The sequence below is a fragment of the Leptosomus discolor genome, chromosome 14 (genome assembly GCF_034619465.1).
Source record: "Leptosomus discolor isolate bLepDis1 chromosome 14, bLepDis1.hap2, whole genome shotgun sequence".
Lineage (NCBI taxonomy): Eukaryota > Metazoa > Chordata > Aves > Leptosomiformes > Leptosomidae > Leptosomus > Leptosomus discolor.
Window position 1 is genome coordinate 7,947,367 of NC_141404.1, and position 144,179 is coordinate 8,091,545.

General features: G+C 38.3%; 2 protein-coding genes and 1 non-coding gene across 7 annotated transcripts; 1 reads left to right on the forward strand and 2 right to left on the reverse strand.

Annotated features, from left to right (window-relative positions):
* Positions 1–1,286: 1,286 nt before the first annotated feature.
* Positions 1,287–97,749, reverse strand: TRRAP (transformation/transcription domain associated protein). Of its 5 annotated transcripts, XM_086473315.1 has the most exons (72): positions 97,650–97,749; positions 97,234–97,283; positions 92,210–92,320; positions 91,531–91,635; positions 90,750–90,833; positions 89,970–90,026; positions 89,106–89,231; positions 88,723–88,800; positions 88,396–88,484; positions 87,400–87,496; positions 86,893–87,031; positions 83,812–83,890; positions 82,558–82,792; positions 80,320–80,647; positions 80,101–80,198; positions 79,253–79,447; positions 78,532–78,723; positions 76,608–76,773; positions 75,121–75,377; positions 74,072–74,272; positions 71,467–71,618; positions 70,199–70,398; positions 69,245–69,462; positions 68,905–69,102; positions 67,966–68,226; positions 66,991–67,152; positions 65,670–65,766; positions 65,101–65,222; positions 64,289–64,459; positions 63,485–63,553; positions 60,887–60,938; positions 60,749–60,771; positions 59,493–59,612; positions 59,055–59,174; positions 58,525–58,689; positions 57,938–58,119; positions 57,460–57,658; positions 56,892–57,020; positions 55,990–56,256; positions 55,222–55,428; positions 54,147–54,305; positions 53,928–54,062; positions 53,621–53,731; positions 52,576–52,722; positions 50,263–50,476; positions 49,489–49,614; positions 47,395–47,541; positions 46,114–46,313; positions 45,298–45,419; positions 44,205–44,418; positions 43,119–43,298; positions 42,613–42,759; positions 41,822–41,941; positions 41,246–41,533; positions 39,825–39,962; positions 39,327–39,439; positions 38,701–38,836; positions 32,648–32,839; positions 29,094–29,289; positions 28,574–28,839; positions 27,715–27,815; positions 25,085–25,286; positions 23,779–23,943; positions 21,467–21,557; positions 19,684–19,883; positions 18,651–18,912; positions 10,554–10,779; positions 9,756–9,973; positions 6,886–7,070; positions 4,978–5,181; positions 3,846–4,040; positions 1,287–2,386 (listed from the first exon to the last, which is right to left on the reverse strand). In XM_086473315.1, exons 1-72 carry the CDS (start codon positions 97,747–97,749, stop codon positions 2,102–2,104), a joined length of 11,586 nt encoding a protein of 3,861 aa, XP_086329441.1. In that variant the 3' UTR covers positions 1,287–2,101. The 5 variants fall into 5 exon arrangements, with proteins under 5 accessions (XP_086329441.1, XP_086329442.1, XP_086329443.1 ...); XM_086473316.1 differs by lacking the exon at positions 60,749–60,771 and having other exon boundaries at positions 19,684–19,829; positions 29,061–29,289; positions 59,493–59,614; XM_086473317.1 differs by lacking the exons at positions 60,749–60,771; positions 60,887–60,938 and having other exon boundaries at positions 19,684–19,829.
* LOC147414484 (small nucleolar RNA ZL1) lies at positions 97,360–97,519 on the reverse strand. The gene has a single exon (XR_015183885.1). It is a non-coding gene; the product is annotated as a small nucleolar RNA ZL1 (small nucleolar RNA).
* A 2,204-nt stretch (positions 97,750–99,953) lies between the features above and the next one.
* On the forward strand, positions 99,954–111,030 carry TMEM130 (transmembrane protein 130). Its single transcript, XM_086473227.1, has 8 exons — positions 99,954–100,008; positions 102,519–102,809; positions 104,722–104,890; positions 105,983–106,152; positions 106,786–106,870; positions 108,750–108,952; positions 109,991–110,103; positions 110,854–111,030. Exons 1-8 carry the CDS (start codon positions 99,954–99,956, stop codon positions 111,028–111,030), a joined length of 1,263 nt encoding a protein of 420 aa, XP_086329353.1.
* Positions 111,031–144,179: the final 33,149 nt, after the last annotated feature.

Below are 144,179 nucleotides of genomic sequence, written 5' to 3' on the forward strand. Positions count from 1 at the left end.
ACCCGAGGTCTGTCTGACTTGACAAAGTGATGCTTCCCAGCCAAACTTACAGTAAAAACCTATGTAACACTTAGCCTTCAAATGGGTTTAAATTCACCAACTTAATTAAACAATACTGAGCTCATATTAGTCATGGCTGCAAACTCTGTGTGTATTTATATATACACTTGTATATACGTACATCCATCACGCTTTCTGTCCATCAGCCTCACTTCTTTCTGCCTCACGTTATGGTGTCAGCAGAACGGCCGTGTAAGATGCACAGCAGAGAGGGACAAGTACCCCTGCATAATGCTGACACTCAAATTCGTATCAATGCAGTGGCTCTGCTAATGGCTGCAAAGATGAAAGGAACAGGTCTTTTTGCAACTCTGTAAGAGACCGATGGAAAGCACACCTTGCTTTGTTTTTAAATAATGACTTGACTACAGTCATATCTACTGCAAGCCTTGATCTCTGGGTAACCAAGGAGTTAGATGTTGTTCATCTGTTAACTTGCAGGTAAGCTCACCTACCCAGGGAAAGTCATCAGATCAGATTTTAGAAATTCCCCTTGTCTCACAGACGGTATATTACTGAATGGTGGTGATTAACTTCAATTACGCCTTTCATGTTATTCTGAAATCTCTAAAGAACTTGTTGACAGCTATTTAAAAACAAAACAAAACAAAAAAACCCACACACACCACAGACAGACCCATCCTTTGCTATAGCAATCAAGATCATCTTTGTTTCTGTGGGAACAGCGGAAATCCCCTCATAGAGTTCATCTGCACATATAAATTTGACCTCTGAACAATTACTTAAAAGATGAATTTCTTATAGATACAAAATAGACTATTCTGTTTAAAGAAAAACTTTTAGAAAACAGATAGTTAATACATTAATTGACTGGCTAGGAAGAAAAAGACTACACTGAATGAATAAATTCTTGTCATATACATAGTACCTATTTGCAGTTCTTCTGTAAACAAATTCAACATCATATGCAAGAACATCACACCCACATCTCATTAATCCAGTCATCACCTTTTAACATATAGGCTGTTTTCATTTAGTAAAGATTACACCTGCTTTCGTTCCCTTCTATTTAGTCCATAGTCCAGTACTAAAAATACTCTAAATAAAATGAATACCATAGAGAGTTTTACAAAATATTTATTTTGGAAAAATCACTCTGTACAAATTTAACATTCTCAACATCAATTTTTTATAAAAATGCTAACACAACAGAAAGACAAGTGAAACATTAAACTGATTTTTTTCTTAAATTACAAAGATACAGAATCATTCTAAAGAAGCTATTGTAATTCTAAACATTTAAAAAAAAACCTTTATAAGATTTCACTCTTTTTATCTATTACAGCCAAATACATGTATCAAAGGACGACTTTTTCCATCCTTTTTATAAAATTCCCCCCCAAACACTGTCCACAACTAAACCAAATACTCTAAATGGTTCACACTTTTACTGTACATAGCTTGTGCTCCAAGAAAAGCTAGCACAATTTGATCATCATTTTCTCAGTGCCTAACAAAAAGTCACCTCTATACTTTTGGTACAAAATTCTCTGTACAAACCAACTTTGCTCATGTGAATTTGAAGCAAACTTAAAAGAAAGTATTTATTTGTGCCTTCAATTTGGTATAATGAAGGGACAGTGATTAAGTAAAATTTCACAAAGTAAAACTCAGTAACTGGGAATATTGTCTTTTTTTTAATAATTACTATTGTATAAAAAAATTATATACTGCAGGTTATTAGGAATGGCAGACCCTAAATCTAACAGTGATAGTTTTAGTCCTCATCATAAAATAAGATTTTTCTGTACATTATTTAAGTTTCTTCTCTTAATTTTAAGCTATTTGTGAAAGCTGTTGCTGCATATTAAACAACCTTTCTTAAACAGGAGGAAACATCCCCTCATGAAACTAGAAACAGTTAAATTGTCCTATTACTGTAAACACAATTAAAATGAAGACTGACAAAATGCAGTGTGATAGGTAAGCCATGGTCTAGAAAGCTTTTTTCACATTTTCTTAACACAATATATGGCTCACACCACAAACAGCAGCAAAAAAAGCTATTGAAAATTTCAAGTTACAGCCAGGGGTGCCAGGCAGGATCCATGCGACACAGATTATCCAAGCTATTTGCAGCTGCTACCAGAGTGTTGACTTTGCTTTCTCCTCCTTCAAACTGAGCAAGATTATGAAGTCGAGTCATGATAGCAGTAACAGCTTTTTGAACTAGCGAAACCAGCTGCTGGCTGTCCATGTTTTCAGGTTGCCCAGCTGCTGAGAGGGGAGAGGAAGTATCCTCTTGTGTTTTTTTGTGCCATGCAATTATTTCATCCCGTAGCACAGTTTTTAGGATGCCATCAACCTACAGGAAGGAGAAAAATCAGACTATTATATTTTATCCAAAGAACCATCAGGGATTATAGAATTGTAACTAGATTTTAGTCCACAGCACTTTGACACTTTTGGTCCTACATTGCAATCTGTCTTTTCAAGATGAGTGTGGCTCCCAACCAACATTCCTATCTCCTCTCAAGGTGTTTCTTTTCATAAAAAGCTCTCGTTGTGAAAAATACAACACAGTAACTCCTACAGAAATAACAAATCACACAAACTATACATACTTATATTAAGATCTTCATACACATACAGAGTCATGTACATTCTATTTTTAAATGACTCCACTAAATTTACGACTTTTCCCACACGCATGCACACATACACAGAAGTCTTGTGCAAAGACTGAGTGCTGGGGGTTTTTTGCACAACTATGCTCTCGTGAAATACTGTTTTCTGCCAAACAGAAAAAACTCCGACTGCAACATACATACATATGTAAATAATATATACATGTATATACGTATGTATATACACGGCAGTTCTATCCTTGGATGAAAAAGAAATTCCTGCAACAAACAGCTTCCTGTTTTTTCTCATCACTGAGTTGAGTCAACTCCAACAGTCTTGAGCTTCCAAAATAAACTCTAACAGTGTGATGTCCTACTTATATTGAAGCGCCCAAAACTGCACACGGTACTCGAGATGGGGCCACACCGAATTGATGTGGCATGTCTAACTGGGCACGCATCACTCAGGTGTTGAAATTACAGGCTGTGTCTGCAAATCTGTTCGCATGTATAGACATGGCTTTGTAAGGCAAGATGATGAATTATCAAAAAATATTCTAACACAGCTTTCTGTATTATAGATAAAGAAAAAAAATCACTTCAGGATATTTTCCATCTTTTAAAAAGTAACTAGCTCACACCATAGCTGCAGTACATTATGTGCAATGTCTTTCTGGTGAAAATTGCTTGCCTAAGTGCAAGATGCCTCATTTTAGGAAAGCATTAGAATTTAAAAGGGAAGTTAGACAATTTCTTTAGAAAACTGCACCCTGCTAAGAGCTAGAACCCATCAAAGTAACAGTGTATCTTTAGCATTCTATTCCGCTAACAAAGGGCCAAGGCACGATTCTATTCACAGATTATTATGAAGATTCTAAATGATGTTGCATTTGTCATTTTACTATTTACCACTGCCAGAATTTGTAAGGATTTATGAGGTTAGAGCACTGAAACAATCAGCCTGAATTAACATATTCAGACAAAAAAATTAAATTAAGGCTAGAACTACACCTATATTCCTCTTACTGTTTCCTAAAAGGCAAACATTTCATCTGGCCTTTGGGATGACCTTAGGGTAAGATTTAAAAACAAATACAGACTGTTCAGTTTACTTTAACCAAGAAAGTGCTGTATAGTTTATAAATTGCTAAATATAACATGTCTGCAAGCAATCTTTCAAAGAGTATATATACAAACCTTAAAGTTTGGCTGTGCAAAGCAGCGCGCTACTGCAATCATAGATGCGGTCAGTGGACCAGACACCCCAATGGTGGTAAGAAATTCAGAAATGTTTGGTGTAAGCCGGAATGGAACTGGACGATTCGCATCCAAATCTCCAGTAGCATCGTTAATGTCAAAGCGAAAGTAAGCTACATTTAGCTTGCCAGTATCCTGGATTTAAAAGCAAGATACACAAAAATAATTAATGGAACATATATTCATTAGTGAAATGAGAAGTTGTATTTTTGTTTACTGTTAATACTCAGAGTACAAACAGTACTCCAACAGCCTTTCACTCTTTCAGCCAAACAGTTTTTGAGCAAAAAAGTTAAAAGTTACACACAAAGTCAGGGATTTATTTCTCTGAGAACATGTGCCCAAAACCCCTTACTAAACACACATTCTTGTAATATCAAACTTAAGGAACAGATTTTTCTGTGGCATAGTCTATGAGGAGTCATGCAGATAGACAGATCTCCATTCTCTACGCATTGCTTACTCTGGGTAAGCATCTGAATGTTTATCGAGAGGGATTAAAGAATCTTAATTGCTATACAGAGTATAGCCCTCCATGCATTAAAACAGCGTTATGACTTTAATATATACCACCTTTGCCCTACTAAGTTAGCAAGCCTCATTTTAAATGTTGGGTCAAAACAGAAAAATCACTATTAGGAGTTGTAGCTTGACGTGATGGCAATGCTGAAAAGAACAGTATTTGAAAAAGGATATATCCCTTTAAGAAAATGAAGCTCTAAATTTTATTTTTTTAAAAATCTGTTTGACAGAGACAATATTCAAAGCAATATATTTGAAGGACTAAAAAGACAGACTTATCAGTCATTCACATGAACAGTTCCAGTATCCAAGAATGATTTTACAGACAAAGTTCTAAATTCTCACCACAGAAGGTAGAGTTGATGTCCACAGGGACTGCAGTCTAAATTACTACCTACATGATGAGCAATCACATATAAATGAAAGGCCTACTGAAATGCACTGTAAATTACGTATGTCAAATTACCGTTCTGACTCATTTCAAAAGTATCGTCCAAACTTCCATTTGGTCAAAGACAACACCATGCATCCAGAACAAACTAAAGCATACCTGGGCAATCTGCAGCATTTCAGGGTTGAGCCTGTTTAAATGAAAGATGAATTCTGCAAAGCCAATTAGGGCTAACTGAATAGTGAACATCTTTCGAAAAGTCCAGTAATCCGTAGCATTGGGGAACGTATGCAAGGCCCACTCCTTCAGCATACTGCGCGGCACCATGTTACTCTGTACTTCTTTCAGTATATCTCTGAGAACCTACATATGAAAAATATTAGTTGAAAGATTTCGCTTTTAATACACTTCTTCTCAACAGGCAAATATGCCAAAAGCAACTACCAAACAACTTCTCTCAACTGCTGTATCCTACTTCAGGAAAAACAACTTGAAGTTGGATGCTTTCATTCCAACACTGTTTCCTGACTTCTGTGTCAAAACACACCTCATATTTTCTTATCCCATCCTCTGCATGGCTAGTAAATATTCTTTATTGAAAAACAGACTAAATTTTTAATAAAAAACATATAAGCACAAGAACTGCAAACACACAAGTCAGAAAACCTGAGACTTAAAAGTTGCACAACCTGATTTGAAATATCTTCTATTCAAGGCTTTCAAGAAAATCAGAAACGAGCTAGAGACACATTCAACTCACGATGCTGCACTTCCTTATGGGAAACCAACGGAACGCGCTTCACTATTTCCTAGCTTCAGCGCAAGCTGGATATGCATTTTGCAGCAATAAAATAAAATCCTTTATTTTAAGCATAACAGACATGAAATTATACATGGGACATACAAAGCATGCAACCTAACGATGTCTCTCCGTATGGTTTCTTCATAAAGGGTAAAAGGTAAAGGATTTTTACTACACAAGACAGGGAAAGACACTGGGTAAAGTAATTTGTATCATGTCTTATTACAGTAAAATTGCCTCAAAAATACAAAGATAAAAGCAGAGAGCTGTATTCAACTGGTTCTATAAGTAAACATTGCATAATAGTTTTTCCCTACATGTAAACATTTGCAATCTACCAAATTATTTAATTACTGTAGCATATACTAGCTTAATTAATTTGAAAAAAAAATAAACATAGGATCTGTTCTATTACACCACAAAGCATGATAGTCATACTGACTTCAATTAAATGGCCGTTAAAGAGTTTCATAACCTGAAGGAAAATTTCTCAAAATAGAAACAGATGTTACATAACACTTCATTTTATTTTGTAACAAAGTCTGAAAAGATAGTTTCTCTAAATGGTGTCTGTGATACATGTATACCGTGTATTTTCTAATAGCTATATTTGAAAGGGGACTGGCATTTTATGTAAGAATTTGCATTAACCTTAAGATTAAAAAAAAACCCACAAAACAAAAAAACCCACACACATACAATAACCTTATTTATTACAATTGGATGGTTAATGGAGGTTACAGAGAGAGGAAGCTTTGTTCTTTCTGAGTACTATCCTTTATTAGGGTGAGATTACTCAACTGTTTCTATTCGACTTAGATTAAATGAATCCACTGGCAATTTTAGGAGATACATTAGAAGAACACAGGAAAGCCTGCATCACATGCTGTAACTGCTTATGTATATTAGGAATGCCACTTCCCACGTTATCAATTATTTCCAAAGCACTATAAGAATGGACCAAAAAACAATTAGCCCCTTGTCTGTTTTCAGTTGCAGTTACCCAAAACAACCTAGAGTAGAATACACACAGCTTTTTTTTGAAGATTTCCAAGATAATCTAAAGAACCAGAGATATAAGAGTTCCCCAAGAACACATTAAGCAAAAACAAAAGAAAACTCCAGAAAAATCAAAACACCACCTCTGCAAAAACATATGTCTTAAATCTTAAATGAGAGGTGAAGGGTCAGAGCTGGGGCAGGATCGGACACAGCAGAGTTCTCAAGAAAAACCCTTGACTAAAATTCATGACATATTCTAATACCTGGTGGCTAGCTTGAGTCCCCCGTGCTTGGACCGTTGCCAGTCTGTCATAGTAACGAGAAATAGGGTTGTCATGCTCAATGCCTTTCTTGGCACAGCGTTGCTTATAGATCTCCACCAGGGAAAGAGAAGAGGGATTGTCTTCAACCAAACGCATCTGCGGAGAAACTGCTACAACGCGGGGGACTAGGAGTAATTGGGGGGGGGGGGCGTGTCAGGCAGAGAGAGCAAAACAGAACAGTTAATCCATAACCTACATGGTAAGAGAAGAAGAATTAGCATGCAAGTTATCATAAGCCCTGAAAACACGACTGTGATAATCAACTGAAGTGTATCAAGAGAAAATTTTTATTACTACACTCAGAACTAATTCACAAGCTCAGTTTAAAAGGAAGCAAGTATGATAGCAGATTTTTATCTTAACAGAAACATTTCAACTATATTAGCAAAAAAAATTGAGCACTCATTCTTCCTACTTTCCTTGATCTGCAGAAGGCAATATTTTGTTCAGCTGCAACTGGGTTTGTAGTATCTGATTACATGACACTGGCATTATGTCAATAAAAATTACTTTGAAGACCAAAACTAAACTCAATAGCATACTTAAAGGGATCCAGAAAAAACGGAGGAAAAAATCTGAACATAGTTGAGGAATAGATGTTTAAATGACACTATTTGAAAATAACACAGGGAAAACACAAGGAAATATTCAATAATAGGAAAACTTAAGCTTTTCCTCAATGAGCAGTAAGCTAGCAAAATGCCTATTTGCACTTTTCTCAACCAATGTATCATCCTACTGAGTCTTATGTGCATCCCCACCTATATCAAGACAGACAAGGCCTCTCCCATAGCTAGCTTTTCCAGTGACACTGTACTGTTTGACAGCAACCTCCCATTACCACCAACACTGTTCTCTCATTGTTTTTTCAGAAGCTGTAATAAATAACCTCAGGAAATAGGGAAAAGTTGTTTAAACGTTTTTAAAAACATATGTTTTAAAAAACATAAAATGTTTTATGTAATTTCTCCAAAGAAGAAAATGCATTCTGCAGAAGAAAGGGGTGTTAATGAGCTATATTCTTCTGGTCTGCTTCCAGTAACCTCTGGCAGCAGAGAAACGAATGTTCTTTAGGTTCTTTCAAATAATATCAAACCACAAGGTAAAGAATTCTTTCAAAAAACACTATAGTTTAAAAACAGCTCTTTGGAGAAAAACATGTTACTTCACTAGTCATGTTATATAGACTGCATATTTCTGTATCAATGGCCTTATTTATTGTATCTTTCAAAGCTTTATCTAATGCATTTCTGTTATTTTAGCCTCAGAGTGATGCAAGATTTTCTTCACATATGTACAGATACTATATTTACCTTTCATTGTAACAAATCCTTCGGCTTGTACATTTTGGTCTTTCCAAAGTTAGAACTCAAATATGCATTTCTAGCACTGTTAAGTGCAACTTGCATCATCTGGCCACCTAAGCTCATGAGAGCAACTACATGTCAATAGATACTATTAGCTCAAGAAGGACTGAAAAACTATACTATTTCAAAATTGGATCTCAGCACTTTTTAAAAGGACAACAGCAAAGTAGCAGCTTTGCCTTAGCATCTTTGATTAAAGTTTCCCTTATCCATAATATATTTCCTGCTCACCAACCAAGGATTATTAGAACTGACTAATGCAATGTACAGAACTCATTTATATGAGGTTAGTAAGTGATTCATCGACCTTCTGAAATGAAAAGTATTTATATATTAATACAGAGTAACTACACAGCTGTAAGCTGGAACTTGCCAACAGTGTTAGAAACTAGAAAACACAGGAGTTTAACTATTTTAAAGCAATTACATTAGTATTTGAGTCACAAGCTGATCAAGTATGTTGCCAGCCAAGACTCTGATATTCCCAGTTTCTCATTTCATGAACAAATTATTTATAATTGACACATGAAAAAGTCAAGATAGACAAGGAAAGAGAAAGAATTAAGACTGTATGTTCAGCCTTCATTCACTGCTTCTGTTTTGAAATACCAAACTATGAGACCTTTTCAATACGTGAGTATTTTGACAATTTATACACATAAATCATATTGGAATACTCCTTAACTCTCCTCATTAAGGCCTCCCTACCATTATGTTTGCTAACTCTGTAATGTTTAAGCATTGCCAGGTGGTGCTGCTGGCAAAGTGCACTGTCAAACCAAGTAACCTTTTACAGGACCACAGATGTACAGTTAACAGAAGTCCAGCATCTAATATCTAGATTATGAATGGATATATACTAACCAGTCAGTATATATTCCTAAAAGTAAACGTCACCACAGATATATAAACCTACTTCAAAAATTACAGAGATATTTTCTCATACCAAAGAACAGAGAAGCTATATATATATAAATTCAAAGCTCTTAAAAAAAAAAAAAAAAATTTTCTTCTTCTGTGTAATGTGGAAAACAGAAAAAAATTCAATATTCATATATTGCAGCTTGGGGAGAAAAAGTTTTGTTCTGTCCCTCCCCAACTGTCTCTAAATGCTTGTTCTGAAGCACATGTATCCATTTCCATCCAACAGATTCAACAGGCATGCTTCTGCTTTATTTATGTTGTTCACCACTGAACTCTACACCATAAATGATGCATGCAAACTCTTCTAAAAACACCCTACATCACATGCAATCAACTTTACTTCTTCAGGGAGGTGCTACAATGCCAGAAAAAACAAATCACCTAGACAGATGTGAATTTACCTTCTGAATATTCAAAACCTTCACTATCAGTGATTAGTAGCTGTCAAAAACTTTAGCAATTATAATCTTTGAGTATAACACAGATTTAAAAGTAATGCAAAATCTTTCTTTTCAGTACCTGTAAAAAACAAATGTCTTTTTGTGGTTTCCTTCCTTTTCTCTAAGCAGGGGTTCAAAAGGCGAAGAAGTTGTAATACCCGCTCTTCTCTGCGAGACTCTGTCAGGCAAGCATCATTCATTACCAGATAGGGATAAATCTTTCCATTATGGCCTCGGATATAGAGTCTTCTAGCTGCAGTATTGTGTTTCTGAACTATCTCCACTCTGGGCATAAACCTATCAGGAAGAAAGGGATATTAAAACATCCGAGCTGATCTCCTCTGATATTAAATCACGATGTAAAAAAAAATAAATTTTAAAAATCCAACCAAAAAAACCCCAACAAACCACCAAATAAGTCAGTGCAACTGTATTACAAGGTACAACTATTATCCAGCTAGCCCATGGTTTCTATTTTGTAGTCAAAAAGCTTGTGTTTGATTTTGTTTACTTGTTCTTAAGCAAACATGGTTCTTGAGCAAAATTAATCATTAGATCAGACCTTTATCGCTAATTTGAAGAACAGTACCTCTGTTGACTACAACAGTAGAACTAATCTCAACCTATATCAACATAAAAGAAAACCAAATATACTCTTCATATAATAGTAACATTACTTAGTAAGGCAATGTAAAATTACTGAAGGAGAAGAAAATAAAAAATGAAGGTGTTACACCAAAGTATAAATTTACATAAATAGAATCAAATACATGAAATATACACAACATGTACTTTTGCAGAGTGGACAGATAGAGGAGGTTTAGGTTTTCTTCTCTTTTTTCAGTATTACAACTACCAAAGGGTATTTTTAGGTTACCTTGCTATCTTGATGTAGTAATGTGTTGGCTTTGGCATAAGGAATTCTCCAGGTATCTCTACTTCTGCAGTTTGAGCTGAAAAATTACTTAGAAAGCGGCACTTTTCCTCTATGAGGAAGAACTTCGGAAGCTGTTTAGTTTTTGCCTCCAGAATTTTAATCCATTTCTTCAGTTTAGAGATAAGATTGTGAAGTTTCATTGACCCTGGCACACTGAAGTCAAAGTCTAAAGTAAAAAAAAAAATAATATATATATATACACACACACACATCTCAGTATTTCAAATTCTATACAGGGTATTTAACTAGCAAGTGTTTGAAGTTTGCATTTTCAAAGAGGTTCTTTCAGCCATATGCCCTCAAGCAAAATACTTTAACAGCGCACACACACCTGTTATGTACAAAAGCATCAGACTAGTCTCAAATACTACAGTAAAATGGAAAGCTACTACAACCAGCAACTCACACAAAACCAGGAAAGCATACTACCAGCAAGTCCAGCAGAGGAACATGGCTACCTATGAACCCTAAACACAAAGAAAACTAGCAGGTTCAGGCACACACAGAAGAGGCATAAGAAGCATTAAGGAAGAGTCAGACCATAATCGGCACAGGATCGTACAACAGCTATAACACTACAACAGACACTGGAAGAGAACAAATCATACAGTTCAATAGTGCAAACCAAACACACACACGGAGCTGTAGTACTGCCTTTAAAAGGCAGGCTCTGTTGAGTATTTCATCTCTATAGAAAATCTTTTAGTGAAGTCCCAAAATTGTATATAACTTAAACCTGTCAGAATCTGCTATCTCTTTTCTTTACACAGCTCTAAAATATTCTATTATTTAGTAAAGCATGAACTTCCCAAATTTCCTTGTTTTATAGTCATGCAAACATTAGAAAAAACACACTGTGAAAGTATTAAATACTATTACTGTATTTAACTGTCTATATACTGCAAACAGACAGACTGCATCAAAAGAAAGCAATAATAAACCGATCGTTCAGTTTAGATCATTTAGTGAAAGAGGAAAAGTAAGTTTATTTTACAATCTAGCACTGTAATTTTCTGCCTGTTTCATCAAAAGTGAGTTATTTAAAATCAGTGGAGGCTTTTTACTTTTAAAAGGAATGAAAGACCCTCAATGTAGAACCTGTGAGCAACTGCAGGATAAGTAGTAAAATTGTTATTACTATTATTCTTCTATTCTGAGCTGCAAGAAAATTCTTTTAATTCTTTCCTGGCTTAGATAACAATTGCATGCCACCACAGGAAGAACAGATACGACAACCTAAGCAAAAGTGACAACATTGTGCAAACAGTCTGCTCTTTCCTTTGCAACACAACAGTATTGCAGCATGGACCTCTCTCCTCTAGCCCACATTCAAGTGAAGTAAGAACCTTCTCAAGGTCAATATGCAGTCTGCAATACACTATGCAAATAATTCTGTAACAGAAATCACTGCAATATCGACCATTTTCTGGGCCAATACCAATGCCATGTTCTCAACACTGCTTTCACTACAGTTCCAGAACACAGCAAATAAATAAATAAATAAATAAGATCTGTTTGGAATTTCCCAAAAGAGGTTAAATGAAGAAACCACATACACAAATGCAATTATGGTTGAGCACTTCAGTACCACAACAAGGGGAGATTAAACACAACCAGGTAAGAAAATAAACTGCTCTTTCTGTACAACTCCTTCGCTTGGCATCCCAAATTGCACAAGTTAACTAACAGACTTGAATTTTTAAAACCCATTTCTTTACCAGAGTCTAAAAGATGCCATTTTAAGTCCAACATGTTACAAGTGAAAAAGCAACAGCAAGAAACAGAGAATGTCAATTCACTATTTCTGAGACCTAGAGCTAAAGCAGAAAAAACAGAATCTTCATTAGGGTTCAATACAACAGAAATTTAACGCAGTCTCAAAAAATGAGCTTGAATCTTATTGCAGTACCTATGCTTCAGTATTTTACTTACAGACATTATCTTCCTAAGTTGACACCGAAACAAAACCGCAGCCAACCAAACCAAAACAATCATGAGTGCTGCCCAGAGGGGAAATTAATTTGATCACATAAATATGCTACAAGCACCTATCTGCAAGTATACTAATAGTGAATTAAGTACATGCGCACAGCAATTACTGCATATAAGAGGTTTTTCCAACCACAATTAAAACCACTGAAAACTCTGATTATCCACAAGACTTATCCCTACAAACAAGCTTAGAACATTTGTTCTTTTAGCCAGAAGAGTTCATACAATTCTATATATACACACTCTTTTCCTTCAAATTCTCTTCTTTACATGTACAGAATACTATTATCAAATAAAATAATGCAATCTAGGATTCCTTTCATTTTGCTATTCTGTTACTTAAACAAAATACCAGAGAACACATAACCCAACGTATTTCATTGTGTAACCACGACATACTGATATGAAGTCTTAACTCTACTAGCCCAAAACAGAGCAAAAAACCAGCACATACAAAATCCTTTCCACATCTATAAGAAAAAAGTCTGTAACAAAAAAGAGTTTCATATTTACTGATGTTAGAAATTAGTATAACTCCCTAATAGTCCCTTTTCTTTTTCTACCTGGTATGGGTAGTGCATCCATTGCAGAATCACTGTAAAACACTCTTATTACAATCCCAAGCCTACCCTCTAGTGAGCAGTGGGAGTAAGTCATTTCACGAAAGTGCCAGAATTACTGAATCATTTACCTCCTGAATCCCTGAAGTGCAAGAAAGTATCCCTAAACTGCAACTAGTTTTTGTGGTAATGTGAATTACCAAAGTAGTAAAAATAAGCAACAATATATATTCCTTCAAAAAAGAAAAAAAAAAAAAAAAAAAAAAAGTCATTCAGTTCACCACAAGAATAGCTGTGGTTTGTTGAAACGCCTATTTTAGGATTTTTTTTGTTGTTTTGTTTCCCAGTAGCAGATGGAAAAACCAGACAGTTCAATTAGTCTTTTTCCTGGTGTCACAGAGAGCTCATCTGAGAATAAAAATCACTTCAGCTGGAAGAAAGGGAAATATGAGACCAGATATGATTTGTCTACAAAGCCTCTCTGCTTTGCAGACATCTTAATCTATATAAATAGTACTTCTGTTTCAAACAAATCCACTTTTCCCAGTGCTTACTACTGGAGAACATCTTCTCAAGGTAACACATGCTGGTCTAAAATTCCTTAGTGCTTATGCCACCTTTTCCTGAACAGAATAGGAAGTTTACCTCCTCATCTTTAATGGAGATATCCACAGATGACCATAAGACTTTATAGACTGCATTTCAACTGAGGAAGCTTGCTCTCTGTTCTCAATGCTGCTAATGATTTTACACGTGATGTATGTATTTCAAATAAATACATTAAAAGTCTTGAATATCTCAAAAATTGCTACCTGAATCCATCCAACCCAGCATAATCAACAAGTTCTTCCCATTCTCTATGAAAGGATAAACAGAGGGCACAATCTTCCCGTCAGCTAAACAGACCTAAAAAATCCTGACGGTTCTTTACAAAACTAGACAAAGCTTAATACTTTCTAAATGAGGGCTGCACCATCACTTCTCATGAAGCAACACGAAAAACGAAAAACGAATGCACTTCAGCTAGCAAAATTAGAGTGCCAAACCCTGTGTGCCCTTAAAACCCTTGACCTACAGAACATTAACATACCATTAAAACACAAACAAAGAAAACACCTCCAAACAAAGACTAAAACAAACCCCTTCTGCTATGCTGCCAGAAAACAGTTCTAATCAGTTAATGGTTTTAGCACAAGCAATAGCTCCTTTGCAAGATTGTAAAGATTATTCTGACCATAAACAAAGCCGGGGTAAGAAAGTTCACGACCCAAGGATCTTCTACTAAAGAGCCAAGACACCCCATCATGCATGATGCCACTTAGGACTGAAATGTAAGCTTAGCTTTGCAGAGCAGTTCAAATCCTTTATACACATGATACTGAAGAAGATCCGAGCATTCTCCAAGACAGAAGAGCTGCCTTGCTTTTGAAGTTATCATTCAGACACCTACACACTCTGTACCTTCTCAAAGGTTCTTTTTAATCTCACAAGAACTTTTGGAGACCACCAGCAAACATGAAAAATCTCAGTGACAGTTAAGCAGAAATATGAAGCAGTTTATCAGTCAGCTCCAGAAAGCCACGACTGCAAAGACCAGACCAAGGTCAAATATGATGCTAACTCCAATCTCTCAACCTGAATTTTCTGGATAACATCCTGTTATCTAAAAATTAAAACGGAAGTAAAGAAAGAGTTACCAAAGTGATGCTATGCTCATTCTTAAGAAAAAAAAAAAAATCCTTAAAAAAGCTGAAAATTATTAACAGAGCTCTTTCCTCTGCCCACTCCCCACACTTCAGAGACACACTAGGACTTCAAGATGCTTCCTTCTGATTACAGAGTTTCCATTTGCAGTAAATAATTCATTGTGCTGGGTGCCAAAACTCTCAAGAAAATTATCTTGCCCTTTAAGAGTATATTTTGGAATTTTCCATTCGTATTCAGCTTAAGTAGAGAGATGGTTGCAGAAAGAAGCTGACCCAAACTCTAAACTATCATCTGCCCACAAAGGAACAATTGAGGCAGTTTTTCTCCTCCTTTCACTGCTGAGAGAGCTCTCAAAGGGAGCATTTCTCAGCATTTGCCTGTTCTTTGATGTCAAAGGTTTAGCAGAAAAGGAGAGAAGGAACAAAGAACAGATGGTCAAAGAACTATGCATTTGAAGTTCCAGAAAAAAAATTCAAAGTAAAATTTGGTTTTAAAATATGTAACATTAGGATGGAAAAAGATGACCTATCAAAGCTCCAACAGTCCAGACTACTGCAGACAAAGGACTAAGAATATAAGAAATGGTGTCCCAGTGGCTGACAGTCCCCAGTGGCTCCAAACAGGAATTAAGCTGCAACTCTGATGTTGATGGAAATGATTATGCAACCAAACGTAGTTGAAAGTGTCTATAAAACATAGCTGCCAACATTAATCTGGAAATAACTGAAGAAAAGAGTTTACTCCAAGACAGCTCCTCAGCTTGGATACTTTTGAAATGGAAGGCAACCACTGTAATTATCTGTCCATCATCTAAATGCAACTGGTACTGAGAATCAGAAAAACAAACAAATATCAACGTTCTAGTGTGACAAAGGGACACAGTAGGCATAATTTACAAATGGCTCCTCATAATGTTAAAACAGCCTTTGCCATCTTCAGTACAGTAATTACAATCCTACTCACTTGTTTATGTACATTTTACTGTTATTACAAAATTAATAAAAAACTTGTTTTCATTTTCTGCATAATGAATTAAATTACAAAAATGCCTAGTATATTGATCAGATTAATTCCTTCTGTTTTCCCACACTTCATTTGTGAACTAAAATACTGAATTTATTAGATTAAAATAAAATCAACTCTAGCACTAAGCAAAATAATTATTTTAATCCTGTAGACATTCATGTTTAATCATACTTAAAAAATAAAACATGAACTTTTCAACAAAAAAAATACAGAAAGTAGTTATTATTAAACTGAACTTTACTAAGAAATACATTGTATTTGATGACTTTACATTATTTTTATGTCCAGGCCTACGTTGCTGTTCTTTGTTTTATATGTTGCTCCATATAATTCTTTATAAATGCTGTGATTAGATAGCAAACCTGAAAACCTTAACTGCCATTTATGTATCATAGACACGCAAAAAATACTCAACAGCGTATAAAAACTGAAAATCCTCTCCATTTTTTGCTTTAACTAGAAATTGTAACTGAACTGTAATTAAACTTTTTAATTGTTTTTCTAGAAACATTCTGAAACATTACTTTAGATTTTGCAGACTTGAGCCTGGTGTTATATTTAGTTTTCCTTTACATCTTCTGAAACCCCAGATCTCTCTAAAACTCAAAGGAAAGAAACTGAGATACTATGATAGACCAAAAATAACTCAAATCCAACAAAAACTGAGCATATCAACAACACTCAGAACAATTTAGAAGTGACTATACTACTACTGCATTGTAAAGGCATATAAACCATTATTAAAAATTAAAAACAAGTCCAAACTTGTATTAAATGTAAAGTATTTCAGTTGGAAGGTACCTACAATGATCATCTGCCTAACCAATTCAGGACTGATCAAGTTTTAAAGCATGTTATTAAGGGCATTGCCCAAATGCCCCTTATCACTGGATCCCAGGGAAAAGAGATCAACACCTCCCTCTCCACTTTCCCTCCTCAGGAAGCTGCAGAGAGCAATGGGGTCACCCCTCAGCCTCCTTTTCTCCAAACTATACAAGCCCAAAGCCCTTAGCTGCTCCTCACAGGACATTCCTTCCTGCCCTTTCACCAGCTTCATTGCCCTCTGGATGCATTCAGTCCCTTCACATCCTTCTGAAACTGTGGGGCCCAGAACCGCACACAGTACTCCAGGTGAGGCTGCCCCAATGCTGAACACAGCAGGATCATCACCTCTTTTGACGGGCTGGTTATGACTGACGCAACCCCAGGAAGCAGCTTGTCCTCTTGGCTGCCAGGGCACACTGCTGGCTCCTATTGAGCCTGATGTCAACCAGCCCCCCAGGTCGCTTTCTGCAGGGTTGATTTCAGCCACTCCCAATTTATACTCGTGCCTGGCATTACTCCATCCTAGGTTAAGAATCTGGCATTTGGACTTGTTAAATTTCACCCCATTAATCATTATTCCCCTTCTTCCCCCGCCCACCCATGCTTCCATTCAAGACACAGAAAAGGTTTCTAGTTCCATTTCCCTCCCTAGCACACTTCACCCATTAAAAATTTAATCATATGGTTCAGGACTTTCATTATCTGCTGTCATGCAACTGTTGTGCCTCAAAAACGACATCGTGCAATACATAGCATGCACAAGATATGTAGGTCATATCTACAACTGAGTTACTTTCACAAGATTCCCATCAGTTCACTTATTTTCACAACATTATCAGTAAAATGCTTGGAAACACACCACAAGTCTACTTGTCAAACTCTGTAAATGCTCAGTAGCTGTGCTGACCTCAAATAATTTTATGTAACAACTTTATGTAACATAGAATTCTAAAAAGAATACCTTTTCAACGCAAGTCTCACTTTTGCAGAGGAACCAGTTTGATGTGGAAAGGGACTGGTTTTTTAAAATCCCTACAAAAGCTAAGATGATAGCAACTCATGCCAGAATCATCTAAGTCAGAGCCCCAGTAGGGGAAAAAGAAAAGTAGATTCAGAAGAAGATGAAAACCCAGGTTTTCATAAAAATTCTATCTTTCCTGTTTTGAACAACTAGTAAGTTTGAATTCTTCTGTTAAAGAAAAAAAAAAAACCCACCCACACTTATATTTAACTATCCATTTTCATCTAATTCTACCATTATCTTTACAGAAAAGCTGATGTACTTTAGATAGATAGATAGATGCAAAACTCAAAATCCTGGCAATCCAAAACAGTGGTACCAATCAATGTCACCTTCTGTCATATATAGCCTCACGGCCTAACACTTTTCACCACATAGATAAAAACCACACTCTCTTTACATAAACTTCTCTTAGAATTTTAAATCAACATCTGATACTCAAACACCTAACTCCACTGATAAAGAGAAAACAAATGAAGCAAAAGAGATACTTCCCTTAAGTATCTTTTTTATTAGATCTGATCAAAGTTATCGATTCAATTTACCTAACAGAGATGTAAATTTGTGTATTAGGATTTTTATAATCTACATATCCAAAACACTAAAGTAATCTTACTCATCAGAAGTAGGCTGTTTTAAAAGACTTCACACTATAGTGTCAGCTTGGAGTTCTGGAGTTTGCACTTGAATTATCTTTATTACTCCATAGAAGACTGGAATAAACCATTTCAGGTTTGGTGAATGACAAAGGTGCTGGTTTTTATATTTTCTCTAAGGAAAAAATATTAGAAGAATAATAAAAAAGCAGAGCACCTTCACAGTTGAACTCTGGAGGGGAAATTTCTCTGGAGATTAAAAGTAACATTTAAAAAACAAACAAATAAACCAAACATTTTAAACACTTACCTGTTGTAAATTGTCCTTTTAACTTCTGGAACACAGGATCTTGAGCTGTTGCTTGTGCTCTCCTAGCTAGTGACTCTGAGGCTGCGCTAGAAAACATGGTGGACACATTAGAGACATTCTCAAGACCCACTCCAAAAGTGCTGACTAACTTCTTCACAAAATTTAGCGTATGAGGGGTGATTTTGGCATCTGAAACAGCTCCGCTTTTCTCAAAGGCAACTGAATAGCACTTCGCCAAGCCCTGCTGAAGTTGTCTAAGAACCTGAGTGGGGAAAAAAAAAAAAAAAAAAAAAAGACAAACTAGTTAGGAAAATTAGGCCGCCTGATTTGACACCAAGTATTTATTCCCGCACTACATTTTATGTAGTAAAGATATCCTCTCAGAAACATTTATTTAAAACTCTATTTTTAAACTGCATCAGAGGGTCAATCAGAATGACAGCACTGATTCCTTATTAGCACTGCAACTGAATAATCTGAGCAGTGAAATGCTGTGTCACAAAGTACACCTTGCTCTTTCAACAGCAGCTAAGATTTAGATTTCATATTTTGTGATATACAAATGGCGTGATATGAGGAATCCTTCTTCAAACAAACACTGTGCTAGGTAGACAGAAGAGCCTGACGCTTTGAGAGGCAAATATTAGAAGTGGAGTGGCATGTCCATCTGCTCTCCGCTATAATTCAAACTTCAGACTATAATCACCACCTGTCACAGACAACCAGATCACGAAGAAAACTGGTATCTGCGAAACTTAGTGTAAGAACATAATTTTTCAGTTAGTACAAGCAACAGCTTAAATCCTAGAGGCATTCATCAAATTAATAGTTTTGGGAAACCTCTGTATTGCTTCCAGAAATAAACAAGCTCCTTAAAACTCCAATCAGAACTATCAGTTCTACAAATACATCCATTTACTCATCAAAACAAATAGTCATGTTTTAATGTTTAAAAATAATTTCAGATAAATATTTTCCAGTGAACTTTTCCTCAAATGATACATACATATGAAGGTGTACTAAAGCCAAATACCTCTTCATGCCAATTCTCTCTGAACCAGACCATCTGATCTACAATGCCTTCCAGTGAAGACAAGAGTGTTGGATGTAATTCTCGCTGCATATGCATAATTCTGCTGCACCGCCACATTGGTGCAGTGGCTCTGATGGGCCCAGGATCTGAAGCAGAGTGAGATTGATTTCCAACTGAACTTGGCTGTTGTTGCCCAGAATCTGGAAAGTGGAAAATGAAAAAAAAAATTAAAATTACCTTTCATAAACTTAATGGATGCCTGCATGAAATAAACTGTTCCAAGAATTTGCTTTAGATTTGCCTTAAGTATTAATCATGTGTCACCTACTGAATTTCAGAAAATTTGAGAAAAGTTTTTTAGAACGAAAGCTCTGATCCAAACGCTGTTGAATGCTACAGACTTCACAGAGGTAGAGCAATATAAACACTCTTCAAAAACACAGAGGAGGTGTAGCCATAGCTTTCAATCTACCTAACTATGCTCTTGAACTGACATTGTTTCATATAGGATCAAATTATTTAAATTATGGAGGTTTTGCTCCTTTCCCTGTTGGGGACATCTCTCACACATAACTAAGAATAAACATGCTGGTGCCAACAATACACAAATTGTCATAAAGAGTATCTTTTAGTACAACTGATCTCCTGCATTACAACTACATCAGACAGTGACTAAGCACAGAGCTTTCCTTTATCAGATAACCCCCACACACTACTTCACATAACCCACCAACAGAGCAGTGGTTTGTGGCTGAACCACTGGAAAAGTTTTTTAATGGTTATCACTAACTGTGCATGTGACAATACCAAGAATTTGGCATGGGAATCTCTGTCACTGGATACGAATGCAGTGAAGTGTTATGGTATGTGGGCATCGACTCCTCCTCCAAAGGAGCACCCAAAGAAAAGACATTATTTAATTAGTGCCCTTCAAAATTTTCTGCAGAAATTTAGTGAACCAATTCCCAAGTGAAAAGGATAATAAATAAACAATTCGTAACAAAGAATACAGAACAGGAGGGAGAGGTCTCCTGGGATTCCCAGGAGACTATATGGGACAAAAGAACAACTAAATTCTGTGGAATCATTTAACACAACAATTCTAAATAGGATGTATTCTACAGAAAAAAAAGGTGCTGTGCAATTTGCTTAACGTTCTCCCTACCTCCCAAACATTTCTTCAAAGGCAAAACAGATTTTATTTTGTGTAAACTTAAATGCTCATTTTACTTGAAAATTCACCATAAGAAGTTATTACGGAGACATTAAAGTACAGATTATTCAAAGAAAGCAGTTTACCTCACTTTAGTTACATGAACTCATCTTTTGTTAAATTATTTTTTAAAGTTTGACTCATTTGAAAAGAAACTGAATATTGCATGGTTCATGCTTCCAATCAAAATTACAGTAAACGTGTTAGAAAACTATGGTGTTCTGTATTTTTAATCCAAGAATTTTTGACCTCTCTACCAATTTTTAAAGATTAAATACAGTAAAGAACATGTGATTCTCAATAATTAAGGTGACATGAGAATGAAGGAGATGAAACACCCCTTGGTGAATATTTTATTCAAGAAAATTCAAGACAGCTCAAGCCATCTATAGATTTAACTTCACAGAAACAAACGAATGCAAGCAAAAGTTTATCAAGATTTTTTTTTCCTTAGCCTTGATAAGCTGGTATGTTTTCTAGAGAATCTATTTTCCCAGAAAAAGCAGGTGAAACTCAAAATAATAACTAAGTTACAAAGAGTCCAAACAACTTGATCATTATCAAGCTCACCGCTTTTGTAGCGCTCTCGTTGCTCTATCTTCAAGGTCAAATAGAGGGTCCTGATAGGGAAGTAGACAGCTTGGGGATAGACTCTTCCCACCTATTTGGAGATACACATACACATACTTCTCAGTTAAGGAAAACTGACTATAGATCAGAAAAACACGTACAGATTCTCTTTGTAAATGAGTGCAATTCAGTAACAAATCAGCTCCTTGTTTTAAATCACAGCTTATGGAAAACTAGGAAATTAAATATTCTTTCAGTAACAGAAACCCAAAGAGGATGAAATGGTAACTCCCTACACACACCGTTAAGGCATTATCTAATTAGGGCTTCCAGATCATATTGGCTAATAAACTTGAAAACAGCATAATGCCAGAGTACCAGCTGGGCCAGCTCAAAGATCTTACTCATGTACATAATGGAAGAAAACCAGACATAATGACAGCAGTTAGTCTTCAAATTAGGCCACAATTCCCAGCAAGCCCTGTGATACTTGGTAAGAAGGCCCATTAGAGAGTAACTCTACTCCACCTAATTGTGGCACTTAACGTAAGGGGTTACCAATTTCACCCAAAAATAAAAAAGATTTTATGGCTTCCCTAAAAAAAGTTAGAGAGATATTAAGATTCAGCATCCCCTTTAAAATCTGTAAATGTCAGTATCTATTAAAGGAAAGAAATGATGTTGTCTAAGTACTACCCACAATAGAGCACATCTTAAGACATGATTAGAGGCTTCTCCAGCCACAATTTTACTAAATCACAGATTCTTTCTCCATCCAAATGGGTGTGGTAAGTGGCAGAAATTTTGCAATGGCATTTAACTGTTCAGTAATATGATATTTATGGCAGATTACTAACCTAACACACATATGCTTCATGCTATAATTCAAGAGTAAATTGTTTGAATAGAATTGTAAGGTTTAGGTTCTAGTACTTCTGTAAATTTAAGAGTTTTAAATTTGCAACATGGAAAACCTGCTACTTTTTCATTCTGTATTCCTTCATGGACCTGAAGTTTAAAGGCAAGATAAACAAAAATATTTGCGATATTCATGAGTTTAAGTTCCAACTACAGTAGAACTTTTTATTTATTGAGATGTGATTCTAAAAGTTTTATACAGATCTCAATAAATAAAAAGTGTCTACAACTCATTGAAATAAGTTTTTTTCTGTCAGCTATCAGAAGACAGCTGAGCAAGACAACACCAGGTCATACGCATCAGAAATTTTGCCTAAACAAAATTTCTTAAGCTGTGCATATTCTCTTCAAAGTTTCATTTTACTTTTACGGAAAGAAAGGGAAGGGAACACTTACACATATGCAGACACTTATGCAAACACACATGGACTTACTCTCTCTCTACAAAAATACATATTCTTAGACCTTTGAAAGAACAAAGATAATGGACAGTATAAAAGGAGCTGGATATCATAGAACAGTCCAAGTTAGAAGGGACCCACATGGATTATCGAGTCCTTATGTCAAAAATCCAAAGTGGAGGGAAGGAAAGAAGAATACAGTGAGGAATTCAGCACAACAGCTGTCCTTTGCCATTTACCAGGAAACAGTGGACCACTGCAGACAGAAGTGGCCTGGGGTACAGGCTATTGTGAGAGCTTCACATGTTCACCTGTACATTAATAGGACTTCACAATTGTTTTACATTAACCTGAATGAACAAACACCAAAACACTTCCAGGTTGTGCACATGCTAAAACAGAGCTGAAGTTAGAATGTGACTAGTTAACATCTCTGGAGCAGTAACAAAACAGTATCTAAAAAGCACATTAACAGAAAGATGTCACCTATTCTCCCTTAGTCTACAGACATGCTTAAAACAGCTTTATTCTGAGATACAGGTATCTGTTCTATTCTTAGATCCTGCTTCAGTGCAGAGAGCAAAAGGCAGTAAAATCTTAAAATCCCTAAGCAAGATTATTCAAAACTCATATCTGTCAGTTAAGAGCTATAAATCCAGGAAGTCAGTTTCTTCATCTAACTCCCTAAATCTTATATGTGTTCTCTAATATTCACAAAAGTGTAATAAATAGAATTCCAGAGGTAAAGCTATAATGCCTCGTGCACATACGGCATAAAATTTCACTGGATTTAACCTCATTAAGCAACACTCACTTTGAAATTTAAAATACTCTACTTATAAAGAGAAGTTACCATTTTTTAACTCAGCAACAGTTGCAAATAATAGCATTTTTAAAGCTTGCCATTTTCTTAATTTGCTTTGAAAAATATTTCTATCTCATCTTGAGAACAACGTCTGCAGACAACAAAGAATTAGCGATTATCTTCTGTACCTGACTAATGAGGTTCAGCAGGAGTTTGCCCTCTGAGCCAACCAGGCATGTCAACAGCTGTGGAATCCAGGCCAACCACTGAATGGGTGGGACACCAATACAGTACTTGTCTACCGCATCAGCTAAGGTGTTCTTATCATCATCAAAACTCAGTAGCCAAAGAACCTAAAAAAGAATTTCAAGAGAACATCTCAGTGCTTAAATTCAAGACACATCAATCACTATGACGCACAGAAAACCAGAGATATTTTATTAATATGATAGTGGAGTCCTTGTACACGTTAAAGTTGCCTCAGACACAAGAAGTTACATTCATTGTGCCTGGCCAATGTCATTTTCTCCCTTAACAATAATATTTAAAGGATGTAAAAAATAAACACAAGTGTACTACTTGCTATGAAACAAGACAGAAGAAAGCATTCCATAAATTCTTTAGGGGTTTGGGGTTTTTTTTTGGGGGAGGGGGGGATGTGAAAAATTAGGCATGTTTATAGAACCCTAAATAGGTTATTCAGATAAATTAACTTTGCTACAAGATCTTGAGTATTTCTTTGGGTGTTTTCAATTATTTTAACTGTCCACCCCAATGATACTTGTTCTACAGTTTAATTTGAATGCAAATATATTAAGCACTGACTAAAAATTACTAACAGTTATGCAACCAGACAGGGAGAATAATACACTTCAGAGTGCTATCGAGGCTACCTTTAATCTAAAAAATTATTTTCTGTGTTTGTTTCATGTTCAAAATAGATTCTCTTCCACAGTCTGCTATCATTTTTTAAATTTTCTTCATGAGAGAGATGAAAGTAAATATGCCCAAACTGAGAAATACATACTACAAAGAGAAATAATACTGAAATTTTGTTGAATTCAAGTAAAAATTTACAGAAAAGGCTTATTTGGAATGAAATGCAATACTGAGGTAAAAGTTAATATGAATTATCCATAGCAATGATAAACAGATATCAAATTCCATTACTTTTTAAACAACTAAAGGATGCCTTTCTGCAGGTATTTCACCACATTATATAGCAGAAATGCTGGATGTGATTTGTCCCCTTTCTCCCACAATAAGGTTCCATACCTAAAGAAAACCCCAGATGTCCCAATGAAGTAGAAAAATCCAAGATGAGTTACATGCAGTGACCCAACAATAACTATATACAGACTTTCCGCCCAAATTAAAGCTTTCCATCAGTAACTGATATTTCTCTAATTGCACAAATTTGGGCACTGAACATTATCTGAATGAATTTCTGAAGGGGTGTAGCTCCAGTTCTTTTTTTAAATATCTAGATCTTACCTTTGCTAAGTATTTTCTTGATTTGCTCTCATTCTGATGACGACATGCATGCAGGTAGCAAGTAATAGCAGATACACCCAGGTGAAGCTGACGTTCTTTCACAAAGATATTCTCTAGGTAATCACCCCACATTGCCCATGCTTTCACTAGCACATCATGCATTTGCACAGCTGCAGAAAAAGCTTTATTTGCTTCTTCAGACCTGTGTCATGACAAGTAAGAATATTAGTTTCATACTAACAAGAAGTTACTAAATTATATGAGAGTCAGATTTCCAACAGAGTACTCAATTACTTTCTTAATACTCACTGATATTTTTATATTAAGTTCTCTAGTCCCTTATGGGGTCCCTTAGTCCCATTACGGTCCCTTATGATTGTTTTGTCTTAGCTTTTCTTAAAGTTCAGCACTTATGAAAGTAAATGCCTCATAATGGAAACAATTCTGTAAGTGTCTGAGATCTTAATATGCTCCCCAAAAAAGCCTAAAATTGCTTCCTGCAATTGCAACTCAAGCAACGATACTGGGAGAAAGAAGAATGAATAGTAACACAAGAAGAGCAGAAGCTAATGCATCAAAAAGTGCTTTTCTGCTGAGCAAAATAAGGGAGTAAGAAAAAGCAACATTGGGACAATGTTATATTAACTGTCTTTTGGAGAACTACATCTCACTTCACTGTTCTCCCATCAAAGTAATGAAAAAATTCACAATCAACATTATCTGGAAAAAGTCAATACCTCATCCCCACAGCTTTAGAAGTTTATTTTTCAACAGAAAAAGTGAACAAATATGAAGGTTAGTCACACAGTTCTTGGTAACCAAAAGACTATTTGTCTGATACTTGTGAAGTCTTCTCTAGACTTCCTCAATTGTTCCCAGTCCAAGATTTGGCATGATTCATCCCAATATACATACAGCCCTTGAAACTATGTAACTTTTCAGGCATAAAAATAAAGGACGAGAAAACTCACATACATGTTACTGAAATGAAGAAGCTTTGAAAGTATTCCAAGTTTCCTTATTAATAGAAAGGGCTTCCCTTCTCCCTTACAGAATAAATATTGAAATAAACCATACAAAAGTAACGTAATGATAGTCTGACTAATTTTTCAAAAGTATTTTTTGTATAAAAATATTAGCTTGGAGGATTATAGCGATAAATTAAAATGACTACCTATCAAGGCAAAAGTATACATTAATTGTTATGTTACATTAATATGTTACTTGCTTTGAGAGGCTTTCTGCACCCTAGTCAAGGTTTTGAAGTGAACTACCACAGCAGCAGCCTGACAGATGACTTTGTATCTCTACTTCCCCTTTATAAAAAGGGGACTTTACAGTCGGTTTTCTTCTCTCCTCTACAATCCATCATTCTTGACACCCGAGATGACTTTTTTTAAATGGTTTCTATCACCTTGCTCAGCAAATGGGCAGCGCAGGGAGATGCAAGAGCAGAGGTGACCTTTAACTTCCAGTTTAGTTGACACACACATATCAGTAGCCACACATTCTCAGGTTCAACAGTGCCATTGTTCCTAACTGTACCCTTCCTAAATTCCTGACCCCAGCTGTGGTGCTAAAAAACACCTCTATGTTTTTTGGTAAGATTAAGAAACTGTAAGTACATCAGAATCACGTTTTAAATGGAAACCTTTATCCATTCTATCCTGAAAGAACAAATAGAGACAGTTTAGCTGCCTTTTACTGTATCTGCATGTATTGTAAAAATAAAAATATAAAAAAGATGGGGGAGGTACGGTTTCTTCTCTTTACACCTCAACTGAAACTAAGCTCACTTAAGGCCTTAAAAAGAGCCCACTGCACTTTTCATTCCGTCTATTTAAAATTCTCTCTTGTATCCACAGAAGAAGATATTCATCATTCCCTGACTTAAATTGCTATGTGAGGTTGCAGTGTACAACGTAAAACCTGACGGATTTCATTCCGCAAGTGTCCACAATGTACCAGTAAAGGAACTACTCCACCCATATGTAACATGTAGCAATACTGCCATTAAATATCAAGCATACTAAAAGCTGTTGAAATCTGAAGGGGTTTTTTGGCAGCACCAAACAAAATTTGACTGCTGAGATATTTGTTTACTGAATTAGAGAGAGATCTTCCTCAAAATAGTAAGATGCCTGTCAGCTTAAAGCAAAAATATTACAAAAGTAGTTGTGTGAAAACAAGGCTTGCACCTAGGTGTTTAACTGCTGCAATGCAAGATGTTTCCAACGCACACTGCATTAGTCTTTTCAATTCAATTATCTGAAGTGAGTGTTGCATTTCCATACTGCGTCACACACCAGATTTGTCTAAGCACTCTGAACTATGCCACCATACATTTCCCTATTCCTTGACCAGCTGCAGCTATTAACAGGACATATGCAATGACAACGAAACAAAAATGAAACAGAGATCAACCGTTACATCTTCAAACTGCAAAGGAACTCTCACACATACTTTTACTTTCTTACATATTTGTGACAAATTTTAGGCTGGTATAAACATATATATATATATATATATATATATATACACATAAACTTTCTTGCTCAAATACTGTGTTGAAATACTTCAGCTGCATTTTCCTGATGTGTGCTAGTGCCTCTTCCAACCAACATACATACTTGTTAATCTGTGCCAAGAACATTCCCTTCAACGCATAAAACTCAGCAGTCATCTCCTTGGTGAAGTACTTCAGATTGGTTGATTCAATAACTTCAAGACCCTGTTAAATAAGCCTTAGTGAGAAAAGCCTTCTAAAACGGAAGGTTTTATTAAGATGAAAGTGCCATAAAACAACAGCCAAAATACTCTCTTGAAATTTAAATAGCATGAGTTTCTAGTATCGAATTTTCATTCTTAAAATATCTGGACTGACAACAATTTTAAGTTTCCACTGACCTATGCAAATCTATTAGATACTATAGGCAACATTCATCAGGCGATGGGTTACCTTTTCCACCTTGGTTTTTATGTTATTATTATTATTATTTATATTATATTAAATTATTATTATAAGGTCCTAGTTTGCTGACCTTATAATCATGTCAGTGGGTTTTGCCTACAATCACATTTTTTCCTTTCCTTTTATGATTTCACTTCAGTTCGCCAGCACCCATCACTCATGAGTCAGACACTCAAAACTGACTTAGATCTTCAGTTAGTCTTGCAATAGTGTTGATTCTTCCTATCGCAGATGTGATTTTCAAAATCCCTTCCATTTACCTATCCTGTGAGATTTCAAAAAACGTATTTCCTCTTTTTATTCAGCTAATTTTTAACATACGCACAGTACTCAGTTCAAAGAGGACAACGCGACTGACTAAGAGCACTACTTAAAACCACACTCTATGCATGGTACAACATGGCCAATGAAATCCAGACCCTGTTCTGTATACAGGAAGTTTATTTAAATTAATATATCTGATGGCCCTTGTAATCCTCCAAGTTCCAACAACAACTTCAGAGATAAAGTTACCGTACCTGCATACATTCATTTTTGCCCATGACTCCAGCCAGCTGAAGATAACATTTAACTTGCTGGCGAATCTTCTGAAAGCAGTCCACAATGGGCACAGTTGGAATTGTATGAATGCGACTCAGTATATCCAGAGCTACGTTGACCAGCCCTTGTTTTCGAGCTATCTTTCCATACTGGATGATTGCCGATGCAGAAGCATGAACTCCCAACATAGCGTTATTGGAACTAGGATCATGCTGAGAACTATTTTCATATGCAGTTACAATAGCTAGAAATAAAACATGAAACAGTGTTATAAATTAAGTCATATATACAGCAGTATCTTACACAGCAACATACATGAAATGATGACTTAAGATAATGAAACACGTCAATGGAAACTGAATAAAAATAAACACTTGTCAAAATCAACAACATTCCTGTACGTTTAAATAAAAAAAAAAAACCACAAAGAACTTATTTCAAACAATGTGTTGTCTGGAAAATTACATGATGAATGCATGCTGGACCAGGCAGTTTTACCCTGGTAATGATGTTGTCTCCACATGAAAATGCTGCTCCAGTGGGATAAATCATCTGATACAATAGGTAACCTGTTCCTCCAAGTCTTTACAACAGTCTTCATATCATGTAAGCTGTTGTTCCTCCCCAGATTAGTTGGTTGCAATCCTGCATTTATTTGGGCTGCTTCTTGAAGTTCAATTATTTGCTGTGCTGCCTAGAAAACATTAAACAATAGAAATATCATAAAGGATAGTATAATAAGCTGGCCAATTTAACTGTTAGAAAAAGGTCTCTACAAATGAAGCCACCTTTAACGAACAAGTAAAGACAAAACTATTTATGCTGTTTTAGAGACCTGTCTGTTGGTTGCATAAATTACCTGTAACAAATCTAATCATTAACAAAAGAGCAAAAAAATCCATGAGATTCAGTCAATGACTGAAGTGTTGAATCAAACGTTGAATTCATCCACTGAATCACCAGCACTGAATTTATACCAATGGGTAGCTACTCTTAATAAACAAACCAATTACTTAATATAAATAAAGGTGCCATAAAGTACTTCCTTACATGTTTGCAAAAGGTCCTGGCATAACTTCAGGCTCCCCTCTCCTCCAGGGACGGAGTACAAGTATCAATCAGTTTATTGCATGCACACCTCATTCTGACAAGACCTAAATGCTCTAACATTATTTGGTTGCAAAAAGACGTTACTGATCTATATTTAATGTGTTCTTCCTGTAACACTGTGGGTTTGCTTGCTAGGTTTATCTTTGGGCCACTATGACGTCTTTCCTTGATAGTATAAAGACAAAAATTCCCTCATCCTCACTTATTTTGAACTGCAAATGCTTTCACAAATTATTCCTCAAATGGTTGTGTCTTGCTTTTAAGAAGCATTTTTTCTGTTAAAAAAAAACAACCCACCACCAAAATTCAAAAAAACACACCAAAGGAAAGAGTTTACTGGAATCTACACTTCCTCTTCACTCCCCATCCTTTCCCCTACACACATCTAAATAAAACCAATGTTCAGAATTCTAGCATTTTGAACTTACTTAGGTTTGAACTTACTACACCAACCCTAATGATAGAAAAGCACAAGTAAACATATATACAATGTGCTAAATACAAGGATCAAGTAAAAATACTGACCTTAAACAAAGCTTTTAACAGTACTTTCAAGAATTAAAAAACACAACTTAGTAGTATAAATTCCCTGGTCACAATCTGACTTCTTGATAGAAAATTGAATGTACAGAAATACTACCCATGTGCTCCTGAAGGTGTTACTTTAAGATATTCTACAAAGACCTTAGCTTTGAGAAGTTACTTAAGTTTACAATGTTTTTTCACTGACATCTACTACCCTCAAATTAATGAGAGGAACAAACAGAAAATGGCAGTAGTTTCAAACCTACTAAGGGGAAATTTCGTTAAAACTTCAACAACCTGAAGGAAAAGTCCACAAACTTTAATGGAATCTAATTACCTGTAGTACAAAAAAAGCCAATGTAGTATTCTCTAAGCTACCACTTGGCAGATAACACTTGTTTTCACTGTTAATCAACTAAGTAAGATAACTATTGGGGGGGGGGGGGCAGGCAGAGGTCCAAATTTACAGAGTGAAATCTCTTTAAACAAAATAAATTAAACAAAGTAATATTTTCCCATAATCATCTCAGTATCAGCTCTCACAATAGCTTAACCTTCATCCTACACTCATTCATCACATAAATTTAATTTTCTCACAGGTATTTAATCACATACTATCTGATATTAAAAAAAAAAAAGTAATTACTGCAGTGCAAATTCATGGCTGCATTTGTACCTCTGTCAGTCATCGACTAATTTATCATTTCTTCATGAGGGATATATACATATTAGATTACTTTAAAAGCTTATTTTAATTGATATCTGAAAGCATTTAAATACTTCATTTAGCAATACTAATCCTTTCATGCTGCAGATACTGCCATTCTTAGGGGAGGAAAAACTTGAAATATCAGTGAAAACTTAGCAGGAAGAAATTAATTTCATCAAGAAGCCTTCTAGTGGTATTGTATCAGCTCAAACAAATAACACGTTGTACCAATTTACATGACAACTTCCTCTCAAAATGGAAAAAAATTCCATATTCATCCACTTTATCGGATGCATCAACTTGTAATATAAAATTTGAAGGTATCGGCTACTGTGTAAGCTCTACCCACAACTACAGTCATTTTAGTAGAGGTACCTTAGATCGTGCAGATTTAGCTACTTAGAAATCACACCGGGCATGATACACACAGTGAAACTACTGATCTTAAACAGAATTATAGAAGCCACTATACAAAACAGAACTCAGAAAGCAAGGTTCTCTGCATTTTTACAGGTAAGGTTCATTCACAGTTCTCTGAGCAATGGTCCATCAAGAAATGCAGCCTTGTTATGAAATTTCAGACTGTGTTGCATTGAGGTATTCCAGAATTTCTCCCCTCGAGATGAAAGGTTCCCTTAACAGTGACAAGAGCTAATCTTCATCAGGTACATGTTTATCAGGACACCTAAACAGGAGCACAGTCAGCCTAAATGATAAATGAATGCCACGTTTTGTCCAGCTCACATACTGCATGACAAACTGAACACAATCCTGCCCCAGCCCCACTTCCACGCTCTGGCTGCAGAAAAACACTTAGCCAAATGAATACGCCGTTGTCAGAATCTACTGCAGAGTAGTCCTCAGCAAAAGCCAAAGGAGGAGCAGGAGGAATCCCGTAGGAGCTCCCTCTCCTCAGTAAATCTCCTCCCTTCACACCAAGCAGGACATTATGGCACAGGCTACACATGTAGCTAACTCCGGTCAGCTGCCCTGGCTGATTTGAGCCTACCTGGCATGGCTGGACTATGATTCTACCCCAGGGAAACCAGGAGACCCTGATGCAAATTAGAACAGTTAGCAATAGAACATAGCAATAACAAAGAAAAGCTAAGGCTCACAATTGGCCGTTTTCCTAAACGTAGAAGTGCTCACCTGAAAAGTCCTTCACTAACAACAGACTTACACAGTTTTTGGTTCTTTGACCTTAATGCTTAAGCCACAGGGTTGTTCAGAACTTGCTCAGCCTATTGGGAACACTACTCCTCAAAAAAACACCAGCATTTCTAAATACAGTTTTCCCTTACTGAGCTAACTGTAATGCTCTGGTTTAAAAACAAAAAAATATAGGAGTACATTACAGTTGACAAAATTCCATACTGCATTTATCATGTTTAACTGGAAAGAACACTTAGGAGGTTATTTCAACATTTCTGCAAATAATATACTGCAATAATACGCCCACCCAAAATGGACCTCACTTCTGCCACAAACAGAATGGATTCAGGTAAACTATAAAAACTTTAAAAGGAATCCAAATCAAAATGCACATTCTGCGAATTTTAACAAAAAATACCATTATGGAAAAAAAAAAAAAAAAAAAAAAAAAGATCAGTACTATACAGTAAAATATTTTATGTTCACAGTTACTAAAGGTTCTGAAACCTGCTACTGGAAAATAACTTGCAATATAAAAATTTTTCGTGCTTACCTGGAGAAGGGGAGTATGAACATGTGAGACTACATGAGGAAGCCTTCGCCATTCTCGAATAGCTAAGCTACTTGCCATCTCTACCAGGCGCTCAATGAAGTTAAGCTGTTGCTCTTCCGGATGGCAGATTGCCAAGTATCCTCTGTACATGTTCACTTTCCATGCCATCTCTTTTGGACAACTCAACTCCACCTGGTAACAAAATGGAAAAAAGATCACTCGTATTCCAATGATGACTTTCAGACTTTTTTTTTTTTTTAAAAGCCTTCTTAAACAAAACAGTTTTATTTTTTATAAAAATTAGCTAACTTTCTAAAAATATCAGACTAAAAATACAAAATTTTTGTTATTAGAGGAGTTTCAGCTCTCAAAGTTATCAGCAAGGGCAGGCTAGCAGATAAATTGCAAATTCAGCACCGAGTGTAAGTGCCTGCATACAACCTGCTCTTACACTGACAACTGTAGTGTAGCTCAGAGAGAGCTGAGCAAGCTGAAAGCAGTCTTGCAACAGGAGCATGAAGCTCACTGCAAACCAATTCACCCTGTATAAAGAAAAAAAGATGCTTCTCAGCAGATAATGCATACTACCTCTGAAATGCTTCAGAGACTCCAGAACAAGTCATGTCAACTTCTCACTTGAAAGGATCCCGTCCCTGCATGTCAGCACATTACACCAGCATTATACTTCCTAACTGCCTGCTCAGGGATGTTACTAAGTTTACGAGAATAAACAGTTAATGATTTTTTAAGTAATCTACAACTAACCTTCCATTTACGTCAAAGTAATCTCTGAGTACAGGTGTAAAGTCAGGTAAATCTGCTAAAATAATTTTAAAAATAATTTTATACCATTTTCTTAAAATCCTGGAACACTAGAAATATGGCAACTAAAACTAGCAAAGTACTTGAATTTTCTACCAACCAAATTCTGTGAGTATTTTACAGTAAACTTGCAGTTAACCAATCCTCACTAGCTGACACTGCAGTCCTTAAATCTAGAACTTTTTCACTTCTCTTTCCTCTGCTTTACATGAAACCCTTTATGGCTTGCTATGCAACACAGAAATCCCTCTGCATTATCTTCTGGTTGATATACTGTATCTTAACCATTACAATTGTTATTTCTGTTATCCTCAACTGACTTTCACGCCCGAGCCAGCAAAGAGAAACTGCCAGGTAGCAACCTTACACTTACACAGTGAAAATAATCTCTTTCTTTATTACATTATCTACTGGACCATTAAACACAATGGCGATGTGAGCAAATGGAAATGAGTCTTGGGTCCTATCAAAGGCCACTTGCTGTTTTAATAGCTCAACTTTAATAGGTAGATTATTAAAAATGTTTCACAAAGATTTAAGAAAACTGACACATATTTGCCATACTTTCTGACCTCTCTTGTGAATCAACCATGGAGCTTGATAAAAAACAGCCACATTAAAGAATATCAATAAAATTGGAGTAGTGAGTACAGTAGCACAGAATCAATTATTCTTTCACATCCCAATATTTATGCAAATGTGTCCTGACACTTTTACAAGAATCTGAGCAGAGCCACAGAAGCTCCATTTATGGCTTCAGCAGCATCCTCTCCTTAGTCGTTTAGTAAATGTCTCATTACTGAAAGTATCTCATTTAATATAAATGCAGCTAAAGCCTATCAGCAGTTATTCGTGGTTGTCACTTCTACTCCACTTGCAAATCTCCAAAACCTGAACCTGTCAGACACAATCTATTTCATTCTGTTCGAACTCAAGGTTTATAATATCCTGTACAACACAGTTTTTATTCTAAGCTTTAAAGATTTCTCAAATATTATTATTTCTATAATTAGCACTGAAGTTGCATGCTGGAATAGGACCCAAAATAGCAATTGTCATAATAACAAGAGAAGTTAATTTAAATGTAAATATAACATATAAGCTAATTTTTGTAGCATTTGCAGCTCATTACTTAGAGATTTGGCTTTAGATGGGCTGATAAATGATAAAATCCATCTTTAGAGATACCTATTTAATTTGAACCATCAGTGCTACAAACATTGAAAAATCCCCTTTCAAATGTTGCAATAGTTGGACACCCATAATTTGGGTTCCATCAAATGGCACAGTACCTTTAATTAATTAAACAACTTTTTTCATAGTTTAGCCTCTAAAGCAAAACATACTGATTGCATTCACCTATTTTGCCTTCTGACAAAAGGAAGTGTTACAGAAGAATAAACATACTACATTTTAAAAATGTAATATTAGTCTGATTTTGAAGAAAGTAAGACAGACACACAATTCTGCATATTTATCATGCGAGATTAAGTTGTCACAATGAAGCACGCTGTTAGATGTTTTGTATCCAGGAAACTCAATCCTGCAAGATGCTGGAATTAGAGGAAGCTCAGCATTTTTCATAATCATGTTTTTATCTTTTGCAAGTATTATGAAACTAGACAGTCAACTGTCAATTTGACATGTTATGCTATTAACTGGTAGGTATTGTTTCAAAACTTAAACAGTACTGATGAAACAATAAACCCCAATTAAGTGAGGGACTAATTCTTCTGGGTGTCTCTGCAATATGAAATAACACTGCCTAAGGCTCTGCTCAAAGCTCTGTCAGTAAAATCATATTTTAAATATGCAAGTCACCCACTTATTCCAAACTCTGGCATCTTTAGCAGAGTTAATTCCAGTAATGTCACACTATATAGCAATGCTGCAACCAAGATCAGCAAGCTCCTTTCCACTTGTGATTTAATGCAGTAAACCTTTCAGTACTACATCTGGTTTATGTTTCTACATTAACTGATCACAGATTAATAACTTTACCTACCATGAATAGAGGGTGTATTTCCTTAAAATTAAAAAAAAAAACCCAAAACCCAAAAACCCACACCAACTTCTCAATCTTCAATAGAACAGTTGATACCTCATAAAAAGTTTAAAAAATGCCAGAAAAATCTACCAGTGACTCCAATACAGAAGTCTGTCATTTGTGCCAAGAAGCATGAGGCAGCTGTATAGCCCGACATTTTATAGCAACCTCAAGAACAATAACCACCAGCTTATCCACATGGGATGGTTCTTAAAACAGCTGGGAAGAAGATGCTTAAGAGAGGATAAGGAAGAAGTTACCGAAATACGTCCAGCTTTTTGCACGTGGTAGAATTCAAAGTTTGCTCTCAGATAAATATATCTACCTATGTATTTTCTGTTGTACCTTTTCAGAAAATGGGAGGTCATTTACAGCATGTTTCCCTAGCCAGTTAAACTTCATTCACAGACACACAAAAATGTTTAATCAACACTCGGAAAGAAAAAAGATCTTCCAGATTTAAACCTTTCAAAGTTCTATTTTCTGTATGTAGTATGCCCCACACCTTCAAACTGTTCTGTAACACCCAACATTTTAAGGAGCATTCACTTGTTTATCAAACACATGGGTAGCACAGAATACAGTCTCATGAGTAAAACCCAGGAAAGGACAAAGGGAAGGTTAAATGTTTTACAAGTGCATGCTGTTCAGCAAAATGAATTACAAGCAGAACACAATAATGAACTCCATAATGAATCAGAAAGGTCAACAGCAGGAGAGTACAGACAATACACATTATCTGTTACCAGCCGAAGATGGTAACTACCTCACTTGCTGTACACAAGCTCCTTAGTTTCTAACAAAAAAAGCCAAGTACTGCGCCAGTTTCTAAAATGACATATAACACGCATGGCACATCTGTGCTGCTTCAGATGATAAATATGTCCAGACAGGCTGTGGCACCTCAATTCTTAAAGATACTAAAACCCTACTAAACAAGGCAACCTGATCTACTTGGGCCCTGCTCTCAGTGGAACACTGGACCACACATCCTCCAGACAACTCAAACTATCTGATGGTTCTGTGAACTTTACATTAAACTATAAACATACAACCATCAATGCTTCTGAGGAAACCGTGGAACATCAGAAAACTCCAAACTTGAGTTTTCCGATTCCACAGAACATCCTGCGAGTAAGGAACTTGCAGGAAACAACTCCTACTAGCCGTGCCATCTCAAAGCCTCAGCACTCTCCAAATATATATACAAATCTGTACAATCATTATGATATTTACTCCTAGCACAAAACTTACCAAACTTTTACAATTTGAGAGGAGGTAAAAATACTTTTTAGTCTTATTTCCTTTTTTCCAGTAAAGATTATGGATTTAAACAGTGTCACTTCACAAAAGCCCACTCCTTCTTGTAAGCGGTCTCAGTATTTTTACTGGTATGCCTTCTAGTATAAAGATTATACACACAAAAAATTGTTTGGGGAACACATTTGGAAGTCAATCATCTAAAAGCTAAGCATGTCCTTATGCTTATGTTTTCTGATTCTATTTACTTTAAACCTATTTTTGCAGAATCAAAAGTATTTCCCCCCCCCCGGAAGTAACCTATCCCTTTCTGTAATCCCAGTGATCCTTGTTGAAGTCCAATCCCTATCTCTCTCCCTATCAATCAACTCAAACCCGGTCTCCTGCACAGGCAGTCTCATTGATGCCCCACCGTGCAACATTTAACTCAATGCCTCTCTCCTCTCCACTACTTTTACCAAGTCTCTTACGCTTTCCCAAAGGAAATCACTTTCTTCAGCTTCTTGCTTCAGTCTATTTTCCCACTTATCCCTGGCACTCAGTCAAATTTGTACTCCTCCAGCCTCCTTCATCCTCACCTCATATTCTTCTCATTACTTCCCAATCTCAGATTCATTGTCTGAGGTTTATTACCTGGTCTTCTTGTCCCTCATCTCTCGTTAGATCTCCACTTTCCAGTCTCGACCACACTGGCTCCAACCTCTGGTGCTCCCAAGATATGTCAAAATTATACGTAATGGATACATTGCAAAATCAAATGAGACTTATTTTAAATTAAACTAAAAGTAGACTCAAAGTGAGAATAAAATTAGAAATCTAGCAGTTATTTTGCAGTAATAAAGTATTTGAGTACTTAAAAGAAAGCAAGACAGATACAGGAAGCAATCCTCAGATAGACTGTACAGAAAAACATTGCCACTGAAAGTACAACAAACCTTCTATTATGCCTCTGCTAAGCAAGGCTATTAAATCTATGAAAGCAGAAAACCAGCATGTGCCAAGTAAGTAATCCCAATACATTTCCCACCACATATAAACAACTCCAAATTTGTCACTGTCTTCACTAAAACAGTAACTATTGGTATAATCTGCAGTGTACACCAGCCTCAGCAACCAACCAACACTGAAACTGAGATCTCATGTATTGCTTTTTCAGGGTTTTTTTACAAAGGTTCCTGAAACACAGTCTTACAAATATTCCTCAGACACACTAAAGTATTTAATGACAGCTAACAAATTTAGCTGTCACTGACCCTCACATTTTCGTACAGGTCTTAATCCCCCTTCATGTGCAGTGGAGATGAACAGAATAAATTGTGTCCAGCAGTTTTAATTCTGAGCAGTAGAAGTTGAGAATGCTTTGGCTTTGCCTTTCAGGTGCTAAAAAAAAACAAACCCAGAGGCAATGGCCTTTTGCCCTTTTACACCTGGAAGCATAGTTATGTCGCCAGCAGACATGAAGATGATAATAGATGTATTTTCATACTTCATTCTCTTTCACAAAAGGAACATTTGTTCGTGTAAAATACAAGAAATGTCTCTCCCTATTATTGTGTTATTTTAAGTAATATATACTTGCAGGGGTCCCATTTTAAGCAGCTCCACATATCCCTGCTGCACACACTTCTGTGCCAAGCATTTGTTGCTTTTTAATGACTCATTACCATGCATCTTGTCTTTCACCTGCCCTGGCTAAATTTCTTACATAGTACAGCTTTATAAACAGGAAAGAGAACCAAAATTTGTCTGTTGAAATGATATGCTTCAATTGCCAAAATACCCAGCTGTGTGCTGGGACACCAAAGAAAACTCCCAGAGAGCAGCTCCCTGTGTCTGTGAAATGAACTGTAATGCTGACTTGTCAAAATGTAATCAGTAAAGTGAAGAAAGAAACTATACAGTAGCATAAAAAGCCCTCACTCACCTGCACCAGAGCCTCCTTCATAGCAGTCCAGTTTGAGACCCTCCACGCACATTCGAGCACTAGGTAAGGATTTATATGACCTTTTGACTGGCCATATTCCGTCAAAGGTTCCCACTGGTTCAATTCTTTTGAGCAACTACAAAAATCAAAAGCATTGTCAATTTGGCTACCAAAAAACCCATAACTTCAATAAAACTGACTATAAATGCTGCATATCAGAATATTACCTGCTTATTTTGTTTGTCTATGAACAGCTTTGCAAGCACTGCAAAAGTTTTATCCAGATAGAAAGATCTTATTTTTTATTTATTTATTACCAGTTATAATACAGAAATCTGTCAACAGGGAAGAGCTGCATTTTGTGTCTCCCAGAACAACTATTTTAAATAGGAAAAACAAATTTTAGCTCCAGTCTGATTCCATCAATAGCACATTAAAGTTTTACAACACTTCAGGCATATCAGTTCTGAGGGTCTGTTAAGGGAGTAAAAAAATAGCTTTTTTTATTCCCTTAAGTTTCTCCTGTGTCTGAGCTAAGTTTATTCTCATAACTAACACTTTAGCCAGCAGTGTATTCTACTTCTATTGCAGGGTAAAAACCACTTCTTGTTCTACATCAGCTTTACCGAATCCAGTGGTCTTCCCAGAGCTGATACTCAGGAAAGATCGAAGGCGAAGCATTGTTCCGTTCGTGCTCTTTTTTAGCCTTTTCCATCGCTTTTTCGTAAGTTTCTTGTGCCTAAATAAAATTCAAACCATTTTATTTTTCCATCTGCTATACATGCATTAACTCAACATTATTTTGTTTTTTAAAAAAAAGTGTTAAGAAAACTTTTATAAATTCTAAGTTTAAAAAAATAAAATAAAATTGTCTTAACTCATTCCTGAATATAATCATTATTTGTCAGCTTTACAAATGTCATGAAAAACTGATGGATGTGCTCAAAAATCTCACCTTATCTAGGTATTACCTGGCCTTAAACCAATACTTAAGCCAGTAAAGAAGCTGTGGCACTTTCTATTTTAGAAGACTGATGTTATTAATATTCAATATTTTCTTGCTGACCAGACTACTCATCTTGACAGCAGAACTACCGAAATTGCTTCTAATATCAAGAGCGTACCTGTTCAAAAAAGCCATGTTGTTCATAGGCAATAGCTGTTGCTGTCTCCGGGAATTTACAGCGTTTCTGCCATAGTCCAGCCCACATATCCTCTTCTTGTAACAAAGAGTAGAGCTCAGCAAGGGAATCCAGTATTTCCTAGAATGTTAAGCACACGTATATCTCCATAGTCAAGCTGTCCTTATAAAGCATAATAGATAACAAAACCACATGTTCAGAGAAGTGTTTATATAAACACTTTTTAAAACTGTAGAAGGCAAGCAATTAATAACAACCAAGTACTGAGAACACTGCATTACACGACACAAAAAAAACCCTATGGCTTGTACATTGATTCTTGCTTGTCTTCCCTAGTATATCAGATCAAATCATAGAAAACAGTTGTTTAACAAGCCATCAACTCGGTCTTTAATGTAAAAAGAATCTGTAGTATTTACCTTCCTCAGCTGATCACAAACATGCCTATTTGACAGACTACTAAACACCACAGCACCTGTCTACAGGAGCTCCATTTTGTTTAACTAATAATTCTTTAATTTTTATATACCAACAGACTTGATTAGGGCAGGCATATTCCCTTTGAGGAAGACAGAGACAATACAGACTTCTACTCAAGACAGATGAAAGAAAAGCATGAGAAGTAGGTAAGACACAAAGTAGTCAATGTTGCAAGTGTCTCTGTTCTCACATATGGACAGGAATTTATTCACTAAATTAAAAAAAAAAAAAAAAAAACAAGAAAAATCGACACTACTTTAATAAGCTTCTAACTACAACAATTTAGAAGTGATTGTCCTTTTGGTGAGGACACAATGGTGAGGCCACACCTTGAACACTGTGCGCAGTTTTGGGCCCCTCAGTACAAGAAAGACTTTGAGGTGCTGGAGTGTGTCCAGAGAAGGGCAATGAAGCTGGTGAAGGGTCTGGAGAACAGGTCTGTGAGGAACGGCTGAGGGAACTGGGGCTGTTTAGTCTGGAGAAGAGGAGGCTCAGTGGAGACCTTATTGTTCTCTACAACTACCTGAAAGGAGGCTGGGGATGGGGGCGGGGTGGTGTCTATCTCTCCTCCCAAGTAACTCCCAAGAGTGATAGAACAAGAGAAAATGGCCTCAGGTTGCACCATGGGAGGTTTAGATTGGATATTAGATAAAAATTTCTTCATGGAAAGAGTTGTCAAGCATTGGAACAGGTTGACCAGGGAAGTGATTGAGTCACCATCCCTGGAGGTGTTTAAAAGACATGTAGATGTGGTGCTTAGGGACACGGTTTAGTGGTGGGCTTGGCAGTGCTACGTTAAAGGTTGGAGTTGATGACATTAAAGGTCTTTTACAACCTAAACGATTCTATGGCACCATTTACTACACTGTCACTGTGTTTTTCTCTTCACATTTCATAAGGTATTTCAATTAATATAACACTACCTGTTGAGGAGGAGTTATGCTTTCCTGCTCATAAAATTCTGTTGTCTGTTTAGGCTTAATTTGTAGACTCAGTCCTTTTTCAAAGGCTTGATGCTCCAGCATCAGTGTAGAACGAAACCAGAGATTGTGAGTTTTACCCAAGTATTTCAGGACACAAGGTCTGATGGGAATGGGAGGAACACACTGTGACATTGCTTCCACAAAGCAATTCAGTGCACTTGGCTGACAATCCCGCTGTACTTGATGGCTACCGCTGCACAAGAAAGGGCTTATTTCACCTGCTAGAGCCTAGAAGAAAAAAACAACATAAGAATAATCATCTGTTCAGATTCTTCAATCAGAGAATTTATATTAAAAACCTTGTTAATACAGGGAACAATCACTTGATAACTGTACTTCTCTTTGTAAATTGAAGGGACCTATTTCTTTCAAAAGATGTATTGGTAGAGGTATACAGCATTCACTAGTCACAAAGAATAGCAAAGCAAGTGAACAAGTCATTTATCATGCAAATACATTTTCCTGAAACACCAGTCATTTACAAAGAGGAATTTGTAAGTGAGGAGAGATTCTCACATGTTGTTGTCTGTCAGACAAGATTTTCCAAAGTCGAGAAAAAAGCTGTATCCAAGTCTTCTCTGCTAACGGTGTAGAAATATGACATAACTGAACAAAGGCACTCAGCAATGCTCCAGTCTAGACACAAAAAGAGAGAGCTGTATACAAATTTGAAAAATACAACTAATAGCATGGAAAAACAGTTCACAGTTTAACATCTTTTCCAATTAATATATCAAGAATATGTTTCATTTAGCAACACAGACTACTGTAACAAGAACTTAATCCTGTTTTCATGTTGATTGAGATGCTGATTCACTACTGTAACCATTTAAAAAAAAAGAAGGAAATGAAAGAAGTTGATGACTTTCGTAACAGGAATGATCAAGTTAATTGGACAGAGCTGTTACTACTATGAGAATTATTTCAACATAGCTTTCAGCTAAAATTATTTTCTTAGAAATTATTTATGTATATACATAAGATACTCAGACACTTCTTGAGTCCTATGCTGTCACGATTTTCTTAACTGATCAGTTAAAATACATGTGAAGGAGGATAAAATTTAACTTCATAAGAATAGGATACAGTAACAACTACTGATTAGGTGAAGGCTTAAGAACTTTTTACTCTATGCAAATGAGAAATTACATCAGATTATAATAGATGTCTGCATTAAAAAAAAATCAGCTAAAAATCAGAAGTGTGAGATTAAGGAAAAAAAAAAAAAAGCAGGTCGGGTCAGTTTGAAGATTTTAATAGGAAAATTAAATTTGTGATTTGTGAGGAAACCAACCACCCGTACCAACCTTCACTTCTCGAAGAGAGTCAAGAAATTTGTCATGTCGGTTGGTCAACATGTGCAGCTGATTGCCAATGTCCTTCTCAGAAAGTTCCTTAGTTTTAGGTGTACTGGTCTGATCTCCCGGAGCCAATTCAATGTCTATTTCAACATCCTACAAAGTAGTAAACAACTCAAAGCACACACATTGTTTTCTAAGTATTTTTACTTTTTTTCCATAGAAATACAAAATGCCCTTCTGATCAACTTAGTTCAGGTCTCACTCTTTCTGCTAGTTCTTCAGGTTCAGATGTATAATTGCTAAAGTGCTATGATAAAGAAAAGGCTAAAGGAATGTATGCAAGTTCCAAGAAACCCATGTATGGTTAAAATACATTGTATTAAACACGAGATATACTGAACAATCTCTGCACACTCTTATCAAGACATATTCTCCAAACTCATTTGATAAGAAACTACGAAGAGCTATATTCCACCAAAGATTTCTTTTTTACAGCATTTTCTATAAGTTACCTCTTCCTTGGATTCACTGTTTTCCCTTTCACGAGGCTCTTGTTTGACATGGGTTACCATAGCGAATGCTGCTCTATCGTGACTGTCAGCAAGGTTGATAACATTGGTGATGGAGGGCAGCATAGCACCCTGACAGCTTGTCCCAATTGTAGTATTTCTCTCGCACACTGCCAACAGGAGCTAAGACATTAAAAAGCAAGGAGTTTTTAAATACACATTTTACTGTAGTATTTCAAGGAGAACTTCACCATGGTTTAATATTTATGAACAATATAAAAAGTTGCAATAATGTTTTCTTTATCACTTTTACTCAGAAAACAGACTAATACATTTTCATTTTAATCAGATCACATTTTGTCACATTTTGAAGTTCATGACTACATTTTCAAGATTGTTTTTCAAGCCTCCTCCTATGCCTAAATTCTGTATTTTCTACTTTTTAAACACATGTATTTAGTGCCCTCAATCAGCTAATGAATACAGACTCTCACTGTTACTATGAAAGTGCTCCCAAAAAGGATGGGGGGCGGGGGAAGGCAGTTTTTTATCTCCCTGGAAGGAGTTCTAAAGTTATCCTTACAGTCACTTTAAATTCATGTTTTAATATGCAAATTGTTTAAAAAGAAAAAAAAAAAGTTTGGTCCCATCTTCTTTTAAATAAACGAACCAAAAATGCGACTTCAATGCAATCCGACCTAACAGTTTTCAGGCCACCAGAGCAGACATTCTACCCTTAACAGTTTTCTTGAAATCATCTACTACAACAATCTTGTAATTTTTTATAATCACCATCATTTATAAGTGATGGGTTTTCTTAAGAAGTATTAATCTGGTCATCAAGCTTTTCACAGAGAAAATAGATTTTGAAGGCTGATAATTAAAGCCGCTCTCCAAGCATCAGCATTTCATGGTTTAGACACTGTATTTATCTTTAAGCACCACAGGAATTATCTAAGGCAGCACTTTTAGCTTTGATACAGATAATACAGACTACAAGACTCACATCACATAATGCTTTTACATCCAGCCAAGAAAAATGAGGAATAAAACATATTTCTTGAATTATAATACAAATAATTGCCTTACCTCGATGCACTGTTTTATCCAAAAGTGATTTCCCATTGCTTCCCAGTTTTGAGAACAGGTCACATAAAGTAGGCGTTCATAAACACGACGTTTCATAGAACTGTCAAAGACCTCAAAAAATTTGGCTCGTATGAGTGGCTGGGCACAACGCAAACCCGAAAGAAATGCTGGCTCGAGCTTAGCAGTAAGTTCGCTACCAGACAGATTCTCATCCCTGAAATGAATAAAGATGAAATGACAGAGACATTAGAAAGAGAGGTCTTCTAGGTTTTGTATATAAAATACTAAAAGTCAAAAGAGGTGATATTCTGTGGAAGCCCACATGGTGTGGTATATATCCAGGTGTGGCATTTTGAAAGAAGCAGCTAAGAAAATACTGCTGCTTGTTCAAAAACTGCCCCAGAACTATAGTAAAAACTCTATCAGGATAAAATCTTCTCATAATCGTAAAACAATTTCAGCCACATTTCTACTCTGTTTGAAATGCAAAGTGATATTCATTGATGAAAACTTCCGACCACCATGTCCATATCAGGGCTTTGACAGTTAACCAGCAAACAGTAACTCAAAATAATGTGAATAATCAGCACAAAATTAAATACCTGGCATTTGTTGATAAGGTAACTATTTTAATTATTTCATCAAGTTACAAAACCTGTCAGTTTAGCTAGCAAAGTAACTCTCCTGGAAGTATAATTTACAATAAACTTCCAAGAAAAAAAATCTTTATACCCTACAGATATAAAAAGACAGACAGATTTCAGCTGTCACCACAGTGTTCAGAATACAATCAGCTATGAGGATGCCCTGGTATCTTGGGAAAGGAAGAGGTTGGGGCAGTGGAGATATTTCAGCAAAGCCGAAAAGAAAATCCTTTCCAAGGAACTTCGATTTTCAAATTGTCTTCCCTAAATACATATTGTGGTCTCAGTAAAATGAATCGAGTTCACATTTTTGCATTTGGGGGGGGGTGGGGGCGGGAAGGGAATCATTTAATTCAGACCTAAAAAGATTGATGGTATGTTATAAAGGTCATATATGGTACAAATTATGAACCAATAAGCTGCAATAAATGATTAATTGCTATAATTACCTATAGACATAGTTAACAAGGTCTAAGAACTGGGCATTTAATTCAAGGTCTTCTGGAAAACGCTTTTCAATGTAAGTCATCATTTTCACTAGCAAAATGGACTTCTCCCGGAGAGTAGGTGTCTGTGTTAAAAGAAGACTTGATTAATTTTGTCAATTCATCTTAAAACACGCGGAGAACTGTCACTTTCAAAGTATACCTCAGCCATCCCTTATATCACTCTTTCACTTCTAAAGTACTGAAAAATAGTTTGGTAGAAGGTCATATTTCTTAAAAAGAAAAATAACTCAAGCATTTATCCCTCTAATATGTGCTAGAGAATTTTAAAATCATGACTAAAAACTGGTTTAAATTGTTCAGTAGTTTCAAAAATCTAATATATATTTCAAGAAGTGTGGGCCTTTATATAAAGCACTAGATTATCAAGTACTCAACTCCAACAGAAAATATGGTAAATTGAGGAGGCCACAAAATGTTACAGGAATAACACAATTTAAACCAGCATTAGTCATCCTCCTCCTGAGGAATCTCTCTATCCAAGTTAATGTGAAAGACATTTTAAAACTTTTACTTTAAAACAAATTCTCAGCAAAACAATATTTGAGATCAAACACCTAATGTAAGTCTATAAAATGCTAAGCGTCTTTAACTCCAGTTACTTTCACGGAGAATGCAAAATATTTCAAACCTCATCAAGGGCATCTAAACACATACAACAAATCCTTACAAACCTCACTGTCAAAAGCTGATGAATTGTACCAGTGGCCTACAGTTATTCAGTAGGTGAGAGCAACAACGACTATCTTCTCAATTTACCTGGTTAGCTGCCATCGGGGAATTGTTTTTCACCCACTCCTCCACTATTTTTACCACTGCACGAAGAATTTTGGAATCAGTAGATTTTTCAATGAGAGATGTTAGAATGGCTTGTATAAAATTTTTCCTCATTTCCATGCTCATCACAGCCAGGCGAGTTTTCACAAGATCCAGGCTTAGCATTACGAGTTCACTTGTACCTGCTATGGATGGAAAAAAAAGGATTAGAATTGTGTATACACCTATAAAATGCCTAGTAAAAAAAGTTTTCAAGATAAGGTATCGCAATTTTAAAAATAGCAACAACAGTATCTGTTACCTGGAAATATATCCCTGGAAATAATGTTTTTGGAATTACTACTCTCCATTCCTAAACAACTGAGACAGACTCCTTCCAAAAAATACCAAATCCTTTCAAAATCCTAAAGGCAAGTCTGTGTGGTTACATTTCAGTAAATCTTAAGTAAAAGATTACAGAAGCCCAGTACTGAAAGCCTGCAACTAAACTTGTGAAAAAAATAGTTATATGATGCACCACACCTATTCTGTCCTCTTAATTTCCTGACTTGCTTATCTGTCAAGTTTAACAATTTTCCAATTGTTTCTCAGCATTACTAAAATTTGTAAGGTTCTCATTTACTAATTAAAATATGGGCTGGGAATCTAACAGCAGCAATTCTTTTGAAATATTTAATTCAGCAGCTTATTCATTAATAAATTACAGTGCTCTCTATTAACATTGAATTTTCTTCTACTAGAACATCTTATGTTTTTACAATGACTCATGACCAATAATTCATTCGGTGATAGACAGAATCGTACAGACTGAGAAAGATGCTATTTTAGAGATAAAAACAAAAGCATCAGCTCCAACAAGTTAATTTCACAAACAGTTGTTCCAATATTATCAAATAGGAAGAAGTAAAAAAAAAAAAGTGAAAGCACACATCAATCACAAGAATTCAGTCCCTCCCCCCTCAACACTATAAAGTCATGAAGAATTTCAGTATTTCTATATATGCTGTTGCTCAACAAATATTCACTAACCATTCACTGAAATGTTCGGGTTAATACTGAAATTCACATATTAAGCTGCTAACAGGAAATCAAAGTGCACTTTTATCCTTCAATACTTCAGTAATATTTCTCACTAACACTGAAGTATTTTTCCACATGTAATAATGCACACAAAATTCTACAAAATCATTTTAATTTCTTTAGTATGAGGAGTATTTACAACACTTCTAATCATTAACATTCTTAGGCTATATAAAGTAATACCTGTATTTGCTTCTGCTGCTCCTGCTGTAGCCTGTGGATTTAAGTGTTCCCTGACCATCTTCTGCAGAGATCGCATAAAAACTGAAATCAATCTGTCAATATAGCTGGGATTGTTACTGCACGCAGACTTCAGAATCATTAAAGTACCTACAGAAAAAAAACCCCAATACTTAAGGAAGCAAAACATTTATTGAGCATGAACTAAGTAAGATACGGGTTTTCAATGTGGATGTTCTCGCTCTATGAAACAACACAGGAAAATGTTCTAGTTGTATTTTGTCCTGCCATGAAGGAAGCATGGGACTACTCAAATTCCAAATACTAGAAATCTGGATAGGTCTGAAGAGAAATTTCAGTCTCAACTTCAGTCTTTAGTCTAAGACTAAGAAAGTTATTTATGCATTAATTAAAATATTTGAAAGTTCTGAGAAGTGTGTGATTGAGGGCAAGGGGAAGAAAGGGAAGACAGAAAGAGAGGGATTGAGAGCAGATAATTCTCCAAGACCTTAAAACAAATAAATAAATAAATAAAGCTAACCAAGCAAAATGAAACTACTCCTAATGTTGCACATTTGTTTCAATAACAAAAAAGTTGCAAAACTTTTACATGAATAGGCTTGGGTTTAGGAATTAAAAATAAAATAAATTTTAAAATTACACAATTTTGGTTTTCTAATCTAGAAATTTTACAGAGTTTCATAATTCAGTTACTGCTGATTGAAAGATTTAACTATTGAAACAGCCAGTTTCAGCACAGTTTATGAATGCACCATGCCTACAAGATCACAGTCCCTTCAAATTCCACATAGCTGTAACAACGCCTATCCTAATATAAGCTTGTCCATATTCATTCAAGCCAATCAGTTCTAGCAACATCTATGCTTTAAAATACTTAACTCTTTAAAAAAAAAAAAATCCTGTCAAACCATACCTTCTAAAAAACTACAGCTGTCCCTTTCCTTACTGGAACTTCATAATTCAACAAAAGCCTAAAACACTATTTATAGAAGTGTGCTTTGCTCATTGAATAGTTGCTCCGAAAGTTTGGACTTCTTTTTATGCTCAGATGTGCACAAAATTTGGCACACAAAGTTGAGCCTCTTAAACACAGAATTAATACGATATGCACCACCTGACAGTTAGACTGTAGTGCTGCTATTAAGTGAGCTCTGGACAAAGTGTAAGAAATGTCTTTCTTGATCAGTTTGTCGTAAAGCACATCCTGACATCTGGTAAATCGGCAATTCCCAAAGCAAAATTACAACTATTTACACAGATCACAGAGTAGACTAGTGAAGGACTTTTGCCATTTAGATCAGCAAGTTTTCCAAAATTGTGCAATTTCAGGTTTGTATTACCAACACAACCAGTTCTGGGCCAAACTGTATTATTCCAATACATCTTTGTCACTGCATTACGTAGAAGAGTTCCCTACCAGTTAAGTACGAAGAACAAGAAAAGAACATTTCAGCTCTTCAGAATGATACACATTAAAAATTCGTATTTGCTCACTCAAGAAAAAAGTCTTTTTGTAATCTCTTATTTACTGAGAATTCAAGATCCATAAATTCATAAATCGTCCTATTTAAATGAGCTCATAAATAAGGCTTTAAAAAGAACTGAAAGTGTAAGGCAATAACAGGTATGAATGTTTACATAGATTCCTTGAAATACCACTCTATGAAATACGCTATTCTATCTCAGAGTACTACTTGCAGGATTTAGGGTTTTCCACGTAACAAGTTTCCAGTAACTTTTACTTTTTATTTTGGTTAATCTGGATGCTGCATCTTTTCTCTATGCACTTTGAATACAGAAGGCTTCCATCTAGCAGAGCAGCAGCTCTCCACTTCAGATAATTGCTCCCAAGTCAGCTACTGGGAGAAGAGAGAATGCAATGAACCTCCCGGTCCCTTTCCTCACAGATGACAGACATCCCAAGCTTGTCTCTCAAGTTAGCTTGAAATGCTTCCCATAGCTTCCTCTGCATGATACCAGATTTCGATTTCCTTGTGGAAAATAAAAGCTTGTGACAAAGATCAGACTCATTAATGGGCACTCTACATATGCCTACTAGAGATATGGGAAACTTACCAAAGAGCTGAGAAGGGTTAGCATTAGTGGCTTTTTCATAATTAGTAAGTCCTTCATAAATAACCTTTCCAACTGCAGCATAAAGGCACTCCAGCTCTTCATACTTTGAAGCCACACTTGAAGTACCTGCGGAGTTTAGAGTTTACTTTTTGTACCAGTAGCCAGAATAGGCAAGGAACCGTTACAATGTGAACATAGTAATCTATACCATCAATGGAACTTTATCTTGCTGATAAACAAAGGTAACACAAGCAGATCCCTCATTTATATAAATCTCTTCATTATGCAACCAATATGTCTTCTATAATAGCGTATCACTACTTCTAAATAGCTCATTTTGATGAGAAGTCTTAGATTAGTGATTTTTTTTGAGATTATCTAAATTAGTTTATATTAAGACACAGCATATTACCTATTGTCTTTTTCACACTCCCTTGTTTTAGTAAAACAGCAAAGCTTAACAACTAAGAAATTGCACTTCTGAAGCTGAAAATTTATAATTGAAAAAATACATTAAATCTACAGCATACACTTCTTGAACCAAAGTTATGACAGCCACAGGTTATTAAATTTTTATGTCAAGGGATAATGATGTATTCAACATGATTACTTATTTCAGCTTTCCTTTTTTTAAAGAGAGGTTGAAAGTGCAAGCTAAAATGGACCATTAAATGCAGGAACCATAAAACATTCCAAAGAGTGTCTTCACCCCACCCTTAATCGCTTAAGTTATGCGGCAATAAATGATAAAAGGAGGAAGAAAATACCACATACTTGGTTCTGTAGGGAAAATACCCATCAAGCGAGAAAGTAAACTGTGGACTGCTCTCAAAACCTTCGTGTTTCCACAAGTCATACAAGCTGCTACGCCTCGTTGCAGGGGTTTGAAGCTGCTAAGGATAGCAGGGGGCTGCAGGACAGTTAATAGGAAACTCAAAACCTCTAAGCCAGTGCAAATGTTGGCAAAGTTGGCCTGATTGGGTTGTTCCTGAAAAAGAACACATACAAAAAGGCAGTGAGGAGGGGAAAAAAATCACACAAGCATTACACAGATTAGTAAGCTGAGCTCAAATTTGTTGGAAACTTGTAATAAGGTTGAGGTCTCTACAGTAGCGATTTTTCACAGCAGTCTTTTGCATGTGGCACAATATAAAAACGTAAAATACAAGGTGCTATCAAATCTTTAACCATAAAAATGTTACTTAAGCATTTACAGGTGGGGTTTTTTTATGAGCCTTAGTTTTGAAATGTGCCTGCAACCTTGCTGGTTAGAAACACTTTCAACAGAGGACTATGTTTTATCTTCTTGTCAACATCTCTCAGAGACAGGCCTTCAGCAAAGAGCAAAACCAGCATATTCTACGCTACGTTAAAGCTTAATGGGTAGAAAAGGGGATATTTGGAACTAAATAAAAAAAAAATAAATGAAAATAAAATATTCCTGGACATATCTTTGTAAACCTATGAAGTTATCATTAAGTTAGAAATTAGTCTGTTTACTGCAGAAGCCTCTTTTTTTCTGAACTTCTTGTATAACTGATGTCACATAGCACAAAATTAAGATACCAAATTCCTGTTCCAGAGGGCTCATATCCTTGATTAAGTAAACATCAACAACATCCACATTCCTACTGTCTGAGGGGTGGTATAGTGTGTTTGTTTTGAGGTGGGAGAAGGAGAAATGGAGCAGGCTAGGTTTTGATTTTGGCTCACTCTTAGATGCAGTGCACTTTGTCCACCTTCCCCAAAATTCATTAAAGATTATTAACTGCAAGATTTGTCTGAAAAAAGTGTAGGAAAAAGATAGCAGTCCATGTTCTGTAAACATATGCACTCTCTGAATTGCACTCTCTAATGTTATTTTTACACCTCCGCCATCTTCCCCTCTGTTCCAGAAAAAGGGGGCAATGCTGGTCTGTACATAACATGCAGCTCTTCTTCAGCAGCCAGTACGTACATACTCACAACTTTCTGTCTTCAGTGCAGAGGAATCACTTAAAGTCATGACTTTCCTGAAATCATACTGCTGTTACTGCACAGCCTCCATCACCTCGCACTTTTATACCTTTGCAACTGTGTAAGTGGGGAAAATGAGTAGGAGGTAATCCTCGTGCAACAATGGTCAGAATTGACTGCAGTTTTTCTTGTTGTAGGCTATCAAATACCATCAACGTGAAAAAAAATTATTAAATTTAATGACAATTTTCATCCAGGTTGCACACTACCTGGGAAAAGATGAGTAAAACAAGAAATATGAGCTCCCTGTAGCACTATCAACACTTGTAAACCCAAAACAAATGGAGCCACATCAAAAACTCTTCCCACAGAAGGAGAAAAGGATGAAAGTATTGCTCTTTCAAGGACTATCTCCATAAACACAACAGCATTATGAAAATATAGCACATGTAGATCAACATTTGGAAAAAAAGAGCCACAGTGAATTTTCATGTAATCTTAGGCATTTTGAAGTTTCCGGAAGTAGGATATATTACTCCTTTATTCAAGTAAAACAGAAAAGTGACATCAAAGGAGCTCCTAAAAATTTAACACAATAAGAGCTGCTAGTCTATTAAATAATATGATATGAATGAAATAGGTGTAGGAAAACTTACTATATGGCAAAAAGCACACTAACAGCATACAGACAACAAACAAAATGTTGTATGATCAAACTCAGGAAGCTAGCCTTTCAGTGACCTTCATATTACCATAATGTAGTCAGAAAACCAGGAACCAATAAAATCAATCTCAATTTGTAAAACTTCCTACTAACAAAACCAAAACAAACAAACAAAAACCCCAACCCAACCAGGAGGCCATCCAAACAAGCAAACTACAACCTATTTCAAAATCAAAGTAATACAGGAAGTTACTCCATCTGCTCCTAAGTCTATTTTAATATTTGTAAGTACCACAGCTAGACAAATTATAACCACTGATGCAATTCACATACTTAAAAATTTATGTATTGCACTACAAAGAAGAAAAGATTAAGATTGTGAAAATCAGTCTCTAGACATCACTAGTGTTGAGTCAACACCCATGCTACTGAAACCTGAAGACCTACAGGACTAGAATGTTACCTACCACAGTCATTAGCAGCTTATCAAACCACTGCAACTTCAGTTCTGATTTGGGCCACATGTCTGGTCGTAAAGCTGTTTTCAGAAGGTTGACACAGCGGCGAGACAGCAATTCCCCAGGAGATCCAGCAGTGTTTGAGTTGTCATTTACCTAGCAATTAATCAGAGTTAACAAAATGACACCCTTTTGTAACCAACTCATTAATTTATTCTGCATTCCAAGCAAGCATATAATTCCTCATTTCTGAAATGGATGAGCTTAAGTAGCTTTACCAATATAGTCACAGAGTATTTAACAGCATAAAAAGCTGACAACTAATAGTAAACATCAGAACTGGTGTCTAAACTGCTAGATAATTACCCACAATCAACCATCAAAGGTATATTTTAAAAAGTTTAATCCCATACTTTATTACTATAACTCTGAACGCGCTCAAGATGTTTAAACTTCTCTGTTTACAAGATATCCATAAACATATGTAAGCCTTTATTCAATTCATCTTTATACTTCAAGAGCACATCTATTCCATGCAATGGAGTGTGGCGTATAAAATTCCATCTTACCTACTAGTCAAGTCTGCTACAGAAGCCATAGAATTTGTCAGCCTTGAGCTACACCCAGCTAATTTTCCCCAGTCTAGAAGTTAATTCTTTACAAAATTTGGTGAAAAGCTTTAGTTGCATGAAAAGAATTCCATGTATTTGATATTGAAAATACAGTTACATTATCCTTAGATATGTAATTGACACAGTCTTTCCCTATTAAACTTTCTAAATTCTTCAGTTTTTCAACAAAATATTACTGTCATTAAATCTAGGAACTAGACCAACCATATGAAAAAATACGCAACAACTGGTTATCAAATTCAATTTCTTTCCTACTTAAAATAAGAACATTTTACTTTTCACATTACAGTTTCTAACTTTTCAGCAAAAGAAAGTATACAAACACTAGAATAACTGAAGCATAAAAGGACTCTTAAGAAGGGGTTTATGGTTTTGGCTACTAATGCCACACTGGTATTTGCATATCAGAATAAACACACTACCTGGCAAGCAATTCTAATCAAGAAATTCACAACTGTATCTGTATGCTGCTTGTCAATTGGCTTGGAAAGAAGCGCATCAACTCCTGGCAAGGACTGGCTACGTCCAAATACCTGCGTGTACACAAAAAACAAAACCAACAAGCAACATTGAAGAAGGATAACAAGCTGTACAGATTTACAATATTTTCTAAAACTATAACCTTCCAATTCAGGGAGTTTTGAGTTAAGTGGAAAAAACAATTACTCTAAATTACTTAGTGCAGGTTATAATTTCAGATCCTCTGTAGAAAATCTAATTTTTTCTTACAGCGCTTATTGCTCCTGTAGCGGTCCTGAATCGTTTTACTTCTTGGCCCGAATCCACTGACAATCCTCTTTTAACAGCCGATGAGGCAGAACTTGCTCCTTCTCCACTTGCGCTTGAATCCATATCTGAATCTGGCTGAAATATCAGTAATCAGCAATGTTAAAGAAGTATTTAACTGTATAACAGTTCAAGCTTTACCAGTTTATTTAGACTTCCTACCTGCTGGTCTTTAATTCTTTGCAATTCCCACTTAATAACTACTTCAGCAAGATCCACAGCTAATTTTCTTTGCTCTATCGTAACACTGGGAGTGAAGCCGAGTCTCTGCATGGCACTAACCATATGCTGAACCAAGTGATGTCTCACTGGATAATAAACCTGAAAAGAGGGTTTCATAGTCATGTTAGCCATTAACCGATACAATTCTACACAAAAACTATACAGTCAAAATAAAGCAAAAAGGCAAAACAGTCTTTAATCCCAAAGTCTGCTAAATCTGTACCATGTTCAAATTTTGCCATCTGGAAAAGTAAGCAGCACTTTGAAAATAAAATGTTGGCTACAAAATTGTAGCCATCATTCAGTAGTAACTACTGACTTCATGAACCCAGATGAAGATATTCTTTTGAAGATACATGATTTTTCTCAAGGACTAATCATTCCAATTTCTTGCCTATCTTTTGAGAGAGCTACAGCTCACATTTAAACACACTCAGATTTTTTTTTTTTTTTTTTTTCAAAAATTATTAAGGCATCGATTCCTGATAAGTGACAAATGCATATTAGCTAGCTGTCACTTTGGATCACATTTTAATATGTGTTTTCAAAAATGCTTCTATATTGACATCCTGCAGCATTTTCCCATTTCTTTAATGTTTCCCAACATACATCAGTTGGAGCTAACAGTTACCTAGTTAACCCCACAGAATATGTCAAATCAAACAAACAAGGATTATTGGAGGATGGAAAAGAATATGGTTCTGCACTTTTTTTAAACAACTCTCAAAAGAATCTTCACAGCTCTGTCAGAGTGCTGCTAATGCACATGCAATGAATTAATCCTGCAGACTCTCACACATTTTGAGTTCTAATATCAATCATGATCAAGCTTAATAAGTGGTTTGCTATTTAATTTTAACAGTTGTTATCAATTTTAAATAAGTACCTTTACAGACAGTTGATGCCTTTTGAAGTTAAACGATATAAATCAGATTATGTTATTTTCTAATCAAACTGCAGTTTACCTCCTTGATATTTGAGATACAGTGACTGCCAGAATAACTGGTACAAGTACCTTGAAATGTTGTACTATCAAGTGCAAAATATGTACTAGTTGGGGAACCGTATGACCCTCTTCCACAATGATTTTTCGTGTCCAATGAGTCAGCATCTGATGTCCATCCTCCATTCGAGCAGGCACAGCTGGAGTCAGAATAGCCATCGCTTGCCTGACAATAGCTCGGGCCTCCATCGCATGAGCTTTTAGAAGACTGTGAAAAACCTAAACAGAAAAGTTTCTGATCAACATTAATATTATAAATACTTACAAAAATAAAGCACTGATAACAAAAAAGAAAAATATGACATATGTTTTCTAAACAACACTTTTTTCTTAAAGGCCCATAACTTGGTAAATATACGATGATACTTCCACCATCAGAAATATAAAATGTATACTCCTGTCTCCCTTATGTTCCCTTTTTCTTCCTCCCTCTCAACTGTCCAAGTCTTCCTACAGTCCCCCCATTCTGTCTCAACCGAAGTGTCTGTCTCAAATGAAGAAACATTACCGATTTTGTTAATTCAACCAAAAGGACTTTTCATGGTCCCATTTACCCACTCTGTTTTCACTTATCTTCAAACTTCTTTCTATCCCAAATAAATTTGTATCAATATTTGGCTTGCTGCTTCTGTAGTTTTGGTTGCATATGAACTTAACTGTTACTTGTATACTAAGTATCCAAAGCTACTGTGTACCCTCTACTCTGCATTTTAAAATAAAGCACACTACAGAACTTATCAGCATCCCTTAGATGTATGGATACAAGCCGACAGCCCTTACCTGCAGAACTATCTTCTTATGTATGGCAAATTTTGCAATGATGTGTGCCAAAAGCAAATGTCCACTGTATTTGCATGCTGGGTCCACACATGCCTTGGACAGAAGGCAAGGCCAAGCAAAGGTCATTAGGCGTCGCAGTTTGCTGTTCCGGTTTTTGTTATTGTCATGAATGTGATGCGGAGCATGCTCAACCAGAAGTGTGGCAAACTGCAAGAGATAGATCCTGAGAGAATCCAGCATATCAGCCTGTTTTTCTGGATCAAGTACCTAGTCCCAGGGATGATCAAAGAGAAGAGGAAGGTGAGAGGGGGGAAAAAAACAAACAAAACAAAAACAGAAACTGAAACACCTCAACTTTATCATCATCTATAAAATCAAAGGCCTAGTTCTTTGCTTTTTGAAGTGGTTTTCAAGAAGACTAATAACTATAAACACTTCTTTGATTCAGTTTAATACCGACAATACAATGCTAACCTAGACCCAAAGAAAACCCAACAAAACGAAATACAAAATAAAACCACCCACATCTCAACCCTAATCTTCAACAATACCTATTTTATAACTGCTGACTGCTTCAATGAAATCGCAGTGAATTACAAAAATGCTGATGTTCAGTCATAGAAAGATTTGCTTATGAAAAAGACTTGGATTACTGCCCTAAGGCCCATTTCTACAGACAGACATTCAAGTCCTAAAGCTACCATAAACAGAAAAATTGTAGTCCAATCCTACTAATGACTGATGGATCTCACAACAGTTCAAAGTTATGATGTGATTTGATATAACTGATCATAGTATTTAGCAACAGCACAACTAATTCAAATTAGGATTGAAAAGCCAACTAAGAGAAACAACTTTTTGTTTTAATTTTCAAATACTTTGTTTACACTAAAGTTTGTTACCTTTGTTATAAAAACACTAGTGATGCTTTCTGGATTATCTCCTTCTGGGTTTGGGGGTCCCAAAAGCTGTTCACCTTCTCCCTTTTCAAAACTGCACAAGAAAGCAGGATTCAGAATATGCTGCAGCACCTACAGAATACAAACAAAAAAAAAAAGAATTATACTCAACTATCCAATTCGTCCAACGGCAGCCAACATTCAAGTAATTTCACATGCAAACCTGCACGTTAGACACACTCACTGCATTATGAAAGGAAGCTATACGTAAAACCTTAAGGAACAGACACACACAGATTTTTTTTTTCCCCCTCTTTCCCTTTTTTCCTCTTTTCGAAGGGCAAAGATTCTTAGAAAGCATAAACTAAAGTAAAGTAGTCAGCATTGAAAGCAAGATGAATTGCCGTCTCTGTTTATTATCGCTCTTCTTCAGGTAGAATATTTTCACCTAAATGGCTCTGCCAATTATCAAACTCGTTGACATTTAAGTAAGCGAGTTTTGTTGCCCTAGTTCCCAAGATGAAAATTAAACCTAAATATCAGGCTGCTTTGATTTAATTGCTTTAGTTACCTTGGCTTTGAGCTCATCTCCAAAGTTTGGGTCATTGAAGTCTACAAAACGGAAGAACAAAGCCCGTTTTTGGGGAATATTGTAGTTTTTGGGGATCTCTTCTTCCATGTATTCCTTTAAGAAAGTCATATTGCAGAGAAAACGACCTGTAAAAGCTCGAAGCAACTGGAAGAGCAACTCTATATCACCGTAATTCCTTCTGTAAAAACACACAAAATAAAAAGTTTCTGTGAAAAAATACCCATCCAAACTACTATGCTCACGACTTGGTGAAACTAATCTTGGTTTTAAATGAGCAGAAAGGCAAGAGCAGTATGTATCAGAGGCATGGTTTTAGAGCTAATGGCAATACTATGAAATACATTAAACTTTCTCTTCAATAACTGCAAACCATTTTTAGTACCCTGTATACCTTTACAGCATTTTCAAAATTAAAAAAAAAGCATGCAAGCTATAGGAGATAAATGTTTTTACGTACTTGCAATAATTCAATAAGCAATATGCTAATAGCTTCGGTTCTTTCCAATTTGTCGCAGCCATATTCTCCTTACGATGTCTCTCCTGAAAAGCTTCACTCACCCATACACGTTTCAGCTGATTCACCAAGGAATGTTGGTTTGCTAACCAACATTCATCATTCTTAACAATAATACTTATGATCTGTCAAAAGCAAAACAAGACAAATGCACAGTCAAGATGCAACAGATCTGTCAGTAGAAACGATATAAAAGCACCTCTTTATGGTCAATTAAGGGTTCTAAAATATTCCAGAAAAAGAGTCAAATAAAAACTAGTTAATTTTAAAAAAAAATTCCTTTAAAAATTGATCTAAAGTTTCTGTTGCCATTTTTTCCTCTTGTATCTTAATTAAAAAAAAAAAAAAGTACAGTTCATTTGAGTCTCCCTTACTAGAGTGACTCTGACTACAAACACCTTATATTTTTACAAGGGTTTTGCTATGAGCTATAATACATATGCACACACTTGAAAGCCTGTAAGTGACATCCTTGCAGCTAAAGAGGTTTTAACTATCTAGTGGAGAGACAAACAAGAAAAAATTAATACCTTGATAGCCTGAAACTGTAGATCAAGACGCATTGTGGTAGTGCTTGGAGAACCAGGTCTAACAGCTGCTTGGGTACCAACAGGTAACAGTAGAGTGATAAATCGGTTAGGATTAGCTGCCAGGACATCTCGTAGAGGTTTGGCATCTTTATGTTTTAAGAAACTCTGAAAAAGGGGAAGAAATAATTTTAATAACAACCTTTAAAAGCAAAAATACCAAAAGGCTATATCATCCTGTCACTTTTATATTCCTCACTAAAGTTGCAGAGGTTATATTTCACATCTATAAAAATAACCTCTACAACTTCAGAAATAATCCTACACGAGCTGGAGAGGTATAAAATCAACATCTTGGGACAAACAAATACAAAATGGAGAATAGACACCCTACAGTCAGAGTAAGACCATGACTGTAGACTACAAGGCCATACAGGTGAAGAAAAGAAAAGATAGAAAAGATGAAAAACTTTTTGTTCAACAGATTTGTGAAGATGAGGGCTTTTTCCTGATACCCTCCCCACACAGCTTACCATAAACATTCTGCTCCACTGTGGATCATTTAAAGTGGCTTCCATCATGAACAGCTCCACAGTCTGGGATGGATGGCGTGTCAAAAATTTTATCAGTGGTTCTCTGAATGGACTGCCAGCCTGAAATATTCATAAAGCTTAAATTAAAAATACAGAGTATTTTCTATTAATTTACTAGCACTCAGAAAAATATATTTGACTTGGCATTTATGCAGATACAAAATGTTTAGAACGTCTATGAGAAAATTTATTGACAATTTCAAAACTTCACTTTTAAGATTAAGAGAAATGTTAACACCTTCTAAAAGGCTTGAAAAGCATGTTTATTTATGGCATCAAATGCTCCCCCACTATGTTTAAAATATTATAATTATTATACACTATTTTTTACAAATACTATAAAGCAAAAATATCAGCAATGTTAACGTCCACTTTTACCTCAATTAACATTGCTCGTTCTGTTTTCATAACAACTTCCAGCAGAGGTTTAACCAAAGTCTGAGGGGCAGCTGGGATCAGATGGAATAAATTTATAATTGCTGAACAAATCTTCATTTCCTACAGGTAAAAAGAAACACGATTAAATTAACATTACCAACTAAATGTATAAAAACAGTATCATATATCCTGCCTTTTTTGGTTTTCCCCTCTCTATATTAGTATAGCCAGCAACCAAATGCAAATGGTTAACATTTATACAGCATCTACTTACCATGATGTATGGAGAAAATTGCTCTTGTGGATGTCTGCCCTTCCCCCCTTTGTAATATCATGGTTTAATTTTATTTTCTTTGTCAGTATAATTGTGTTTTACAGGTAAGAGCTAAACACAGTGTAATGGTAATGGTGATGGGGGAGTTATGCAGTGCTCACTGCACTACACCAAGTGGCTCATGCATCAAAAAGCCAGACCTTCCTTTCTAAACAGTTTCTCCTATACACCCCACAACCCCAGCCTACGCATGAAGAAAAGACAGGCAGCTTTCTCACAGCACTGTTCAGTATATCTTGCAAACAGCTGGTTACTTCCAAGAAGAGTCAGCTCTGTTCTCCCACTAGATATTAAATTCTTCTGAAGCCCAAAATAATTTTCTTTCACATGTAATTTAAATAGGGACTACATTTCAGTTAACTAGAGCGTGGATTTTCTTCACTAAGAAAAGGGAAAGGAAAAAAAAAAAAACAAAACCACAAACCACCAACCTTCACCATCCCTCTAAAACCAATTTCTAGTATGCAGTATAGAAAAGAACATTACCAAGTGCATTGCATTTTCTCAAAGTGAATTTAAACACAAAGTATTAGGTCCCACTCCTTTAACATGATCTACCTAGACAGATCCCCACAAGACTACTCTCGTGGATTGAAGTGCAAGGCCAAGAATATGTACAAAATCTTCTGAAGGCGCTTACGTGTTCACAGAAACTAAAAAGCCTGCTCTTCCTCGTACAAACATGCTGAACATCCTTAACAGCAATGTTATCAAAACAACTCTGCCACAGACAAACAGAAGACAATTCACAGCACTGCACTCAAAGGCACAATGCACTCTGCCCAAAACACAACGAGAAAACTAACAAACCACAATTTAAAAGAAAGAAAAAAATAAAAAAAAAAAAAAAAAAAAAAAAAAAAAACAAAACAAAAAACCACAACAACAGAGAACTTCCTGGTGCCTCCACTGAGTTTCTCACCTCTACCCCTTCCGCAGCAGGCTGAACCAAAACAGAAGTCAGAGCATGAAAAAAAAGCCCACAAAAATATCAAATCAGTATATGCTATTCTTCAGGTTGCAGTCAGGAACTGACTTCAGTAGGATTATTTTCTCATCTCAAACGGAAAGAACAGAGACAATGAGCATCTCCCATGCTCGGAATTGCTCTCCTAAGAGATAGGCTGAAAAGCATCCTTTTTTCTACTTGTACATTGTTTAGACATTGTTTAGACACTCAAATATTTCTACTGAATAAAAATATATTAGAGATGATTAAGTCAGGGGAAACAATGCTTTAGCATCTTCAAAAGACAAATTTGTCCAGCATCAATTATGAAACCACTTTCAATACTTGAACTACCAAGCTCTAAGGTCCTTCAAATAGGCTGTAATGCAGAATTTCCACCATGGTGCCACTGCTCACGAGAGGGACAGTCAGAGGCAACCATCTAGTCAAAACTTGTTTTTTCAATTACCAGGCATGACCTGAAAACCCACACCTTTCCTTGGGGAGGCAGGGAAGAGCAGAAGAAGGGATTTCAATCACAGATTTTGCTCATTGGGCCAATGAATTAGATCTTAATCACAACTTAATATGTTACGTTTTAACTTGTTCATTTATCTAAACAGCAAAGTCACAGTTCAGGGACACAGTAGGACTGTCATAAAATTATTCAGGTGAACAAAGAGCTTAGTTATTCGGTCACCAATGTGGATCCTTACAATAGTTGTTAACTATTACATAACATTTTTAACAGATGTCTGAAGTTTGTCAGCTTGTCTAGAATTGCCACTTCCATATAAAAACTCATTCCATAGACTTTTGGACCGTTTCATTACAAAGCCTTGCTGCCTAGCCACTACCTGCACTATGCTGGAAAACTGCCACGACAACACCAGCATCACCATCAAATGGCACCTTTGTAAAGTGCTGCTGGAAAAAGATGAAAACTCTTTTAGGTCAAAAAAGTTATCATAATAGTACTCTGTACCATTTCAGGTAACAAACATAAGGCTTTCCTGACTGATCTCATTCTCCATTGCGTGTTTACCATCTCCTAGATCTGACCACTCACTCTGAATGATGCAACCTACTCCAATAACACTCCCCAACATTGCTTTCAAGTGAGTATCTCAGATTTTGGAATCTCACTATGGTCAAGAAGAAATCAGAGTAAGTGAAAGGCCAGCTACAGCAACTCTGACCACCAGTCTAGTTTTTCCACATTTATAAGATACAATTACAGCAACATCGCACTGTACACATGGACAGATAAACACCGACTGCCACAGCAACTGTACAACGACCACACTGTCTGCGCCCTTCTTCAGTTTCCTAGAGTTTTTATTTTTAAGGAAACTTTAGAGCAACAACTGTGGGGGAAAAAAGTAACATTACAACCAGCTTTGCAGTCACACAATTCCATTTGAAAATGTTTCCATAGACTTCTCCCCCCATAAGATGTGACAGTAGATTCTTTCTCAAGCATCCTCGCCCTCAACATACATAGATTTTAAACTAACAGTAAAAAAAAAAAAAAAAAAAAAAAAAATTTTACAGGTTTTGGAGACTGAATACACAACTAAATAAAAAACAGAAAACACTAAAAGCAGAAGAATTCACAATTAACTGTGATTTAGGGACAATTAAAAACTGTTCTAGAGGTGCCACATTGTGGTTTAAAAGACCATTGCTATAAAAAGATCTGCAAGATATCCATAATCATCACATTTGAGGAAAAGTGAATCCCTAAAGAGGAATATGAAGGCCTTAGAACTACTCTGACTTGAATAAAAGATGTTTAAACAAAAAACGCACAGTTGTTAAGTTTAAACGTAAGAAACAAATTCTACTTCATTAGAGAACATCTAGGTCAAATACAAAGCAATGACTGAATTCAGATTTAAAAGCTCTCTTTGCAATGACAGGAAAGAGTAATGAAAAGCCATTAAGCCATTTCCACATTTTGAAAGAAATAAAAAGCCAATCTAATTTAATTCTAATTTGAAAAACGCTAAAATTAATAAAATTTCCCCCAATTTTTTCCAAGTTGCAATCATAAATCTCAATAATCTTAATGAAATCTTAATAGAATTACGGGACTTCTGGTAATCTACACGAAACAACACTGTGGCAGGAACTCCCTTCAGTGCCATATTGCTAAGAGCACACAATGTTGTCATTTTCCATTTATAAGAAAACTGATCAGTTTTCCATAGTTCAACATTGAGGCCATCAGTTTGGATGGGAAAGAGATTTTAATGCAATCTCAATTGGTAAATTTTGAACTTGGTTTTCATAAGTTATATTTAAAGTTAACTGGGATTATGTTATTAAGTCTGTGTAATTTTCAAAAGACTCAACATCAAACATATTAGTGAAAAAAGAGGGGTTATGGTGCTGAGCTCATCAGCCATTCCAATGAAGAACAGATCTCTAAGAAGAAAATCCTGGGGAAAAAAAATAAAAATCAATGAGCTGTTCCCACACCAACCTTTACAGAATAGGCTTTAAAGTAACTGTTGTCAGCAGATAAGAAACTCCTCTTTACTAAATTTGTAACAAATATTCAATATACATAGAAGTTCATTAGCTTGTAACAAAACAGCAGTGCGTAATCAGTTATGGCAACATTTACAACTGAATGAGTTCTGCAATTCTGAAACATTAATACTGTTTATTTCTCGTCTTCCCACATTCAAGCATTCAACTTACATTTCCATCACTCCGTTGTCCACCTTTGTGTGTAATAACTACAACTTCCATCCATTTACGCAGGTGTTGCTATAAAGAGAGGATAGACAGTATTATTCTTCTAATTATACTGTTCCATTTTAGCAAGTGACAGCATATGCTACAAGAAAAGAAGTAGAGGCAGAAATGATTGTTTGAAGGAAACAAAGGGAAAAAAATGAGTAGTTATTTTCACACCCTCAGACTGAAAAGTGTACCGCTGCTAAAACTCCACTCAATATTCAAGAAAGCAAGGGTTATACAAGTACATACATTAAAAGGCACAAAAATCTGAAGTGTGATAGGCTGATACTTGATTAATTATTTGATTGACATGTGCACATTTAAATATTCACGGCAAAAGGATAAACAATTCACACACACAGTTTAAAAACTGCAAATATGAAGGACAATACTTTCCATCATTTTACAAATTAAGAAAACAGTGAAACAGACTTAGCCCACCAGGAAGTAAAATATTTTCAAGGTTTTTCTTAGAATATTATATTGCTGGCACCTCACTTAAAGATAAATGTGTCCAAGCAGACTTTAGCATAACTAGGCATGTCTTCACCAGAAAAGAACATCTCTTAATTTCTAAAGAGCTAAAAGTTAACTCAAAATGTTTAAAGATTTTTTTTTCTAATTAATTGTGAAACAAAAATCTTCGATTTCCAATACAGACATTGAGTCACTATCAAATTGTTCCTTGACTTTCCACAATAAGAATATTAACTAAAAAAAAATTTCTTCCAGAAGAGCTAAAGAAAACTTGAACGGGCTTACCATCATCTGATCACAGAATTTATCATTAAAAGAGTTTGGAAAAAGTCTAGTGACAGATGTCAGACGATTCACAACATTCAGTGTCAGACTTCGATAGTCTCCCAGCATCATAAGCAATGGTCTCATGTGTGTATGAATTTGATCAACTTCTATGGTAGCTCCTTCCAAGAACTGCAAGAGAGTAGAGGATTAACACACAGATGGAGAGGGGAGCAACTTCTGTGCAAGCATCTTCCTTAAAATAACTTCTGCTGACTTGACTTTTCTTCTTTTATTTTGTACTTTCAAAATGCAATAGCTTAAACAGTATTTACTGCTGAAAAAATACATAGTGACAAGATGGATTTGGGAAGCACTTATGTATTTCTGACGCAGGGTAGGATATTCCATAAATAATCAAGTTGAATATCCTTTGGGGGCTGAACTAGATGATGCCCAGAGTTCCCTTCAAACCCCTTCCACTCTGTGATTCTGCGATGTACATTTGCAAAACTGATGGGCAGGATTGACACTGTTTATTTAGAAAAGATGATACATTTTACAAAGACCAGACCAACAGAAAGACCAGAAGACTTACCATGGTCCTTGTCCAAGAGCTTATAATGATTAATTCCAACCAGAAGAAACTTTTATGGCTATGTTCAAAGTCCCAAAAAAACCACATCTGACAAACTTAATTATATTGGTGTCACTAACAAAAACTTAACAAAGCAGCCATGATTGCCTGCAGAGAAGTTTTCCAAGAAGCTTTGTAACAAGAAGTAAAGCAGAGAACAATGGCCTCAAAAGCAACATTGTTTTAATACACTAACCTTCCTCATGCATGCTTCTCCTGCCTCCTGCAGTTCATTATTTGTTGAATTAAGTGCCTTGAAAAGTGCAGCAATGATTTTCTCTCTCGACTGAGGCAAGTAATTGCAGGCAGCAAGAGCATCTGTAAATATCAAAGTAAATTTGTTCTCTTTATTAACTCAATTTCAAAAGACAGGGGGAAAAACACACCCACAATTCTACATTTCTTCTCTTCAAGTTTCTTTTATTTCATCTTAAGTTACAGACAGCTAAAGCATAGCATGCTCTGCCAAAAGGCATCATAAAATAGTAAAAGAATGGAAATTCTATTAACAGTGTTCTAATGTTTTCCTAATACTATATAACATCATTAGTCTAAAAATATTTTGGGTTCATTTCAGACACTACATCCTAGTCATTAAGAAAGCAGCAATACTTTCCCATTATCCCCTCCATTAAACTGTGACCTCTAGAGAGCAGTCATCAGTCTTCAAGCACTCAAGTTTCCTGCTGATCTTGGGAAGAAGACTGCCCATTCCTCACAAGGACATTTATCTGTATCAAATTCTGTTTAGGAAGTTTTACTTACTTAAGGCTGCGATCCGAAGAGGTACAAGTGACGGAAGACTTTTGTAACAAGGTAGTTTCATTAAGGCAGCATCTTCAGCCTCACACAAATTAAGTAACTAGGGAAAAAAATAAACAATCATTTTAGCATTGTGAATCACATTTGAAACTGTATTATCAGTTACGTTTGAGTCTGTTTGTCAAAGAGCCAAGTCTATGCAAATGCACTAACTCACCTCCAATTTCATTAACAGACAAAAATTCTACTCAAAATTAGCGTACAAGTTCCCATGAAAACCGGTGGTTAGCCAGAGGCAAAAGAGTGCATTAGCACTGCCACCAAAGTCAGGCAAAAAATAGCCATTTGGCATTTTGTTGGCCAATACCTAGCTGGTGTATTTCCAAACAGACTGCCCATACGATGAAAGAATAGGTGTACAGAAAAGATTGCCTCCTGAATGGCAGTAATAGTACTGAAAATATTGGCAAAAGGGGTAAGAACAGAAGGAGATTAACAGGGGAAAAAGTGTGCTGAAAATGTCTTCAGCAAGTCCAACGGTTGCAGGCCACTGCCCAGAGGGACAACTCTTTCCTACAGAGCTTCCCTCTTTGCAGGAGAGTATTTTCAATATACGTATAGGCTTTTTCTTAGAAAACACTAAACACGTTAAAAAAAAATTTATGCAAGTTAACAATGCCCAAGTTGCACCTATTTCCAAGAACATTATTAAGATTCAGACTTTTACAATACCAACATATCACTCACACCTTTACAGGTATTTTTTGACCTACAGCACTTCATTTTTTTCTTAAGAAAAAATAAGAGGATCCTCTGCATTGACAACTACAACCCACACCTGCCTTGCTAACTGCAATTATTGGTGGTATCTAAAACCTTCCGAACTTATGCTTGGACAAGACAGCTAGGAAACGGGAAACCAAGGGACTGGACAGTTTCTCTAAGTTAAAAATCTACAAACTAGTTTTATATCTGATCTTACTCAAACTGTTAGGGACAACAATTCAGTGGTACAACAATTTATTTCATAGATACACTATACATAAAATAAGACCTACATATGAAAGTTAGGGCTATTAGACTAGGAGTATAACACCAAAGTTCATTTAATATATTTCACACACATTAGATTATTTTGCCTAACTCAGAGCTATTATGCTGTAAGTAAAGGCAGACCTCCATTCACATTTCAAAAGGTAAATTCTTACACTTTGGTGAAAGCTTAAAATGTACAGAGAAAATACGTCTTTTTAACAATGAAAGTTCTAACACCATCACTACTTAAGTATCTACATTCAAATACAAGAACATAAAAAGAAAGTACCTCTGTGTAGAAAACCTTGTGTTCCACAACGTTTAGATCCATTGTAAACAATCGGGGTTGCAGAGTTGTGCAAAATGTGTTTCCCTCCATCAGGCCAATCTGGGCATTTGCAGGTTGATGCCTAAGTAAATGCTTTTTAGGAGGAACCATGTCTTGGAGAACCTGCACAATGTAATTTAGATCACTAAATTAGCAGCCTATTCAAATGACCCCACAGACATGGCCACTACAAAGCTATCATTAGTCATGGCTCATGTTTCTATTTGCTATTGTGGCTCCAGATGTACCTCTTTAGAAATCACTAAGCAAGAAGGAAAGTATTTCTCTGAACCAATCTAATTCATAGTCAGTTAGCAAAACAACTCAGTATCTGTAATTATTACATTATTAAGCTCCCAAAACATCAGAAAAACAAAAGCATTCATAGGGGGGCTCTCTGTACGTTCCCAAATTACAGTAATGACATCTATAATTTCACATGTTGTGGTGGCCCTTATGGCTTATGCATGTTTACTTAGCATTCATTCTATGGAATGACATTACCTTTAAGGAGTATCTAGCAAGAAGTTATTTCAACCAACTTTGATCTTTATCATCTCTTTCTGGATAGGGAAAGGCATACCAATATGCCTCATATTTAGAGAGTAACACAAAACTGAGGTTCAAAACGCACTATCTACCTGGCCTAGCCTATATCCAACTGGTGATAGGACAAGCAGTCCGCAATTTCAGGAAGTAAATCAACCTAAAGACACTATAAATACTGACTAAGCAGTCAGGCACAGCTCGTATGAATCTCTATAGTACTCCAGCCACAGCGTATTTTAGAATGAAACCTAGCAAATGACAAACATATGCTATCAAAGCACTAAGAAATTAATCCACTAATATGGGAAAATGCACTCAGAAGAGGATTTTGTAAATCCAAACTGATAAACAACTTTAGAATCACTTTCAGTAAGTATTTCTGCTTACCTCTTTATGTGGCTCCATAATTACCGTGACACTTTTTCCAGTGACCTGTGCAAGTACCTGCAAAGAATGCATGGCCTGTTTTCTCACAGTAGAGTTTGGAGAGGTTACTTCTCGAACGAGGTCATGTGTTACATGATGGAAAGACTTTTCCTGTGCTGCTAGGATTTCTTCTGTTTTTTCTTCATCTTTTAAAGGAGTTGCACATCTAATCAAAAGCTGTTCTAATGTAGTCTTTGCCATAGCAACTGCTCCGTTGGAAACCTGAAGCATCATAGATTATTTTCATTAAATAAGTACAGAACAAAGATCAAATCTACACATTACTCACCAACGATCTTAGTATTTGATTTTGATAAATTCAGGTGAAAATGGCTAAACACATATAAAGCTTAGACAGAACACATATTCAACTGGTCTTCCCATCAATCATTCCAAAACTGTGAGCTGCAATGTCACACAATTTTATAAACTAACTCAACCACTGGAACCGCTAGCAATGTTGTCAACGTACAATTCACAACTGAGAAAAGGTCAAGCAGCCGATTCTCTAGGTATCTATAACTACATACAGCTTTTTGATATGATGAACACCTTTCAAAGTAAACACAGAAAGGAGAAAAGTAACAGTGCTTTTCATGGAAACAACAGTGAATCTAGTGTTCTTTCACTGATCTGAATGCAACCTGTACATTTCAACTCTGAAAAGAAGCAAGTGTACTTCCAACAACTTCGGTGAAGTTTTGCGGAAAAATCAGACCTCATTCCTAATTTCAGGTCTTGGTTTAAGTCAAAATGACTGAAATTCACTCATAACTATCACAGATACGATACATTCTGAAGGTAAGTAAAATCAAGATTAGCAAGATTTCAATCTGTGTGAATTTAAGAATGAAAGTTTGTTTCCCCCATACTATCTGACATAATTCATTCATTAAATACCTCTCCAGTTAGATCCATCATAACAAAGAGAAGAGCCTTCAGGAAAGTCTGCTGGTTCTGGAGGACCCAAATTAGTGGCAGTCGTTCCATAAGAAATTTAATTGACACAACACCTCCTAGTTTAGCATACCAAGCCTGTTCATAACAGCAAGCACACAAACGTTCCACAATGTACGAAAACAATGGAAGCTGACAAGCCTGGAAACAAAGAAATATATCAGTTTATTTTCAGGTCACTGGTAGTGTCCAAAATTTTAGAAGCAAAATTGCATTGGTTGAAACTAGATCAATTAAACGCATTAAAAAAAAAAAACAAATTTTATATATATATATGTATTACCCTTTCCTTTGAACCCAAGATAATGCTCGCAACATCAAATATCACTGCTAGAGCCACCTCTCCTATTTTGCAGAGTTCCTTCTCCTCATATGCCATGCAGATTGCTATGGCATCAATAAGCACCAAGGGATCCATGCCTTTTGACCCATTTTCTTCACTATGAAACATGGCTGTGCTAGGCTGGCTTCCAACCTGATAGCACTGCAGCAAAAAAGGGCCTATAATTTGTATTGGGGAAGAGAGAGAAAAAAAAAAAAAAAAAAAATTTAATATTTCAATATGAATAGTCTTTCAGTTAGATTTTACTACTCCTCTGACTAGCTGATGGCAAACCCAGTAAGCACTGTGTCTATTTGCATATAAATGGTTCGTAAGGCATTCTTCACTCTTAGAAGAAAAGATTACATCTACTTGAATATTTTCTTCTATGTACTAGATTATGCACTGCAAGAAGATTTAATTAAAACGAAGAATCATAAAATTTCCAAGTTACATTAATGCGACAATGAAGACTGATATGCTTGTAGTATGTCTTTTCCCAAATTACTTGTCATACAGCCCAACTCCAAACAAAAAGTTTCTTCATAGATACAAGACACCGCAGTGCTCTGACGTTTACTTAGTTTCTCTGACGGTCCTTCAAAACCAGAAGGGGAAACAACCCAATGAAAGATCACCCACAACAACAACTGTGTATATCAAGTTACACAAATGCTCTGGAAATACTATCTGTTCCAAGCTGTAATTATTTCATTGGTTGTAGCATTTTAAAAGTATTATTAGGTGATTGATAGTTTTTCTAAAGCTTGCTTAATAATTTTTCACCACTCAAAAAAAACATAATTCAGCCATCAAACAAAAAACAACATATCTACCCAGAAGCAACTGCAATATCATGACTATTAGAAACACCCCTCATAACAGTCCACACAATCTCTATTCCTCTTTACTTACCACATTGCTGAGCAACTGCCACCATTGTGTAATGGCGGATTAAGCTGGCTACAAAAGGCAGAGCGCTAGGCCTCAGATCTTTGATGACTGCCGACATGAACGCCCCTGTCAATGCCTGTTCAAACGTTTTACGAGCTGGAGTATCCTGAGCTTTGTATCGATGTGAAATAATCACACTGGGTATAGACTTCTCGGTAAAGCTGAAAGACAAAAATCAAGTTCATTATAATCCTAAACTGCAGTCCTGGCAACTCAATCATGAGCACTGTCAAGTATTTGATTTAAAGTTTGCTCTCAATATCTAACTCCTTCTCCACCTCCCATTTTCCCCTCATTTTGATAGAGCTAGAGCAGTTCACTCAGTCCGTATTAATTTTGTCAACCACTGGTCTCAAACATGATGGATAGCTCAATTTCGTCAGGAACATTTAAAGCCAGTGGTTCAGAAGAAACCATGTATATTGCGAATAATAGGTATACAGGCATCACACTGCAACTCAATTACAGAATGTCATTTTGAATTTTTGACATTTTTCCCTTTTTTAAAATGACATTTGATTTTAATCTCGAAAGACTGAAACATTATTTATCAAATGACTCCCCAACAAAACGTATTGATTGCAAAGCTGTATTTACATCAAGTCTAACAAGTCCAAATTGTAAAAGCTACTATACTCTTTAGCTACCTCTACTACACGACCACACACTTTGTGGGCAGAGTTGTCTAAAACAAACTCATTAAGTATCAATGCCTAAAATCGTAAAAGATGTAAAAAAAAATCCAATGAAAAGCCCCCATACTAAGACAAACATAGGCTATGTATGTGACTATGCTACACTTTGGTCACTAAATGAGAATTAATTTTGTATCTCACTTAAGTAAAAAGTTAGATGTACATACAAAACATCACAGTCTAAGTTAATCTTTAAAACCCAATTAAGTATCAAAATGTTCCAATTATTTCAATACATTAAACAAATTAATTTTAAAAAAATGTCTGATATGTAACAGATTATACATTGGACTGTGATTAGGGGAAGGCAATTAAAGTATGAAACATTAAGACATGTCATTGGCATAAATAATACGCTGACAAAATTCCTCTTACTGGAAAGTCCTGCATTGACTTAAAAGGAAGCAGGATAAACCAGTAGGTAAAAATCCCATGAAGAATACATTGCCTAGATTAACCACTGCCTCTAAATTAGGTTGTTCTAAAGACACTATAAATTTTACATACACATTTATGCTTAAAGAATTGTCATACTTGGGATGTGCAAGGAGTTGGTATAATGCATGTTTATTATCATCCAGGCTCATCATAGCTACTAAAAAACACTTGATTACTTCCCACGCTTGCCTCCGATAATACGGTTCTGTGTTAGCACTCTTCAAACAGTCCAGAGCAGTCTCAATTGCCTATAATGGAAAAACAGATAGAGAGTAACCAAACACTTCTTGTTCTCAATATTTACAGTAAGGTGATTAATCAAGGAAATGGTACCTTTAATACATGTTAAAGGTAACTCTAAAAGTAGGTACAATTTGGACTGCCTAAGTTGAGAAGCGTAGAGAATGCCTGAGAGTGTGGACTTGGAATTATTACAGTATTTTCTGTGCTTTTATAAATGCAAAGTTTCATGGCAGATACATTTAATTCAATGGTCAGAAAGCATTTGAAGTCATGAGTGAGGTACACCTTTATTCTCTCTCCCCCCTCAAGAAAGTTTTCCTCACCTTCCATCCAGCAATAATTGCTGTTCCTAATCCCTATATACCGTAGGTCTACAATGCATTTATACACATATATAAATGGTACCAAAAAATGCTCTATCTTACAAATTACTTTGTAATATTTTTCATGCAAATCAAGAGCTACACCATACATAATGAAATGTCCCTGTAAGCAACTTCTAAACACCATTTACTTAAATGGAAATAGTACTCTTCCTTTGCAAGATTTATTTACTACATTAGAAAAAAATTCAAATAATCTTTTAAGATATGAAAGTAATGACAAGGCAGGGTACATCTTTTTGGAAAATTCCTGGTTTTCATAAAAAAAATATATATATATATATATATAAACACACAGCTAGATAACTTTCTACCCTTTCTGAAAAAAAGAAAGGAAGAAATTAAAAGGAAATGAGATGGGCATTAAGTAAAAAAACACGTTAAAATTCTTCTGGAGTGCACAAAATAAGGAATTTCAATACTGATAATTGTAAATAAAATCTAGCCATCCATGCTTAAACAGGATTATGCAGAAAAAGGCTCTGCTACAAAGAAGCGGGCATTTTCCTTCTTGAAAAGGAAAAATCACCTTTCTACTTACTGACTTAACTAGCTGTCAGCCCATCACTGTTTGAACAACCTTATCAGCATCTCAATGAAAAGAACAATGAGTTTTATACAGACCACAGCAGACTACCAAAGCAGTAAAAGAAAAAGTAGATTTCTCATTTTCAATTTATTCCACTTTTTCCTTTTAATTTGCTAGTTCCTTTTTACAGATATGAAGTATTCAGCAGAGAACATTGTTTCTTGGTCAGCACCAAGAAACTGAAGATCATTCCGCATCATTAAACCAACATGTTAGATGCATAAATACTTCGAAAAACTTGGTTTGAATTAAACTTAGCAGGACAAGAAAATGTCAGCAATTACAGTATTCATATGTATTCAACTCATCAGCTTCAGTATAGAGAAGAAATCAGTAAAGCTATCTGCATTTTAAGAATCATTTCTCCAAGCTATTTTTAAGCTTGTGGCTGTACGGAGCCAAAGAGAGACAGTTGCCTGTGAAGAAAATTGTTTACCACATTCAGAACATACCTACTTATGAAAGTGTAATTGAAAAAGGTACATATTAAAACTTTACAGAATCCAGCTTCACTCTCAGATCCCAAGACACAGACACAGATTATATTGCTGTAATTAGTGAGAACTAAGTATTTGTGATACATTGAGATTGTCAGACGAAAGCCAGTACCAGTACAAAGTGGTTTTGCAGCTGTAGGTAGTACTATACCCAACCTAGAGACAGCAAGCAAAACCAAATCTTTGGAGTCATTAGAATAATCATCACCAAAGAATTGCTACAGTAAGTTTTTGGTAGACTTCAAAAAGAAAATAGAGAGGTTTTACAGTAGATGCCCACTCCTAATCTAAGTAGTACACTAAAAGTTAGGCCAGGGGAAAAAAACTGCAGAGAAACCATTACTTGTGTCAGTTTAGCTCCCTATCCTATCACTTTGTAAAAGCAGAACAGCATGTTTAAATCTATTATTTGGGAAGTGGCATACAAAATAGTCTAAAGGGAAAATAAAGAAAGAACAGGTTGGCAAGATTCTGCTAATTTTGCATGTCAAAATGAAGCAAGAAGTTAGTGCAGGTCTTCCTCCTTATACAGAGACTCTCAACTGATCACTACGTAGTAAAAAAAGCAAAAAAGCTACTTCCGATGATTTCTGAAATGTTTTGTCCTTTACCTGCCAAGTCTGGCAACTCAAAAATTACTTGAGACAAACAAACCAACCAATCAACAACCAAAAAAACCACCTCACCGTAAGTGGGTTTCAATTCTGTTTCTTCATTAGAACATAAAGTAATTAGAAATCTCTTTGTCTAACAGAAGGGATATAAATAAAATAAAATAAAAAAATCCCAACAGGTATGCAACAGATCCTAAAACCTACTTTTAATTATGTAAATTCTGTAATGTTAGAGACTCATTAACTCATATCTGTAACTAGCAGACCTATCACATATTTTATCAAGGTTTTACAAGCAAACAAACTTCCAAACACTGTAGTAACGGAAGATTGAGTAAGATGGTTTCTCAATACAAAAACAACTTAAGCCCATACCTTTTCCATTGGGAGCTGAATAGATGCTTTACAGTCTGAAAATTCAATTGTAATACTGGGTCCTTGGATTTCTGTAACCACATATTGTAGTTTCTGTGACTCCTTTAACATCTTCCTGTTACTTCCACCAAATTTACCAAGTACTCGATAAGCCACATGAGAAATGCTGTCTGCAGGATTGCGCAGTGTGCGCCACAAAGCCTGTAAGTATTTTAAATGTTACATGGTCAAACCAGTCTCACTTCAAAATTTTTCAAGTCGTAATGTAAAAGTGTGTCAGGGAGAACAATTATTCTTATATCTGGGTAATTGATCCTGCATAATTTCAAGAAAACACTTATCTAGACTGAATAAAAGCAGTCTCAGTTCGCAATAGTTCAAGTGCTTTGTAACAAGGTTGTCCTAAAGGCAGTTTTAGATTAGATTACTGTAATCAGCTACAAAATCTTTGCCACACTGAAATGTAATTTCATGTTTATGACTAATGTTACAAAACCAACATTACAAATTTTGGGGGGAAAAAAAAAGGCAGGCCAGTTAAGGCTGAAGTGAATTAACCTCAGAGCTAGTTTTGAAATTCAAAAAGCAAATAAGGTAAATATTATATTTAAAGGACAAAGTATATGTAAGCACTGTATTAGGGGAAAAAGTCACATGATCTTCACTGTATACATAAACAGCTGTCAATCGTGATATACTGAAGGTAACCAGCTTCTATTGGGTTTTTGGGGGTTTTTTAAATTAACAAATTTTAATAGTTTTCTGTACCAACTCATCTTAAACATAGTAATAGCCTTGCTGTTGAGTCACAAGTCTTAACTTTAACCCCTTAACAGGCATTATAGAAGAAATTATTAATTCTCTTTTAAATTTTTCAGAGTTTTCAGTTTAACAGTACAACACCAACTGGCCTTCTACATACAAATCAGACTGGTATGGTTCTCATGACAGATTTTTCAAGCTTTTATAACCAAAGGTTCACACAAATTCCCAATAATATTTAGCAAATCAATGACCTCTTGTGGACGAACAGGAAATGACATGTTTACCTGCATTAGCTCAGCTCGAACTGGCTGAATGTGATCATAAAGAAAGTCCGGCTGCAAGTTATCCACACACAATTCAAGAGTTCTTAAGCCTTGGCTAACTAGGGTCTGAGATCCATTGAGAGCCGACACCAAGGGATCCATCAACATTGGCAGATAAGGCAGTAATGAGCTCAAACGAACTGGCACAGTGAGGCAGAGCTCCACAAACAAGTCTTTCATGTGTTGTTTATGAAGGCCACTTTGCAACATATTAAGTCCTGAAAATCATCGATAAGTTACACACTCAAAGGAAAAAGACAGTCCACAGTTTATTGTTAAAAATTGCTATTTCCTAAATTCACAACAACCTGACATTCATAAATTCTGTAAAGCTTATAGGTCTGTAAATAATGTATTTAAAAGATATAATTCATAATTATAATTTACACCTAAGGATTTTATGCAATGAATGCTTTTGTAGTATAGGCATATGCATATACAAAAAAGGAGTATCTATGCATAATCTAAAATTTAATATCAGACTCAATGAAGTAGCATTTGAATACAGCAAATGAAAACCATAAAAAGATAAATTTGACTCAAACCTCAGCCTTGTATCAATAAAAAAAAAAATCCACACAGAACAAATTGCTTTCAAAATATCTGGAATCCGGAAAATAAACATTAAATGAGTTCAAGTACATTTGTTGTCCCATATAGACTAAACATATTCCCCCACTTATTTTTCTCCCCATCAAGATTTCATATATTCCACAAATCTAGCTAGCACTTCTACACTGACATGTATTTTACGTAATGGTTTATAGATAACATACATATTCGCTAACTACAATAAAAATTCCCCTACAGCTGTTGATGGGAACCACAGGATTTCATGTTCCTAGAATTGCTCCGATTATATTCTTTTCAGGTTTAAACAGTTCTCCACATTTCCTTGCTCATCCTTAGTATCTCTGGAACACAGTCCTTGCAAGCACAGATGCTCAGTTAATCAAGCTGATTGTTATTTCCATCTCTTTGCAAACTGACACTACTTGCACTTATATTTATCAGCACATGCAGGTGCACACACATGCCTCAATTGCAGAATAACCAGAGCTTCTCTGTGATGTTCTTCCCACAAAACCAGTGATGGCCTGGCAACATTGCCTCTCCTATTACTCTTATCCCTCAATGCTTCATGCTAACAAAGTTATCCACAGGGAAAACAAACAAACAAACAAAACTAACCCCAACAGCCCCACAATGAAAAGCAGAAAAACAAGCAGCAGAAATTGTGAAGCAGCCAAAACCATGGAGCCCGAAGCAGCGGACAGTAAATGAAAATAAGCCACATTCAAGATATTTAATCAACTGCTAAGTGCAAAATCAGGAGCTACTTATCAGGGTTAGGGCTTTCGTTATGTTTTTTTAATTACATAACTATATTACTACTATTTACATAAAAAGATCAGAAACTGGGGTGGAGAAAGAAGGTATTGTTCTACCTTGCAGTAAGTTTGGTAACAGCGGCAAGAATTCTTGATATAACAGATCATGACTGCCTCCTCCGATAGACCTGAACAGTGCTCTGAGCAGCAGGAAATAGTTATAGGGCTCTTTGGCAGTCTGTGCCAGTTCCATAGAGCTGTTCACAATCTTGTGCAAATGTGGCTATTAAAAAAAAAAAAAAAAAAAAGCTTGAAGATTAATAAAATATCCATTTTATCGTCATCATACTGTACAAGAGTTTAGCATGAGCCAAGTTTTTCAGATCAAAAACCTTCAGCTATTCCAAGTACTCAAATACCACGTGAATTTTATATCGCTGTTGAAAAACTGTTAAAAAGTAAATCTGCATTTGAACAGTATCAAGAACCCAGAGCATTCTTTAATTAATTAAACCCTGCTTTCATATTAGCCAAACAATACTGCTACTCCAAGCAGTAACTTTATTAAAACAAAAAACCTTCCGCATATCTGACAATGAAAAATACTTGCTCCACGGAACCTAGGGATGTGTAGCAGGAATCAGAAGTGTCAGAATGACAAGAGAAGACATTTCACAATGTTAATCTACTCCTGATCTAACATTATCACTAAAGTCTTATTTTTGTGAATGCTAAAATTTCACTTTGAAAGAAAACTTTTGCAAGTAAGAAAACGGTTATGGAACTGGTGGCCTTTCTAGAGCAGTGGCCGTTAACAGTTTGCAGGAATCGCTAAAAATAGTTGATAAATACAAGGATTCTCATAGATCAGGGACAAACAGTGACACAATTCTGGATTTTATTAACATCTAAAAGCTTTCTACATTGCTATGCAAATGCTGCAAATAGCCTTCATCATTCAATTAAATTGTCTGCCCAAGGCCCATATCATCAATCCTGCGGGGGGGGGGGGGGGGGGGGGGGAAGTAACAGAAGCGTGAAACTGTGAAGGTAGTAAATCACACTGTTTAAATTAAATCTCCAGCTTATAAAACCCAAATGACCTTGATTTTGATGACAAACTAGAAGAATTTAAGCAAGGTTATATGCACATTGCTTCATATTACATATGAATATTGCTTCATATTGATTACTTTTATCTTTCAAAACATTTTTACAATTAGCAGTCCCTACTCTGTTCTACCCAGAAAACTGAACTAATCCTGCTGTAACAAATCATTAAGCACAGACACAATTATCGCACAGCTGCCTGTATCAAAAATTCTGTTTATTCTAAGGTAGAAGGAAGAGATAAGAAGAAAAATTATGACAGAAGGAGCAGTATCAAATTAATATCCTAATGTTTTTTCTGGATATAGGCAGCTGTTAGTTTTGTAAGAAAAGCGCACTTTCAAGTCAAGCTCAGTATTTCTAAACTCACTGAATAACAAGATGATCTCATCCACATAAACAGACCATTGGAATACATAGACAATATGTTGTCAATAGAAAAAAAAAATTGCATTTCTTAACCCAGACTTTTCAAGAGCACAGAAATATCTAACTCAAGAAGTACATGTTACTGAATATGACATGAATGAACAAGATTCACCAACGCACAAAGAAGTGATTCCAGTCTAAGCAAAAGTCTTGCTTACAGAAACAACGGGGAAAAACTATGCAAGAAGATACTCATATCCTGACCAGGAAGTTACATAGGTTTACAGCAATCCTAATCGGACTGCAAGCACATATCAGTCATTTATACTCAGAATTAGTACATTACTTTACAGTTTCAAATATGAAGCAAACATTCACAGAAACCATCTCTTACAAATAAGACAACGTATTTGGCATTTGGAAAAAGCGGAGATGTATCACTAACAGTGGTTCAAACGTGAAAAGACTATCAAATCTTAGAGTAAAACTCGTAAGTTTCTTCAGACATCTGAAGAATGTATTAACATTATTTTTTTTTGTTTTAACACAAATTATCTTTTACCTTCAGCATTTGTTCATTTTCAGCTGCAAATAGCGAAACTGAGCCAAAGACCAACTTGAACAGCTTGAGATACAGATTGGAGAGTTCCACATTAGAGCCCATTTCTGGCAGCCGATCCAGAAGATATTCTACCAAAATCGTTGCAAAGAGGGCAGAGGTAGTAGGGTTTGCCAAGAAGGAATTTGCAACAATCTATAAAAGGAAACCACAAAGGAGTTACTGTTGTTGTAATGAAAAGAAGAGAAAGATAAGTGCATTACCCATTTAAAACAAAAAACGACGACAAATTTCTTTTCCCATCTCCTCTGCTACACAAGTGGTTCAGGTTATCCTCGGTGGAAAACGGCCATGCATATAACTTAAGTATTCCAGTTCAAAGATTAATTATAAACTTATATTATAGGGCTTGTGTTCTGTAAAACAGTAGAACTTTAACACAACGACCTGAACAAAACAAGAACTCCACAATGTCCAACACTTTTCAAGAATGAAGTCCATTCATATCTTCTAAAGAAATGCTTGTGTTAGTATTGCATCACTTAGTCTGGGAAGTTTTTGAAAATCCATTTTACAAAGTATTTTTATAGATTCCTTCAAATCTTGCATGCTAATTTCAACATTATTATAAATAACTCACTTCAGCCTTACATATTTCAAGGCATAAGCTATTTTCTACATGCTTGTTATTATCAACTGAAAAAAGTAAACAAAAACATAATACCTGAAGAGCATAGTTTTTTGAGATTCTCTCCACCATATAAGGAACAGTAGTTTGAAAGATTTCTTTAAAAGTTAAAGGGTTCATCATTGTGAATACACCAGCAAAGTGCTCCAGAACTTCCTTTTCCTCTTTCATTCTGACTGTCTGACAGTTTGCTACTCGAACATATGTCTGTCCATTTCCTGCTATTTGGACCTACAGCAATTGAGAAAACACATATATTGCTTACAGAATTTGAGTAACTTTTTCCCCACTATTCTTAAAATACCTTTTGGGAGAAGAAAAAAAAAAAAAAGATTTTCACAGATTTCACATGCGAGCCCCACACAATTAGAAGTTGGGCACAAGAGCCAACAGTGACAGTAAAAATATTACAAGAGTGTTTTCAGCGCCGATTTTAAAACCATGAAGTCAGGAGTGCAAAGAGACAACAGTAGGAGATACCACACCATACTTGTAAAGTTCCTTAATTTCAAATCATGTACATTTACATTTCATCAGTATTTTGTGTAACTACCGAAGATAAACACACCCATGTGAATGCTTCAGCGGACAGCTAAACTATCCCTTTGACGGAAAGATTTAATCCACTACATGAAAGACAAATATTTTTAGTCTGACCTGCCTGCATAAACATAGACAATAATGGCTGTTAAGAAAATAATTTGTTCCTTGGAAGTACTTTGAAATTCATAGAATTTCCTAATAGCTGTGGTCCTGAAATTGAAGATTTAATTAAAATTTACTATACATGAAATTTGTCTTTTAGCTGACAAAAAAATCCTTATTAAAAGATCCAACACAAAGTAACTTTATAAATAAAAGTGCTACGCAGCCACATTACATACCTGATAAATATCTAAAGCTTGCATTGCATATTTTACCAGTTTTATATAGATTTGAGTCTCCTTAGGTTGCAACTGCTTATTGGGAATGAATTGTGCTTCTGCAAGAAGATAAAGAATAAGACAGTAATCAACATTAAAAATACTATTTGCTTTCACACTAGAGAGTTTTAATTGTAGAATTACAAAAGATACATGTAATTAAATATTATGCAGTTTTACCACCAGGAGCTTTGCATGATGTTATGCCCCACGTGATTGTCTTGACACCACAGACCAAAGTTTTTACTAAGCTTCTGCAATCTGTGACCTGAAAAGTCTGTTTATCTTCTTTTTCTTTCTCCCCTTGTTTTTCAAATACGGGCACTGGTGCAGGGGCCACTGGAGTGGCTGGGGCAGGAGATGGAACAGGAACAGGTGCTGCATTTGCTGCTGTCGGCACTCCAGGTAATGCGGCTTCAGCTGCCCCGAGTTCAGACTGCGGCTTGCATTTTTTAAAAATTACAGAAAGCTGGTATCGTGCTATAGTGTGAAATTTCAGAACAAAAACCTAAGGCACAAAGAAGAAAACCAAATGAAAAAGCAGGGAGGGGAAAGAAAAAAAGAAAGTAAGTTTCTTCTGCAAAAATCTTTCTAAATTTAATAATACTAATACTTCAAGCATACTGAGACCAATAAAAGTTACAATTATTTCTGAAGTCATTCAAATGACAGCGAACATTTTTAACTGTATCAACAAAGCAGTTTGCTTACTTTTAACAAGTTCCAAAAGTAAAAACGTTTGCTGAAAACTAGTAAAACCATCAACTAAAAATTGATCTCTCTACAATTCTACTTAATTTAAAATTAAAAGCTATCTGAATTCATTTTTAAAAATAACACTTTGTATTTCAGTCTATAAGTATTTACTATTAAGCATAAAAAGCTCTAATTTTTCAGATGTATATGTATATATAATTATGTCAGATGTATTAAAAGATTTGTACATTAAAGGTTTAAGTTTTAGTTTTACGCAGCACATCACATTCAGAATAATCAATCCTGCAGAACAGTCGTCCCCAACATTTCTGCCTCTTGGCTGAGACTAAACAAAGAACATGTTGCACAATTTTCAGTTTAAAATTTTCTGTACTTCCCAGATTTTAAGGTCTAGATCTACTTGGCTTCCTCAGATATTTCCCCACTACCACTACAGTTCAGTACGCTCCTTTCTTCCCTTGATGTATCTTCTCTGAATTCATAGTTACAAACTGTGCTACATTACAGATTTTATTTTTTTTTAAAGTAGAAAAGTAGAAGTTTTGGAAGACAAATCCTACTAGAAGACTACCTCAGTTTGAGAAATCTGGAATAGAGGACCCATTAGAATGCATAACATCAAGATTTTTCACTTGCACTGTCACTTGTACTTTGTATTCAGGATGAAAGTCATTCACTAAACTAATGCTACCTTCAGAAAAAAAAAAAAAGCAGCACCATTCAGGGGTAACACCAAATAATTTGGAGATTACTAAAATGACTACGTCTCTTCCCATAGTGCATTCAGAACCATGACAGCCTGACTATGACAGAGAAGAGTCAAATTCCACTACAGTCAGAATTCCTAGGCCTCCCATTCCAAAAGAAGCAGCCACACAGCTTCCTCAGTTATCTTAAAGTGTTAACACACTAGATTTCAAGACCTGCTCTCACATCCCAAAATGAGATTATTAAACCAGTATTTACCCTAGATGTGTTTACTCTACAATTGAGTGCATCTTCATGTGGTGGCCAGAGAAATACTAGGCAACATTTTTCCATTAACAAGCTGGCTACAGCAGGCAGCTAGTGTTTCATCCTTATTACACCATGGATGACAGCTTTTTGGGTGCATTCCTGATTTTTAAAACAACAGCAACAAAAAAAAGCGTCCCTCAAAAAATCCTCCACATAAAGAAGATCCTTAAAGAGGATCAGCAGGTCTTGAATGTGCAGATATCTCACATTTTACAGATTGTATTGCGATATGACAAGGACTGATGAGATAATCCTCCTTCAGGGGTTTAAAAAAAAAAACCAAACCACAACACACCGCATAACCAGAAGGCATTAAAAAAATACCATTCTTATATAGTCTTAAGTGGGGAAGAAAGGAGATTACACCTAAAATTCAAAAGAAAAATTTAAAAAACAGTAACAACAGTTAAGCTACCCCCAGCATCATAGACAGCTTCCTGATTTGAAACAAGTCACTGAATGAATAAGCTGAGTTGACAAAGCATCTCCACTATACTTCAGATACTATCCCAGTTGCATAGCATTTTAAAAAGCCCTTCTCTGAAGTATTAAGATGAAATATAGTTTGCAGACTGTTTCTACATATTCTCATTCCTGAAGAAAGGAGAAAGTAAAACGTGATTGACAACCTACTATAAAATAGGATACTCAACTTATTATCAAATGTTTTAAACAAATCAATACCTCCAGCATTCTCATAAGAATGTCTCTACCATTTCCATTTTCCTGTTCACTTTTAGACCGGATACAGTCTACCAAATTTAGCAGAAGCTTGCAAGACATTGTCTGGATACTGCTAGGCAACGACTCATCATCAATGTTCTTGGCAAATAACTGGACAGCAAGGGAGAGATCATTGAGTGGTAAATGCTGACGGACATGATGTACCAGGTCTGCCAGTGTACTATATGCAAGTGGTCTATCAGTAAAAACAAGAAATGGAGAAAACACATTGAGGACAATTAAAACTGTTGTTAATTAAGACTTAACCAATAATTACTGCCCAAAGCTTTTTCCAACATTCTAAATCCAAATTTTCTATTTTTATATGCAAATCCAGAGTTCACAAGGCTTTTTCAATTACACAAGAGAATTATAACCTGTACAATCTAACCAAAGATACATTAATCTATCCCACAACACTAATACTACTTCTATGATCTTTCTTCCCCCATTGCTGAACATCCCCAGCACGTAATTTCACCTCCATACAGTTAAGAGCAAATTAGCATGTTTTAAGACACGGTTTAAGCAGTGTTGGTAAGCTGTTTCCCAACTAACCAGTAATGACTCCCCATTTCAAAAGTAGTTATCAAAACTGATAAATTTTAAAACTAATTTCTTTTCAAATACCAGGTTTAAGCATCTAGTAGAGCAAATACTTCTAAATCTAATACATGTTGTCAATGAACTACACTTGATACTTAAGCAAGAGGAAATAATTCTCCTAGTTCACATATCTTAATTTGGTCAGCAAAAGCACCTAAAACTAGTAGACTACTGAAGACACAAAAAAAATAAGTATTGTCCCCATCTATTTTTTCCAATTGCGAAAGAGTAAGTTTTAAGGTACTTATTAACAATACAGATTAAATCTCATTCACTGGAGACAAGATTTTGGCTGTTTCATGAAATATTGGGAAAGATATTGAGTGGATTTCACTGCAGCCACTGTTGTGCTCTGAATTCAAAAAATGAAATAAATATTTTTCATTCACCTGTTTATCTCATTTTGCCCTCCACTCATGCTACCATGTTGCACCATCAAACCACTCTTTACAGCAGCAGAAACCCATCTAATATTAGAATCTAAAAAAAATAGTTATTTAAAGCTAAGATTTAGGATCCCATACAAACATTGTTGTAAATATTAATAAACCTTGAAAGAAACCAGCCCCGGCAGGCACTCAGATAGCTATTCCAAAGTTCCTGTCATACCTCAGCGTTTCTCGGGCAGTGTATCCAGAGCCAATTAGTATAGATTCATCAAATAGCTTGTCCATACATGGAATAAATTCTGTAATTTAAAAAAAAAAAAAAAAAAAAAAAAAAAAAGAGAAAAAAAGAAAAAGCTACACATAATGATTGGCAACGGAAATAATTAAAATAAGATAGTTAAGCATCAAACCACTTAGGCATTTTAACTGAACTCAGGAAGTGTTTTTATCATGAAATTAACTCATGAAGCTTTTAAAAGGCAGTGCCTCACAAGGAAACTTTCAATTAACCTCTTGTGACTATGAACTCCACTGACACTTGCCCCTTGAGCAACATTACAGTAGGCAGTCAAAGCCACAGTATTGAGACGACAAAAACAGTTACACCTGGAAAGGGAAAAAATGCTTGTACTATTTTCAATTTTGCAGAACTCTTTTAAATGTAACTGATGAGGTACTGGGAAGGAGAAGTTTGGTCAACACTGTACAACATAAGTCTATTTTGTCTGGCATCTTACCATACAAGATCTATCCCAAAATATAAGGAGGAATACATGCAGCTGGGAGTCCAGGGCACAATAGCAAGATTTCAGTAACAAAAAAATCAAGTAACAATGCAAGACCAAAGAACCAATCAACAAACTTATGGAATTGATTAGGTCACTCCACCCTAAAGGCAGATGATGGAAATAGCAGGAAGGATTAACTGCTCCCACCTCCAAACAATGCAACAAGCTAAAACTTATTAGCAAATAAGCAAAAAGTGAAATAAAGAGGAAGAGGAACATCCAGCATCCTCCATTCTCCAGATTTCCAAACAATATTAAAGATAAAAATCCAGCATTTTCTGAATGAAATCTGAAATGGCCAAGGAATCAGTGAGGTCCACTCAAATGAAAGTGACAATGTGGCAGCTGTCTTTGTTTTAAGAGAATGTCGCATTCTGCAAAAATACAGAGGAAGAGAAAAGGAGAGCATTGGCATTGTTTTTTTGAGGGGGGGTAAAGATCTGGAAGACTCACAGTGGAAAAAGCAAATAAAGAATGAGAACAAAGATTTTTAGATGCAATCCACTACTTTACAGGGCAACTACGGCAGCAGCCATGACATGAGAATAAATTCAGCCATAGTCAACAAATAATACTGTGGAGAAAAAGCTGAGTCAAAAAGATGGTTGGAAAGAAACTACTTTTGATCATCAAACCACTCTGTTTGAAAAAAGGAATTACTCTTAGAAGCACTAGCGTTAGTAGAGCAAAGAGACTAAGACACAAATCCTGACAATGAAAAAAAGCAAAGGAAATGCAAATTGAAAAAAAGTAATGATTTTTTGTGTGCTGAACACATTTAACATTAATATTCCTGTGTTGTCCTACTACTCTTCAGGTGAGCTGGTAAGAGAAATTAAAGCAAAGCAAGCAACAATAAATTGTTTACACCGGACCACTGATTGAACTCTCTCATTAAACTCCGCAACGTAAGAATATTTTATATCGAAATTAAGAAATGTTCAAAATGTTCTGTCATTAGAATTTCAGATACGCCATACAAACCATTTTCGCTTGTTGAAATTAACATCTCGGCTAAAACTCTCAAAAGAAGTGACTTAATAGGTATGAAAATAGGTAAGGTGCTAAATTACATTTGAATTCTATCTTCTAAACCAGGTTTTTAAAGCTTCATCTATTATTTATGTGCATACCACATTTTGCTGATACGAAGTATTCGTAGACAGAGGCAGTCTTTACAGTGATACGAGTGGAGAACATAAGTACAGTTTCACCTCCACTCTCCCATTTTGGAATCAAAGTTCCACACAGACAAACTACATCACTAGGATATACAGCGATTGACAACTCTCAATCAACCCAGAAGACTCAATCTGAAAGATTATTTCACTGAAAACAATAATGCAAATAGCAAGACCCATAAACATGAAACACTTCCCTCAACGCCCATTTTTCCAAATAAGCTGAACTGCACCAGCAGAATGACTGAAGCCTTATCTTCTACAGATCTCCACATACTTTACATCCCACTTCTGCTCTTCCTCACACTCCTTATTCCTCCTTCGATACCTCTTCTCCTTAACATTTCTAAGCATTTCCTCCTCTACATCCACTTTGGGGCTGCCAGCTAGCCAAGAGCAGGGCTGGAAGGAAGCGTGATCAACATGTATATTAAAACGCCGGCCAGCTGACCAAGGTCAATGAATTGCCAAGCTCACGCTCCTGTTTATTCCTCCAATGAAGACATTGACTCAGGTTTTGCCCAGTGCCCAAACACTGAAGTTCACAGAGAATGCAAAACATCGTATCTTTAAGACCTCACTCCTCTGCTGAATTTTGTTTAAACTGGTCAAGTTCAGAAGTTATTAAAGAGGCTGAAAAATGTAAAACAACTAAGCCGATTTCTTCAGAAAAATAGTCAAAAGAAGCAGTTTTCCGTGTGACCACAATACTAAATTCCAGAAATGCGCTATTTTTTTGGCAAGCTAACAATATCTGTAAGACATCACACTGTCCCATAATTGCTGTTAGTAGAAGGAAAAGAAAGGGGACCCCACAGTAAAGATGAAAAGATAGACGTTAATGTTTTACAAAGTACACTCATCTCCAGTTTTGCAATTCTGCCAAAACAGAACATATCCACCAAACCTAGTTAACTCAGGCAGACCAAAAATGGCTTTCCTCTGCTATAAGCAAATACTGTGAGCTGAATCAAACATATGGTATCAGGTCTTGACAGAACTACTTCCACTCACATTAACAGATCAGTATTTTAAAGTATCCATACAATTGTAGGCACAATTACAAACCAGTACAAATTTTAACGTCGAATGGTAATTAACTGGAATTACTTGGAAAGCTAGAAAAGCCACTTGTTCAGTGTGCCATCTTACTCAGATGATTTTATTTTTTTAAGGAAAAACAAAAAATGCAAATCAAAAATCACACCCACTCCCAAAATAATCGGAAGTATGTAATAGTCCAAAACAAATAAGCAATATGCCTCTTAAATAGACAGAAACAGTTGAAATTTTTCCAGTTTATAGATACATTTTTAAAAGAGTACTACATACGACTCCTCAAGTCTGTTGTCAAGATGTGCTTAGCAGCAATCAGAAGCTCCTTCCGGAGGTGTGCTGTTTCGGCTGGACAATTGGAGAGCAGCTGCAACATTCCTTTTACCATTTGCTGAGAATATTTAGCCACCAATTCCTGTAACAAAAAAATAACATTAATACAATTACTATCACAACCTATTTTAAAGGTTTGCTCTACATTTGCAAAATAACATTCAATTAAAATTCACTTGTTTCTCTTTAAGAAGTCTACCTGTAAAACTAAAATACAATAGCTATTCCATACATATGTGGGGCAGGGGTGGAACAGAACATTTTTACTTCGCATTCGCACGAGAATACTTCTCAAAGGACAACCAAGTATAGCCCTATCTTCAGCTTTGGTACACTAACACTCTTCTCTCCTATCCCTGATGCACTGCACTCATGCTGGTCACTTGCATGAGATCTGCAACAGATCTCTGGTGACTTTAAGAGTAGCAAAGTTACAAAAAACTGACCTACCTGGTAAATTCTTATGATGTAAGCCAGAAAAGACAATGTTTTAATTTGAGCAGCGATAAAATCAGCATACAATTCCTTGTTGTAAAGTTTATGTTGCCTGAAATTAAGTTGAACAGCGGTTACGATTTTGTTCCTCCTCTAATACCTTCGTTCAGAAAATTCACTGAAGTTTCAAATTACATCATCTTCTACTGAGGCTCTTGCTTCACAAGGGAACAAAACCATCATAGCAGAGCCCATTTTCAGCAAGGCCTCTGCCATTCAATTCCCAGCATCTTATGCTCTAAGCAGAAATGCACAGCCCTGAGTCAGCCATACAACTTACAGCTTTCTACAGAAAGCCAAGCCAATACATTAGCACCAAACATTCGGCTCCATTCCCTCAACCAGGACAATTTTTTTTTTTCTCCAAGCAATATTCCCTCCCATAGACTTCTGTCTCTCTCAAGCTTCAACCACTTAATTCAAATCATCCGGGCAGACAGGGAAAGACAGAGATCTTACCCCTGCTGCCCTGCTCAGCACGACTTGCTGCTCCTTAGAAACATCTCTCTCAAGCAGGAAAAGCAGTACCCGTATCTGCAACATCACAAGACTTCACCTAAGCTATACCTTGGAAGAGCAAAACTGTACCACTGGTCGTATGGTAGAGGTTAAACAACAGCAACATGCTCTTCACATACTATCTGTGGTAATACAGATTTCTGTCAGAAACTCTATTTGAAAAACTGCATTATCAAATAGTAAATTAGGATCTACTGCACAACTATGGATTTTATCAGTGATATATAATGGAAATATCCAGATTTGCCAATTACTTCATCTACAAAAGTTTGACAATTTTAAGTCAATCATTGCTACTTTTGAGATGAAAAGCAGTTAAGACTAGAAGCATAAATCACAGGATATAAGACAAAAATATTTTGGGCGATATTGAATAGCAGGTTTAAGTAGTTTATCCTAAATATAATCAAAATACTGTTAAAATGCTCTTACCTTGCTTGAGCAGAAACCTGTATTATAATAGTGTTCATAATCAAGGGCACAAATTCAGCTACTACATTATGAATGTTCAGTTTGTAGAGCTTAAAAAAATAATATATAAAGTATTATTAGAGAAATTTACAAGTCACACTGTCAACTTATTTGAGAGCTAATCAGAAAAAAAAAAAAATCAAGACATCTCAGCAGCTTATTTTTAGACTACATTTTAACCTCAAAAATACATTACATGAATTTTTACTAATATGTTAGCCAGCAGAAGTTACAGAAGTCATTCAGTAATAAAAAGTATTTACATGCAAAATACTGGAGTATACTAACCTGATACATAAGAACAACAATAATAGGCAGCTCAGCCAAGACCTTTAGAGATAAAGATCCCCTGGGAATTATAGAATGCTGAAAGAAAGGACCTATGTTTTATAAACAGTTTAATTATTAATTAAAAAATTATTTTAAATACATTTTTAAAGAAAATGTTCATTTTAACAGCACTATATTTAGCAATAATAACCAAATAATATTATATTACGTAAAAATCATGTAATTACTGCTGCATAGAAAATACCTGAAAATTTTCAAACAGCTTCTACAAATAAAACCTGGCAAGAAAAACAGGCAAAAGAAAGCCTATTACCTTTACCTGTCTTTATGATTTGTGATACAGCCAGTCTCGTAGTTAAAAAAGCAGTTAGAATACTCACTGTTCTCGTTTCACTATCTTCTCGCTCAGGGTTTACTTTCACCACAATTGTTGTAATCATGCCAACCATTTCAGGAGTAGGAACAGTGTTCTCTGGAATCACCTGAGGATTCTCAAAATACCGATTCTACAAGCAAAGAACAGAAGAAAAATAGTAATGCTAGTAATAGTCAAAAGGCCATTTGTATCCAAATTTCTCCATACAATTTTTCCACACAGCTTCTTGCGGACAGTTTTTTCTTCTCTGCACGTGACGTTTACACTGCCAGTACCTACTAGGACTACACACGTATCCTGCAATCCTTCACTCCCACTATAGCAAGAAGCAGAAAAGCATCCCCAACGAGGTGGTTCTTTTGCTGAAGAAAAACATCCAAACAGATACTATCTAAGAGTGAGGAACAGCAGGCAATGGCCTCCAGAGAGATCACACACACTGAAGAGCTCTATCTGCTGGAAAGTATATCACCTCACCCTTCCCTCAAAAAAAAAAAAAAAAAAGAAAAAAGCCAACAACAAACAAACAAACAAACAAACCCACCAAAAAAAACACACCACAGACCACTAAACCACATTTGGCTACATGGACACCACTGCAGTCAACTGACTAGTGCTTTATTATACAAGTTTACCTCAGTTTTCTCATACTAGTAAAACCCTGCTAGAAATAGAAGGTTTTCTAACTCAAAGTCTAAATTTTTTCATTTTTAGACATAGTTTTAACAAAAATTTTTAACAAAAATACATTTACTTTGTATCACTAGATACAAAGTAATTATGTTAATATCTTTTAGAGATAAAATTAAGAAATAAAAACCTCATTTTTTGACAATAGAAAGGGCAATTTAAGAAATAAAGAGCTTACCACTACTTTGGGAAGTTCCTTGTAAATCTGTTTCACAAAGTCCAAAAAATGATGGATCTAGGAAGGAAGAAGTTCGTTTACCACAAAGAAAAAAAATTTTCACAATTCTAGAATTTCTGTATTAACAGTAATCTTTAGTCACCACTAGAGTATATTTTTCATTATACTTAAAAAGAATTTGGAAGTGTTCTCCTATTTCCTTCCGTTCTGCCAATATTAATTCAAATTGCACTTGGAAAGAATCCGATTTACCTATCATCTCAACATAGTTCCAATACAGTATTATTATACATAATTACTATAAACCAACTAAGTCTTCCCAGGAGAAAATCAGAGAGGGGAAGCAACAGAATAAAAATTCAAACTTTCAAACACTCCTTCAAGACTTCCAGCAGAGAAGCAAGGGGGACAGGGAGAAAGAAAATGATAATACTCCTTTTCTAGGATTTTCTCTTCACAAACTAAAAAGGCACAAATTCTCTTCTGTGAGAACTTTATTCCTCAGTCTAATCATATTGCCGATAAACACTTAAAGCAAAGACAACTAGGCTTTAACAGTGTGTTTTTTCACAGGGGTGCCAGCACTACGCAATCCTCTTTTAAAAATTATTTTAAGGTAAAAAAAAATATATATATATAAAAATGTAGTTACCACAACAGGTCAGCCACCATAAAAAGACAGCAGGAAAAAAATGAACAAATCAACCCACTTGAACAAACTAACAATTCTGAAGAGCACTGCAGGAAGTTCTGTACCATATAACAAGATTTATGACCTACTTCTTGAGTGATTGCTGGTCGGAACTGTTTGTGCAATTCAATAATTATTCTTAAGCAAATCAGTACATTTTCTTCATTCTCTGTCTGAAAAAAAGAGAATCTTTAGTGAGCCTACTGCTGCATTCTTCAACTACTCTGTAAAGACTTCCAAATCCCATACAATTAATCTCAGCAACATATAAATTCTCCATAAATATAATTTGCATGAGCAAGATGCCTTTCCTTCAATGTAACTTTACCTTGCAGCCTTAGAGCATGGCTAAAATTAAATTCACCCCTACTGGAACAAAAAACAGATGTTTCAGCCACTCTGTACCAGCAGACCTGTTTCTAATGCCCCACAGACAGAGGCACACAAGTGGGGCTATTCACACACTGAGGCACCTCCACACAGACTAGATTATTTTCTGGGAGCTTCAAATGACAATGTAAAATTGTCAACGTTAAATTCCAAGCAGGAAACAAAACAAAGTCCCTAGAATAAGGTATCTGCACTTACGTAAGCCAAGAAAGTGTTCATGAATGAATCTTGTCTAGCAAGAGAACAGTTCCTTGCATTTGTAAAATCCAAGCTTTTAAAAGGCAAAAAAGAATATGCAGAGAACCTGTAGACATTAAGATCTCACAATGCTGAAGCCTAAATAGAATGCCCTTCCACTCCTGATCCAGAAGCACAGCTACCTGAAATCCTACCCCAGCAACTTTTTGGAGACCAAGAAAGAAAAGTAAAATCTTTCTGAAAATTCAAAATCATTTTAAGAGACAAAACAAAACAAAATACCTCCAGAAATCTAAACATCACAGACAAGATATTTTTGGTATGAAGACGAAGATGTTCATTTGTCGGTATTCTGTGAATTATTTCAAGCACTAGCTTTCTGAGTTGCTGTAAAAAAAAAAGGAAAAAATAAAGATATAGAACTTTTTAAAAGCACACAAATACAAGCAGTTGCAACATCTTTTCAGCTTAATACTTCCACATGCTTTAAACAACAACAAAAAAAAGTTACTTCACGATGTAGACATATGCTTCTATACAACATAGAACGCTTCATACTACACAGATATGTGAATAAGGCACATTAAAATTTACATTGGAAAATGAAAGTTACCAGACTCTTTAAGGAACTCAATTTTAAGTGTTTAATGACATAGATTCAACTTTTACCTTTCATTCCACAGTAAAATCAGTAATTTGTACCAATGTGTCGTGTTTCAGTGAGAAAGACAATTCTGTTGCACCTAGGTTTTCCTCACTTTTCACAGAAGCCCAGATTTGCAAAGTTTGTAAGTAACTTATTTAGAAACTGGACCTTCTCAATCTCACTCCAAATGACAGATCTATTTTTAACAACGAAGTCTATACAGAAATCAGTTCATTAGGTTAATCAAGTTCTTCACTGAACAAGTAGTCTGCTGCACACAGTGCAAAAAGGTAAGAGATGCTCCACACACTTTACCTGTGCTGGCTTCTCCTGCAGAAACTGAACTTCTCCATCCTGTAGAAAGGTAAGAAATCTAGGGATGATGTGTTCTAGGAACGTAGAATATTGAGGAGATGATGTCACATTCTAATTAAGAACAAATAAACAAAACAAACAAAGAGAAAACACCAAAAAATGAGGAGACCAATCTAATAGACATTACACAGATGATACCAAGTTACATTCAAAGCCACTATTAAACATTTTCAGTGACTTTTTAATAGATTCAGTGATTACGCATCTGCTGCCACGCTACAGGGCGCTATTAGTGAAACAAACAACAGTGAATACAAATTAATCTCTTTCCTCCAATCCCAACAAACTGTATTACGATTTTTTTTCTATCGTAATACTTTCACCTCACTTAGGAAAATGTAATTGGCATAACATACAGCTATTTTAAATGGGGAAAAAAAAAAAAACAAAACACTGTAGATGTTCTTGAACAAGACAGACTGACAAGAACACTCACATTTCATTGCTCAAGGATTCCGAAGACACTTCAGCCACCATTAAATAGAGATTTTAGTTATTTCTGCAAATACGCGTACATCACTCAACTGAGCATTACTTCCCAATGTGAAAACAATCTTGCACTACTGTCCACTTGTAAAGCCAGAAGAAATATTAAATGAGCAAGCAACTGCTACATCTGTCTTAAAAAAAAAATAAATCTAACTCAGTCACTGTGAGGTTTATTTGGAAATTCAGCCGTAGTTTATGTATGTGCATTGAGGCAATCCTCTGAAGTATCTGTGCTATAGAAGCATACTGGTCTGTTAATTAAGCTACATAAGAATGCATTCTTCTGAAAAATCTATGTAAGTATTTCAGGGGTTTATTCACATTATTCTTTGGATAACATGAAAGTTTTATAAAGCCACCTCCTTTTATAGATTTCTACCACTATTCTCTACTTCACAGTAAGATCCCGTAACATGCAACCATAAAGCGTGTCACACTAGGCACTGCCAAACAAAGTTTTTTTTTATTTCGAGGCCTTTCCAGAAAGCAGACAGATATCATAAGAAGGGCACAAAAACATTTCAAATGCACATGCTGGTTTCGGCTGGGATAGTTAATTTTTTTTTTCATAGTAGCTAGTATGGGGCTCTGTTTCAGATTTGTGCTGAAAACAGTGTTGATGATAAAGGGATGTTTTAGTTACTGCTCAGCTCTTCTACTTATCACACCACCCCACCAGCAAGTGGGCTGGGTGTGCACAAGAAGTTGGCAGGGGCCACAGCCAGGTCAGCTGACCCCAACTGACCACACGGATATTCCATACCATATGATGTCACACTCGGCATATAAAGCTGCAGGAAGAAGGAGGAAAGGTGGATGTTCGGAGTTAAGGAGTTTGCCTTCCTAAGTAACCATTACACGTGAGGGAGCACTGCTCTCCTGGAGATGGCCAATCACCCACCTGCCAACAGGAAGTACTGAAGGAATTTTTTTTTTGCTTTGCTTGCATGGGTGGCTTTTGCTTCACCTATTATTCACCTTTATCTCAACACGTTAAGTTTTCTCGCCTTTACCTTTCCAAACTTCCCCCCATGACACCAGGGGTGAGGGTGTAAGCACCTGTGCGCTGCTTAGTTGCAGCTGGGGTTAAGCCACAACAACGCAAGATGGGGACATTACCAACAGCTGATTAGTCCACGTCTTCTCTTCACCTCAAAGGTCTTCCAAAGAAAGTGTATCTGTACCTTCTCCTCCTCCACTTCCTCTTTCAAATTTTTAAAGACTCCTATCCTCCCCAACTTTATGCCATAAGAATGGTCCTACTTTGGGGGAAGAAAGGAAGGAAACTTTCCAACAAGAAGTGGAACACATATTGCTGCACTGGAAAGCGGCTCATTAAATCTCAAGGAAAAGCACACCTTCACAAACGCAGCTTAGATTTCCGAAAGCACCTTCCCAGTATCTTTGCTAAACAGCAAAGGCACTCCTGGTATCTATGAATTTCTGCTCTGAACCATACAAGAAACTAAAACCCCCACTACTCTAACCAAGTTCAGATTTGTGCTGCTGGCACAAACCATCTGAAACAGCAATGGAGGTCGATTCTGAAAGCTTTTTCTCCTCCAAAACAGAGTCTGGAAAGACAATAAATACACTCTTCTCTCCCCATTTGGAATCTAAAATCTCCATGAAGAAACGGAAAAGGAAAAAATTGCCCTCAAAAAAATAGTTTTGAATCTTATTTCTCAGAAATTATCACATGTTTCCATCCAGAAACTGGTTTAGGAGAGCAATATCCCCTGCTAGCCCTAACAACTAGCCCAACAACTGGCACTGTCAAATGAGTAACATTATGGTGAAGCACCTCAGTTTTAAACCTCACTTCAAGAAGCCATCCAGAATCAATCTATGTTCAGTTCCACCCCTAACTAGAGGCATCAAGATCAATAATACAGCCAACAGAATCTGAACACTAACTTTCAACAAACAGCTGATTTTTGTAAAAAAAATAATTTTATCTTGAAGTGAAAAATAAGACCTGCTGAACTTCATAGCTATCAGAAGCTGAAGTAGGCAACAGAGAAAAGTCAATAAGGAGACTAAGGAAATAGAAGATGCAACTATCTAGCATAACAACATGCCAGATGCTGTTTAGTATCTTCATCAATGACACAGACAGTGGGATTGAGTGCACCCTCAGCAAGCTTGCAGGTGACACAAAGCTGTGTGGTGTAGCCAACACGCTTGGGGGACAGGGTGCCATCCAGAGGGACCCGGGCAAGCTGAGAAGTGGGCCCGTGTGAACCACATGAGGTTCAACAAGGCCAAATGCAAGGTCCTGCACCTGAGTCCCGGCAATCCCTGGTATCAATACAGGCTGATGGATGAAGGTATTGAGAGCAGCCCTGCTGAGAAGGACTTGGGGGCACTGGTGGATGAAGAGCTGGACATGAGCTGGCAATGTGCGCTCGCAGCCCAGAAGGCCAACCGTATCCTGGGCTGCATCAAAAGAAGCGTGGCCAGCAGGTCGAGGGAGGGGATTCTCCCCCTCTGCTCTGCTCTGGTGAGATCCCACCTGCAGTGCTGTGTTCAGCTCTGGATTCCTCAGCACAAGACAGACATGGATCTGCTGCAGCCACTCAAGTGGAGGGCACAAAAATGATCAGAGGACTGGAACACCTCTCCTACGAGGAAAGGCTGTAAGAGTTGCAGTTCTTCAGCCTGCAGAAGAGAGGGCTCTGAGGAGACCTTCTAGCAGCCTATAAGAAAGATGGGGGCATTTTTTTTTAACAGGGCCTGATGCGCTAGGACAAGAACTAATGGTTTTAAACTAAAAGAGGGTAGATTCAGACTAGATATAAGAAGGAATTTTTTTTACAATGAGAGTGGTGAAACACTGGAACAGGCTGCCCAGAGAGGTAGCAGCCCCATCCCTGGAAACATTCAGCAACCTCATCTAGCTAAAGATGTCCCTCATTGCAAAGGGGCTGGACTAGATGGTCTTGAAAAGGTCCCTTGTAACCCAAACTATTCTGTGATTCTATGCAACAATACCGCCTGCAGCCTCCAAAGGAAAAAAGAAAACTAGAATTTTATCAGTGGTTCCTCTTGCTCCCTCAAGTGTTTCCCAACAAATAGAACTGTACCTCAGCATAAGTCAATTCACCATCTCTTTATGTAGGATCACGCTACAGAATCAAGTGAGTTCCAAGAGAACATTATCAAAACAAATATTGAACAAGTTCTTCCCTACTGAGGCCAAGAGCAAAGAAAATCAACTAGGCCTTCAGATTCTAAAGAGATCACTAGACTAAGCTGTTACAACTATTCTTTTAGTCAGGTAACAAATTATTTCAGAGATGGCAGGTCAGATTAAACAGACAGAAAACTCCACAAAGATATTTTTAGATAGTCACTTATGGTAATACGAAGCTCTGCTTACCCCATGTGCATATAGATGCAGAACTGTCACAGACAACTACTTATTTGTTTATACACACTCAGCAAGGATTAAGCCTTTTAACTTTTTTTTTTTTAATAATACAGTTACACCAGCTCTAAAATTATTATTTCACTGTGCTAACCTGAACTAAACAAAAAGATTCTCTGGTCAGGAAATTCCACCAGTAACTCAGAAACAACTAAAATTGGCACAGCTTTCGACATCGAGGACCTGTTGGACCTAACATTACATAAAGCTTACTTAAAAATACCCAAAGACACTAAACAGGACTACCGTGTGTATTTATGTTTCCGGATCACAAACTAAGCAAGATCACTTCAAATAAAGCAGGTAAGGACAGAGTATGTCACAGTGGTAGCACCTTTGTTTAATCGTAATATAACTAAAAAACTACATTCAAAGAGAAATTACAGTGATTCTAAAATTTTGACCTTATTCTACAAAATCACAAGTTCTCTATAATTTCAGGACCAATGCGTAATAACTAAGCATAATTTCTGCTAACACAGGGTTGGTTTAACCTGTTTCTTACTTTTTTTCTGCTGCTTATCTAAACTTGATGGTCCATCACTATGTAAAAGATGTCACTGAAGCCATCTCCACTCCTCATACCAGATTCTGAATCTGACAACTCCTCCCTCACTTCTATACTATGGAACCACTCAGAGGAATCAGAGGAGCCTCTGCTTCATGATGGCATGACACACATTTGAGCTAAACAAAAAGACAGCTTTAAATATACACATTTCATATCACTCAACAAAATGGAAGAAAAATCTATTACTTCACCTTTATTTATATGCTTACTGAATAAAGACTAGATAGTGAAAGACCTCTTCAAGACCAAATGTTGCAATTCTTCAACAACCTAGCTAATTCCCAAATACAAACCTAAAATCAATGACTCCTAACAATATAAATCATAAGTCCCAAGATACTAACATTAATATTTTAACCACATAACATCAGAAATCAAACCAACATACATTAAGAGCCAGAAAGGCTACCATTGCAGAAGGCTGGGGGGTTTTGGTGGGGTTTTGTTGTTCGGGGGTTTTTTTCATTTATTTACCTCAAAATTCTCACTGACTTCTTGCATCATTTTCAATTTGGTTTCATCAGCTGAAAATGGAAATTCAAGCAAAAAAATTAAATGTAAAACTACACCACGAAGGAAAACACAGGCCCATTGATCAAAGAAGCAATCAGATCTTATCAGTTTAGCAATCACCGCCCAATTGTAAGGTACACAGTTCTCCCAAACAACCGTCACACAACTGCACACGTCACACAACTGCACACGCACACAGCTCGCTCACTTAGGCTCATGCAAGTACTATTCATCACTTTGCTTCCTCAAAAATCAAAACTCAAACAAAATTCGAAGTGAATTCAATACACATTGAATTAACTGTCTAAACAATACTGCAACATTTGTAAAATAAACTGTTGAGGAACTGTAACTTTCAGCAGAGAAAAATAGCTTACGTGTATTGACATCTGTAAGAGCAGCCACAAACTGAAGGTATTTTTTCATCAAAGTGGTTTGGTCCACCACTGTAGGCCCTTGTGCTGAAACAAATGCCATCTTGGAGCAGGAAGGATCAGCTTTCAGTATATAAAATCAAGACCAACACACCTACAAGAAAAAAAAAAAAAAAAAAACAACAAACACTTAGTTTATATGGCTGGTTAACAGCAGCTATCACATCACCTACATCCATTCTGTTGACATACTGAAGACGATACATCTTTTCTAAAATCCACAACCATCGCACGTAGTTAGGCTTACAAACACAATGCCCACCGCGTACAGCACCCGGTATGACAGGAACACGCTTCTAGATACAAGTGGTCACTGGGGTCTTCACACCACAGCGTCAACATTCAGGCGTTTTGTTTGGTTTCGTTTCTCCCCACAGCAGCAGCAGGCTCGGGGTGCTCCCGGCGCCCCTCGCCTGTCAGCCTCTGCCTTCCACCCGGCCGGGTCCCAAACCCACACCTACCCGTGGACGCACCCCGACAGGACTCACTCCCAGAGATGCCAGAAGTTGTCCTGCCGCCACGAGCTGTCTTTCTCGCTCGTAAAGAAACCTGAAATCAACTTCAGCTTGAAAGACCGGCAACCCCTCTCCTCACTTCGGCGCTTTCCCGTCAGCTCTCCCGCACAGCCCACTTCAGCCCAGCCGCCCTTCACGGCGCCCGCCGCGACCAACAGCTGGGGGTGCCCCGCAAACACCCCCACCCAGTCCGCCCGCGGCTGCCCCAGGGCCGGGGCGCTGCCCACCGGGCCCCCCGTCCCCTTACCTTCCCCGCCGCGGAGCTGGTCGCCACCGGGTCGCTCCCCGCTTCCAGGGCGCCATCACGCCGACCCCATCCCTGCCGAGGCGCCCGCCCTGTGAACACGGGCACCCGTGAACAGCTGCAACAAGGCTTCTCCGCCGTCCCTCAGCCCTCCCGGTTCCCCTCCTCGGCCCAAGGCCTCCGACCGCCGTACTGGCGGGGAGCCGGCCCCTTCCTCCGCCCCGCAGGCTGCGCCGCGCCGGGCCTCGCCTCCCGCCGCTTCGCTTCACCCCGCGCCCAGGCCCGAACCCCACCGAGGCGCTGCTGCCGCCGCCCCAGCGCTCCTCACCCCGCGGCTCCCCAGGCTCGGTCGGCCTTGGCCCCCCAGCTCCCTCCTTTGTTGCTCCCCGAGGCCGGCAGCAGCGAAGGGGCGCAACGGAAGCTCCGGAGCCCAGTTCCGGCCGCCTCCTCCCGCTAACCCGCCTCCCGCGCATCTCCCCGGGCGGAGGCGGGCGCTGGGGCCCGCGGCGCCGCCCAGTCCCCTCATCGCTCCCCAGCACGGCACGGCCGGCAACGCACGGTCGCCTCAAGCCCTGCCGGCCGAGGGGGCTTCCCCTCAGCTAGGAAAGGCGCCCGCCAGGTCCCGCCACCGCCGGGCCGCGCTGCCTGCAGCGAGGCCGGCCGGCCCCATCCCTCCCCTGAGCCCCGGGGTCTCCGCTGATGCAGCGGCCGCCAGACGCGCCGCCGGTAACAGCAGGCGAGGAGTTACCCCGGGCAGGCCCGGCCGCCCCCCGCCGAGGACCCGCCCGCCGCTGCAGCCGCGACCCGGCGGCGCTCCGGGTGAGCGGCGGCGGGATCAGCCCCGCCGCGCCGGGGAACCGGGAGCAAAGGCGGTGGAGGGGGCTGATCCGTACCGAAAAAAAAAAAAAATGCAGCCAGGAGCATGAAAGGGCTTCGAAAAAGAACTTTAAAAAGCCCTGCACTGTGTTGGTGCGAGCCGCTCTCCTGGCCCTCTCCAGAGGCTCCTGCTGCACACGCCGGTACGGGCTCCTTACGGAGAGCTGCCGGCCTGGGCGCGGAGCCACCGGGTGACCGCATCCGCACTGCCCGTGCCTGCGGCGTCCTCACACCACTAGAGCTTCAAAGAGACTTTGGCTTTGCCGTGTCAGCCACCAAACCAAAATACAAACTCTTTTTCCAAACGCTCACCCGCTCAGAACTGTCCCACACCCCCCGCAGACGGGCGGCATTTGTGCTTTTTATTTATTTTTAAAATCCCCGGCGTTTTTTGCAGCAGCCCGTTACGTTGGCAACACGGCCTCGCAGGAACTTCCCCCGGGAGAGGCTGGTTGGGTGCTGCCGCGGGGGAGCGTCCCGGGGGCGCGGACGGAGGTGCCGCAGTAGCGCGGGCGGCCTCGGGGACAGCGCTCGGCCCCAGCGCGGCGACACCAGGCCCCGGCCCCGGTCCCCGCCCGGCGGTGCCTGCCCATGGGCCCCGCCGCCCCGAGGATGCTGCGGCTGATCTGCGTGGTGCTGCTGCTCGGCCGCGCCGCCCCGGCGGCAGGTAAGGGGCTGCCGGTCTGCGCTGTCATCGCCGCCGGGGAGCGGGCGAGGGGGGTGAGGGCAGCTGCGGCGGCGGGGCGAGGCGGGCAGAGCTCAGGCGTGAGCTGCTTTACTTGGAGGGGGTGGTCTCCTGCCCGGGCTTGCTAGCCACCACAGGGGACGGAGGCAGCTCCGGGCAGCCTCTCGCCACCTCAGACTTCATTCTCAGACGCTGCGACCTTGGTGCTTGCAGTGAAGCTGTGGCATCCCGGGGAGCCAGGGTTCTCCTTTGCACTTCCTAACCCAAAAGCTGCACTCCTGCTTCCTCTGCTGACCCAGCGCAGTGGATCGCAAGGCACTTGAGCAGCTTCTGGCTCTCGTTATGGTCGTCTGGCTGTGCTCCATTCTGCAAAGAGAGGTTGGAGGGGTAGAAGAAATCCCTGAATTGGATGAGATGTTTTACTCCACTAGTGACTCACTGGGTGACCTTGGGTTAGCTGCTTAATCTCCAACTGCTGCAGCTGTTGGGCTTCAGTATGGCCCTGGTTTGTAAACTGTGATAACCTCCAAGGTGAAGTGCTGGATAAGCATGAAGTAGCTGGCTATTTTTTCCCAAGTTCTGACAAAACAAAGCGGAGGGTAGCCTGAATGTTCTAGACACCTGAAACCTCTCTGTGCCAGATTTCATCAAATCACAAGCATTTCTCCATTAACTCAAAAATCTCAACTCAGGGCCGTTCCTTGTGTTGTGAAATGTGAACAGTGGAGTACTTGCTCAGGCAGTAATGTTACAGTTATTTCTCACAGTCCTTTTGCATGCAGATTTGCTCAGCACCTACGATCTGTGAAATAAAATGTGGGCACTAAGTAGATGCTTTAGGTTCTCCTTCCACCCCATCCCAAGCTGTTGGCTGCAGGAAAGGCAGCACAGGGGTTAGCTGATCCCAGTGCTCCCTCCATATTACAGTCAATGGATGAGCAAGAAATGCAACTTCTGAAGCTCAAAGATTCAGGTCCCTGTTAGCAATCTAATGTCTGCTGAAACAGAGAAGGAAAGTCACCAGCATGAGAACCCCCACAGCTCTACTGCTCTGCCTAGCATTGCCCCCTTGCTTGCCAGTGAGAGGACAGACCAGGCAGAGAGCTGATGCAGGGAGGGAACGTGCTCCATGTTGGAGGCAAACAATCAGATCCTGTTCCCAGCCCTGCCCCAATTCACAGCTTTCAGTAGTTGTTGCCTTTCCTTTTGTTTTGGGGTTCTGGGGTTGTTTTTTTGTTTGTTTTTAACACATGCAGGTCATTTAATCTTGTTGCACTGCTATTTTGGGGCAAAATTGAATGTACCCTTTCCATAAAACCCAACCTCACTCAGGCTCTGCCCATTGCAGTAGTTGTAAGAGCTGAAGTAGGTAGCTTGTGTAAACATGGCAGAGAAGATAACAGTGAGCAATCCAGAGCAGTGGGGGTGGTTCAGTATCACAGGGCCTGCACTTCTCATGCCTTGTTTCATAGAATCATAGAACAGTTTGAGTTGGAAGGGACTTTTAAAGGCCATCTAGTCCAACCTCCCTGCAATGAGCAGGGACATCTTCAGCTAGATGAGGTTGCTCAGAGCCCTGTCCAACCTGACCTTGAATGTTTCCAGGGATGGGGCATCTACCACCTCTCTGGACAGCTTGGGCCAGTGTTTCACCACCCTCATCATAAAAAATCCCCTCCCTCTACCTGCTGGCCACACCTCTTTTGATGCAGGCCAGAATACGGTTGGCCTTCTGGGCTGTGAGTGCACATTGCCAGCTCATGTCCAGCTTTTCATCCACCAGCACCCCCACATCCTTCTCAGCAGGGCTGCTCTCAATCCTTTCAGCCCCCAGTCTGTATTGATACAGGGAGTTGCCCTGACCCAGGTGCAGGACCTTGCACTTGGCCTTGTTGTACCTCATGCAGTTCACATGGTCCAACTTCTCAGGCTTGTCCAGGTCCCTCTGGATGGCAACTGATCCACCACTGGGGCATGGTACACATTTCATTTACATTGGGGTTTTTGGTCCTTTCCTGAAAAGAAAGTCAATGGTGAGCCACAGAGAAGAAGCAGCTGGTACTGATGGGCTTTTGCTCAGTTAGGAGGAAGGTGGGTGAGACTTTCTTCCAGTAGCTGGAAGCTTAGTGACCATGTTAGATCATTAGTGGCACTGAACCTACAGACAGTGCTCAGCTCTGCCTATATCAAAGTTATTGTGATGTTCTAGCCTGAAGTTCCCTTCTACTATTAACTTTCTTAGGACTCAGCTTAACATGTTGTTTAATGCTGCTTTTTTGAACTCCTATACACATGTAACAGTTTCTGGTCCAAGTTTTTAAAAGGTAAAAAAAAAAAAAAAAAAAAGGCAGCAAAGTCTTTGCTGGGTTGAGTGTCATTGTGAGTCACGTAACTACAGCTGACTAGTTAAAATGTGTAAATAAATAAATAAAATAAAAAATGCAATACAACAAGGTTTGAGTTTATGGTTTTTTTTCTTCTGATTTGCACAGAGGAGTATGGTCTGGAAATAACCAACAATGGTCCCATCACAACGGGAGCTCAAGCTACTGTTCACGCCAGTCTAAGTATCAAGAATGACAGTGTCACATCAAACTTGTATCACTTTAACTGGATTTATGCTCCTCTGATTCTGATAGAGAAATCCGAGCAGCGGTTCAGCTCTGTAATTAATGTGACTGGTGGATTTCCTGGGACTTTTCTTGTATCTGTCTGGGTGACTCACAGAAACTGTTGGTTATGTCGGCCAATTGCTAGAAATGTCACCGTGCTTCACGTTACAGGTAAAATGGCTTTACAACTTCTACGTCTTCAGGAATTCAGTATACATCAGGATGCTTGCTGCCTTTGCTAGCATTAGGAAAATGAAAACCAGGTGTAAATAAGGATTCTGCCAACAGAGTTTGATTTGTGTAAAGCTTTGATTGAAGGTGGGTTTGGATGGCATTGTAATGACTGGGCCGTGCTGTAGTCTACCTACATCCAGGAGGCAAGTGTGATCCTGCCCGTGTTTTACTGCCTGTCACTTAGAGAAACTGAACTAGAAATCAAGATACTTCAGTAGCTGCAGTTCACACATCAGCATTGTTCAGTGATGTCCAGACTCCTAAAACAGTGCTTCCTGGGCTGCTACTGCTTCCCAGCATTTCTAGTCCTAAAATTAGGATGACCAGCAGCAGTGACAATCTACTGATTTTCTCTGTTGCATGACATAGCAGAAACTTAGGCCATCAGCACGACAGAGCCATTACATTTTCTTTTAAAGTTCTGACTGAGCATACTGAAATTGGATGTGAAGGCAGGGCTACGTTTCCAAATATTGCTAAGTGCAATTCCAGCTTACTGGGAGTATTGTAACCGTAAATATGCATTTTTGACAAATTGACCAATGGTGTGATATGGTTAACCTAATCTCTGATACAGGGATTCACATGAAATATCACCTGACAGCTTCCCACAATCCCTTCTTTCGGAGACTGGTAACCACATCCTTCCAACCCCACGCCCCAGTGCTCTATTTCCACACTCCAAAATAGACCCAGCTCCCAGCCAAAGTAAGGATGTGCATGAGCACGAGAGAACTAACCATAGGGCATAGCTGACATTTTGGGGAATAGCTGTTGAGATTTTTCTTTGAGGAACACCAGCCTTATTGGATAAGTCTTTATAAAAGCGTACAGGAGATCTTTTCTCTCTTAAGAACTTCTGCCTTGCTGAATATCTACTTATTCCTTTCTCACTTTGCACTGTCATATTCTCATGCCATGAGCAAAAGGGATACAAGCTTTCTATAGCTGTACAAGGTGAGATGCCGTTGTACCTTTCTGCCTTCCCCAAGAAAGAGCAACCACAGAGGCTTCACAGGGGCCCAAAGGTAGTTGCCAATAATTCATATAAATTACAACTCCAGTTAGTTCTGCATTTCAAGCCCCATTCTGAAGCAGTAATTGTGATTCTTATTTGTGCATCATGAAGAGAAGAGTTAACCAGATTTAATAAATTGTTAGCAGGGTAAGAGTTTGTTACTGGTAGTTAATATCCCATTAATTTTATATTGAGATGATAAGTGTATCATCATAATACCTCTTTATTCATAGGTTAGAGAAGGTTTTTTTTTAGATCAGCCTTTTGCAGTCCTTGCAAACAAACTTGAGCATAGGACGTCTTGCAGACATCAAAATTTCAGCCTTTCTCTATTCAGAATATATAACACATTTGTTATTCATAGTAGTCAACATTTCATTTCCATGGAAGTAGCTAAAACTAAAAAACTAAAACCAGCAACACAAAAAACCCACAAAATGAACAAACAAAAACCACCATCCCAAACATGAAGGGCATGTATACTGGTTTGATTCTGAATCCTTTTATCTAGATACTTGATGCTAACCCCAGTTCTTTTAAAATCAAGTGTAAAAATCGATATTGACCTCAATCAGTCCAGGATTATTTCCTTAGTCCTATTAGAAGCTTTATCATGACCCATTGTATAACCCTAAATAAGTAATTTAATCTCTCTGCCTTGCTAACACATGTAATAATAGTAAGTAATAGATATAAAATACACTTAACCGCTTCGACTAGGACACAGAAAGACTTCTGTGGTACATTTTAAATAATGTTTTGACACTCACACAGAGCATGCTATGAAAATAATATATGCTGTCATCCTTTTTCCACCTTATTATTCTGCAGAATTTATCACAGGGAATCTTACCATTGCCCAGATAGAAGACAGTAGTTTTATCACACGTGGTTCTAGTTCCTCCACGGGCTCCGTGACTCGGATTTCTTTCTGTCTTCATGACCCAAGTCATTACTTCAAGTCAGCATCATTTGTCTACAACTGGAATTTTGGAGATGGGTAGGTGTGGTTACTTTGTTCGCTTTAATGAGTATTCAAGATGGCTCTGATTCAGATGGCATTTAGGGAAAAATCCTGATCAAATCACAGGACAAAGCAAACGTCTTTGTCAGTCGGTACACTCTTAGGATGTCGACCAGGTGAATTATGAAAACTTTGTCACAGAAGTCACTGTATACTCACAAAATGGTGATGTTTTAAAGACCTAAATTTCTTGTTCAAATATATGCTTAGGTGTACTACTGTGTGTGTAATGAGTTGAGCTGAACTGAATGAACTGGAAAAAGTAATTTATTGTAAATTGTTATTTTAAAACATCATTACGCCTGTAGATCTCCATTAGCAGGTGGTTGTTTTTGTTGAATATGTGAATAATTTGTGTGCTTGAGGAAATTGGAAGCAGGATGCTGTCTTGTGGTTGGTCAGCTATAACCAGCTACCCATAAATATATACCACAGCTTGGGTGAGGAGCATTTGAAAGTGGCTAGGTCTCTCAAATAATATGGAGGGGGACATTAACGCACACCTAATTCTTACCTAATAAAAAAAATGGAGAGGTGGGGGTGGAACAACATAGTTCAAACCCATCAGAAGTAAAACCATGGGTAAAGCCACTCTGCAGTAGGGAGGAAAAAAGACCTTTAGTTATTTTTCCTTTCTGAGGATGAACGTATGTCCAATACAAATAAGCGTATGCAAAGAGAAATGTAAGCTTTAGTCCTTAAATACTAAATTTTTTCTTCCTTTCTTCTTAGTCCTTCAGTTAGCTTGTAGTCCACCGGCTGTAAAGGTAGTTTTCATTATTTACTGACTATTCTTATTCTATTTTGTGAATTCTTTTAGCATTATATTTAATTTCTTTGATTAAAAATGCATAAATATACTCTGGGTCTTATACTGATTGTAGTTCTATTGGTAATGCCACAGACATTAATCCTCATGGATACAGACATAGAGTCGGATTAGAATCACAGCCGACAGTAGCATTGCCTATAACAAATATATTAGAGCTTATCCCTTTTTAAATAAGAAATATGCAAGCACTTAGTAAAAGGTGGTTTTGATTCTAAATCTTCCGATGTTGCACATAGAGTTTATCAGATTACCAAGGAACCCTTTGTCTACTATAACTGCTCTACCATGGGGAATCGCACAGTGCATCTGAAAGTCATAGCTGAATGGGAGCAGCTTGGAAGTGTCATACACGATAGAGAAACGGTGCAGAAAACTGGTGATTTTACCACTGCTCTGGAGCTGTTAGGTAATTATAAAACATTTTGCATATTCAAAACAGAACTTGCTATATATGTTCAGATACAATCTAGCTTTAATGGGATCGTACAACTTCAGCCTTGTTTCACGTGCAAGAACTGATCAACATTACTCAACAAAGAGTTCCACTGCAAAATGGACTTTATGCTGTTCTAGTGCAGAAAAAATGGGGGGAAGTATATAAAATCTTCTGTTTCTTTTTCATTTACCAAAAGTTTTGCTGTCTCATATACGCTTAAAACTTACAATAAAATGTTTACTGTAACTTATGGGGGACTTGTTTATTTAATTTGTGCCAGCTGTCCCTAAAAAATGGATTAGTTAAAATAAGCATTAGGAAAGTCTCATTGATTTGATCAGCTTCAGGAGTAAATAAACACGTAAGTAAAAATATAAAGGATTAATAAAGTAGTTGGTTATATATTAAAAAGAAATTACAAAAAATTCATAAAACTTTTAACAACTCTACTGGTAGATTTCTTTTTTGGGTGTGAAGCAAGTATTATTATTTGTGTGACCAATGGAGCTAAAACCTGTGAAGTCTATGAAAACAAACCTTCACTTGAAAAACAGTGAATGCCAAGTTTACGGGTGGAGTGTGAACTTCTTTTCTTCCTCTCAGATGCTGTTAAAAGTATTAATGTAGTAGGCTCCAGAGAGACTCACGTTATGGAAAACTTGAATTTATCTCTTCATATCAATGGCACGTAAGTAGCAAACACAACTTCTTTCCCCAAAGGCATTGTTTATTTACTTATTTTCCCCCACTGTTTCCTTAAAATAGTCAGTTGCACCCCACAGAACTGTTTCTTAAAACAAAAAAGAAATGTCCTTTGAACAAAATATTGTTGAATATTGCTTTTTCCTGACTTGAAATACCATGAACTCTAAGAGCCTGAAAGAGTCTGCATCTTTACAGAAAAGTAGAATCCTCCTATGTAGATCAAATGTTATTTTTATATCTTTGTAAAGAGAATGTTAAAACAGAACTAACCAAAGGAAGATAGTGGGATTTTAAAACTTCCTTCTGAATTTTTCTCCTTGACCAATTTCCCCACCATTAAATTAAACTGTATTCAGAGTCATATTGTATAGCAGCGATCCTTGACTGGCACATGAGAGTAAGGGGTTTGGGGAATAATTTTGGCAAAGTTAAGATTACCACAAGATGAATAAAACAGAGAGGCTCCATGCAGTTGAGCATTATAGGAATATAGTGGAGTCATGAGCACCCTGATCCTAGAACAAACTCTCAAGCTGCAGTTTTTAGAACACATCAGAGCTTTTTTGTATGGCAGAAGCATTTTAAATACCACTGAAACACTCAGGAAAGCTCCTTCACCATAAAAACTCCATGACCACAGAAGTGATTTATTTTCCAGAAGAGTAACACTTTCACATTCTGCTACTGGGAGCTGTTTAGGCTAATACTGTATTTAAAAAACAAACAAACAAAAAAGGCAGGACTGTTAGTAGGGATGTAGGATGAAGCAAGCAGCACCCAACGCAGAGTCATTTGCCAAAGGCTTAAATAGTCCCAGTAGACAAAGCAGCACACTTTGTTTTCAGAAAGTGAATGGCACATTGGCAGGAGTGGGAAGTGGAGATGGCATACCAGTAAATATGAACAGCCAAAAACCGTTACAGGCAAACCTGAGATCCCTAAAAGCAGGCTTGGCTTTAGGATGGACAATGTCTGCCAGACCTAACCTCCTAGCAACAGGGCTGGGACTGATGCAAGAGAAGTTTATGATAGAGAAGAATGACAAAAGCTTGAGAGATGGATCATCAAAGACAAATCTAGAAAGTGAGCTAAACACATAAACATGCTTTCTTTAGCAAAGAATGTCCTAAAGAGATAAGGAACAAAATACTAATAAGATGGGGTAAAGAAAAAGCTCTATCTGTTGTCAGAATCAAAGTCCATGGTGCATAAGGTGAGTCCAAGTAGAATCAGTTAGATCAAGGGTCTGAAAGTGTAAATATAAGTCATCAACTAGACATGGTGAGAAGACACATGGCCATAAAGCGGATTGCACCTAGATTGCTTGGTGGCAATAAAAACCTTTTTGTTATTTTAAGGGAGTACTGTGATCCTTGCAATTTATTTACTTTTTCCAGCTACTAATCCATTGTAGAGAGCTCATCTTACATTCTTTCCAGTTTTGCTTGTGGGGTTTTTTTAATCAGAAAAGTCTTGGGTGTGCTTCAGTAGCACAGACAATGATTTCTTCTGTGTGAGAAAAACAGAAAAAACAACCTATACTCCCTTGGAAGTGCAGGAAAAAAAGATTCCTTTTATCTTTACAGGGCTATGGGGTTTTCAGCACACAATGGCCTATCTCTGACCCACACAGGTATTCAGCTCTGAGCTGAAAGGCTTGGTTTTATAGAGGCATCACAAAGAACTTTTTCAATTGACAAATGCTATAAACCAGTTAGTTACTTCTCTGTTTGTATTTAGATTAACTTCATTGTTTTCAAAATTATTATGCTATTTTAACCAAGTGATTCGTCAGCTCTTAGCTGAAATTTTTGCAAAGTTTTCACCTTTTTTTATTTTTCTTTTCCCTCTTGTCATTTCAGCCCGCCGCTGGCATTATGCTGGCTTATAAAGTCCGAGTGCATTCCTCTTGAAGGTGAAAAATGCCATCTGGTGGTGATTAATGGCTCCTGCTACAATCTCAGCCATACCTTCAGTGATGCTGGGCAGTATTGCCTCAGCGTCAGAGTGGAGAACGGCGTGACGATGCTGCAGACGTACCATAAAATAAAAGTATGGCCAACAGGTGAGGAGCAGCTAGTCTGAGCAGCACGGAAATTCCCACCGGTCAGGGAACCGACAGTCTCAAACATGTCGGGACGATTACAGACTAACCAGCCTGCAAATGAGGTTTCTGGAAACTGGTATAGAACCCTGAAAGCGTATGAAGGAGGAAGAGAAAGGAGAGCCTATAATGTGCTACTGCAATTGCACTGAGCTTCTTGCATCCTGCTGAACCCTTAGTCTCAAGAGTCTTGAAGTTAATGAGTTTCCTGGGAAAGCTGAGTTACTTAAATCACGTATTTTTCAGTTTAAATAGTCTGGCTCTTGTAGTTAGAGAGGATATCTAGGAAAACATATGCACCTGTAACACTCCCTTAATTAAGCAGTCTCAATTCTTTTTGTTTAGGTTAGTTACGAGGTTTTTTAAGGGTAGATTTTTCTAGGCCTCCGATTTATTGCAGGTTTCTGTCCCTCCAAGCAGCAATCTCTGCTGGCTCCCCCACGCATGCTCACACATGCCCCTCTTGGGTCCCTGAATCATCTGAGAAAGTGGTTTGAAGAAGACCTGACCAGAGGACACCCAGGCTGTGATACAGAATGGTTGTACCATCTCACTCTGGGCCAGCACTTGTGTACAGACAGGGCAGCTCACTCCAGAAGGCACCAGTGTGCATTCAGGGCTAAGTGTGCAAATCCTCTTTGCTGGAGGCTGCTAGCTGCTGTGAAGATGAGGTTTCTTCCTGTCCTCTTGGAGTACCACAGGGGTAGGTACAAACACCCTGGGGAGTTAGGGCTAACATAGGGTGGGGGGTTTTAGGCTGTTTGAGGGAAAAGAGGGGTAAAAAGGGAAAGACCCTTATAACCTTACAACCCTGCATTCCCACTTCTGAGATTTCAGAAAGACCTGAAGTGATCTGGGCTGAAAAGTTTGTTCCCTGTTACACATACGTGCTTTGTTCTAAAAATACAAAAACTTACCCTAAAACATCGTTTCCTTCTCACTATTGCCTCTGCTCAGTGTATTGTATCACTCAGAATGTGCCCTTGTGCTCTTTCCTAGGGATCCACCCGGCTTTCTTTGTCCTGCTCTGCATCGCTCTGGTTTCAGTGATGCTAGGACTGGTGCTGTACACAACCTTTCGAAGTAACACACAACAAAAAGATCTCGTGGAGGTATTCAGTTACTCTTACTTTGAGCTGGGATAGTAATTAGATACCTTTCAGCCATGTCCCTTCTTTAATCCCCAGACAAACAGAGCAGGAGGGAGCGTTTACCTGGTATGTCTGATCTGTTCCATGGAAAAATCTGAACAGTGTAAGCAAACACTTCAAGCAGCAGGCACGTTTCTGGCTTGTTGTGGAGAACTGTAACTATAATTCAAGTTGCCAGGGCTATCATGGGCAGTTTGTTAATATCCCCAAGCAAGTGCTTGCATTGAAGTATCCCTTCAAGAGGATCTACCTCAGAGTGGTTACATGAAGGAAAGCAGGGGGATGGTGAGAGAGGATACAGGATAGTAAAAAAGGGTGCGTATGTTACCTAAAGCAGCACTAAATTGTCACCTGACCCTAGTATGTGACTTTTATCTCCCCAGCTCCCTTCCATCTCTGGTGTAGCTTTCACTTGCTGCATTTTCGTGTTTGTAATATGCATGAGTTCCTAAATCAAAAGCAGCTTTCATGCCCCTCTTGAAAGTACCTAATACACCTTGCATCATGCCACAGTATGAATAATACACCTCTAGAAAGACTGTCTGTGAGCCATGGTGCAGCAGGTATAAACCAGAAGTCTGATTAAAGTTGATGACTGACTGAAACTGGTTGAGGACCAAGTGCCACTTCTGGCCCAAAGTATTCTTGCTGCACTCACCTGAGCCAGGAGCACTCAAATTAGAAATTATCTCTTTGATGTTCCTTTTCCAGGTAGCTGACTTTGACTTTTCTCCACTGTCTGATAAAAACCTGTCTTCTCATTCGGAGTCAGGCTGTGGCCAAGTATGTTGCAGATCATGTTTTCTTCAGTCATCTCAAGAAGCTGCCAGCGAGAATCATGAACTTCTACATTCTTTTTACAAGCCAGTCAAAATGTACACAGTGTGAAGAACCCAACTGCACTTTGATTACACTAACTGCGGAGTTTAACTTTCTCACTTATGATCAGTTAAAAGCCCAGTGCTGCATGAATGGTTTGGTTTTGCCAATGCAATGAGGTTAACCACTAAGTCCAGCACCTGAGCGTTTCATTCTCTGAACTAAAAAAAAAAAGCAAGCCCTGAAACATGGTAAAAGTAGCTTTGTATTTTTAAATTACACGGGTGTGTACATTTACAGCTGTAAATGCAGCATTTTATTCTTATGAAAGATTTTTTTATGTGCAGGTTTGCTAAACTCTCTACCTCTTGTGATTTTTCTGTTCCTTCTACTGTCTGTTTCAAAGAAGAAAGTGCTTAAGACAAACATACCTCTCTTTCCTATGTTATAACAATATTACTGGAAATAGAAATCACCAAAAATGCTGTTGAATGTGTATTTGTTCTGAAAAGAAACTGACTTGTCCAGGTTGAAAACGGCCTAGGTGCCTCCAATGAACTAGACTACCTAATTATGTTGGGGATTTTTCCTCCTGTCTTAAAAGACCCCTTTTTTAAGTTAATGGGCTTCTGTGGGACTGTAGCAGCTGGTGACCTGCTCATGGAGAGCTAGCTGCTAGCAGTAGTTTTGTGGGATCACAGCATGTGCTGTAGAAGGCTCCACACCTCCAACACTTTGTGAAGTAGTACAGCACTCTAATCTGTATAAGTAGCTTTTTTTTTCAGACTGTTAATTCTTCTTTTCTTTCTCATATCACTACACAGCTAGTCACCAAAGCTCCTCTTCCAAGTTTCAAATAACCAGCAGCTCATAGTTGCTCAGCAAAACATATTCAATTCAAATTCAATGTCCATGTTCAAGGCCATATAAACTCCATGCCTGTTGCAGACTATCGTCTACTATCAGCTTCCTGCTCGGTCAGGCTTTGCCCCCTGCTACCAGGCATTTCAGAGTACCCTGGAGGCTTTTAAACAAAAGTGCCTTTGTGGCATTTTTTTTTTTTTCTAATGTGACATAGCTTCCCCACCTCTGTTTTAAAGCCTATGGATATCGTGGGCTTTGGTTTTTTTCAAGAATGACGTAATTTCGCAAATGCACTGATTGTCTGAATGTGAGGGGGTTTACCGTGAGGTTTTTGGGGTGCTCATCTCACACATTCAACTTCTACATTTCCTCAGAGAAGCCCAGAGCTTCAGTTTCTCTGTGAACAAAATCTCAGAAGGGCTTTGTTAATTAACTCAATACATTCAAAATAGAATAGGATCATCTAAGATAAGAAATGATCCAGTAAACCCAAGTTTTTGTCAAAAAGTCCTTTCCAAGGCAGAACTTCCGACTTTTTTTCTAAAGAGAAATTGTATTTATAAACAAGCTTGTTGATTAGGAGTGGTCTCCTTTATATTCCCTCTCAGTGCTCTGATGTCAAGCACTTATCTTCAGTCACTGTTAAAAATGTGCCTCTCCTTAGCAAAGAAGCTATTGGTTTTGAGAGCTTCAGTTTTATCGCTTCTTCCTGAGATCCCGGCCAACTGAGCCACTGCCAAAGGTACATGACTTGTTCTGGGATATCAGTGTGTTCTGTAAATGGCTACACGGTCCTTGGGCACTCGAAATAACCGAATTCTGATGTGAAAAATGCAACTCAGAGTGAGGGTGGCCCTAGACAGACTGCACAGTGGCTCTCTGCAGCCTGAAGTTTAGTTTGGGCTTCTTCTTTTACAATGTTTGTGACAGACATGTGACCGTTGCTGCTATAATACATCTAAAGGCAACCACTTGGCACACTAATGAATGCGTGAAAAGCGCTTTCTTTTCCATACTGCACTCCTAGCAAAGGCAATAACTGTGAGAGAGCAGACTCCATTATAGGTACCTGAAACAGGGGTCATTTGGGTTGGAGGAAGATCATAACCAAGGAATAAGACCTATGCTCTGCCCCATTTTGCATTAATACCCAGTTGATCCAAATGGTATCACGGGGTGTTAGGCCACAAGATGCCTCTATGCTCTCCCCAGTATATCTGAGCTGAGATACAAGTGATCATGGCAAACCTGGCTAAAGTGGATATCAACCCATAGTCAAAAAGAGGGACATGGAGTTAGTAAAATGAAAGACAGGCCTATGGAAACCCCCCATTTCCTGTCGAGGACAACAGAGCAAATGTCCTTCAGAAGAGTATTCGCTCTTATTCTCTTCCTAAAATGAACAAAGGATGACAAAGGAGTCAAATGGTTGAGAAGGGTGGAAAAGATAAAGTGCTGCAAAGTGGAAAGTCAACACTATCAAATGGAAGTGGAAGACACTGTTCAAGAGCAGTCAGAAAAGACTAGAGGTTAGAAAGACAGACATCTCTTGCAAAAAATAAGCAGTGGAGAAAGTACACTTAAAAGGGCATGTCAAGAAGCAAATTAACCAAGAAAATTTAAACAACCTTAACAAATTGAGGTGTAAGTATGAGAAATATTCACATGAACATGTTCCTGAATCCAATATGAAACTGCTTCCTGCGCAAAAGACTGATCTGTGGGTTCAATAAATGCATCTGAAACTGAAGACAAAAGGTAATTGAGCAGTTCAGGACATAGCAAGGAGATTAGTGGGACGTAACATGGATCAGCAGGAGGATTCATTTTGTTAACCTTAGAAATCAATGACCTGGAAAAAGGAATGTTCAGCAAAATGATGAAACTCACTGATTCAAAACAAGAGTCCAGTAAGTGCAAAGCCAAAGAGCGATTAAATTCAGGTGATAAGCAAGAGTGTGAGCAGATAAGAAGTTTGTGCAATGAGAATGATTTACAAGGAAATGCATTTGAGGACAAAAATGTTCTGGAAAGGCATAGTATAAAACACACAGTAAAGCAAAAGAGTTTTTGTTATTCTGTAATTTGTCGCATAAACTATGGTACTACTTATGCAGTGGATGTGGGGACGAATTAGCCGTTTTAGCTTAAGAGCAGAGCGTAAGGCTCAGTGGCTGAATGGGTCAAGGCTGAATTCTGTCTTTCACCTCTGGAAAGCAGATTACACAGCCCAAGCTGTGACAACAGTTTGAATTCCCAAGACCTCTATTGCATTTGCTGGATGCTGTAGGAATGGAAATTGTTTCAGTAAGAGGAAGGTGAAGAACTTCATATTTAAATACTCAGCGTTATTATTAGATATTCAGCCAACACTTCACCTTGATTTTGGAGAGCCAGTGCCAGTTTCCGTGGAAACTGCAGTGCTATCCTGCAGCTGTCACAAAATTGTTTAAATTCTGCACATCTCAGCTTTGACAGCACACCAAGCACTACAAATGTGGATTTTTAAATGGCAGCCACCAACGTGGGGAATGCAGAAATTCCAGAAACTTCTTTCAGAGCTGGCTATGCTCATCCTCAGCGTGCATAATTCCTACAGCAGCGTGCATAAGGAGAGCAGTCGCAGCATATCGTGGGTTTTGTACAAAATACCATAGCTGCACAACAACTGACACAACCACAAGAGCAAATTATACTACAGCACTAGTGAAAGACTTCCCCAGCCAAATAAATTTCTAATGCATTTAGTCACAGCAGTCCTGGGAGGCAGGGAAGTGATATTATCACCGTTCACAGGAGGCAAAAGGGAGCCATATAGAGATATGGAGCTTGTGCGTGCAAAGGCAGGTGTAGATGCCTGCATAAAATTCAAGATTAAAAAGATTAAGGAACACACAGACCGTCTACCTAATCTTGGTTCTTTTTACAGTCCGTGGAGTGAGGTAAGCACTACATTCAGGTTACCTTTTGCAGACACTAACGTAGATAATCGCGCCTACCTTAGCTCTAACAAGGAGCCAGGGCACAGTACACGGGGTGTGGAGTTGCGCTTTGTGGACTGCACAGCAGGTGTCTCCCGCTGCACAAGAATATTTCCACAATCTTACACTCCCACGACAGCAGGCGTGAGCCACTGCTAAGACTTCCAGTGAATATTTTTATGCACGCCTCGCTGTGGCCTGTAAGCTAAATGCACAACCAGATTCAAAAAAGATGCACATTATTCACAAGACAAGTACCGTAGTTTTGGGCACCACCCCAAGCAACTATGAGAAGTGACTCAGTGTCGATCACTACACAGAGAAATGCTTGCCCTGCACGGGGCGAGCCCTGCATCCCTCACTGGAAGGCGATGGATGGGCAGACTGAGCAAGTTGTGTAGGCAGCAACACTCCCGAGAGAGAACTTTCTGTACTTAATCCAATACCCTTTTCCACAGTCCCTTGTGTCAGTGGGACACATGCTGCATGATTAGAAACTGATGGGACTGACTGAATGAAAACAGTATCGCTTTCCATAAAGGACAGTAACTTCACAGTTACTTAATTCTTAAATTAAGGAAATTGAAGAAGAAAGCAGCCCTCAGTATAAAACACAGCTGAGTGTAAACGTTTCTTGAAATCACCTGGCAGTCCCTATTGCTTCAGTGGAAGGTCTGAGAAACAGGGAAGCAGAAGCAGCAACAAACAGGCACATTCTGGTTTAATAGCTCTATAAGCTCAGTCCTTCCTGGTGGTATAAATTAGGACTTTGTCATTTAAAGCATCTTTTCAGCTACGATTCAGATACACAGCACACAGCCATAAAGATACACAAACCACAGCAATAAAAGCTCTCTTATCTGGTCGACAGCGTGTGCTTAATAGCAAAAAATAAATATTATGCCATAGGTTTTTCACGTCTTTTCAGTTTCCTGTCCTTAATCTATTCTTCTTTCATTAGATGCAAAGTACTTATAATATTTTGAATTAAATCAAAAAGGAAAAAATACCCTAAAAAATCCAAATGCACTTGCTAATTAAATAGCAATGCCCTTACTCTCATTCAGGCAATCTTGATAAATTGCACTCTTCCCGTACTAATTAACTTCAAGTTTAATGGATTTCTCTCACCACCCCAAGCTATGTAACGCAACACAACATGCTCAATTTAACAAAAACAAGCCAATATTGAAACTGGACGGTTTGATTCTGCTTCAGCAAAGCACTCAAACATGTGCTTAAGTGCAAACACAGGAGCAGACTTGGAGGAGCAGCTCCTCAGGGTGGTGGAAAGGATCCGAAGGAAAGGTGAGCAGCCTCCCTTCAGTGGGAGAGCCCAGTTCTCAGGACCACATCAAATGGCCTACAGTGATCACCTGCACCTGGAGAGCTGGTGTCTAATGCAAAATACAATTCTTAGCCCACTATCAGATTTTTTCCATGTGCAATGAATTCACTTGCAATTAATCCAGAGCATTTTCATGAGTCACAGGGGACAAACAGGACTGGTTTATGACAGGCAGTGCGGTGTGTTCTCTGCCACCCCAGGTGAGTGCCCCGTGCAGGAACACTGCACCACAGAGCCAGATAGATCTGTGTTTCTGAACTGAACCTCAGCAACACGGAGCAGTTCCTGGGAGGCTCTATATTTGCATGTTAAAGTGTTTTATTGTATTTAATTAGACCATTAAAGTAAGGTATATCTGTTACTAGATAATCTATATATTGTGGAGTTGATCAAGGTTATAAGAAAGTAAATTTGAGTTAAAACATTGTGAGAAAATAGGGGAGCAGTCAACCAAGGCAGTATCAGAAAATGAATGCAGCCTCTGATCATGGAGGAGAGAGATGGGTCAATATAGTCCCCCTGAGCCACCAGGGAAAGACTTGGATTCCTGTTACAGCTTGAGTTTTGAATCTGAAATTACTCCAGGTAGCTCTACTGTGTGGTATTTTGAGTTCATTCTTGTGATTTTTTTCTCCCTCTAACAGCGGTAGGAAAGTAATGCTCTGCCCTGTCAAACAACTGCAAGATTTCACTTACGGATAAAATTATTCATACTTGGTAAGATGAGTGTTTCATACCACAGGTCCACCTCCGCAGGAGCGAGGCATCTATTTCCCATAGATATCTCGCTGCAGATAGGAGTTGCATTCTGAAGTATCCTTAAGACCAATCCAGGCCAGACAGGTTGGACGGGGAGGGGGGAACTTTCAGAGGCAAGTAGATTTGCAAACAGACATTATTTTATTCTGGTTTTATTCTCTTTTCTCTGTTTTGTTTTTTAATTCCCTTTGGCTTGGTAATAAGTAGTGGTGAAAGCCTGCTTGCAGGCAGGAAGACACCGTGTAATTAAAGGTAAAGTATTCTATTTAGTTCTTTAGGAATGACACCCTTTTTCACAATACAGTATGTAAAAAATCAGGTAAGCAGTGCATACATTTTTTATGAACAGGAGGACCCTCAACTATTACTAATAAAGTACAGAAAGAAAAAACAGGACTCTCAGTAGGGAAATACCATCCATTAAATGCCTCCCTGGGGATCAAGTGACACTTACAATTGAGAGACACTAACCGCCTCCTACATTCCAATTGGTACCAGCAGGAGCCTATTTGTAAAGATTTGTGCTGCCTGTACTCTGTTAGCGTAAGATGCCACATAAATATTTTCTGACCTTTGCAGTAGATATTATCCTTTTTTTTCACATACCAGCAGCCTGACTTTACTTTTTTAAACTGTTGATCCACTGAATAATGAGCACAAGAGCAACCCTGTGAGAGTGCATAGGCCCACTGAAGTCAATAGACCTGCTGAACACGTGTTCTGAATGTTTTCTGGTCAGGGCTTTATATATATCACCCTTTACAAAAAGACTTCAGTGGTTCTTTTTGTAAAACATGCCTGCCTTTTACTAAATACCTATTACCAAAAATCAAAAGGCTTTTGAAATATGTCCCATAAGAAAAACAAAAAATGAGAACTTAGAAATTCATTCACTTCAAAACTGATTAACCAAAGGCAGATCTTTGATCAGTAAAGAAAGTCCCCAGTTCCAAAACAATGAGCACTTTAATAGGGAACAATTGCATCTCTCCAGGTATATTGTCCTTGAGGCATCATATATTGGGCTGTCACGGGTGTCACCATCAGGGCTGACCAGGACTCTGATGCACATCAACTTTTCATTGTTGTACCACTTGAAAATTCAACAGCTCCATCCCAAGTACTAACTGCTGCCTCTGTTTGGCTTTCCAGAGCATGAAGCAATGTTTGCACTAGAGCTCCCTGTGTTGTTTTTACATATGTGTGTGTGTGTGTGTTTATGCACACACATATACGGACATATACATGTATCTGTGCAATATCCACTGCCATTCAAATGAGAAATGTGCAGTGATTCCTTCCTGAAGTAGGTTTTACATGACTCCTGTAAAAAAATATCTGTAGTCACAAATAGCAGAGTTTAAACAGCAATGTCAAGGTCTGAGAGGAGAGATTACAGATCCCATATCCACAGATGTTTGCAGCCGCTGACAGTTCTGTGATTTAAAGGGCTGTTCTCCCATGTCATTAAAGGACAGGCAAACGTTTGCCACAAATAATAATCAACAGATCCTATGCTTCCCCAGAGAGCTTAGTTTGGATCAAACAGAGCCTGTTCAAAACCTGCCATGCCCATTGCAGAGGTGGCCACAGTTCCATGACAGGTGAACCGAAACTGTCCTCTGGTATCAAGAACTCGTCAGGGTGTAAGATGCAATGAGGACACTTCATGGCCACACTAAAACAGCAGGAACTCACCCCTTGTGCACTGCTCATTTTGAGTTGCTACAAAATGACAATTGTCAACGACTTTGCAAGGGTCACAGTGGCAATAGGAAAGCAACAGATAGACGGTTGCTATTATTAACAATCAGCATTCTGCTGGTTTTCACACCACAGACGGAACACAGATGTGCAAATTCTGTAAAAACAAAATAATTCCTGGGGACTGACTGTCATGGAAGTAGAAACAACTCCAAAGCTAGCTTTTAAATTAAAAAAAGAAAAAAACATCAGCAATATCAGGACGTTACAAAGGTACTTTCTATCTAGAAAGAGACGGAGGAAGGCGTAACATCCTTTGAGGAAATATCAAAGTGAAGCAAAAAGCATAGAATGTATGAGGCAATTCTATGGGTTTGCAATTTTCTAGGTAACATCTGTGCTGATGTAAAACATACTCCTGAGGGCCAAGGAGAAAAAAAAAATTCGTAATCAAGGCCTTTGTACAACATTACTGGGAGTTTTCAGAAAAGGTGGGTGTTATCATTCACTGGCAGTGACACACAGCAATCTAATCACGCTCTTAAAATGAGAAAGCTAATGCACAGAGAGGGGGTGTGACTTCCCAGCTCGTTAGCTCCTTTGCACTTTTTCAGGCTGATGCTCTTCCATGCAAGGTGCCAGTAGCCTCACAGGGCTGCCCTCCTCCCACTCTGGGGGAGCACTCGCTATTGCTCATCCCTGTCCCTGTCCCTGCACTGCATCTGCCACACTGAGCAAACCATGGGAGCATTCCCTAATTCACACCAGCCAAACCCTGGGGCCAGCTCACACCAACCACACGGCCAGTTTGCGCCAGCCCTACTGACAGTGACTGAACCAAAGGCATACATGCTTGTGCTAACCTGTTTTGCCAGCAAACAGGAATGGGCAGCAATCTCTGGCAGAGAAGCACCGAGCAGCATCTAGATCAACAGCATCTTTCGTTGGTTCAGCTGGGCCTGCAAAAGGGCACCTGTCTGGGGCCTCACTGCACTTCCCAAGTAAACTGAGCTGCTTCACAGGGAGGAATTCAGGGCGTTAGCTCATGTGCTGTCAGTTCACAGCCTGGTTTACTTGCTACTAATTGTTTACACGAGCTTTGAGCCTATCTGTTTTCTTCCCCCTCTTCATAGAACAGCGACTTTACTGTCAGTAATTCAGGCAACATTGTGTCTCCTAGGTGCAATGAACATACAGAAGTCCCCTTGCAAACCCTAGATAGGTGGCTGCTGTTCCACTGTTTATCAACAGTAACATGTTGCAGTATTTGAGCCAGCAGAGAAACTTGAAAGAAAACAGAACTGAGCAGCTCTGTTAGACTCAGTCACCAAATGTACAGCAGGTTTGTTATTTTACAGAGCTGCACCTCTCTCCTGTTCTATCGCAGACTCTTTGGGAAACTTGAAATACCAAATCCTGTGCTAATATATGTTGTTCTGACTCCACTGTGGTCAGCTCTGGTTTACACCACCCACGAGTCTGAATGTCCAACCCAAAAATGTTAAACTCTTGAAGGATCACAGAGTCACAGGATAACTCAGGCTGGAGGGGAGCCCAGGAGGTCTCTATTCCTCCCTGCCACTCAAAGACTGTCAGCCTGAGGTCAGACCGGGTGACTCACAGCTCTGTCCAGTCGGGTCCTGTAAACCTCCAAGGATAGAAGCTGCATGGCCTTTCTGGGCAGCCTGCACCACTGCTGAGAGTCCCCGGTTTTCCTTACACGCTGTCTGAACCTCTCTTGTGTCTATTTATGCCTGCTGTCTCTTATCCTCCCACCACACACCCTAGTGAAGAGTCTGGCTCTGTCTTCTGGAGCCTTTATCGTCACAACGCTTTTTCTTCCCGGGTGCAAGACTTTGTATTTGTCCTTACTGAATTTCATATGGTCCCTCTGAATGGCAGCTCTGCCCTCAGGCTACAGACAGGTAGCACCCAGAATTTGGTGTCACCTGCAAACTTGACCAAAGTGTGCTCCATCACCTGCTCTGGGTCACTGGTAAAGGTTAAAAACTGGACAGGCCCCAGGACAGAGCCCAAAGTACTGCACTTGCTACATGCTTTTGAGTGTGACCAGGATCAATGAGACAGTGTTTTAATCCATTGAGTTGTCTGTCCATCCAGAATGTAATATCCCACACTAGACAGAGGAGTGTTCTGAGAAACTGCTGAAAGCCTTGCTGAAGTCAAGATAAAAGACACACATTGTTCTTCCCTCACACACAAATCCCAGTGTTTCGCTGTGGAAGGCAATCGGGTTGGTCAGGCATGTTTACTCTTGGTCAGCCTGTGCTGACTGCTCCCAATGACCTTTTCCTCCCTGTGCTCACAAGTGTGTCCCAAGAGGAACTGTTACTCGATGCAAAGGCTATGGAAAATTCAGGCATCATCAGATATTCCCATCCAACAGCACCAACCAAGTTTAGAAGCACCTACAGCCAAAGCATCTTTGTTTTAAAGAGAGACATTATGCCACAGTTGGGCCATGGGTTGGTTGGTGCCAGAGTGAGCCCTCTCTTAGCTGAGCAGGACCTACCAACTAATACAGTTCAGTCATAAGATGTGATGAAACAATTCCACCAGAAAATCAAATTTGAAAATAGTCCATAATCAGCCCTAAAAGCAGTAGATTAGGCAATGAGTATATTTAACTGACTGCTTCAAGAAGAGACATACAAAATCATTTTTTTTAAATCTTCTTGTTACCCTAGAAGTTGCTGTTTCTTATACAACATCACAAATTTTGATGTATACTGGGGCACGTTCTTACTGCTGTATAATTTTTAAAACAGATGGGGCTTGTTTAGTTCCAAAGCTCTTGAGTATGTAATTTTTAAATACAAATCTGGAAAATTTCTACTTAATTTATGCCTCAAAGTTAGCCTGAATTCACAGCAGCTGGATCTGTTTCACTAACTCATACACTCCGCAAACATAGCCTGTCCCTACATACTCACATCTGTCTTCAGGAGGGATACAGACCCACAGAATGCAAATGTTTCATCAACATGCGTGTGGGACAGCATTACTATTTGTACGAGATTTTACTTAGGGTTTTAAGGCAGCCTATGCCGTTATGGGTTCACATTCAATTCTTTATCTATGCTGCAAATGCCACACTTCTGTAAAACTGTTGTAGAATTTTTTTTGAGAAGTTACTTTCTTATTTTAAGCAAGACCATTTTTTATATTCCTTTAGCATTATAACCAAGTGCCTCAGTACCATCTGTCGAATTACTCACATGGAGCTATAAAAACATACTAAAATAATCTAATACACCTTTTATTTGCTGGTGAGTGCCACAATTTAAAATATTTCTAACTCAGATTCGACATGGCTACTAGTCAGCACTCAATATCAGAGGACAAGTAAGTGTTTTCTCTTTCTAATGATATGCATCACTATAACTTTTCAAAAAATGCAATGTTTATCTTACCAGCCCAGCCCTGAATCTCGCAAGTCATGAAGTTTTGGAGCATGACATTGCATTGTTCAGATGTGGGAGAGCCTGCAGAGTCACAGCCAAAACATTTTAAATGTGCTATATTTTTTAGCCTAGAAATACTGGAGATATATGTGCCTATATATTTTTAAAAATTGCTTCCTTTCTCCCGAAAGGGAAGAAAGATTGTTAAGTGGTTTTATCGTGGCACAGAGGGAATCGCATTGGCTCTGAGAGGAAATAACATTGCAATCAAAAAGCCTTCAAGAGTGCATCAAGATCCAGTAAGCTGCACTGAAACTACTCCTCAGTTTCCCTCTGCAGGTTTGAGGAGGATGAGCTTTGCTGCTTTGGAGGAGTCAGAGACACCACGAGGGGAAGGAGGAAAACAAGGGTCCTCACACCTTAAAGTCAGTTTGCCTGCAAACCCACAAAACACTGAAATCTAAAGCACTGATAACTACAGTTTACATTATTCTCCTCTCTCTAATACCTTAATACAGCATCTAATGCTAGGTTCACCATCACAGCCTAAAAGATGACTGCCACCCAAACACTCCGACAAGAAAACAAGTGACTTTATTTTAGGTGGCTTGAGAGGAAAACGCACATAATACAGCATTTCTAGCTTTTCTCACAAAACTGTGCCAATAGTGCCTGGACATTTTCAGAAGCTCGGAGAGCAAGCAAGGCCATGGGTGCTACTGAAAGCCAAAGAAGCAGGAGGGGTCCTGCTAGGAACAATTCTACCTCTACTTTTGAAAGTTGTCTTTCTAGCTTCCCACTTACTAAGAAGGCTTTTATGAAGTGAGTAACCCAGGACTGCATCACTGCCAGAATGTCACTTATCTTTAATGTATCTTTGCAGTTCGTTGTCCTTGGTGGGGCTTTTATAACAAACCCCGATATTAAAAAGTTTTCCAGAATACCATGCTAGCTGTATCTTCTCAGGCATTTGGAAGCACTGCGGGTCTGCCAGTAATTCCAGACAAGTAGCACAGATGCTCTTAGATCACAAAGCTCTACAGGCCTACAGTAAACATATATGTGCATGCAAACACTTACAGGCATATGATAAAGTGCATGTTCCACCTACCTCTGACTACTCCGTAAGCATGGCAGATGAACTCTCCCAGTCTCTGTCCTAACATTCAAAGGAACACAGAGATTTTTCTGCAATACTGTAAATGATACGGACCTCTAAGCAAGAATATGAAATTTCAGCTTTCTATACACTCTGTGCAGTCTCCATTAAAAGTAGCCACGTGAGGTCCCTCTGTCTCTTGCCCCTGGCTAGCTCAGCTGAACTACTGCCTCAGAAACCTGTAGGAGAGATACAATGGATCCAGACATTGCAAATGGAAATGGCAGCTAAGGGAAGCACTTCAAAACCTACCTCATCACATAGGAAACTCATGTTTAGATAATCCTTAGTCATCATTGTTTAAACCCAAGTTGGGGATTTTCAGACACTTCCTCCTCACTCCTTCATATGCGCTTTCCTTCGAAGCCCAAAACAGACAACATTCACAGATTTGACGCATCATTGTAGTCACACAATTTCTAAATAATCTTGTGTGGTTCAGAGGAAGTTAGATTTTCAGAACTCACACTGGTGTCAAAGGACTCAAAAGACAGGAGACTGGTGGTCAGCAAGGTAAACCAGGGGTGGCAGGGAGGATAAAGCTAGTACTTTGAACGGCAAGCTGCCGATCTGGTGCTGGGTCACAGCAAGGAACCACAACACCTTGAGAGGCACTTGTGTCAACAAGAAGTAGCGGTCCCTAACCCCTGGTTCCCTTATCTGTTGTCTCATGCGAGCCAGGAACTGCAACCTGCTGCCTCTCCAGGGGCAAGGTACTATGATGATCTGGATCAGCAGCATGTTGACTTTTGATTGGAAATATCTCCCATTTATACCAGATTTCCGCTAATGTGCTTAATGTCCAATTTGCAAAAATATAAAAGTATTCTGAAAGACTGTCCTTGACAGATTGCCAGCTCTTGTGCTGAGGGATGCAATCCAGAAATACAGAGTTGCTAGGCTCTGTGTGGCTTGCTCGCTCTCTCACAAAGAAGAGTATTTCTCTTAAGAATAGAAGTTTCCTACTGAAACGATTTCTGTTATGGGAACCTGACGTCCCTCCTAAGGGTGCTGCCTTACAGAAAGCCACAGCCTAGATCTGTATGTGACCAGGTCACAAGGGGTGCTGATGGAAACTGGCTGCGGATTGCTGCCCTGGAAGAGGGATCTGCCTGTTCCTCAGTCCATATAAAAGGACTGAGATCTGGGGCTCTATGTGTAAAAGTATCTGCCTGTGCTATTTGAGCTACAAGAGGAATTCCAGCAGTTCAAACATGGGAGTGTGTTCTGCCTTTGCATTAAGATGATGACAGTGGGCTGGGCTACGTTAACCTCTCTGACACTAGTATTTCATAAGCAAGATGAACATTGAGTAAATAGGGACAGGTTGCAAAGCCCTCCCCATTTGTTATCTAGAGGCTTCCCACACTCCATACATTAAACAAAGATGAGATTTTCCATTGTTTGACACTAGTCACAAAGATGCTCCTCCACCCTAAATCTCTGCCTGTTTCCAAACACCACCAACTTTTGTTTTCAAGCTTGAAATGGCATGAGTTTTGTGAGCCTTTGCATTTCTGTTCTCCAGTGGGAACCTGAGAAGTTGAAATACTGCCGAGAAGCACGTCCTCGCAGGGGTTTCAGCCCAGGTTTGAGGACTCATGACATTCAAATGGATAAGAGAAGCTTTAAAGAAGTGTCTGAACTTCGGGCTATTCTTCTGAACTGCACTCAAGACGCCAGCCCCTAAGGAGTTCACCCATCATTTTTAGAACCTTATTAACTAGACCTTAAGGGAAATAGCTATAGATTTTATTCAGCAGGGACATTCTGCAATGTGGAGCAATGCTCTCTGCATTCATTTCCTTTTCTGCAGTGTTTCAGTATTGCACATTATTTAGGCATCAGATCTGAACACAAATAATCGTACAATAAAAAACAGTGACTCAACAGGTTATTGCCACAATAACTCCTACCTCTCCACTGCAAACAGAGTTAGCTTGGTTGCTTATCCCACTTAGGAAGCAGATGTAGATAGTATCATTCCTACTCATTGTTAGTACCTGTATTCCATTTATCATCCACTAGACAGAAGCACACGTCGCTGTCAGTGCTTTATTAAGACCATAGGGCACACTCCAAACTGAAGGAGAGGAGAGGGAAAGAAGACCTCTGCTTATAACTATTAGCACATTCTTCATACACCTCTCTCTAACATTGCTTCTCCAATTCTTTATTTTGCAATTAAATGCAGAGTTTATGCAGGGAAGGTAGAGCAGGTGGAAGCACTTCCATCCAGTCACACTCTCCACTGTTGTGTTTACTCCTTCAATGTCCTCTTCTATTTGACTTTGTATCCCACAGCTAGAGGAACGGCAGCATCATCTCCTAGTCTTCCTTACTAATTTCTGGAAGATTCATGAAACTAAACGTGAGAAAAGGGAGAAGGAAACCATGGATCCATTGATATAAACACTCACATTACACTATGAATTCGCCACAGTACATGAGGGAGAACACAGACCCTGAACTCTATGAAGAGATTGTGCTTTTAAAATTTTGCGTAATTACAGACCCTGACAACCCTGCCAAACTCGTGCAACATGATGGAAAATCCCATATCTCTGCATTACAGCTTCAGCTATAGTTACAGCAGACGGGAAGAGACTGCTGTAAGACTAGGAAATAACCTAGCAGCTTTTCAGTGGAGTACAGTCACCTAACTCGTCTCTTCTGTTATAGTATCAAAGTCTCTGCAGTTTACATTTCAATGACAAAGAAAGAAAAAACAAACAGGGAGCTAGGGAAGTGGCCAGCATGCAGAGCAAACCTATTTGGTGCACCAATTCTCCCCCTCTCCCTCTCTTTCTAGACATCTCAGAGGTCCCAAATTACACAGCCATGAAAAGGAGCAGGACTGAATGCACCAAGTGTACAGGCAGCACAGGCATTGCTGAAATCACTCTGCACATAGCCATTTCTGTTCATTTGACTTTTTAGTACTTGTGACTCCCCTTATAGGAACTCATTACAGCTCATTGCAACAGCAGCCATTCACCCTGTCACATCTCATCACGCGCTGGAGGAGGCTGCCCTTTCATCTCTGTGTTTTTTTAAGCTAAGCTTTAGCACATCAGGGGGGAATATCTTTGAAATCCTCACTGATTCCCACTGGAAACGGTGCCAAGTGAAAGAATCATTTCCCACAGACATTTTCTTTCCCCAGGGCCACAGGCAGACTCAGCTCAGCCCTGCTCACAATGTCATCTAGAAACAAAACAAGGCCAAACCCCAGCTCTCCCTCTCTTCCAGCAATATTTTCTGGGTCAGTCTGGAGCCAGAAAACTCTTCCATCACCCCAGCTGAAGGCATAGGGTGGCAGAGGGCAGCAGCAGAGCAACCAAGGCAGCTCTGACAGCTTTTTGAAGCTCATTTAGCCTCAGCTTGGACATTTTAGTCCCAATTCTGTGCTAGAACTGGACAGGAGAGGTTTATGGTTTGGTACTTTGGGCTGAAGCATCCCTGCAGTAGGGCAACAAATGGTGTCCCCAGACACAGGCACTGCTCCGTGCACTGCTCATTCCTGAGGTGCGCCAGGCCTCGGTGATGGAGCAAGTCTTCCCTTTGCCTGCCATCTCGGTACTTTTCATTTTGAAGCAGCATTGGGAAGAAATATTTAGCTACAGCAAGGAGCCTTGTCTCATTATCTGTGTGGCCTTTTTGATGAATTATAAAGAGCTCATGCTGCTTGCTAGGCATGTTACAGATGCCATGCCACAGGCAGAATTTTTGTGTGTTTTTGATTTAAGTGAAAGAAATATTTTCCAGAGGTTTGCTGTAAATTATATTATCTTTGTGCAGTGTGGAGACTGGGTGCTCTCGCCAGCTTGGAAACACTTGTACAACACTCATACCAAGCATGTACTCCAGATTTTGTTTTAGGGAATGTACGATCATTCTCTCTATCACGTCTACACAGCCTCATAGTCAAACCTTCTGGTTTTTTCACAATCTTTAATTTCTCCTCAAAGCATCCCTGTGAGACAAGGCATTTTATGATCCCCTTTTTTCAAAGAGAAACTTTAAGATTTGTATGGATCACAAAGAGATTTAGGTACTTAAGTAGAAAGTGGAAGCCTAAATCCCACTGAAATGAACCAGAGATAAGCCCTCAACAGGACTGAAATGCTTTAATACTTCACTAAATTTCTGCTTAAGTGATTTGCCCAAGGTCATGCAGGACATTTGGAAAAACAGCTCCAAACTCCACAGCTTGCTCAGTAATTACTCTCCCTGTGAAGGATGGAAATTTAGTAATTTTACAAGGTCATTTGGGAAAACAAGGCACACCTATTATGTTAGCTAACCGCAGTGGGCAGCAGGTATCTTTGCCTGGACGTAATGTATCAATGCAACTATTCTGCTTCCCAGCTTGTTTAGAGGAAGCCTGGAAAACTCAGCACAAGACTGCGTTGTACTTGGCCAACATCACCTAGAGCAGGGCAGAGACTTGAGCCAAAATCCCGTAAGTTCTACCTGGTTCCTTAACCACAAGGGCAGCCCTCCCCACGTCATCCCTCTTCCTTCCAGGGGGGTCAGGATGAATGAACGGTGCCTTTTCAAACACCACAGAAGCTGTTTGATGTGGTGGGGCCTGAATTGACTCTTTCAGAGTCCCTGAACCTCTTCCACCCTCATAGAAAAATAAAAATCTTCAGATTTTTTGTTTTAAATTCAGATCTAGTTACTGCTGAGATCTAGAAGCAGCATGTACACACAGGAAGCTTTATGCCTCCCTGACTGGTGTCAGGCAGAAAGTAAATTATTTATGAAAGTGCTGCATGCGATATTTTATTTTGGATTAAAAGAGGCAGGAGTGACGGGAAGGGTAGTTTAAAAAAATAAATTTAAAAATGCATTCAAACCTGAGTCTTTTAGTTTTGCTCAGGATCCACTCCCAGCTAAGACTGGTTGCACAGAAGCATAAATTTGACCTCATCTCTATTTACATTGATAATCCCATTCACTTCAGTGGAGTTGCTCCTCATTGCCACTGATTTATCCAGGATAAGAATCAGGATTTTTCAAAAAACATCTCTGTTTTCAAAAAACATCTGTCAGTGCTTCAGGACTGAGTGGGTGTTTGCAAATGCAAACCCGCTTTTCCTCCCACTATCTGATCCACCTGTAGCTTTTAATTTTCCATGCATAAAATTCCTCAATCCATTTCTTATATTAGCAGTAGCCAGACAACCCCAATCAGCAATCACTACACAAAATAAAATTACCTGAAATACTGTGCTGCTGCAGAAGGACTAAGATCCCAAATAGTGGAATAAAACTGACAGTAATATCCCAATGTTTGCTAGGTGTCATTTTAAATCAAATATTTCTAAGTACTTGTGGCTTAGAACAAAGCCCTTCACCTTAACCATCACCAAAGTTTTAACCTCTAAAAGCACATTAAAGGCAGGTTTTTGAAAAGGACAGATCAGAAGTCATTCCTTGAGATCAAGCCCTCTACCTGGCTGGTACTTGCATACATATAAGTCTGGCTGGAATTTCACAGAGGAGTTAAACGATAAAACACCTCAACAGCTTTTCAGCATGTCAGAGTCAGGCCACTGAAGCCAAGGCATGAGCATGAGCCTCACATGGTACATGATACAAAATTGTGCATCAACTTCCCTACGATTTCAGGAGACCACTACAGGGAGCAGACTCCAGACTCCTGGCCATGCTTCTCTCCCCATTGGCATGATAAATCTATATTTCAAACCTGGGTTGAGATCCTTAAACCATGTACTTTTGCAGGATTGTCCCCCAAGTCCATGATTAAGCAGTAGGATGGTGCTCACACTGACTACAGAGTTACAGCTGCCTTCAGTTCTCGTGAGATTATTGTGCCTTTGAGAACGTCTTCCTCTTTTTCATTGTCCTAATCTAATAATATTAAAATGCAAGGAAAGAAAAGTTGAACTGTATGTCTTCATACACCCTTCCACACATCAGACTTTACACACACACAGCACCACTGCAAGTAATACACAGCCTGGAGACAGACTCAAAGCATTTCACCTGATCCCAAACTCCGAATCAATCCAAGATTGGTAACACCTGAATAAAGGCTCCTGGGTTGTTATCACGCGCAACATTTGGACTGGCTTCACCTTTGGGTTTTAAACCTCAGAGTCTGTGACGTTTCACCTTGTTCAGACACATAGGTTTGTGTCAAGGCTTTCCCACAACACCATAAATACATGATTATTCAAGTGTCCTGGAGAAAACCTAAGAGACTGGCACCTCCTTTTGGTCATGAGCACCAGGATCAGCAATCACTGGGCTAAAAAATGCTCCTGCCCTTCACTTGGATTCAACTTTCATTTCAGAATGACTGCTGCAAACCACTGTGCAGAACTTGCAATGTACCCAGGAAAGTTACTTCTTTTATTACTAAGCTTCTCCAGTCTCACAGGGAAAAACAGCTCTGTATTTCTCAAACTGCTTTGATAAGTCTGCTGGTGCTGAATTTTTCCCGAGTCCAGAGGATGTACACAAGAGCAGACTCTGCTTCACAGCAGATAAATGAACTGCTGGCCTGGCAAGGGCTCTTTCAACCCTGCAATAAGATGAGCTGCCAGGGCTGGAGTATCTATCAGTGATGGACAATCCAGCTGGATTCTGAGGACACTGAAAAAAAGCTGTATTTCCTGCCCTCATGCTTCTATGTCACCACCTATACTGTCAACCACGAGTGACTCTTCAGTGATCTGATCATTTACATCCTAGAACTTTCTTCCCCCTTAAGAAAGTCTGCAATGAACTTTTGTTAACTTTAATTTTGAATTTCCACACTTTTACTTGCTTTAGTATCCACTGTGATAAATGAACCGAGACTTCTAAACTCAGAGGCTCAGAGCTTACTTTCATGCTGTGTTTCATGTGGTCACGCAGACATTTACACTTTTGACAATTTAGGGCCATTTACTCCATTGAGGTGGATATGACACTTTGTGCCTAATCAACCCCACGGTGGGCAGGCAGAGCATTCAGCTCTTCTTCTCTACAACTTACCCAACTACCATAAGGCAGATTTGGGCATGCTGTCAGAAATATCGAATTTCTACTGTAAAGACAATTTTTTTGTAATTCAATAGCAGCTTACAGCTGTAGAATTGTGATATAAATCCAGCAAGAAATGATACTTTAATTTAAAAAATCACCAGCAATTAAAATAAGATTCTTCCAGTTGATGTACCTATGTCTTTCTTCCTAGTTTCTTAAATTACTTCAGTAAGATGGTGTTTATTTCTGTTGCTGTGAGCATCCTGAAACCAAAGATTTTGACATGCTTGCCTCTTTCTCACTTCTTAAGCTGCATAATGAACATTACTGACATGTTTGTGCCACTGTCTCAGCAATAAGGCGACATGATTTCGTGTCAGCATAAAAACAAAAAAAGGAAAAGGAGAGAAAAACTTTTCTGTAACATTTCAGCAGCTGTTACCATAGTAATAATTAGTTTCACCAAGCCACCAAACATCGTTTCAAGGATTTTTCCAAATGCCCATAGAAGAAGTAGCAGCCATCGATAACCTTTTCCTATAAAGCTTCCCAAAATTGTCACAGGCCTTTCTTTTATGTTATTTGCTGAAAGCAGAAACAAAACAATGAAGGCTAGAAACAAGAACTCTATTAAGATGGATGGATGCGAGAAGAGGTACACATGGGAAAAAAAGTGCTGCATCTTTGTATGCCCAAGGCCTAAGCTTCCCAAACAGTCGATGACGCCGACTGTCAACTTGAGATACGTCAGCACTGAGGCATCCAGGATCCTAAACAGGAAAAGCTTTATAGATCAAAGCCAGCTTCTTTAATTGTCTGAAGGGTGTCACCTACGGGGTGTTATTTTGTAAAACCACATAACGTAATGAAATAACAGCATTTTTTCACTGCTGGAAGTTTCTGGGCAGGTTTTGGAATATCTTGCTAAGTGGAGCACAGAGTACAAGAAATCTGCCACTCACCTTGTTTTCTAGTGCTGCAGAGGCACAGATGTAATGGCAAATAGAAACATAGTCCAGGTGGCAGAAGGACTGAGATCCAGTTATGCCATTCACCGGCAGCCACAGAAAATTGAACCATCTACCCAATGTTTTTTTTCCTAAGTTCACTGGGATTGCAGGGTTACAGAAACAGCGGAGTGGGCAGCAGGAGGATACGCAGCGCCTAACAATGCTTGAGGAATACACAGGAAAAAATCCTACCCAGTTCTGAAAGTGGTGATTGCTTTAACTTTGTATATCTGCAAGAATAACCATAGTTTACTGCTCTGCACACCAAGAATCATCACTGAAGTCCCAGCATCTAAGTCTGGGTTTCTTGAACCCCTGTAATACAGTTTCTGTAAGTTCCTCCTGGGACAAATAATTACAAAGGGGAGCTGCAGCTCCTTGGTTTTAAAAAAATGCCATATATGCACACTCATTCTTGAATACTGGTTTTGTAAAGTTCAGAAAAGTTGTTTTCCCATAAAAGTTTACTTTGTGCAAGTTCCAGGGCAGAGACACATAGAGTTAAGTACATTCCTAATACATTCCTCAAATACAAAGCACTCTCATTTTTCTCCTATGTTCGAACACCACCAGTCCAATACAACTGGACTACAACTGGAGTACCTAGCAACTAGCAAGATATAAATAATAAATAAAAACATTCAGCAAAGCTCTGACCTTAGCAAGAACTTAAACATGCTTAAGGAAAAACACTGCTGAAACCAAGCCATGCTCAGAACCAATATCCTTCTGACCTGTTGTCAGAAAGTATTTTTCTTGAGCACTCATGAAATCACAGGAGTTCGTATCCTGGAACTTGCAGCATTAGTCATTTTTCTACATCATTTGAGGCACAGCTTAGAGAAAGCTGTCTCAGTGATCTTCATCTGACTGTCCAAGTCTCCTTTTTCATCACTTCAGACTCACCATTCTGAAAGTGTGGGAGTGCAGCGGCTCACAGTCGCTGAGATCGTGCATGCGGAGAAGGTCAGCAGTGCGAGCAAATGGCTAATTTCACCATATGTGCCTGGAGTCACCTGCTGGGAATGAGCAATCCCGGAAACCGAATGCACAATTAGACCTCCTGTTGCATGTCAGCCTCTGCTGAAAATCTATAATTAAACTGATACAATGATAATGAATAGGAGATTTAAAAAGCAGATTCAGGAACTGCAGAGACATAGAGATGTGCTTGATTATATGACTTTTCCCACTGGGTATTACAAAGCAGCTTCCACTGGCTTTGTCTAAACTGACAGAGCTCAGAACGCTCCCAAATCTGCACAGTGGGGGGCTCATCCTGGCCACAACCCAACCTCATAGTATGGGACTGGGCTGTGCTGCCTTCCTACCCTGTGCCTTGCTCTGTGCAGAAAGGAAATTCAGGCTCCTATGGGCTGCCGTGATAAACCCTGAGGTTGTGCTGAACTTTCTGCAGGATCAGGGCTTTACTGTTTTCTGCATCCTCACAGTGGGGCTGCTTGCATGGTCAAAAACTGAGCATTAAAAGGGGTCATGAACACAGTCAATGAAACTAGTCAATGAAAAGTATTTCATTTACTTGTTTAGTTACACCAAGTATTTGTGCAATTGACAGTAAAATATTCTTTTTGCATCTGGGCAGGTTTTACATTTTCACAAGGGTGCATTGACCTAACTTTCTAGAAGGAAGCATGATTTCAAAGCAGGAAACAAAAATGTTTCATGCAAAATCACATCAAGATTACTTCATTTTCTTGCAGCAGGTAGAAGGCTGAATTTATTTCAAAGAAGATTTCAGTCAACCCAAAACTTCATTTTTCTGTCAAACAAATTATTAGCAAAAATAATTATGACCCAGATAATTAAACTCTGCCAAGAGTCTCTAAAACTAGAAGCGTAAGAAGCAACAGCCAGGCTGTGCAGCTGCAGGCTGGAACAGAGTCATGGTCCCTGCAGAAAAATGCAGACAGGAAACCTAAAATCCATTTCAACCAGCGAGTCACACACATACACCCAGCACAAAATCAAGTGCAGATTAATTATACACAAGCACTTCGGTGTCCATATAACATTAATACTGTGAGATATCAGTGATTTTGTGTTACTTTAAAGGTACCACATTAGACAGTAAGAAACAGCATTTGTACACTTCAAGGCAGCTTGTATGCAATACTGTCCTGTAAAAAGATCTTTTTCCATGTCAATCATGCAGCTTCAGGGCAAGGAATAAGAAAGTTTTTTACATATTCATTAATTAGTGCTTAGCTTTATTTGAAAAATGCATCCTTCACAATGTGTCATGTTAATATGCCATAGCATTTTGAACATAATTGTTTTTATGCTTATTAGGCATATCCTGCTAGAAGAAAGCATTTTAAATCAGATTAAATCTTATACATGTTTAATGCGGTGTTCTCACAATTTAAAATGCTACTCTATTAAAATAGCAGAGAGAGAAATTGACTCACAGAATAAGAATGTGAAAAGAATAGATCATGAGTGAAATGAATAATAGATTAACTGAATAATCATATTACTACCTATATGAAGAATATAAATCACAGCAATCTAATACTGTCACAGCAGAAAAAGGGAGAGCAGGCTTTCCAGTACATAACTATGTTCATTATCTAATATGAAAAGTAAGATCTAAGTGTGATCAGCGTTAATGAGAGGCCATTTCATTGCAGCCGACGCTGGGTATCAATCCCAAAGCATATTGGACAAGAATGCTCTTCTAGAGATCCTCTTTCAAATCTGTGGGAAGTCATTCCGCACTCACTCATCCTTAAACAGCCATTACTCTGCCCCTCAGCAAGACTGAAAGAACAATCTCATGCACTTTACTGCATCACTAACAGACATTAACTTCCAGTACCATCATTCAAACAGAGCATCCACCAGGACTTGACAGCCCTGAACCATTCATAGGAAGATGTACTCTGTATAACTTTCAGTAATGAAGACAAATCATTAAGAAGCCAAACCAAATGCTACCAACAGCAGTGGAAAGATTCCCAATGATTCAAAAGGGACTTTACTCAAACTGTAAGTCTCCATATACATCTTCACAATACAATTTTATATCATCATATTTATATATCTTACATACATATTTGATTCATTCACTTGTGTAATTGCTGAGTGCATATCTGAACCCATGCCTGCAGCACAAGGTTAGAGATTTCAGTGATAATTAGATGAGAAGAGCCAACGTTCAAGTCATGATAAAGCAGGGCTCTTACTTCAGCCTACTATCCAAAACCAATACACCAGCGAGTTAATTTTCCTTACTGCGTAGGATACACAACTTTAAGATATTTAGCTGAGACAGAGTCCCTAGCAAACTTCAGTGGCCCTTAGCCAATGGAGGGCTAGTGGAGGATGCTGAAGGTACAGTATAGGAAAACTGGAATTACAGGATCTGGAAGCAGGACTCCTCCACATAGAAGTTTCCCTTTAACAGCACAGGTCTGTGGACCAGCTGCAATCTTTTCACAATAGTCTCCATCCATCCATCCATCCATCCATCCATCCATCCATCCATCCATCCATCCCCTGATGTCCTCTGCTCTGCCACCTCATCCCTTCCTCTTCAAAAAGCAGAGAATAGTCAAGGTCACCTGGAAAATAGGATTCAAGTCCTAATTGCTATAAAAAATATGAAGAGCTAAACAACATGTGCAGAGAGACCTGCTGGCTCTTACGCCATTCACCACTCTGGCATTACTAACTATTCAAATACGAAGCTTACGGAACAGATAGCTGATTAAAATGGCAACTGGCGTATACAAAACAGGAGTTGCCACCCAACAGGCTGTCTGTTAAGGAGAAAGTAACATTTGTTAGAAGTTTCTAAACCTGACCTTGTCGACATCAGATTGAAGGAAGAGGATATAAAACAGGAATAGCTGCTGGCATTAGGAGCTGATTGTCAGCTGAATTCAGCATCAGAAGGGCCTGCAGTCAGTCTGCTCCATGCTCACTAAGCGCTCTTGGTAGGATGTATTTAGATATCTAGGGACATGCGTTTTGAGAAAGGGAAGAAAGCAGGCAGAGCTGTTGCACAAATGCCAAGCAGAAGACATCAGCACAGACAAAGAAGGCCATATTCTGCCTTTCCAGCTAAGGCTGCATATAGAGAAAGGGGGAGAAGAGAATCTCAGTGGCAGCAGACCTTAAATCAGGAACATTTACCAAGTCCGGAGCACCAAGAAATTTTTTGTGGAAGTAAGAGGTCTCCCAGGCATTGTGAATTGCTCTGTAAGCCTGAGCTGGCTGTTGTCAGCCTCACAGGTATGGACTGTATATGCTTCAGGATCCCCTGCAGGGAGGTTTATACCTCATGCGACACAGCATGATGGCCTCATATCTTGGGATCTACCAGGTATCCTTTGTCACATGAAAAATCATGGTGCCCTCTCAAATCCCAGAGAAGATACTCAGGAGAGATACTTCTGGGGGGCTGCTGCAGGAAGTTATGATTGTGGCACTCAATCTGACCATACTCAGCCACTAAAGCATCCTTTACGGTGCATGGCCAGGTGCTGTATGGAGGAAGCAGGGTTGTCTCTGTGTAGATCAGTTTGACTCAGTCACCTGGAGTCCAGGATCACTGATCAGGCACCTGCGCAAGGCCTGACATAAAAAAAATGTTTCACTCAATGAAGTGCCAGTGATTCAGAGCCATGACAAGGCAAAGTGACTCAGTAAGGGACTGATTAGGAATGCAAACCCAAACTGCCATATTCTTGCAAAACAGTGACTTTTTAGCTTTTCAGCTTGCTGCATAGCTCACTGGACGCCCATGCAATAAGATTGTACTGGCAGCTTGAGCTGCCAAATACTACCCAAAATTGCTGCCACAGCAGGAGTAAATTATATAGCAACTGGTGCAGCAGTGGCTTTGGATGCAGATCTAGGAGCATATGCTGGTTTTATGCCAGCTTTCAGCATCTCACAGCAACAGGTCTCATAACTCAGCACCCCAAACAAGAAGTTTTATCCTTGTGACAGTCTCTTCCACATATAAAATTACCATTCCAGAAGTATATTCTTACTGTCAGGAGACCTTGTTTAATGTAGTCTCCTAAAAAGGTTTAGAACCAAATCCTGTTTTCCAACAGTGTAGCTGTAGGAATCCAAGGATACAAGCAAGGTTTGTAGAAGGAGGAATATCTTTTGTTATGGCAATTAATGTACGCAGAAAAAACCCCACAGATATAGCCTGAAGAACATGGGTACTTCTTCAAGGTTGAAATAGAAGCAACAAATTGAGAACAAATTGCTTAGAGTTCAAATTCATTGCATTAATTGAGAAAAGGATAGAACAGAAAACAGTTTGTGCAAAGACTCTGGACCACAAAGATATATGACATGATTTTCCAAGTGCTGTTCAAACACACTGATATGACTGTTGCTGATCCAGATATTGCAGTTTAATATCATACTATGCAAAACACAATTTTAAAGATATTAAAAAGTGAGGCTGGAACAGAAAGGAAAGAGTAAAATATGTAATTTTATACCCGAGGCTTCAAAAGGACTATTGCCAAAAAATTCAAGTACATAAAATGCCCAAAAACTGACTGAAAAGAAAGAGTAGACAGGGCGAGAATTGGGAGTTCTTGGGGAAAAAATTCATGAGATGAGCAAGAGCCACAACACCACAAATAAAAAATAAAGAACAAGCTTGGCTAAAAGCACATTCTCATCTGATGCAAAGTGAAGGAGGCAAATAGGAACAAAAAGCCAATATAATATGACTAAAAAGGAGGAAATCAATAGGAATTACTGTAAACAAAATTAGAAAAGATGAAATATTTATTAGGAAAGCCAAAAAGGACACAGAAAAAGCCATCACAGGCCTGGCTGAGGACAAAGAGTTTAAACAGAGTAGAAGAACCTCAACAGCACAGCAGCTATACAGCTGGCAAAGTTTTCAATAATAATGCAAAAGAGGTAAAATTGTTCAATACATATTTCTATTCCATACATGAAAAGGACAGTAGGAAAATTAAATGTCTTCCAATCCTTGAGTAACTAAAGAGGATGTTAAAGATCAAGGAATAAACATTTTAAGGCAGTTAAGGAGAGCCTGCACAGAGGAGCTGGAGCAGAGTTAGATGAGAACTTTTTAATTTTTAATAAACCTTGATATCTCAGGGAAATCCATTCATTTTCACCAGGTTCATTTAAAGCTAAATTTGTGGTTATATATCTAGAAACAAGAAGTATACCTAGGCACAGCTACAGAAAAAGGGATTATAACCTAGAAAATGATCCTTAGATATATAAAAAGTGAACAACAAATATGGAGGTAAATTTGCTTCATGTGCAGCACTTGTGAGACTGATGATGAAATATCCTATAATCCCCTGGTACTCCAATTTTAAAAAATAGTGTTGAAAACCAGGAAAGGTGCAAACCCACAGAATTTCTTAGAGGATCAAAGAACATGCCTGGTTTTGAAAGACAAAGAGCTCAAAACAGAAGACCAAGAGCTGCCTGATTTACAATGTATGGAGACTTCAGAGAAGGAGAAGGAAAGGCAGAAGGGGAATAGTTGTTAATAAAAGATTCCTTAATCTAGATGAAACTAGGCAAATTCAAAACAGTGCCCTGCAAGCTGTGTAATATAGAGAATAATTAAATGCTTGAGCAAACACTGGGGAGGCAGTAGATTGTCTCAGGATGATACAATCTCACTCCTTCACGTGATGGAGAGGCACTGAAGTCACCAGGTGTTAACTGGAGAGCAGCACAAATCCTGCAGCTGGGCACACCACCCCACTCAACTGCCCCTGCAGCCGTGGGTGGGTAGAGGAGGAGACGGGCCCTGCAGGGCTGAAATGAAATGGGCTGCTGGTCTACTGCCATAAAGGTTGCCTGAGTATGCAAAGCCTCTGGGCAGCCCTTTTCTGGTTCAACAGGGCCTCATTTTAACAGTTAAGAAGATTTTGTCAAGGGCAATACCAAAGTATGATGAAGTCCCTCAATACCTTTGTGCTTGCAACCGGCAACACGTCTCTAAACAAAATAAAGGCTAAAAACTCCCTGAGCCCAAGATTGCCTTTTGGTTTTGTGTTTGCAGCGCAGGGAATCCTGCCCCATTACAGTGGCATTGCTATCACAAATGCCCAAACCAAAAAACTAAAGGGAGGAGAATTACAGATGTTCTTTAGAAAATGATGAGCCATGAGTCCATTTGTGCATCTCAGCCAAACTCAACCTGAGAATGCAGCTGGAGGCAGATGATTTGAGTACAGGAAAACAAATCAAAATGGATCCAAGCCACAGAAATACCAGTTTGCTATCTCCTGGACAATAACATGGTGGAGCAGGACACAAACAACTCTTCCCTGAGTGCTGATGCAGCAACGTGCTGCTTATTTATTCATTTCCTGGCACGGGGGCCTCAGCCTTCATGTAGGTCTCTGCCTCCTGAAATGCTTCTCTGCTTCTCACCAGTACTGAGCCATAATATTGCTCCTTCTTACAGCTGTGTCATGTTGAAGTAACTGAAGTAGTGCTCATTTCTGCAAGACACAGGCAATAAAAAGCCACCTGAGTTGCACAAGCTTAACAATGTGTGGAATTGGTTACAGGAAGGCAAAGGACCCCAATTATTTGCCCTTACAAATGGGAAAACAATGAGGCTTGACTGAGTTTCTCAGGTTAGTACATAAGCACTTGATTCAGCAAAGCGGGTCTGCAGCCTGATGGTGTAATGATCAAGCCCAGGCAGCACCACCGAGTACTGGGCTGCCTGTGATGAAACAATAAAAAGCAAGGAGAAAGCATGTCCTTTGTGCATTGAAAATTATATTTCGCGTTTCATTATGTATAACAAAACTTTCTCACATCCTGACAAATCTGCAGGGCATTTCTTAGTGCAATTTTTTGCATGAGTTGGCAGGGTTCTGCTGTATTAACATTGATACAATTACCCTTCCATGGACACCTCCCCAGCAAACTCGGTCCAAGGATGAAAAACATGGCACCTTTCAAATGTTCTACCTTGTAAAATTAAAGTTATTAGAAAATGTAATCACCCTCTATCTAGTCTGTGTCTACTGGATATATTTACGCTCCCAAGAGAGGTTAAAACAACATTTTTAGCAGCTGCCTCAAAACGTAAATCAAATCTTTGTGAGATGCTACATTGATTTGCATATTATTAAGCATGATCCTTCCCCTCCACTGCAGTTTTGCTTCATAGTTTTGTTCCTGCATGAAGGTTGCCACTAGCTGCACGTGTGACACTTTCCCCTGTGGCTGCCTACCGCTAGCAGAAAGCACGACGGCGCCATGCTAATGAGTCCCAGGGAGACAGTAACGTAGCTAGAGTTGCCATTTCAGCTTTAGCAGAAAGGGAAAGCATTAAAATGCTTCTGGCAACTTTTGGATTTGCTAAAATTTAGTCAGTTGGAGAGTGTTTACACAATGTTAACGTTGAACTGGGCAATTTCTGGCCCCAACATGTTACATTTTTATTTAATCAGTTTTGCAGCATACAGTGTCTGACAAAGCAACACAGCGGGCCATGTTTTAGGTGCTTGCTAAGTAGGGTGCTGGGCACTTTGTCTACCTCCTCCTCCCTCCCAACCTTTTGCAAAGAGATCCTGCAGTATTTACCCGTAAGACTCAGATGGATCTAAATAACACCCGGCGTAATCTTTGGATGTCAGATTGCAGCTTGGAGGTGGGTTGTCAGACAGATCATTCACCCTCAGAAGGAGAGGCTCTGGACAAGGCCATGTGACAGCAAAGGGTTTCAGTTACAAGACAGAAGCATTTTTTCCTCCTGCTAGGAAAGTAAGAGCACTGAAAGGAGAACAGGAAGGGCTGACAGGCTGCACACAGACTGCTAACGATTCGCCAATGTGTGAATGGAATGAAGGCTCACGCCAGACCAGAGGGCGTGTGGCTGCTGCCTGGCAAGCTTTGTAGAGAGCAAGCCCACACAACATGGCCGTGCCGCAGCTGAGGTACAAGGTCACACTTCTGGAACAAGTAAAAGCTTTGTGTCAAGTGGGAACAAGAGGAGCTGTTATGCATATCAAAAGCCAGATTCTAGTCTCATTTGGGGGAAAATCCAAAATGATTCCCCGGCAGACAGACGACCATGCTATTCCACTCTATGGAGATTTCTGTTACCACAGTCAGTTTTCCTGCTGCAATAAGCAGACGTCCCAGATGTGATGTCGGTCCCAATTTGCTAGCACAAAAGGTCACAAATTGAAGACTGGCTATCCTGAGTGCAAATCTGGCCCCAGACACTGGGCTACCCACCCAACAGGCTCCCTCTTGCACCCTGATCCCCTTCCACAGGAGAGGCAGCCCTCTGCCTTAGCTGAAGTGTCTTTTAATGGTATTTATCTACCTCACAAAGATGTTGTAAATCTTAATTAACGTTTGTACTGCAAAATGCTTCAGGACTGTCAGATGCCAACTACCACAGAAAGCAAAGTGTTCCTATCGCAGGCAGCATGGCGTAGCATTGGCAAGCTGCACTGCTGCAGTCTGAACACTGACTAGTACAATTTTGTTGCAATTAGGAACAACGAGATATGTAGTTTATATGCATGTGTTACAAGACTATAAACTCAATTTTTCTTTCCTGCTTGCCGGCTGGCACCCTGTCCTTTGCACATCTGCAAGTACTTTTATGATATGGCTTCCTAAATAGTGACTTTCAGTCCCTGCGCTACCTGGCACAAAGCCTTGAGCCTGTTGAATGGTGTATAGCTGGAGCCTTCTGCTGCCTGTAACTCCTAAGACTGTAACGGTAAAAAGTTAAAAGCTGCTTAATGGAGATTGGACAATCACAAAATTGATTCAGAAAGCGTATAGTTTACCCCCTCCAATACTGCAAAGGGTGGCATCCGATATTGAAAAGTACCTCTAGATGTCATTTAACTGCCCAGTATAAACCTCCATGGAAATAATCTCTCACAGCACAGAAATGGAGACTTCACATAGATTTCTCTTTATTTTCCCATCAAACTAGCAAAGGGGAGTACTTTCAGCAGGAGTCCCTTCCACACCATCACATAACATTTTACCTGATAAAAGCAAGGATCAGCACAGGCCCAAACCTAGAATCTCTACAAAGTCTGACATGTTTACAACTCAAATAAAAAGCCAGCTTAAGAACACAGAGGTGGATTTTGGTGAATCATCCATCTGTACACAGCACTGACGTGTAAAGTTCAACTTTTTTTCATGTTGGAGCTTTTTATCATCTTTTTTTCTTATCAATCTTTTGAGGGGAAAAATGAGGAGCTGAGAGAGAGAAATGTGATTCATTTTTACCAGAGAGAAGCCATAAAGCTCTTGTAAAGTGTGGTCACCCCTGTGCTCCATTTCAGTAACAGCAGTAACATCTAACCTGCTGCTCCTGCTGCTGTGCTCTTACCCTTCACATGCTAAGCTCCTTATTTTTAATCACAGGCTCCTAACACATTTATAAGGCCATGAAAATTGTATTTTTTCTCTCTCCTTTTTTTTTTTTTTGATCATTCGCTATGATAAAGTGAAAAGCATTCAGTGAGTCACTGATAGATCATCGTCTCTTCCATATGCAATAGGAAGCTGCCGCTGGGAGACGTACCCCTGCAGGAACAGCAGTCTGTCAATCCTGCTTTGGAAGCCGATTGCATGATTCTCTTTTCCTATTAACTTCTCATTTGCAGTGCGTAAAAAGGAAGCGTTATAACAATGCAATCACTAGATAAGTCAGCGATAATGTTGTTTCAGTGCTGCAGGTTATATACAGCGGTGATAAATAAATGCAGTACGCCACTGCAGGCTCCATCCTGTCTTACCTACACCTGAGTCCTTATCCTGATCCAGCTGCCAAACAGAAGTCAAATAAATCAGGGGCTCTGACCGTGGGCTTGCTGCAGGGCAACCCTTTTCAGCAGGGGTCCCTGGGGGAATGGCAAGTCTTTCACCACGACAGCCAGGCTCCTACAGACCACTTCCACCATGGGGTTTAGCCATGTCTCGTCCCAAAAGAGCTGACAGGGACAAGATGTAGGCTCGGAGAGGCTTTTAAATCGCTGCATCTGCTCCACCTACACACATCACAACTGGAAGCTGGCCCTAGCAAACCCAAATCACTCACGATCACCACCAGCAACCGGCTATACAACTTTGTTATTCTTGCTGGCAACCACAGATACACTAAGTCCAACGTCAGCAGCATCGGTGAAACCAGGAGAAACCTGGAACGCCGAGAACCCACTGCTGGAAACTGGTTTTACCCTTTCTCTTTGCCTTCCTCTCCAGCATTTCAGGCAGAGACGTCACTTCTGTTTCCAGAGCTGTTTATCAAAGGGTCTGAAGTATTTCTGTGGATAACACTGATGTTCCAAGGTGCTGTATTGCTCCCCTGTAAAATCCCTTTCTCAGCGTTGCTCAAACTCACACAGTCTGGCAATACACACTTTGTCAAAAGCATTGTGCAAAAGTATTAATCCTCGAGCTGATTCACTTTGAGCAAGCGCCTGGAGAAAAGACAGTGATTATGGGAAGGAAAGCTAAGTTTCATGTTTAGAAAGCAGCTGCTTTTCAAGCCATGGGCCATCAAACAACCATTCTCTCTTTGTGGTTTCTAGGCCACTGCACTTTTGTCTCAATGCCGCATATGACTCTACATACTTCTCTTATCTATTTTATTTTTAAGCTCTCTAGAGACAAATATTTACAGGGTGAAAAAAACCTCAGTATTGTGAAAATTTTCAATCGCATCCAGTATTAAATGCCAATGATAACATGATCTGACTTCCGGTAATAAATATTAACTTTTTAAAGTTAATTACCATGGCTTTTTATCAGTGTCTACTTTGTTTCTGATGAATCAGTCCACCAGTTTACAAACCTTAGAACTCAGTAGTTCACATCCTCCTTTGTCAAAACCAGTGGATCCTCAAAGTAAATGGAATCAATCTAGCCTTCTTGAATTTATTCTCCCACTATTCTCTCACAGCCTGCATTTGGGAAAAATATCTTCATTTCTTCAGCTATGGTATACAGACTTGACCATAGTACCTGAGCTACAGACTTAGCTCAGACTCCCTCTTGTGTTAATGTATGCTACAGTAACTCACACTTCTTGGCAGGCTCTCACCTAGCAGAGGGTCCATATTCAAGCTTTCTCCCTTGCTGTGCACAGGACTTTGTACTCTTGGAAATCTACAGAGAATTTTTAAAAATGATTGCTGACAAACTGCCTTTATTTTAGCCTTGAACTCAGAATTCATTCTATTGCTACCCAAAGATTTGTCTTTTGATGTGGAAAGCGATTCAGTCATTTCTATGCAAAGACAAACATACACATCCATAACCAACAAGGTGATGAAGCTCCTCCAACGCCTCCCTGCCACAAATACTTCCAATTTTTTGCACTGTGTTGAGCTTCCTTAGTTGGGAGGTGTTTAGTAGCAGCCATGGGAAACCATTAGGGGTTTAGAGTTATACTTCTAGGGATACTTCATGAAGACACAGAAGAGAAAGTATCTTTCTTATTCCAGTTAGTTACGTTACATTGCAGTTTCTTCTTTTTTTTGTTTTTTAATCTTAGCTAATCAATTTCTTACATAACTGATATTTATGCATTTTTCAATCAGCTCTAGTTCTGTATCCTGTCATCAGTTCTGCACAATCCTGGAGACATTTCCTCCCCACTGCCATCACCACCTGTCCCCTCCAATTAGTGTCAATTGCAGTGAAAATCTTTGTGATATTGAAACTATATTAAGACACATGTACATCTGTTTAGAAAGGCGGATTTTCTGTCCACAGGAAAAGCTGCCATTTCAAAATCTGTTTTTATTTTGAATTGGAACATAAAGTTGAAATTTCTATTTACCTGCAGAATTAAAATTCTGATAAAATAATTCATTATCAACTAGAAATATTTCAAAAGTGTCAAAACTATAAAATAACATTACTATTATTAAAGTATATATTATTTAAAATATGAATTGGAACAAA

What these genes read in the sequence shown, in the direction of transcription:
- TRRAP (XM_086473315.1), bottom strand. Translation starts at nt 97,749, where the DNA reads ATGGCATTTGTTTCAGCACAAGGGCCTACAGTGGTGGACCAAACCACT. An exon ending in ATAAGAAGATAGTTCTGCAG is followed by an intron (nt 55,429 to 55,989) that starts GTAAGGGCTGTC and finishes TTTTCTGTTTAG; the next exon opens with GTTTTTCACAGTCTTCTAAA. An exon ending in CAAGAAAATACTTAGCAAAG is followed by an intron (nt 23,944 to 25,084) that starts GTAAGATCTAGA and finishes ATTCTTTTTTAG; the next exon opens with GTTCTTTGGCTACTGAGTTT.
- TMEM130 (XM_086473227.1), top strand. Translation starts at nt 99,954, where the DNA reads ATGCTGCGGCTGATCTGCGTGGTGCTGCTGCTCGGCCGCGCCGCCCCG. An exon ending in CACTGCTCTGGAGCTGTTAG is followed by an intron (nt 106,153 to 106,785) that starts GTAATTATAAAA and finishes TCTTCCTCTCAG; the next exon opens with ATGCTGTTAAAAGTATTAAT. An exon ending in AACAAAAAGATCTCGTGGAG is followed by an intron (nt 110,104 to 110,853) that starts GTATTCAGTTAC and finishes TTCCTTTTCCAG; the next exon opens with GTAGCTGACTTTGACTTTTC.